This window comes from Passer domesticus, chromosome 6 (genome assembly GCF_036417665.1).
Source record: "Passer domesticus isolate bPasDom1 chromosome 6, bPasDom1.hap1, whole genome shotgun sequence".
NCBI classification, from domain to species: Eukaryota; Metazoa; Chordata; class Aves; order Passeriformes; family Passeridae; genus Passer; species Passer domesticus.
In genome coordinates, this window is record NC_087479.1 from 15,106,602 (window position 1) to 15,228,497 (window position 121,896).

Genomic DNA, 121,896 nt, shown 5'->3' on the forward strand with positions numbered 1-121,896 from the left:
ATTTGTGTCTGAGTGTGTAAAGCCTTTGCTGCTAAGTAAGCAGCAGATAGGTAAATATCAGAAATTTAGACTCAGACAAAATGAACTTGGGAGAAGATGTCGTGTGTCTAGTGAAGCCCAAGTTGTCGCTGTGGTGGTACTTCTGACAGAAATTACACTGTGCTTCTCAAATACTGTGTAGCTTCCCTGAGCATTGTATAGCCAGGGAAAGTGGGTCTCGGTTTATTCCTTAGTCCCTGGCATCTTTCTTTACTTGGAAATCCCTGATTGCTGGCATCATCTTTTACTTGGAACTGTGTCTTAGAGGCCAGCAGCTGCAGGGCTTTACTGAATGACACCTGGTTTTAGTCTGTTTACTTTTGATTACGTGTTGACTTTTGCTGTTAAGGATATCTGCAAACCTTGCCTTCAGAAAAGAACGATGAGTATTATGTGGTTAACATTCAGAGTAGGAGAAGCCACGGCCCCAAGAGGCTCTGAACCCTCCCTGTAAAGGGAGTGATGCTGCATCTGCTCAATGCCGAGCTGTGCTCTCCTCTCAGGGCTGCACCTGTATGACAGCCCTGCTGAATGACACTGACAGGTCCCCAGGCTGGACAGGTGTCCTGACTGAAAAGGGCCTGATCCTGCCTGTAATCCAAATGGGAGGGAGGCAGGCAGGCTGCTCAGCCATCTCTGCATCATCAGCTCCCAGACTGAGCTGTACTTGAAGCTGGGAAGATAGAAGCAAATGAGTAGGAAGTGGAAGGTGCTGGAAAACGGATACACTTTAAGTTGGGGTAGGTATTGCATCCCTTTTCTTCACTGGAATAGTCCAGAGAAATGGTGGGAAAGATGCTCCTGGGGATATTGCATCAAAGACAATTTGCTTCCAGAAAGCTCAGAGGATAATTGCAGAGGAGACCAGCTGTGCCTGTGGGAGAACACTGGGCTACAATATACATATTTGGGCCTCTTTAGAACTATTAAAGTAACTGCACTGGCAAGAGTAGAATAGAGGTGAGAATTGAACCCCCTGTCTACATTTTTCTCACTAAAAAATTACGGATTTGTCTGTCCACAGGCAGCATGTGTAATACTCACTATGTGCTAAAGCTAATTTTCCTAACAGGGAGGTTTTTTTGAAGACACAATGTCTGTCATCTTTACCATCATAACTGACAGTCATTTGCTTACTCAAATAATAGATTAGCTGGTCAATCTAAAAGCTATACTGTGCTGTCAAAGGGATTTTGTTTGAAAATTGAGGATATAATGTGGTCTACTTGGGAGACACAGGGGTGATTTTTGAAGGCTCACTGCCTCTCTCCCTTCATTTATTTATGTACTTATTTTTTGAAATGTCAGCATTAATGGTTGCCATTTTCCCACTAATTTTGAAGAGCATTTATTTCAGAGAGATGTGTCAGCTTGATTCATTCTAAAAACACATAATTTAACATACTATACCTAGATATTAACCTTACAGAACATTCAGAAATAAGGATGGGTTATTTATAAAAATTATAGAAAGAAAATTATTCAGATACCATTTAGACACCAGTGGTTGTCACAGTTAGACTGTATACAGTGTGTGACACAGTACAGCCATATTGTCCCTTTTATTGAAACCTCCCCTTTTCATTTATTATAGTCCTTTGTCACAGCTGCTGCTGTAAGGAATCAGCACAGCATCATCCCAAGGTGGATCCTGCTTTCACTGTTACATATCTGTTTGCAAAGATCTCTGTCCAAACAGACCTTTCTGCTCATTCCAAATCTGAATTAAATAATACCACTGAACACAGGCACCAGAGAACAGAGTGAACTCTTTGTCTTTATGATTTGCAAACTTGGCTGCTTTCTCAGGTGTCTGCAGAACCTTTTGTACAATATGGAGCAGAAGAAAGCTGCAGTCCTAATTACGACTTCTGTGTGATCCCATTGCAGAGGAGTGAGCACGTGCAGATGTTGTGCAAATTTGTCTCATTGTGTGTGGTGTCTTGGGAGTCTTTGACAGCAATTCCAGTTGAGTCTTGACAGTGACAAAAATGGTTAAAGGTCATCTTTGAAAGGCCATTTTTACTTGTTTCCAGTATTTCCTTTGGTCTTCTTCACTGTGAATCTCAGAGAATTCTTCATTTCTACAACTCTAGGGCTTGCTGTAGGTCATGTGTTTTAGTCACAAAATGTGCAACAAAAAAATCTAAAATATGTGTTACAATGTGTCATTAACACAAAGCTGACAGAGTGGTGTCCTTCAAAGGCTGTGGTTCTCTGCTCTAAACATTAAAAGAAACTTAAAAAGGACACATTCTCTGTCAGCTCTTTCCATGGTGACTCAATAGAACATGTTCAACTTCAAGTACAGTAAGTGGTGTACTTCTGCTAGGCTAGGAGGAGAACAGGAGTTGAAATACTCCACATCATTTTCAGAATGGTATTTATTCTTCTGTTCGTATTCACCTTCATGTCCCCATTGGATCACAGTGTGAACTGCAGTCATGACTGCATCTCTTTCATGATCTTTGCTTTCCATTGGTCTTTTGAATCATGAAATCTTACAAATTCAATTACTCTTCAGATACTTTTTTTGAATCAGCCAAATAAAGAATTAAGATAACAAGCTTCTACTATTTGATGGTTCTCACTCTAAAGTAAAAATGTGAAAATAGGTTTGCAGGTTCAGAACGTACTGCATCTTTCTGAAGTTAAAAAAAAATCTGATACAAGATCTATATTTCATCCTTCAGGCAAATGCAAAAGATGAAACCAGCAAATAGAAACACAGAGTGGCATATTCAATTTTTTTTAAAAAAGGTCTTGTTGTTTAGCATTCAAGCTGTTTGCAGCTAATTCTAGTTTCAATCTGCAAATAGTATTACAGGGAGTGGTTTCAGTTCACCTGTTAATTCTGGCAAAAAAAAATCTTACATTTGTATGTCAGTAACCACAGGCTTCCAATAAGGTGCCTAGGGAAACTGGAAACTGAATACTCTTCCCTATGAAAAATCGAGAACTTGATACAAGTACATTGGTTGCCCCGCAGAGCAGGATGTGGTGCAGCAAGTGGCATCCTAGGCTCCAGATCTGACACTTCACATGAACTTCATTACTCACATATGCAATGATTCCAAGTTTGTTTTGCTTTATATTTTTAGTAGCAGACACGATTTAAAAGGCTTAGTCTGATATGACTGTCAGTCCAGTACAATCTCATCCAAATGTTCACATTCAGAGCACAAGCATTTCAAAAAGTATAGAGCCCAAGATCCTTCCCTTTGATGATTGAAGTTATGGCAGTGTGTTCAAATAAGGTTTGACATTAATTTGTACAGAAATTTAGAACTTCTCCTAAAATGCCATTTAAAAAGTATCATAAATTTGAGTTTGTATGTTACATTTGTTTTAAAAAGCACTTAGCACTTATGCCAAATAGTTGATGCTTATTTAAAGCAGTTATAACTGCATCAATTTGCAAAGTACTAGATTAACCTGGGGCACGTGAAACTATTTATACTGTAATTTTTTATGTTAGAGAAGTGTTGTCCTGCCAGTGATGCAATCACTTGGACAAGTCATTGCTGTGTCTAATATTGTCTGTCTATAAAACGGGATGAAAAAGTTGATGACTCGTTGTTAGGTTCAGTCATCATTTATTTGGAACAAGGATTGCTGTCTTGTGAAAGAAATATAAAGTGCTTGAAATAGATATTATGACATTCTGGCACGGGAAGCCTCAGTGTGTGTCACACCTGTCTCCTCCCAACAGGAAGAACAAGAGGTCCTCTTCAAAATGTCTCTAATCTGGTTGGCCCAACCAGATATCAGCCAATTTTTAGTGGAAATGGAGCAATGAAAACGGATTGCAGAATTTAGATGGTTTTTGCATTATAAAAAAGTTATTATAATAAATAGAAATTCATATGTTGAAATACAAAATTAGCTGCTCTACCATGTCATTTTGAGATGGGTACTAAGGTATTTTCTTCCATCTGCAGGGTGAACCTCATAAAAATATATTTTCCTTCTCTTTAATTCCATGCCAGGTGATCATTGGCACCAGTTCTGTGTCTGCTGGCTGAATCTCACCATTCTTTTTATTGCCTTTGTGTACATAAAAGCCCATTGGGCATCATAGGAATGTATGTAGTGTTCAAGAGAGTAATAGTGAAAAGACAAATCAGAGAAGTAAAATTATTTATTAAATTGTAGTTAATTTTTTTTTTTTTTTTTTGTATGCAGGTTGATAACTTGTTCTGGATATTTCTTCGGTGCATACTTCCTGGTATTTCTTATGCTAAATACTGAACAGATGTATTTCTAGCCTGGATAAATTAAGAGACACATATTTAGGACATGAAGCTGGAAATTCAGAAAGCACTAGACAGCCAAGCTTTGAGCTGAAACTTTATACTGACAATATGTTTCCTGCTATAGTAAAATGTGGCAATATCAGTATATCAAAAATATTGAGAACCTAGATTTCCATTAATCTGAACATCACCTTCACCATCACCTCCCTTGCCCTCCAGGCTCATGCATTTGTCCAGACTGAAAGTGGAGTTCTCTACTCAGAGAATATGAGGTACCACCAGCACCCCTTGAAGCTGGAGTGACCAAGAATCAAAATTATATGACATTTAGTACAAAAACTCCCATTAATGGCTATTTCAGTCTCTAATTCTCCATTGGCACTCCTGGAATGTCTTCCAGTATCACTTTAGCTGCCTCAGGAGCCTTACAACTGCAGGAGAAACATTTTTAATGGAGCAGGGAGTAAGTGTCGAGTATTACTTGCAGGTTTCATTTGGAGGAAAGGCCATATAAATGAAGCTGAATCTCCAATATTTTAAATCTCTCATAGGATTATAGGAATTTGAGTTATTCTGTAGTCAATATTGCTTTGCAAAGGCTGGATTTCCAGATCTCCTGGAATCCACTGCTGCATGAAAACTTTGTTCAAAGAAGCAATAAAATTGCACTAGTGTAACACAAAGATGAGAGTGGAAATGGAAAATAAGATAGTATTTTAACTCCCTGAAGCCAGCCATGTTATTTCTCACTGGGTCACTTTTATATAGGAGCAGACTTCTGCGTTTCCTGTGCACTAATGAATGCATCTCCATGCTCACACAATGACAGGAACAAATGTAAATGGTCATGAACCACATGGAATAACCACAGTGCCAAGCTGCTGCAGGCTTCCTTTCAGTAGCACCCATGGGATCATAGGACAGGTGGGGCTGGAAGGAGCCTCACGACGTTATCTAGGTAATACAGTGACATAAAATGTGCATGCATTGACTCAAAACAAAAAAAGAACAACTTCAGGGTAAGTTTAAGCACGATTTGAAGTCAGGAGGTAACTTAGGTGGAGAGTAAGTCTGCTGTAAAGAGAGTGATCTGAGCAGGACTCCTTTCAGAATAGGTTTTGTGACTCTCCTCTCCTTTGGCATGTGGCACTCAGCACCAAAGGCACTTTCTTACATGTGGGTGAGGCTGCCTGGCAGTAGTGCCATGCAGTGTGCCATTCCAGGACTGGAAAGTTATCCTGCAGAAGTGCAAATTACGCACCAGTAGCTGAACAAACTTTGAGGATAGGGCAAAAGGTCCTAGAAAATGATAGAACTGATAAAAAAAACCAATTAGTTCAGTCAATCGACTCTTATCTTATATGGTAAATGGAATTGTTTCCTGATATTAATAGCACAATATTTTGATGGGCAATCTGACTATTTAATGTGCACAGAAATGTGATTTTGACATGATTACCAAAAGAGAAAAACATTTGAGAAAGCCATCTAATCCTGCTTCCTCCTTTTAGCTCTAGAGAGTCAGAGAAACGGTAGCATTTGAAATTGCGATTTCCTCTTTTGTGTAATTATTATGGGAGTTGGAATGATTAACAAAACAGAAAACAAGCACTTAGCAGACACATAAAAACTGTTAAATAGACAGAAAAAACACTTATGGTCAATATTTGCTCTGCTGTTCACGGTGCAATTTCAGAGACACTACCTCAGCATTACTATTTAACACGTGAGTCTTAAAGATTCAAACAAGAGCAGACAGGTTTCATTAACATAGGAGGTCCCTGAAGAAATAAATATTTATTAAACTTTCAGTGATGTAAAAGAGTGAGGTTTTTTTAACCACACTTCCAGGGTTGTTGTACTGCCTGCCAAACACATACCTGGTGAGCTATTTAGAAACTTCCTGTTCCACATGCTAATTAACAGTCTATGAATTTTAACTTAAATCAGGGTCACATAGCTGAAATGTGTTTCAGAGGAGGCCTGCATTTGTCATTCAAAGACATTGCCAAGGTTTTAAGGCCCTGCTATAAAGTGGATTTCACAGCTTGAAAAACTAGTTCTCCAATAACAACTGGGTCAAAACTGGGAGGAACCTTTATGCACTGAGTCACATGAGGTGCATTAGATGTACTTACATTTGAAATCAGAGTTAATCCAAAACTGGAACATTCAACATAAACCTCTTTGCATCCTTGTAGGCAGTGTGGCCTTGGATTCGGACCCCTACAAGATCGTGGAAGATCATGTTTCTCTGCTTTAGGTTGCAGTGAGATTCACAGAACACATAGCAGCATTCTTGGGCAAAAATGCTGCTCTTCAGTGCATCTGGGAAGATTTTTTTGGGAGGAACAGCAGCCAAGATGGCTGCAATGTCTTCCACCAATGCTCAGTGATGCATTGACAGAGTCATATCCAAAGCAGTGGTGTAGCACCATAACTCCATCTCCCTATTGCTCAGCTGCATCTTGCTGACAAATGTCTTCTTGATATGTAGATACCTTGATTAGGTTATCTTTAGAAAATATTTTTAACTGTTTGCTAGCTGCAGATGTCTGATTTCCAAATGTTATTTTTCCTTCTTTTTTTTCCTTCCCCTCAAGTACAACTAACCCTGGAGTAGTGATTACATCAGAGATTTCCAAAGACGGTGACCAAGGTATCACTGCATAAATTATCACTTACCTATACATATCTTAATGTCTTTGCATCTCAGTAATTTAAAAATATAATACTTCATATTTTATAATTGATTTGGAAGTGGAGATTCACTTATTATTAGTAAATATATTCTGTCCTTTCCATCATGTGTCACTTCTCCATTAGCTGCAGTCTTGATGGTTTTCAGCCCTAAGTATAGGAAAATGAGTTTATTCTTTGCAAATTGCAGGCTCAGCTGTCTAGGAAAAGGGCATGTCAGCCACATCTGTATAATATGGCTTTTATCCTTATGGCCCAGGTGCATATTTAGTTAAATATGTACAGTTGTATGTGAGTATCTGGGGAGCCAAAGGACCCAGAATCAGAAGTGGGAGGAGAATGAGCAATGGTAACCCAGGAATCCAAAGTTAGGCCAAACTTGAGTTAAAACCAGTCAGGAAAAAGTGAGAAAGATGTGGAGGAAGGGAATCTTGGGATGCCAAGTTAGCTGAAAGTGTTGAGATTTACAGCTCTTCTTGTGACCTTAAATAGGAAGGAGGAGGAAGAAATGGAAGGACAAAGAAGGTAAGAGAGGTATGGTAGCAGTTTCAGGAATCTGCCAGCCCTCATTCCAGCTGTTCTGGCCCCTGGGATTCCTTCATAGCACCTGGGATTCCTTCCTTGGCAGTTGTAGCAGTGACAAGAATGACTCTTGAAGGCCCTATTGTAGCAAAATTTATAAGGTTACAGTTGTTTTCCTCCCCCATCATTCTGGAAACTACCAACTCTTCCTATGGAGAGAGTAGCTCCTAACAAGACCCTTGGACGTATAGAGTGAAGATTATTTAATAACTATGTGGAAGTTGTATTACCTCCATATTCAGTACCTAAAATCACATCAGCATCACGAGGACAAATTTTGACATCCACAACTGAAAAAAAAAATTGGACAGAGTTCAAAGAGAATTTACATGGATGATCCAAAGGGTTAGGAAATATTTTTTCCCATCTGAAAACAAGTTCACCTTACATCTTCCATTAAACAAGAAATTAAGGCCTTAGAGTTAGATTCTAAAGTATAAACAAAAAAATTCTTATGGGGGTCTAAACTGGTTGTTCTCTCTGGCTGCTAAGAATCTAGCAAGATCCAAATACTTAACACAATTAAACTTTGGAACAGCCTAGCAAGTTTCTCACTATTGAAAACCTGAAAACAAAATATGTATGCTTTTCTTAAAATCCTGTTTGTAACTCATGTGTAGAGATTGAAGTCAAAAGGCAGGAGTTAATAAGGCTGCTTCCCTTTCATGTACAGGGGATTACTCTGGTTATCACTGCAGTCTCTTGTAGTCTTCAAAACCATTAATAGCCTATGTACTCCCTGAAATAGCCAACGTCTTGTGTATTAATTCTCTTCCTTAAAAGTTCTCCGCATGGTAATTGCACTGCAAACACAGGGGGTTCTGTGAGCAGGATTCTTATAGTGATCCTGTGTACGAGTTCTTTAGCATATAAGATGTTTCCATTCATTCTGCATCCTCTCTATCTGTGAAAATATTAATAATGTGCCCCTGGATGCTTCTGTCTCACACATCTCTTCATGAAATTTGCAAGAGTGAGGGACCTGGAAAGAATATAAATCTGCAAGCCTTGTTTGCTGATGGAAACATTATGAAAAACAAAGTAGTTTCCCTGATTATCACTAAATATGGTGACACAGGGACAATAAACTGATGATCTGGTGGTTGGCTGGATTTTCAGTGATCCTGCTAAAACATCCCCCTCAATCTCCAGTGTACCATCTGGATCTTCAAGGACTCAGCCAAAAAGCCTAATGTATTTCTTTGAGTTATTTTAATTTTCAAGCTTTTGGAAATGCTCTGGAGGAAGTTCCCATTTGGAATTCAAATTGGAGAAATAGGTCAAATTGCAAGGGAGTAAAGAGCCTACAGAATAGTGAATAAATTTGGATTTTCCCATAAAAATTGGGCAAAATACATGTTGTAAGTGTGGATTTTAGGAACTAGACCATTCAGTTTTTGTTTTTGCCTCAAATGTATTCTGAAAATATAAAAATCCAATACTTTAACAAGGCCATCGACCAAATGCTTTCATCAGCCCTTGACCGTGTCTCTGGATGTTCATGTGAAATACTAATATCTTCAGACTTACTCAAGTGTTCATGTCAGAAAACAAAAATGTGTCAGCCCAGATCTTACTGTTTTGCCTTACTGATCGTGTTTGTTTGTTTTATTATTGTTTTATTATTGTTTTATTATTGTTTTATTATTGTTCCTTCTGTTTTTGTGGGGTTTTTTTAACCACAAATTTGTAATCTTTGATTTGTAGGATTGATATGCATTGCAAGTAGTGTTTTCTCACGTGTAACATTCAAGGTCAGCTTCATGAGGTAGAACCAGCAGTGTGCCTATGACAGGATCTTGCCCTTGATAATTAGAGAATCTATTATCAGTGGGACTTTTAGAGTAATCCTTTCCCAGGAGACGTCCTTTGCACTATGTGACTGATGCATGAGATTCCTCACAGTGCATCTGGGCCATCATGTTACATAGTCATGGCTGGACTATCTTCCATGAAATAGTTCAGCCCTTTTAAAATCCTTCTAATTTCTCATGGTGTCCTGTGGCAATAAGTTTCATGCTATTGCTGATTACCATGAGAATAAGTATTTATATTTATTCAAAGTAAGTAATAAGTATTTATATTTATATTTAAAGTTATACTTAATAATTACATAGATTCCTACTGATTCCAGGATGATGGGAAATGCAGAGTTATGGATTTCTGCCTGGTTTCTCCATATCAGTCATGATTCTAAACCTGCCTATTCTATCTTCTCTCAGTCATCTCCTTTCCAAGTAGAAGACTAATAGTCTAACTGATCTTTCATCTAATGAAAACAGTTTCATGTCCTTGGTAATTTCTGTAGACATTGTACACCTTCTGTTTTTGTTGTATTTTCTGTTTTCATTGGATGGATGGATGGATTACTCATGATGATGATTTCTAACATTTTTCTATTCTTTTGCTTTTTTGATTTGTTTTCCTGTTCCTTTTTGTGTTTTAACTTGCTAAGCAAGATGCTGATGATTTCAGAGAACCTTTTACAACAGGCTTGGCCCATATTTAAGTAGCTGTTCTCCCCGCCCTCCACCATCCTGCACTTACTGACACTGAGTTGCATTTGCTGCTCAGTTGCTCAGACATTCAGTTCCATAAGATTCTTTTGCAGGTGCATTGGCTCTGTGACCTTCTGCAACACCAGCTGAAGAGTCACAGAGGTCAGCACTAAAGGAATTAATTTGCTAAACTGGATGCCAGCCATATTATTATATATGTGTATCTTCACGTGTGTCTGTGTGCTCATGCTCTTCTCAAAGGATGAGGCTGAAGCTCAGGATTGCTTTCAAATGAGTCTGTTTTTAAGTCAGAGCCAGGACTGATCATGGCTTGCTCTTGGGGATATGCATTCTACATGGTTCTGGAAAATCCTGGCAGGGTGCAAGAGTATATGAGATCACAAGAAACATATTAAGTAGTCAGGGGAAGAAAAATAAAGGAACTACAAGGCTGGGTGTACATAATAGATATGAAGGAAAAAATCAATTCCTGATCCAGTCCCAGATGATTTGTACCATTTATTTCTTCAGGCCTAAGATTGTAGATGGCCACCAACTTTCTCCCAGTGTCCCTGGATTATCCTCTGTGCAACAGCTTCCTTCTGGTGAAGGCAGAGCTGACAGGCTGTAGACACCCTTGCTGTCCAGAGCACCCAGCCAGCAGCCTGGGGCAGACGTTGTCTGGGGGTGATGTGTGGACCCTGAGGAAAGGAGAGATGCACCCAGAGTACATTTTGGATCTTTGTAGCTGGGCAATAGCGCTGTCACCCAGTTTAGTGAAGAGACAGGCTGTAAATCATTACTCTTAAGAGAAGGGAGAGTAGTTGTTGTGTTGTCTTCTATCCTTTTCCACTGTTACTCCCTTTATTTCCAAATTTTTGTAATATGATTTTAGACTAATACACTGATTTTGGAATCCCTCTGAAGTTTCCAACGACTTTCACTACTGGAAGAAGAAATACCATTTGCTGTGCTGCCACCTAGTGCTTAGAGGTGCTGCCTTGATTTTTTTGATTTTTGATTTTGAGTGCATTCATGCTTTTTTTTTTTTTTTCCTTTTTTTTTTTTTCCTTTTTTTTCCCCCTCTTGCTTTTTAATGTTCTCTTTCCCATGAAACAGAACTGGACTTACAAATCGAGCCTCCCTCTTAGGTTGGAAAATAAAAGTGCATCTTGATCTGAATATCTGCTGCAGAGAATTTGGGAGACAGACAATGCAGAGATAGTCTCCATGCAGGAAGAAGCTCAGATGCTCCTACAGAGGAATGGGGTTAATGAGGGACAATCCCTAGAGCTAGGACAGCTGTTATTCTGAACAGTCAGTTTTCATTGGTTGTCTGCTTTGCAGAATACTTTAATCTAAATCCACTGACATCCATTTGCTGGGAAAATTTCTGGATACCTAAAGAAGCAAGCGCAAGTATGTTCAATGACTTATATTTTGTGTATAACAGATATAACACAAACCACCGTTCAAACTACTCCCTGAGTTTAAAACAGAGTTATAGAGAAGAAATCATAGAAAAGATGTATAGCATGTAACATACAGCAGAGAGCAGTGTTAATACAGTTTCCATTGTGGTCTGTTCTATTTCCAGGCTTTAATTTTGTTATGGTTCAGGATAGACAAATGGAATCAGAAAAAAATTAACTCCAGCCTGTTCTGTTCCCCATCTTTTGGGGTGCTTGTGTAGGCACTTGTAAGACTCAGCAAATCCTCCTGAACTATCTCTTTAAAATTTAACAATACACAGGGGTCTAGCTGGAATTTACACCCCCTTGGCCCCCTTCAGAACTGTAAAATCTTGGATTGTGTAAGGTTTCTTTTGCCTCCTTCCTGAGAGGTTGGCAGTTTTTGCCAGGAAGGAAAGGTGGGATCCATACATGTTGCAGGGTTTTATAGTCCCTCTGCACTTGCTGGGGCTGGCCCAGGTTTAGTGGTTGCACTTGAGTATTCCTGAACTTTCAATGAAAAGTCTGGGGGGCTAATGGGAGGACTGGTGGATACTGTCAATTTTGTTGAAATGTGGAAAGGGGCCAGCTCAAAGCTGCCATTTCATCAGAGTGGGGCAGGCCTGGCCACCTTCTATTTCAGAGGGAGTAAATAAAGGGGAGGAATGTGTTTTATTTCTAGTGAAAGCTTTGGCAATATTCTTGCCTTGTCTGTTGGTTCAGTGATGGTTTGAGCACATTGCCTGCTCTACTGGCCATAAACTTCTTCACAACTTTCTTGTACTTCATGCACGGATGCCTTATTGTTGTGATGATTTCTATGTGGTGGATCTGAGCCCATGTTTTATTTACGTGTCAGCTGGAGATACAGAGAAAGACCCAGGAGTTTAAAGTACAGGTTTGTATCTATGCAATGCCTTGCTTATACTTCTCATGGGCAAAATATATCTAGAGAGCAAATGGGTCTTTGATACTTTAAAATAAAGTGTTGGTTTTTATCCCCCCTTGATTTTTTTTAAAAGGAATGACCATACAAAAGCAATATATTCCTAGCTGGTATGCATTCCATAGCTACTTCAGATGTGATTTACCTTCTTGTGCTCTAAAAATTAAATGCAATTTATTTTAAACTAGAAAAAAAATAAGAGAGCAGCAAAAGGAAAAAAACCTTAAACACATTACCTACAGTCTGCCTCAATGGTTTGTACACCATTCTAAGGAGGTAAACAGGAAAAAATAAGACTTTAGCAGAAAATTATTTTTATGATTAAAACGTTTCCTTATTTGTCAATATTTGTGCACTTAACTTTAATTTCTTAAGCCCCACCCTTACTCTCAGGAGCTGATTCTGCTGCATGTGAACTTTTCAAATCTAAAGGAAAGGAAACATCTGGTGTATCATCTGGCCAAAAAGGCTGTATTCATTGCACTGCAATAAGTCATGACTATACATTTTGATGGTTTTATTGATATATGAATAATGTATTCTGCTTTGTCTATATATATGTCATTATAATGTTCCTGCTAAAATTAACCTGCAAATCATGCTGAAGAACTATAGGAATGAATAAATTAGTCAGGTGCTTCACTAATAGTTTGACATCTGAACATGAGAGTCAAAGATGTCTGTGTTTGGAAAGTATTGTCCCTTAGTAATTGTTAGTATCTCACAGAAGATTAATGCAAATGTGTCCCTTAATGCATTTTGTATAACATCTGTATTCTTTACTAGTTAATTACATAACTTCTATGTCATAAAGTCTAACATTTAAACTATCTCATCCAATGTCACTTACCTTGTAGAGTGTTCTTCTCAGGACAGTGGCAGATTTCAAATCCTTCACAGTCCTGTGGATGAAGAGTGGTACCAAGTCTTGGGAAACTGATCTGGCTTCTCCTTCTAGCTTCATGGGCATCCACAGCCTGGACTAACACACTGGGTCCTGTGAGTAAGCACTGGTTTGTGTGTGCTAATCAAATGTGTTTCCAGACTTAGACACATAAAGGGTGTGAGATACTGCTGTGCCTGTATTTCTATTAATGTGGCTTTTTCCTCTTAAAGGACTTGAAATAAGTTTGATCAGGGTGAGGCACAATTTTAGCAAAGGTTGCAATGTATTATGCTATAGAATAGGCCAAAAGAAACATTTCTGTTAAAAAGAAAAAAACAGAATAACAAGACAAAAAGACAGACATACTGAAAATATTTTATTATTTTTTGTTACAAAACTAAAAAATTATGAGGTCAAGGCCTTTGGGCACCTGTTCTCCATCTGAACTGACTGGGCACTTGGAAAAATACACACCTCTTTGATAAAACAGTCTGTAGTACAGGGACAGTAAAACATATTCTTCATGGCCAGAAGGCCCATAAAGATAATTTTGTAATTAATGAAAACTTAGGTGGTAAACATCAAAGTGACAGCAAAATTTTGAAGGAACTTTTGTTGACACAAACAGGTGCAGCCAAGACTTTCATATCCCTAAGTCATAATTAATCATCAAACCAGTACTATTTAATTCTGTTTAAGAACTTGTATTTATTGAGTCTTTTCCTTGAAGGTGAAATGATGCACTTTGTATATTTTTGCATTATTCAACAACAATCTCAGAACAGTCACATACAACCTGTATTTAAAAGGCTTGCAGAGGTTTGTCAGATCAAGACAACTAAAGTATACATTACTAATGTCATTTTGTAGTGCTTAATACAGTTAATCCTTAAAACATGGAACCAGGAAACCCTTATTCATACTGGTATTTGAAACCTGTAAGCAATCTCATGTTTCTAATGCTGATTTTCTTTTTATTCCACAAAGAAAACAGTACCAAGACCTTTTTCCTGGAATATTACTTGAGGCTATTCAGAAAAAAAAAAAAAAACACAACAGGAAATTTGGCTCTTTAGCCCTAATAATGGTCTCTTTATTGAATGGAGACTTGCTTTTTTTTTTGTTAAACAGATTTTCTTATGAAAGGGTTAGAAGTGAATAAACAACAAGTTCAAGCTCATCAGATTTCTTTTGATTTATGTTGACCTTGAAAGAGAGAGAGGTCATGCTGTTGGCAGGCAATAAGAACTAATCTGTTACTAAGTGAGTAATTAAAAGTGAGGCCTTATATATTTTTGTAATGAGTTGACAGCAATTCCAGCCCCATGTCATACAGTTGCTCTAATCAACATGGTCATTGCACTTAGTGCCAAATGAGAAGCTTACAAGAAGTCAGATGACAAACTCCAAAATATGCAGTTCTTTCAGATGAATAGACTGACTATATTAAGGATGGGGGAAAACTCCAATAAAAATTAACGTCAAAATGATGTGTGCAATTAGGAACTTTACATTTTTCTAATGAATTGTAGTGGATGCTTATTAGTATGCTCAACTGAAAGAAGTGAAGTTTTGCTCAAGAATAAGGATAATATGAGTTTTGGCAGCTGAGTCTACTGCTTAATTGGCAAGACTTAAGACTGTTCTGACATCAGACGTGACAGTATTGACTTCCATGTCACCAAATAACCTAAAGAATGGTCCATATTTCAAGATGCATTAAGAAGTCTGGATTTTAAGTTCAAGGAAATTTTCTAAATTGATTCAGGGTCTGAATATTCCTGCAAAGTACTGAATAACTTGGCCCTAATCCAGCAAAATGTAGTAGCTATATCTTCACCTACTTTTAAGAGTGGTCTGAAGGCTGGGATTGAGGCCAAACTCACTGATCCCTCCCTCATGTTTCTCACTGATAGGGGAGTGCTGAATTCAGCTTTAGAGACAAATGGGACAAGAACCTCAAATTTGTTTTCTGTGGTTCCTACCTGATCTTGCAAAGACTTTACAGAAGAATTGTTGAGCAGGCAGGATGTCCTAGAGAATGGGTAGGACAAAGTCATGGATGAGATGTCCCACAGAAAGATTTTACTGTTGTCTGCTGCGAAGACTGGTAGGATTTACAGGCTGTTGGGGCTGCTGTAAGAAAATGGACTGATGGAGCACCTTGGGTCTCTGGCCTCTGTCAGAATCAGTTATCTGAGTGTGACCGCTGCCTTGAACACCTGCTTAACTGTTTTCTTTTTCAGATAGTAGGACTTTCATGCATAATATGCTCTGAGTTTTCAGACATATGCCCAAACACTTTTCCAAATTTAGGCAAGTCCTAGCAATAGTGAACCTCCAAAATCAGAGGTACTGGCATGTGCTGCAGGCAGATCATGGAAGTACTTAGCAGACTTGTACTGAAAGCATATCCACTTTTTCCAGCTATACCACTTGGTCTAGTTAAAGTATTAGCTTACACAGCAAGTTTTGCCTTACCAAAAATAAGAAAGAATGATCCGTCCCAGAGAAATGATAAAAAGTCTTTCACTTTTTATTCTATGGAAGGATTTGTTTTATGTTTCTCAAACATCTGTCTTCTCTTCTTTAAGAAACCACTTAAAGGGGAAATTTCAGTGAAGATGTAAATGTTAATTATAAGGAGGTTTTTAACATCACTATAAAATGTGATGGAAAATTTGCCTATCTTTGAAAGAACAGGAAACACTAGTCTCATTCATAGATTTGCTGTCAAGTTTACTAAAATATAATTACGCGTCTCACTTGAATATTTTAGTTTTGATTTGCATTTCCTACACCTCCATTAACAAGATATTCATGCAACTTGTATTTTAAGGTCTCATGTTAACAATCACACAGCTCATGGTTTGTTCTCATGCTGTTTATAGCCATGTGAGATTTAATTATTTAAGCTTAAAATCTGATGTTGCTAAAGGTGGGATTAGATGAATATCAGGCCCATCAGTCAGCAAATCTTGGGGCCACTTTTGCCTAATATCCTTAAATTACTGAGCAGCTTCTCCTACAAAACATCCGAGCTACAAATGCCTACAAAGCAGATTTCGCATTATCCACTCATTGCTCATTTTGGCTTGAAGTTCTGTTACATGCGATAAAATCTACAGAGAAATATGTGAGATCAGTGTGATTGACATTAGAGTCAGGCCAAAGATATTTCCTGCGAGTGGCAACAGCACAATTGTGTGTCTCAGCCAGCCTTCGCTCGGGTTCAAGAGGATTGTGAAACAGGCTGGAACTGCCTGTGAATGGGCGACTCTGCCGAACAGATGGTTACAGGCAGAGGCAGCCAAGAGACCGTGCATGAGCATTGTGTGTTTGTGGGGGCATGAGTTGTAGCCAGAAATGTCTATAAGGAATCTGCCCTAAGCATTCTGGTCCAAGATTAAGCAGATATGTCATTTCTAATCCATTTTTGGGGTAAACTTCTGAATTATTAAAAAAGAATGTTTCTGCAGCTGTTTCTTGCAAAGAAAGGAAAAGAAAAAAAAAATGTCCAAAAGAAAAACTCAGCAATGTGCATCAGGGAGCTTGAAAGGGTTGGTTTTTTAGAGCTGCTTTTTTGTATTTCCTAGTTAGACCTTTGGACAGCAGCCAGCTTTCTGCTGAGTAGGTTGGCAGAATTTGGAAACACAACAGTCTGCTGCCTTCCATACCCCCCTGCCATGTGTAGTATTCCTGCTGCATAAAGCCATTAGTGACCAGATTACAGAAAACATAGGGCTTTGTTTCAGAGCTTTTATTTGTTGTTCCATTTCCTGTTTCATTTCTATTTAACCTCTGCTCTTTCTAGTTCAGACATAGTATCAAAGTGAATTTGGAAATGAACTTCATATGGATAAGAATGAATTGGAAACCATGCATGCAATATCCAATACCACTTTTTTTTGGTAGAATAAAGCTCACAATTATTTTTTAATAAAAAGAATATATTTTATTAATTGAATAAGTTTTAATAACAGTAAATTTCTCCTTCCCTCTTCAAATAGCTTTTTTCCATCAAAACTATCCTCAACATTAACCAAGATCTGAAAAGTCTTTTGGGGCAACTAACCTTTGAATTACATAGATAGAACCTGTAATGAACTGGGCAACTCAATGTTTTGTTCCTCACTTAAGATCGTTTGCTGTTATAAATGTATCTCACTGTTTGGATAGGTGTCTACAATATCAGAAAACTACCTGGAGTTAAATGGAAGGGAGCCTTTCAAGAGGTACAATATTGGAGAGAAATATGTAGTAGGATCTCTCTGAGCATGGTCAGAGGGAAGTGCAGCTACTCTTCACAAGTAGATCTTCTTGAGATGTTCCTTTTTTGTAAAGCTCAATTAAATTTGATGTAATTTGGTGTTGCATTGTTATGAATCTGTCTGTTTGTGATATTAGGAGTTGCCATACTGGATCTGGTTTTAAGTCCAGGGGGATGCATCTGATAGCATCGAGTTCCAGATGTTTCTGAGAACAAGGGAAGACATGGCACTGTCTTCCCCATCCATAGCTTTTATTTTATCTGTTAGTACTTAAGAGATTAAGGCCTGATACACATTTGCTGATATCTTCACACAGTTTTTATTGTTGTGTTATAGACTGTTGCTACCTACATAAATATGTAGCTGCTTTTTCATCTAACTTCTCAATCTTATTATCTTTTTGTAAGAAAAGGTTCCCCAATCAGTCATTCTATATACAGACATTTCTTTTTGCTGCATTTCAATGTCCCATTAAAAAAATTTATATTGTTTTTAATATTTTAAAAAATATTTGTTTATGTTACTTACATACTCTTCTTGTGTTACTAAACACAACACAAAGACCTTGGGTTTCTGATACATTATTGAGTTTTTTCTTGTTGGTCTCCTTTTGGGGATAAAGCAATCCCAATCTTCTCTAGTTCTTTTCATGGGTTTTCCAGACCCAAGCTTATTGCTCATATTCTTTGCCCTCTCTTTATATTTTCAGGACTGTCCTTTTTCTTTTCACCTGTCTGTTCTGCAGGATCCTTTGAGTCAAATGTTTAGCCTACCTAGGATGTGTTCTTGCTGTACTTTTCTATAAAAATTCTCTACTTTGTCCCATTTCTTGTGCAAAATGACATCTTTGTTACTGCTTGTGTGCAGTGTAGTTGAATTGTGTACAGTGGGTCAAAGCTCATTTCCCTTTGAGTTTATAAATATGTAAGTATAAAAAAATCAAATATAATAATCTATATTTTTGTTTCAGTGCATATTTAAAGTGCATATTAAAACTGAAATAACTTCTATTGCAGGTTGTCAGAAATTTGAGTATTTTCAAGGTAAAAGATGAAGACTTTGAACTTTGGTGCAGCAAACGAATGTGGTCAGTGAAGTGAAGGAAGGATGGGTCAGTTGTTTTTATGGCAGATTGTGCTGTTCATAGGATGTCCTGTGGCATTTTGTCCAGCTGGAGCTTCTAAATAAACCTATAATTTCATACAGAGACATGGAAAGATAAGGAGCTTGTAGTGTTGGAAGTAATGGCTGTTCATTGGGATTTATCATTAAATGTCTGCAGACTGAAGGAGTCCACTCACTTTAGTCGCTGCTTCTGATTAGAGCTACCTTTCCTAAAAGCTTTCTCATGAATTAAAGGCTTGGAGATTTGGATGATCACAACAAGGAACATCTTCTTCTGCGTGTCTTTGGCTCTTGTACTTTTGAAGGACAAAGGAAAGTATTTTCTGTCAGGCTTGTTGGCTGTTTCAAGACATGACTACCACTAGATTTTTTCCTTTGGTATTATAGGTGAGGAAAGAGATAAGCTGGATTCACAGTGCTGACATCATGACTTCTGCACACTGCTACATTCAACTGCATAAACAATTGCAATCCATTAGATATACATCTTGTGAATTCCATGGGCAGAGTGCCCAACAGCTTCATTGGAGTCTGGTGGGACATTTTCCTTGTCTTGTGCTGCAAATGAAACTATGAATTCTGAGGAATTATTTTATTGTGTCTGTTTGCACGAGCAGGCACCTTTGTGGGTGATGAGGAGGTGTAGCTAACACACATAATAATAGTAATGATTATTCACCAAATTAGCAGATCTTTGCTGTGTGGATTCTATACGTGCTATGTGGATTCTATTTTTCAGTCCTTTAAACTGAGTTAAGAATGTGTCTTGCACTCTTTGTTTTGTCTGTAGTGTGCTGCTTTCCTTGAAATGAGCTTGGCGGAGTCCATAAATCTTCATTTTAATTAGGTTCTTGAATGTTTCTTGCTTGACAAGTGTTGATTCCTTAGTGCCATCTATTAATGAAGTCTCCCTCAATAGCGGTAAGAAAAATCAGAGTTTATGGGTTTGGATTTCACTATAATGAAACTGAGGCACAGTCAAGAAACTAGGAGAAAGCAATATTCTAATGACAAATGATTATCATCATATTAAGAAACAATTCAAAAGGAATATGGTGGAACTTAGTGACAACAGTGTGAAGCCTTGCATTTGGGACAATGAAAATCAAACACAGAAATATAATGGAAAATTTAAAAGGAAAGGCCACAGGAAGGACCTTGAGAGGAGCCTTGGGATTATTGGTTCACAGCTTACTTTCGAATCACGTGTGTAATGTCTTTTCAAAACCACCAAAACTATCTCTGGAATAAATCTAGCAGAAATGTAGGAATAGGAAATAGTTATTTTCCTAATTTGGCATTTAGGAGATATCATTTATATTACCATCCAGTGTGGAAAATTATTCTTTGAAAATTAGTAGAAAAATTTTGAGTTGCCCAGAGGAGATATTAAAAGAAATGAAAGATCTAATCTATAATCTTACCCTATGCTAGTCTAAGAAAGAGAGCCGTTATGAAAGATGCAGTAATTTATAAATTTCTTTTTGACAAGAAGGCCAAGAGTAAACTGTTATCACTGTTGGTTGAGATAACACCAGAGATAATCAGCTGACATTAATTAAAGACCTTTGTATTAAATTCTGTAAAAGTCTTTTTGTAGGATACTTTAGCAGTTGGACAGGTGAGGATTTGCTGGTTGTAGAATCTCCATCATTAAAATTTTTAAGAACGCAAGAGTGTCAGGGACATTCTGAGTTTACCAACAGACTCACAGAATGGGTCATGTTGAAGGGCACCCCAGAGTGTTATCTGGTCCAACCTTCCTTGACAAGGAGTATAATCCTAGGGCTCAAGGCACTGGATTGTGTTCAGATGGTTCTGGAAAATCTCCAGTGTGGGAGACTCCACAAATTCTTCTCGCAATCCATTCCAGGCCATGATCACCTGCACAGTAAAGAAGTTCTCCCTATGTTCAGGTGGAAATTTCTGTGTATCAGTTTCTGCCCATTGCCTCTTTTCTACTGCTTGGCACCACTGAACAGGATCCTCTTGTCACCTTCCCTTCAGACACTTATACACATCAGCACATATATATATATATATAGATGTACTTCTTTTTCATAGCTAGGAGTTAAAATAGATTTCTTGTGCTCCCTTATCATCAAATATTTCTGTGGTTTGTTTTCTATGATCTTAACGTTTTAAAGGTGTATAAAAACTGTGCTTGAAATGCAGCATTGAAAAAAGATGTGTTAGGCCTTGTGAGCAGGAGTCGTAGTGGCTTCTGGACATCAGAGGGAGAGGCAAGAACTTCCAATTTAGACATCCATCTTTGGTAATGTGTGTGTTGAGCTGACCCAGAATGACAGATCTTTCCTGAGTATCCATATTGAAGTACCACTGGAGTCACCTCTAAATTATTTATGTTATGTGACTTTACATTCAATCTGTTTTTATTGCTCAGTAAATGAATCCAGTGGAATTAGTCTTACATAAGGGACCTATCTTTTGGGACATGGTTTGTTCTGCTTGTGTGAGGTGGAGAATCATTGGTTAGTACATGGCTTGCAATGTCATCTAGCTGGATCTGATGCAAGCTGCAGTGGATGATTTGTTGCTAATGACTCAGATATTGTTGCTGTTGGCAGGTCTTCCATTGAGCTTTTTTTTTTTCTTCATACCTGATTATTGTTGGAGTCCAGGAGCTCTAGTGTAGCAGCAGGTTATCTTTTGGATTTACTTCCCTTTTTGTTCAGAGTTGTACATGAAGTTAATCTTAATTTTCTGGGCTTTTTATCCAGCTATTTATCAAAAACTTCCCTTTGAAAGAGTGCTTATGCCTTTTTATGTTATTTCTTTACTCTTGACATACATGAAATTATGCTATCTTCTACTAGTGCTTTAGGTCTTACATTATTTGTAATCGATATGTATTAAATAACTTCTGAAACTTATGAAAGCCCAATATCCTTAAAACCAGCTGTTCCAAATTTCAATAGCTTTGTCTCCAGTACGATTGCCATTTCAGCAGAAGATGGCTGCTTATTATTGTGACTGTCTCATTAGAAACTAATTCCTGTTTCACTGCAAATATGTAGTACTTTATTCATGATTTTGCAAGGCTGTGTGAAGAAATGAAAAGCAGGGCAGGTAGAGTGGGGAGGTGGCTCTCTGAGGACATCAGCAGGACTCCAAGGACCCTGCTCTTGTGCAAAGCAACGAAATGTTTGAGCACTTTACTCAGTTTCAAAACTACTGTAATATGGTAATAGGTAACACTCATCAGTATTTCAGTAGCATAAAATATGTTTACTCAGAAGTCATTAAGAGCAATTAAAACTGATTTCTAATTGATCTTCTTGACTTCACATCTGTCTGGCCTTTTATGGTAGCCACTTTGCTTTCACACACTCACAGGGTTTCATAAAGAACTTGGGCTGATGCAAGGCCATGCTGCCAACAATATCCATGCCCAGCTTTGCCCTTGCCATGTGCTCTTGCCTCTGGCTTTACACCAGTTCCAGCTCTCAGGAGGCCGTGGGAAAAGCTGAAATCTCATCCAGAAGAAATTTAACTGAAAATTAAGAAGTGATTTAAATTACATTAGCGATACGATCTGATGTGCATTGAAATCGAATAATTGCTAGGGCTGAGACAAAGTATGGGCCAGGACTGCAGAAAAGGGTGGCACTGACCCATTTGCAGTAGCCTGCAGGCAGATCAATTTAAGAGTTGTCATTTCGTTATGCCTATGTTGTGCTTAGCAATTTGCGTAACACACTTGGTAAATGACAAAAATTCTGTTTGAATTTCCTTTGCATGTGGGTGATTTAATTGCTGAGTTCCTCTGAAGGGTTTACATACGTTTATAATATTAATCTTGCAATTTGTAAATAATGTTGTTGGTTGGTTTTCATCTGGCAGGTACATCTCCTACCATACTTAAGTCTATCTTGTTTTGAATCTCACTTCCCTCCCTTTTATTCCTATTACTTCTGTTTAATAATCTAATGGATTAATGTTGTTTTATCAGGTCTTGATGAGACTTAGGAGGCTGTATGAGGAATTGCTCCTAAGCATCACCTAATAAGTTGGTGCTAAACCCACCATTGTTTCTTCTCTTTTTGGTTGTGACAAGTAGGATTCATTGCTTGTTCTAGAAATAAAATGTATCACAGCTTATGTCTATTATGATTTCCTTCTGTTCTAATTAGCTGTGCTGCAGATAAGCATCAAAACAGAGGAGAATAAAACAACAAGTTCTACATCAGGTCTTGGAAACTTCTGAATTCTAGTTGTGGTGTAGTATGTAAGTAAACTAGTAAGGGAAATTTATATCAGCTCCCTCTTGTGTGTTAAACATCAATGATATTATTTATTTGTCTGCTATAACTGCTTTTCCAGCAGCTAAAAGCGTTGGCACTATGAGGTGCTTTAAAGATGAAACATGCAATTATTGCCAGTCTTTTTTTTTTTTTTTTTTTTTTGCTTTTTAAGGTTTAAAAATCTGTAATTGTTGATGTAAAGATTTTCTTTTCCCTGTAAATTCTTACATACAAATCTTTTTTCTTTTCTTAGACCAAATGTGCAGCAAAAACAAAAAGTTAAGTCCTACTAGTACTAGTAACATCAGGGCAGGTATGTAAATGCTTGGCTTAGAAGGGTCTCAGCTCAATTTTTGCAATTCAGCCATAGTAGTGCTTATGGGGTAGAAAGTCCCTTAGCAAGGATCTGGGAAACATCATGCTGAATTCCTCAGTCAGGCAATTAAGCCAGCCTAGAAAGCTCCAGACGAGAGCAGCATGCTTAACAGAATGCAAATTGCATTTCACAGATCTGGTTATTTTAATTCAGGGCAAGGCCACGAGTGCGAGTGTTTCCTTCAGCGCGCTGATAACTAGATGTTATTGCCTGTTGAACTGTGACTGGCCTTTACCATTTGTGGTTTTAACCAATTTTTTTTTTTTAATCTGTCCTCCTTTTTGTCAAATATTACAGCAGAAATAGTTCAGTGGCAATATCTGCTCACTTAGAAGAAAGGCCCTGGAAATTTGAAAGGAAAAATATGGCCTCATTTTCGCATCTACTTTCCAACTTTCAGCAAGCTTAGTAAAACATGTGGATTATTAGGTATGTAATTGTACTAAAGCATCCTCTGGTATCCATGTGGCACCTCATTTCATGGCAATCATTTAAAATAGCTAGTAATAGAAATCAGATGAAATTAAACTAGTTTTTAAAGACATCCAATCTTAAGGCGAGAAACCCCCTGAATCTTGATTGTTATGCTGGTCTTTAAGTGAAAATATGACTGAAGCTGAATGACAATAATTCTGTTATTTGGAAGTATTATAAAGTACTTGGATCTGTATGATTCCTGGAATGGTTTCTTATAGCCTTCTTTGAGTATGTTCTTTAGCAATTTCTGAGTGAGGACTTGGCACTCCTTGTGAGTACAGTAAAAGGAACCAGTAAGGTACATTCAAGGCTCTGTTGAGATGATTTCCAGAGCCTACTATGCTGAAGCAATTTCTTTTCAAAAGGTAAAAGAGACTTCAGCTTTTTCAAACAGGAAGAACTGGGACCTGAAAGTCATGTCTGGAACATTCTGCAAGAAAAAATGGATACCACTGATTGAGTGTCATGCATAAATAATTATTTTGGAGAAAGGTTTTGGAGATTAATGTTCTTGAGATGGTAACCTGAAATGACTATTTCCTGTTAGAAACAGTGGAAGTTGTTCTGTCTATGCAGAGAAATTACCATATTCTACTCTGTCAGAGTGTAAATTATCATGACAAGTTGTAAGAAATGTAATATCCTGTTACATTTTCAATTTTCTTTCCTCGTGAGTCAGAGGCAGATTTTTCCTGCTAAGTTCATTTGAAAATATTGTATATACCCCTCATATATGTGGTCTTTGTTTTGTTTTTACCCCCTAATGATCTAATCTACAATCTTCTGTTCTGTGTAAATGACCTATGATTCACTATGTGTGTTTCAAAGATTTTAAGTGTGGAGCAGTATCTGTATCATGTGATTTTCAATAAATCTATGTATTCAGGGAATATATTACAAGTCTTCATTATAACTGAAGCTATTGTGTTGCTTATTTGAAAAGTATTTTGGATATCTTTACTCCCACCAATGTTATAGAATTTGAATACAGCAGCTGGCACAGGAATATGTGTCAATTGTGGAGAGAGTTCTGTGTCACCTGTGTCAATTGTGGAGTCTTCCATGTAGTACCAAAAGAATAAACCTGAGGGATGTAAAACATTTTTGGTATTTCAGACATTTTAAAAAGTGCAATTTCAAACCACTGCATAGTCCATGCATACAACAGCTGGGACTGGTGGCATCTGTACCCTGGCTGCCCTTTCCCTAAGGATGAGGCTGGGTGGTGGCTGACATATGCCCTTCTCTGAAACCCATGATGACCAAGGGCTCCAAGGCTGAGTTATCAGCCAGCATCCTCTTTTGATGTTGGCAGCAAAGATGTTCTGCTCTCACCCAACAACAATTGCATGTTCTTATTACTGTGTGCCAGTTCCCAGCTGAAACACAGACCTTAAGTTTCTCAAAAGAGGGAGCATGGGGGTCTGGCACTGTTGTGTCACTGAGCTTGTTGGCCTGAGTTCTCCTTTGCCGTCCATCTATCAGTTCATTTCCTGGGGTGTTACCTGGACAGCACTTGAACTGCAGAGGTGCATACTGATGGAGTGCAGGGCTGCTGGTATCTTGCGCTTACATTCCTGATTTTAAGTATATTCATACTAATTGTGGTCAATGGAAATTGTGCAGTTTAGCTGGTCTCTCCTGTTCCCTGGCAGTCCCAGGCATACATGCCAAGCTCAGTTGTGAAAGATTTTTCCCAGCAACAGCATGTGGCTCTCTTTGGCAAGCTCCCACCAACCATTTTGTTGGCAGCTGCTAAGTGGCCTCTGGATCTCTAATGCAGGAAGGCTGCTGATGGGTTTCTGATCTACATATTTTTCTGAAAGCAATTTCTTTTGACATACCTTTCAGTTCTGCAAATGCTCACTTTCTTTATATTTATCTATTTGCTTCCAAACCCTCTCAAAGAATATAGATCCACATACAGTTGAAAGAAAAATGTTACATGCCAGAAATCCATGCTGTCCTTTGCCCTTCCATTTTTCACTTGTACACTGTATTTTCATTGTATAAAATATATGTGTAAAAGCTCTGTGCTCTCCAGAACCCATGTCCTTGTCCCTTACTTGTTTAGGATACATGAAACTGATGGGATGGATGCTTGCTGTCTTTGGGTACCAGTCTGAGACCTCAGTATGGTCCTTCAACTTTTCTTGCACTTCTACAGTGGCAAGACACATGTCCCCAGTGACTCTTAGCACAGCTATCCATGACTCCAGGAGGTGCCAAGAGAGATCCTTTCTGTATGGCCAGTGCTGACAGGATTGAGCCTGATGGCACTACACCTGTCTAGCAAGAGGAAACAAGCTGCATTTCATACCCTTTCTCAGGAAACACTTTGCTTCCCCTTTCTTGGCACAGGGAATGCAAATGCAAAGCTAACTGCTCATCTCTTTTAAGTGTTGCCATTTGTACAAGCCTGTCAACTTGCATTTCCTGCTGGCAACCACTGCTCTGCTCTGTGCTGTTACTTGTCATTACACAAAACAGCCACTCCGTGATGGTCTGCTCCTTAGAAACACATGTGAAGTAGACCTCAAAACATGTGACTTAATGGAAATAACTTATATGTAAGGGAAGGTGGAAATATTGTGGAGGCACAAAATGTATATTAGACAGGAGTTCCAGAATAAATTTTTCTCTGGACAGGGCAGAGTTCCTTGTGTTTTCTGGCAGTGGATTTTTAAGAATGAAGAAAATGAGGATGAAAAGTTCCAAATCTTGTATAGATTCTGTTAACCATAGCATATTGACAAAAAAACCTCACAAAAACCCTGCTGTGCCTTCCACCATTGCAGATAGTTTCTGTGTCATTTGTATAAGTACTGTATCATACAAGCTCTTCCTGAAACCATAAGGAAGTCCTGAAAGCTGAGAAAAGGATTAATCTTTTAATAGATAGGATAGAATTTCACTGTTAACTTGTGCCCAAAGTTCGAGTTACACTACCATTGCTTCTCCAAAGATAAAAATAACTTCTTGGGTGAAACTGTGAGTGGAATTTTGCCCCGAACTCCTATCGGGTATTGTCCATTTATCATATCAATAACAATACATGCAAGTATTTCTACCTTCTTTTCATTTTTCCCATGTGCTGGAAAAAGGAGCTATGCCTGATCTCAAAATGCATGTACATATGGAAGAAAATGGAAAAAAAAATAGAGAAAAAACCTCAGCTTTCTTTAAAATCAGGTTGGATGGAAAATATTGTATCTTTCAAACACAGATTTCAAGATGAGTGAAGTCAAATAATACCATGCCAGTATTTTTACAGTTTGTATATTCTTGCTGTTGACTTTTCTCATGAAGAAGCAAAGACAGTTCTCCACTGACTTTTCATGAGCTTTAGATATGTTGAGGGCAGAAAGCAGATCTGTCATATTTTCCATTCATCAGTGTATAAGTTCAGCAAAGTAATTGTGTAATGTAATGTTGTTTAAAGTGATGCTGTCAATAAAACTCCTCTGTTTGGAGCAGTTAGCCTCTATGGTAAGCCTTGAATTCTCATTAACTGAATTCTCTTCCTTATCACTGGCCCAAGTGAATGTGCCAGTATTATCACTGAAGTATTTTGGTTCAAATTGAGTATGCTTTTGTGAGGTGCGAGTTTTCATTCCCTAAGATGCAACCAAAATGCGAAGCATCAAGGTTTCTCCTGTGGCAAAACAGACTGAAGAGAACCCAGCCATCAATCTTCCCTCTGTATCTGGTTTTGCAGCCTGTCTAGATGGGAGTGCTCTGAACTGGTGGTTGCAAATGCTGTGGTTACAGTGGCTGCACGGGAGCTGCAGCTCAGCACATGCCTTAAATAGTGCACTGCAGTACCAGTGCTTTCTGCTTTGGTGCTGGCTGGGCATCGTGTAAATCTGCAATCACAGCATAAAAGAACTTTCTCCAGATAATTAGGAATCCTAGCACACTCCCCTTCTCTGCTCCCACTGCCAAAGGATTGCTGCTATTCATGTACTTGGCTGGAAATCAGCAGTGCCTGCCAAGCCAAATTACTGGAAATTAATTATCTGGAGCCTGATCTGGAAGTTTTGACTCAGCTTTTCAGTAGGTCCATTCAATCCAATGGATTTCTTTGAATAAACTGAGATTTGGAAGCTGGGCTTTTGCTTTGTCAAGCTCCCCACTCTGTGTGGTGAACAGCTGCCTCACACCCTCACGCTCCAACTTGGGTTTCTGTCCATGGCTTAAATCATGGGTTGAGAACATGTAAGGCTAATGAATTTCATTAACTTTCATGTCCATATTAAATGGAGAGAAGGTGCCGTCAAGCAAACCTCTCACTGACAGGAATCCACTGACTGCCACTCACTCACATTACTGTTGCTTCGTGTAGACAAAAACCAGCTGCTTCATACAGTTCAAAGTATAAACAGTCCCTGTTAGATGGAATATATTCAAGGAAATTTTTAAATTGTATCTGTGGAGATATTATTTAGAGTGTTTTTCCTCTCTACATGCAGAAATGTTCTGATGGGTTATAAATTAAATAAGTGCTAGAAGAGAGACTTACCCATGGAGCTATCTTCAAAACACCCTGGTCCCATCAGGAGTGCCAACATTATGCTGTGAATATTTCATAATGTTTGTATGTACATTATTATCTACATTGTGCTCAGAGCTGGGACACCAAAATGTGGATGGTTTTTTTCTGAAACAAGACTGTGAATGCACTCAAAACTACGATGGCAAAGAGCAGAATATGTATCATGTGGAAGTGTGCTTCCTTTACATTAGGAACTTTGTGTCTCCTGGAAAGAGGTGAGTGCTCTGTGTAGGCATGTCCACTGTATTTATGCTGCTTAAGAGTTTGACCGGCTTTTGTCATCACAACATTCTCATTTTGTGTTTTGCCAGAATCTATGTTTTTGCTTTTAAGATATAGAGCTGCAAAAGCAAGCATCCAGAATTGCTGTTGATGAGATTTAAGCCATATTCTTCCCTCTCATAGGAAAAGGGTTAGAAGCAAAAGGTCAGGTAAGGCAGTGAGTGGTAAATTGTTCAATTGTAATAATCCAATTGTTTTTGATCTTTTATCTGTGCTCCAAGATTACAGAGTCTTCGTATCTGAAGTGCAAAACAACATTATTGAATTAGTGGTAAAACATAACTTAGTAGTGGAATAAAGAAATTCAAAGTTAACATCTGATATGTCAGAAAAGTATCTGTAAAATGCAAATCTTGAGTTTCTTTCAGAATCAATAAAGAAAAAGAAAACCCACACATATTTGCCAGTTTTTTAAATTGCACAGAAGTAAAAAAGCAAGCAAGCTATAAAGTGGGAAGCTACTGTTATTGTGGTCATAGCATGGAAATGAAACTAATGGTTTAAATCTGTATTAAGCAGCAATTACCCTGGCTTAAGTTGAAATTATTACATTTAAAATAAAGGGCAAGAACAGCTGCATGTTTCTTTCATTGATTTTTCAAATTGTAAGATCTGCACATGTGCAAGCATCTTTGGCACAACCTATTTTGTAAGTGGCAGGAGCAGTTTTCTAGGTTACTGTTGTACTAAAGAACAAGAAAAGCACACTATCAGCAACATCTAAGCTGTGGAAGAAACATCAAATGAAGCTGAGAATGGCATCATCAAGTGTTTGGGTGTTAATGTCACAAAATCCAATATGAAAAGTACAACTAAATGAAAATAGTATTTTCCAGAATTTCATTGATAAAGGTATTTTCAAATAATCATCATCAACAGCATGTTTAGTAGAGAAATTAAAAAAAAATCCTGAAAAAAGAGGATAATAAGTGATCATTCAAGAGAGAAAAGGTTCAGGGTACACTGATGGGAATCAGACACCTTATGCTTGAAATGATGAAATCTTATGTTTAAAATAAAGGAAGTGATATAACTCCTGCTGCCATCAGGAAGACAAGAATATTAATGATATGGCTTTCTAGTCTCAGTCCTGAAATACCTTCATATATGTTCACATTTATATTTGAACATGCTGCAGTGTGGTCTCATTTCCCCACTTGTTTGTTCTTTATTTTTTTAAGGATGAGAAGTAGAAGCACGGTAGAGTGAGGATTCTATTAATTCCTACATAAAGGTGTTTAGGGCTTTTTTAAGATTCTGTTGACCCTTTATAGAAGCTGATCTATGATATAATCTAAACACCAACTAAGCCGCAGTTTAGATTCACGTCAATCTAAAATATCAGTGAGCAATCCAAACTAACAGTAATATACTCTGATTTTTCTGAATAGGCCATCTGAAGAAACAGAATACCAGTAGAAATGTTTACCTGTCATTTAGAAAATGAAAAGCCCAATGTTAAAAGTTTAGAACTTGCTTCAGGGCATACCATATATAATTGATGGCTATATGGCAGCAGCAAACTGTACATCTTCAGTGATGGAGGGAAACAGAGTTACAGAACCATTTTGAAAACCCACTTGGGAGCACTCCTATAGCCTGCTTGTTGCCTGCATTATATTTCCCAGCAGCTTTTCTTTTGTTGAGTCTGAAGGGATGGAAGTAGAAACCAAGCTGGGAGAAATGCTGCAAGTGTTAAGATTTTTGCAGAGAAAGACACCTGCATTGCTCCCCAGAGGTTAAGACCAGGCTGGCATTAATGCCTTTATTCCTTTTATTGCCCTGGGGCAGCTGTGTTAAGAGTGCTGACCTTTGGGCAGAAAGATAATGCTACAGATTCAAGTTCTGCTTGTGCTAATTTTCCACTAGGCTCAGTGGGACTTTCTGGATGCCACTCAATTTACTCAGGTAAGCAGTAAGTTTACACACCCATGTGATGGAGAGTTAGTGCCAGAGGACCTCACCTACAGCCGGTTTTCTTCTGTTCCCAATTATTCCACTCTGCATGGAAAGTACAGCTGGACATATCAGAGGAATATTTTCATGAGATGCCTGATAGATTGTTCTTTCTGTATGTTTTGGCTGTTGAACACAGTCTAGCCAGGCTAAGCATTTTCAAACAGCAAATCCTTCCAAAAAGGGTAAGATCAGCTAAATATAATTTGAAAGTGTATTAGGCTGGCTTTCTTGCATTTCCACTTTTTCTGATTTAGATATGATTCACTTGGACACCTGAATGAAGTACTTCAAGTACACTGACATTTTCCTACTTCAGGAAATGAAAATGAAATGATTCTCAGAGGATCCTCATAAAATTTTTTTTCTGTGTGCTTATTCACAGAGAACAGGCGGTGTAGAATTCCATCCAGGGGAACTGCACATGTTGTGTTTCCTCTGCTTTTTGTGCATGGGCTCACAAGCACTCACACTTCCACATCACTTCCTGAGCACAGAACTGCTATGTTGTTATACTCAAATTGTCTCTGTAGCAGCTGGGGAGGGTGAAATGGAAACCAAGAGAGAAAGGCAGAGTGCTGTTCTTAACACTATCAGCTGATAGATTAATTATATGTTTATTTTAGAACTGAATTTTCAAAAGGCATGTATAATTTTGAGAGTTCAGTTTGAGAGATTTCAGGTATTTTTCTTTTATTCAGAGGTCAAACAGTGTTCACTGTTTCTGCACATCATGAGTGGAAGTTTGGTGCTTGGCCAATTCCCTTCCTTTTTAAATAGAGCATAATTTATGTTGAAAGCAACTACCCAATGTGTGCAGATACTGGACAATGTCTCTGGCCCATTAGAGTCTTCAGTGTCTCATTTATATGGAAGCATACTCAAAAGCAGCATGAGGTCACTTAGAAATAATCATCTTTTACCAAGTTACTTACATGGCAAATCATACTTACAGTGACTTTCCCACCTCCTTTTTTTCTATCATGGTGATTTCTCCTAAACATGACAGATAATTACATCTTGGTTGATCCCTTAGCTATTGTACTATAAAAAGGTTGGTTTTACTTAATTCACTTTTGATTCACCAGTTGTCTGCAGCCTACTATAAAAATGAATACAAACTATGTTTAAAAGCTTCAGAAGGCAGATCTGACAAATGCACCATAAGATTTAGAGACAAAAGGCAATTGGCCACTCCTACCAAATCATATCCCAACTAATGAGAGGGTTTGAGATCAACAGAACTATTCCATAATTTGGAGCCTTCTGACAGGCAACTAAATCTACTTCTGTCAGAAGCTGGACACCATGTTGAAGTCAAAGCAGAGGAACATTCTGGGAAATGTGGGAACAGAGGGTTAGCAGGGTTTGTCTGGGTCATCAAGTCCAGTTTTCTACTGATGTAGACATCCATGTTTCATAATCCCTTTCATTAAGTTACCAAGATCTATCTTAAAACTAGTTAGATTGTGTGCCCCCACCGCTCCCCTTGGCTGGCTGTCACAGAACCTTTTTCTTCTGATGGTTAGGAGCCTTCTAATTTCCAACCTAAATATATTCATGGCCAGCTGACGCCCATTTCTCCTTTCACCACCACTGTCCTGAAGCTGAAAAAACCTCTTCTCTCTCTTTCACTTCCATCTCTTGATGCAAAGATAGCATGTCTCATTTACTCATTCTGCTGCACTATTCAAGTAAAGTTGTTTTTATTTTTCTCCTATAAGGGCATCTCCATTCTCCAGGGATGCACTTCTCTGAGGAAGGTGGTCACAGCTTGAGTTCAGCCTTTTTGACAGTGAATAGTGAGTTTTAACCACACTGTGCCAGTGTGAGATCTTGCCAGTGCCTTGTACAAGAGGCACAGCCAGCCTCAACTCTGCTGAACACCTCAGTGGAGAACAGCAGCTCACACTCAGACGTGACTCAGATGTGTCAGAGCATACTTGCATTCGTCAGAATATGAAAGCTGCAATTCATAAGCAGAGAGACAGATCAAGCTAAGAAATAGAACTTAGCCTGTATTCAGGCTTATTGGGAGAAAATTTTTGTTTTCAATGGTATCATAATCATGTCACTCTAAATAAAGCTGCCCACTAATTAATTTGTCCAACACAGTTTATCAATCACCTTCACATAATGTGAGCAGTTTTTTTATCAGATAGGGCATATATGAGATTGTTTGCTAAGAAGTAACACATTTGTATATAGTTAATAACAACTGAAACAGATTTAAAATAAGTTTGGTAGTAAATCTGAAGTACTTAGTAGTTGGAAATACTTTCTTTACCAGTAGATGGCACAAATCAGCTTGGTTTGGTTTCAGATCATGTATAAAGAGTGCACTGAATAAAGGATGAATTGAAATAATAATAAAATTCTTCTATTTATGGTATCTAGGATAGTGCAAAAATTCTGAACAGAGATTAGCACTTATATATTGTGGTATATTTTGCTGTTGTGATTTTCAGTTAAAATAATTTATCTGCCTATGTGTCTTAAGGGACTTTGACTGGATTTTGGCCTACTCAGACCTAAGCAGAAATGCCAAGGCAATCAGTGGGTTTGGATCTGGTCCTGGTTTCATGAGTGCAAGTCCTGTTGTCTGTAGATACTTTGCCTTGCACAGAGAGAAGATTTGTGTTTGTTTATTTCATTGGTAAGGTGGTTTGTTTTGTCTTGTGAGAGAGAACACACTCTCACACTAAATCTTTCATTTCAGCTGTTTAAATACCAGTTGGTGAAGAGTTTCATCCGTTAAATTGCCAGTTCCTTTTAATTGGGCTATTTCAGCTCAGGGCATTTGGTGCTTTGGAGAATGGCTCTGTATCTTGGAAGGCTCATCCCACACTGAGATGTGGAGGAGTGATTCTGACAGAACTCTTGCCTCATCCTCCACCCCTCCCTTGCCAACCGTGTGGCCAAGTTTTTCATGGGGAATCCCAGCCCTGGTGACTGGACAGATTGGCTCCTTACTTTGCAAAACAGGGCCACATTACAGAGCGAGGGGACAGTCCCAGGTCAGCCAGCTACCTCCCTGTCCTCCCAGGTGTTGCCTCCACCCTGCTGACAACCCACCATGACCCATCTTCTCTCTGTCTCTGTCCCTCTCTTTGCTTCTTACAGGTCTTGTCACTGTCGCTTTCTTCCAGACAACATCACAGCACATTTGCTTTAGAATACAAGACCAAGCCTTTGTATGACCTAATTGAAGATATGCCCTGAAACAGGAGCAGATTCTAAGAAGGTAAAAATTGCATATGATAATTGGCCTTGTTTGATATTTGATTTTTTTCAGTGTGACAAGATTAATTTGATCCTGTTATTCAAGACAAGGGAATTACAGTTCAACCTAGTTATTCTGTAAAAGGCAATCAGTAATTGGATGAAAAAAATTGTTTTGGTGAGAGGGCTTGGAACAATAACACAAGATCTTGAAACAATTTTACTTTATTCACTGAAGGGCTGATCAATAGCTGCTTGTTTTTGGGGTAAAAAAAAAAAAAAAAAAAAACCAAAAAAAACAGAAAAAAACAACCCTCTCAGCCAATTTCTTCTCTCATAAACAAAATTTTAGAAAGTCTCTTTTGAACTGCAGTGAGTCAACATTACTTGGACAGACATTTATCCAGTTATGAGCTGCTAAATGAGGACATTTTCTTACCAGGGAAAACAGTACATCATGTCATATAATAAAAAAAAGGGCAAAATAATGACCTTTCTTCCATTCCTTTAATTTCTTTGCATGTAATGAATATATAAGACTTTGGCCAAGGAAGTCAGTGGAGAAAGCAGGATGTGGCCAACAGCATGTGAAAGCTGGATTTGAGTAATATTCTAGCTTGAATGCTCTTTTATTCTCCAGTAGTGCAGGGGGCTGTGTTGAGACCTCTGCCAGTGTGTGTCACTGGGAGCACTGTCCTGGAGGAGCTTAGGTGTTAATGGCAAGGTGCTCAGGAGTGATGTTCATTCTAGAGAAACTCGAAAAACCCCAAAAAAACCCCAACACAGAGGTGAGGATGCTACTAATGCCAACATCCTTCAAATTATGTTGCTTCCCAACTCATGGAAGGTGACTCTGACTTGGTTCATGTATGGAAGCTCAGAACTTGAATTAAAAAATAGATTTGTTTCAGGAGCTGCAAAAGTGAGAAGGCAAAAGTCACTTTTGGTGATGTGGGTGTCTTGGGTGGCTGGTAGATGGCAGTAGCACACATTTATGTTGCAGAGGTGTCTGGGCAGGCAGGTTTCCTCTGGGATTCCTGCCTGAGTTCTGACAGCACAGTGTGATGAACAGTGTCTGCACATCTCCTGAGACTGACCTCTGACCTTAGCCTTACTGTGGTGATGGGGGTTAAGGATGGGAAAACAACTTTCCATTCCTGTAAACAGAAGGTGTATATCAGTGTTTTTAAAGTCTAAAGGTGCTTTGTGATTCTTTAAGGATGAAGGATTTTGTGCAAATTTAATTACTACTGTGACACTGCAGAGAGTCTGTACATCACAAAATACTGCATGGGTGAAACTGGTCTTAAACATGAGAACAGCCACTCAGTGCAAGGCTTTGGATATTCCTATGGATGAGAATATTTTTTAAATGTTCACAGCAAGCAGGGAAAATTAAATTCAGTCTCATGAGACTCACTGTGCAAATGGAGAGAGAAAACACATAAAACCCATCCTGGATGATCATCAAAGCTTGATAATTATTTTTGTTAGTTGTGCAGCACCATTTCTGATTGCATTGGCAAGCTCAGTAAAAGACAGTGTGCTTTACAAGGGATTAAGATGAAAAAGAGGGTGTCTGCCTTTCCCTGTCTTTGAGGTGGAAGGAGTTTTTTATACAAGGAGCTGGAGGTAGAGGGAGTTCCCGAGAAAGCAGTGGCGCCAGAGGCACTGGCATTATAATGGAAATGAAGAATAAGAGTAATTAAGAATAGGGGGGTAGGGCAGGGATGGATTTGTGCAGGGTCTGAAAGATTCCCTCCCTCTTGCTTCTTCTGATTTCTAAGCAAAGGCATACTCATTCAATCTTTGCTAAAGAGTGTAAATATTGTTCTTAAAATTTCTGACTGTATCTAAAAGTACCACCTACCTTCTTTTTCCACATGGCTGAAAATGCAAACTGCGCTATCCAGACTAGACACTAACTTCATTTTAAATTTGCTGCAGAGCACTTGCATTGTTTTTATACATTAGTCATGCATATGCACAGTTTGCACACGATAGCAGAACTGCTGGTACTTGAGTGTTATGCTCACAGTATATTTGTACAGTATATTCAAGGGGTTTGTCCAAATACAGGCAGCTGAATTGTTACTAGGGTATATATTTAAAGGAATGTATGGACTTACAGTGACCATGAACTGAGCTCTGGTCTTTCCCAGAAACTGATAGGGCAACAACTTTCTGAGGGTGGCGTGAGACTGAAACAAAGATATCCTTTGGGAAGGCTTTGACACTTCACTCAAAAGAAAGGAATAAAAAAGGAACCTCATGAGAGTCCAAACACCATTTAGAAAACTCTTAGGAGCAACCAAGGAGTTTGTTTCTTCAGGTAATGCTGTCACAGCTGTTCTTTAATGCCTCTGTGTACTTGCTGTCCAGGCTTCTGCCACAGGGCAAATCTGAGGAAAGAGGATATCTCATAGCATTGCTAGATTTGTAGCTTGAGGCTGACAGCACGGTTTTGGGTCAGGTTTATGGCAGTTGTAAATAACAACTGTAGTAAAGACACTTCAGGCATCAAGGAGCCAGTTATCTGATCATGATAGGGTGGATTCTGTGCTGGATTTCTGTGTGTTTTTAACAAATAACAGGTCTGGCATTTTTCAGTGACACTATATTATTGCTGCTATTGTCTGAATACATATTGAAGAGTAAATACCCAAGATGAAATATCAGGTTTGAAATCCTCTATATCTGGGTAGCCAGCCTGCTAATACCAACCAAACACTCTTCCTAGGTACAGAGGCATGAAGCCTGCTAAATGACTTTGCAGAACTTCCTGGTAGCAGTCACTCTACACCCGTTTGTTTATGATCATCATGTCTCAAGTGAATGCACAAGAGGAAATGGCCTAAAGTTGCACCAGTGGAGATTCAGGTTAGATATTCAAAAAATATTTTCCCCTGGAAGGGTGGCTGGGCACTGGGATAAGTTACTCAAGGAGGTGGTGGAGTCACTGTCTCTGGAAGTGTTTGGGAGGTCTGGATGTGGCACCTGGGGATATGGTTTGGGGTGGTCATGGTGGTGCTGGGCTGGCAGCTGGGCTGGATGACCTTGGGGTCTCTTCCAAGCTTGATGATTCTGTGACTTGTTTCAAACTCATGCTCTACCAAGGCTGTTAAATGCAAGTCCTGTTTTCAAAGCTTTCTCTCCTTCATCTGCCAACAAAATTAGAGTTTTTTATGGAACTGGCAGTTAGCAAAATGTCGTCTCCATTTGTCTGGTAAAAAGTGAGAAGGAACACCGGAAACAAAGTTTGGAGATGCTGGCAGGAGTTGTTTTTTATACATGTGATCAAAATGCTGAAAGGGAAAAGGAAATATATATTTGGAAGATGTTTCTCATTTAAAACGGTAGATAATAGAGAGTTTTCAAGTTTGTTTCCCAAAATGTATTTCCAAATATTTTGAATTTTCTGCATTTTGGTATCTTGTTTTCTTCATATTCTCCTTTTTGTTGCTTACCGTAATAGGGCGAATATTTTCAAAATATGTGAGCTTATTTTCCATTTTTCAATTCCATCCAATCCCTTCCCTTTTTTCCTTTTTCTTAGTTCCTCTCCTTATTTTAATTTTATTCTTCTGGAATTTTTCTGGAACATTCTAAAATATTTAATAATTATTTTATGGCTTTTTTTGTTTTAGGAAAGGGTGTAGTAAGGAAGTGTAGTAATTTTATAATGCTCAGTTCTTATACCTTTTAAAATTAGTTTATATTTTCTTTATTTTCCCTATTATCCTATATTTGGTGGGTATTTTAATGTTTCCAAACTGAGAAAATATTCAAATCTTTAACTGGTCTAAGAAGACAAAAAGGAAGGATGAGTCCCAAATGATTTGTTGCATTCAGTTAGCAAAAATAAGTAAGGGGAGTAGAGCAAAAATTAAAAGTAAACTTACTGAAAGAAATTTGATGACTTTGGTAAAAGTGAAATAGTTTCATGTATGTAGCATTTTCTTGAATTTTATGTTTTAAACACTTAGGATTTTTATTTATATCTCTATTGCTCTAAGATTGAATCTATCTATAGTAATTTTTTTGTCTATGCTAGAAACAGGTATAATTTAAAATTAATACGAAATGTTAAAATTTTTAATGGTAGATTCCAAGTCAGAAGTTGCTTACAGCAGCACAAAAATGTACTTCATCTGACAGCCTCTTTCACAACTGTGTCTGATCTAAGGCTCTACTGGTATGTTTAAAACTACACAAGTTTATGTTGTGAAACAAATCTCGTGTTAGACATGCTCTGAATGTTCCCATGGTGTGAGCACACAAAATGCTTCTGCATAGCTTAGCTCTTAGGTACACACCTGGTGTGCTGTTGGTGTCTAATCTCCATAAACACTTTTGTCTAATTATAAACTAATCTTAACCTATCTAATCTTAAATTGCATGTGATTTGCTTTAAACTTATTTTCTATAATTATTTTAAATTTATAATTTCTATATTTATAATTTCTATATATTACATTTATAATTTATTTTTATTTATTATTATCTGTTTCTCATATCACAGTTCTTTCTTGTGGATTAATTAGGGTAGAAAACTCCATGAATATTGTAGTGACTGTGGCTCTAAATACTATGTGCTTATGCCTAAATGTCACTATACTTAACCAACTGAGATTAATAATGTAACTTTCAATGAGCAATACATTTCAATTACTACAGGCACTTAAACATTCATACTGATATTTTACACAGAAAAAAAAAATAGCAGTGCATGATGCTTTTTAAGATAGTCTGCTAGTCCAGAAAATATATGCTAAGACTAATTGATATTCTCTACCTGGCACTAACAGCTGCACAACTGACATGTTATCTTACTGCTTGTTTATTTGTCTTCCTGCCCTCTTATCTCCCATAGTCTTGTTTCTAAGCTTTTTTACATAATCACAGAGTAGTTAGGATTGGAAGGGACCTCTGGAGGTCACTAGTCCAACACCCATACCAAGGTACCCCCATATCAATTTTTGATACAGGTTTTTCATTGCCAGTATTTGGCACAAGGCCCTCCTAGGTACTATTGCAGTGCTAGTACAGTAATAACTGGATGGTACAAGTATCTGGAGCTAATATCTGTATTACCTCCCAGCACTGATTAGAAATCAGACAGATGCTGTTAATTCTAGTTATTTTTTGTGAAAGTAGATGCCTGTAATGAATCCATGTAAGTCAATGCTCTGGAGAGGGCATTAGTAAAGACATACCTGTTCTCATGCTGAACTCAATATCTTTGAGAAAAAAAATCAGTTGTGTTTGGTAAAGGGAGTAGATTGCATCATTACTTTTAGCTATATTTTTGGTTGGTATGAAGCCAATGAAAAATTTCTGACATAGAAAATGATAAAAAGTTGTTAATGAGAAAAAAAAATCTGTTGGGAGTACGATTTTTTTTCTAGTTAATTTTATTAAGGGTTGTGATGGAGGTTCATAGTAAACATTTTTTTACCTTTTCACTGCCTAGCATCAAGAAAGGTTGGTTATTTGAGATCCAATCACTGTTTGCCTATGAAATTCTCATGGTTTGTGAAGAATTCACAGTTTTTCAAAAAGCAAGGTGATAAGTTGACAACGTACTAGTTCTGAAAATGTCTTTAAGAAGAATTTAGATAGACACAAAGATAATGAGAAAAAGCTGGATCATATGAGAGGGACAGAGGGAGAGAAGGATCAGGTCAAGGGAGGTCATCCTTCCCTTCTACTCATCACTGGTGAGGTCACACCTGGAGAACAGATATGGGTTCCCTAGTACATGGGAGACCAGAGCTATTGAACAGTGTCCAGCCAGGAAGATGATTGAGGGAGTAGACCTTCTCTCCTAAAAGGAAAGGCTAAGAGAGATGGGATTGTTCAGCCTGCAGAAGCAATTTCTCAGAGACAGGTCTCATCAAGGGTATAAATAGCTGAAGGGCACTTGTAAGGAAGATATTGGAGATAATTTGGGGATGCTCAAAAGATATTTGGCCATAGTCCCAGTTAACCTTCTCTAGGTGACCCTGCTGGAGCAGGAGGTTGGACGTGGTGACTTCCAGAAGTCCTTTCCAACCTCAACCATGCTGTGATTCAGAGTAGAGGAAAAGTGCATGAGGGTGGAAGAGGGGCTTGTTGAGCAAGTCTGGGACATGGAGCACATTATACATGGAGCAACCTAACAGGCAGTCCTGGAGGGGAAGAACACGCCGAGTCAGAAGTGCAGAAAGTTGTCATGAGATTTTTTGATCATCTCAGCCCCTCAGTACCACGAACCTCCATGCCTGTGGTGGTACCTATCAGGTGGACAGTTTCTGTCTCAGGAGCTGGCCCCTCCCCAGCAACGTCCTTCCCCCAGTGAATATATCCAGGGAGCAAGGGAGCAGTGCATTGATTCCAAGTGCTCCTGAAGTGGTGAAGTAAGGTCAAACAGTGCTTGACTTTCTGGTTAGAACAGTTGTGCAGCGGGACACCAAGGAGCCAGCAGTTGCAGGTATGTAAGTCACCTGCAGATGAGCAATGCCAGAGTTTAAAAATCACAGTGATAAAGTCTTGTAGATAATCAGAGATGGGACTACGCCTAAAGGAGGAGAGAAAACAGGACGTACTGCTGGCGACAGTGGTGCTCCACCCGAAGGTTCCTGTTGAACAGGAAATCCCCAAGTCCTATCTGTGCTGCATACAACCAAAGAGTTTGCAAAAGGGAGTAAGAAGGGGAATGTCACAAAAATTATCAGCAGAACTCATAGGAAGTGCAGTAGGAAGTATATACATATGTGTGTGTGTATGTATACAGGTATGCACAGATACCTGCATCCTGCACAGCAAATACCAAAGGATATTAAGCAAAACTGAGCAACAGTGGGCAATATGGGTGTGCCTATGTGTAAGCATTTGTTGCAAGATGCAGGAAAATAGAGTATCAAAAACATAATTTTAACTGTGAGCACCATAAGGCAAGATATTGCATTGATAAGAGCTGCATAGATGTTCTGTGTATACCCTCTCTCCTGGACTTCAAAAACAATAGAAGTGCAACAATCTGACAATGGTACCACATATTGCTGATTGCCAGGAGGCTGTTAGGAGCAAACTGAGGGATGTATTGGTGACAACAGGATTCCTCTTGTGCAGTCCACCTTCTCTTGGTTCATTCATACTGTGACTGTGTGGTTATCCAAATGGCAGTCAAACAACAGATATGCGATCAGCATCTTCACTATTGTCTCTGCATTTGTATTGTGGTCCAATGTCTTGCCAGATCAGATACTGGTTTCACAAAAGGCTGTGTATCACATACAGAGTGAGTGGCGAGAGACAAGTGAACTTCTTATCCTCCAGCATATCTTTAAAAGCCTACGTTCTCCTGGGAATTCTTGCTGATTTTCTGTTTGTTCAGGCCAGCTCATTCACTAAGCCACTGCTGTACTTCTTTACCAGCTGTAGTTTCATGTTCTTGCATCAAATGGTTGTAGAAAATCTCTTTTTTCACTAATGAAGACTGTGTGGGAGCCAAGTATCATCTTTTCACCTGATAGTGGCAAAATGTAGTTGCACCTCCTTTCATCCTCCAGGAAGAAAAAAGGATGCTCAGAACATGTTAGGATGTTGGGAAAGTGGCCAAATACCTTCTCCTACTGAAGGAAAGAACTGAATACAAGGAAAAAGGGAAATGCTTCCCTTGAAATTGCCTTACAGATCATCTTTCTTCCTGCTGTTCCCAGCGCAGCTCTCCACACAGGCAGCAATATAAGTTTCTGCTATTCTTACAGCTAGAGAAGATGTGAAACAATATAATAAATAGGATAAAGTAGCACATAAAGATTATTTTACAAACTACAAATTTATTCATCTTTAATTGTTCTCATGGAAAAATGAACCTCTGGTGAATAGAGTTTATATTCAGTCAATTAATCTTCTTTGGTAGATGGGATATTCAGTAGATTATGTGGTTGACAGCCTTTCTGCCATTGTGACAGACGAGAAAACCCTCCTAATCATCCTAGAGGATCACTCTGGCTGCTAGAAATAATCAGAAGTTGTTTTGATTGCTTTAGGTAATTTTTTTCCTCATACTTCAACCAGCTGCTGTTCGTGTCACATCAAGGTTTTTGAGCAAAGGCAATCAAAATGGGGGGCTTGCACATAGCTGACAGTGAATGGGCAGTTCCAAGTCAGTATTTTTGTGATTCTGAAAAAATGTCCCTGAAGACGAAACCTTTTATTTTTTGCAGCAGCATAATAGCACGACCTTCCTTGTCACCTGTGTAATCATACATAACCCAAACACTAATATAGTGTGTATGAAGTGATGACAGCACAACTGGCAGTTTTACTCCCTAATGCAGACCATATCATTTGTATTGGTGAGAAATTCAGAACTGAATCACTCCTGTCCTCTACTTTTGCAGTATTCCTTATTTGTAGCTGTTACATCCTACATAAGTTGGGCATAGACCCACTTCAGGAAGCAGCACGGTGACAATACAGCTGTTGCTGTGGAGTATAGTTCTTACAGAGCCTGTGATTCTTCAAGTAGATGATTAATTTGATTTGTATTTGCTATAGAGCAATTAGCTATATATAGCTGATTTGATGCAATCAGCATCACAGTAAAGAGCCTGGTTTCTTAAAAGTGATAAGACTCATTAGCTTGTTCATTGTTTGGTGGCTTAACTGCCTAAGAAAAAATGCACACAAAAAGATAAAGGACTTCCCTGGCATAGATGGTCAGTGCTGGGTTGTTGTTAACAAAACAAGAATGATGAATCTGGTCTCTGCAAGTTTCCAAGCATATCATAGGATTAGTGTGTATCCTGAATGATGTATGGTTCCTTAACAACTGTAACTCAGCACCTATATGATGTGTACAACACACAATAGTCAGTCTATAGACCCTTTTGTGTTGTTCCTCCATTTATGAAAGGCTAAAAAATTGAACCTTACCCTGTTGTTCAGACACCTATGTTCTGAACAACAGAACTCCCTGTTGTTCAAACAGCAGCTTGTTTCTATACCTCACATGTAGTGGTTGCCAGCTGCTGAGTGAAATGCAAGTTCTCTCTGTTCATTTCCACTGTTCCTTCCAGCTCTGGATGGAGTTAGTGCTGTCATAAGACCAATCATTTTGTGCATAAGCAGTATTTTCATCCTGTCCAGTGAAACAGAAATGGGTGCTTTCTTGGAATCATAAATGCCTTCATTTTCTTGGTCACCCCATCACCATTAAGAGCAGCCTGGGCTTGGCTAATTATGGCATTGTCATTCACCCTCAAGTAATTAACAAATGTATTTGCAGTCTGGTGGTGGGGGGAGGAAGAACTACAGAAATTTTAACTGTTATTCTGAGGGAAGAGATCCTGAAGAACCATTTAATTTACATTTTTTAGTATTATAGTGGTAATTGGTCCTTATCATTTGCGTAGAACTTGCACAAAGCACTTGTCAGAAGAGGTGTAAAATATCTGACCCAGTGAATTTGTAACCTAATTTTAGGCAGGTTCTCAAATGAATTAGAAAAACAAGAAGTGAAAGGAATGAAAACATAAAGCTCATTATAATAACACCGTATATTAAACAGGCTTTGTTTTAAGTAGACAGAAAGTGTAGGAATGTTCTGAGAAAATAGTGCAGTGTAGGACAAGGATGTTATGACATCCCATCTACATGCACATGGAAAACAGTAGAAGTGCAATATATGAAAGAAAGAAGTAGTTAGCAAACCACAGAGGAGAAGAAAGTGCACAGAAGTCAGGAGGTCATTGCAGCAATGTAAGAACTCATAGTCGTGTTGTCTTGGACTATCCTTCACTCACTGTCAAGCCTTAAGTGAGGATGGAATTCTTACTGATGTTTGGCAGAGAAGGTGATAATCACAATAGTGGCCTGTAATATTCTTTATCAACAAGCGGGTAGGAATGAATCACAGACACTTGCTCATCTGGATGTTGTTACTGCTTTCGAATGCTTAAGGATGCCATCTTGCAATATTGGTATCAGCAATTTCCCTTTCTATCTTCAGTGAAATCAGGCATGGTTCTTGTGCCATAAGTATTTAACATAATAGCTTAAAATAGTTGCTCCTTGGGCCTTGCATCTTCTGCTGTGTATCTCATCACTGTTTGGTTTTGACATCATTAATCACCAATACAAAAAAAACACAAAAAAACAAACCCCTGTGCCTACAAACTCTTATTTTATTAGAGGAAAGAAGAAAGGTGAATGTAGGCAGGTTGATGAGCAGCAGTGGCAGCAATGAGACTCTGCTGGCCAGTGTGAGTGGCACTGTTCTCACAGAGAGAACACCACAACATATGAGCAGCATGATCTCTCTTCTCCACCATGGAAGTGTCATAACAAAGGAAAATATAAGGAAGATTTTTAAAAGAGTAATTAAATAATAGAATTATTTAGGTTAAAAAAGATCATTAGGATCAGGTCCAACCACTAAACTAACATTGTCTACGACTAAACCATGTCCCCAAGTGCCATATCCACGTCACTGAAATACCTCCAGGGATGGTGACTCATTCACTTTCCAGGGCAGCTTTTTCCAATGCTTGACAACTCTTCTAGTGAAGAATTTTTTCCACTATCTAATATAAACCTCCTCTGGTGCAGCTTGAGGCAAATTCCTTTTGGCCTATCATTATTTGGGAGAAGAAGACCACACCCACCTGGCTGCAGCCTCCTTTTAGGTGATTGTAGAGAGTCATAAAATCCTCTCTGAGCCTCCTTTTCCCCAGGATAAACATCCCCAGATCACTTAGCACTTATAGGACTTGTGCTCCAGACCCTTCACCTGCTTCACTGCCCTTCTCTGGCGTTACCCCACCATCTCAATTTCTCTCTAGTCATGAGGGGCCTGAAACTGAACACAGGATTTGATGCGTGGCCACACCAGTGCCAAGTATTTCTATCACTGCTCTTGGAATTGCTTAACAAAAGACCAAGCGTTTGTGACCTCAGCTCTCAGTTTGGTGAGTAGCCCAAAAGGAGTTGTTCAACTAGATTTATTTACAGGATGCTGTCTTTGAGGAATGCATTGAAGAAAAAAACAAGGAGATCAGAAAAGAAACAAATCAAGTCCCAGAAATCCAAAGACAACAAAACTGTCTTTTCCCCTCAAGCCTTGAGATGCCCTGTCCCTTATATTTTGCTTAATTTGTAATTATTTAGGGCTAAGTTCCTGCAGCTATGCAGAACACATCACTCCTGCCCAAGCTTCCTGTTCATCACTAATGTCACTCTATCCAGCCTCTGAATATGATTTCCTTCCTTGGCCTGGTTTCCTTTGTTGTGCTCTGCATTTCTTGCAGAAAAATTATTCAGCTGAATTCTTTAGACTTCATCCAAGTAATTGTGCCAGAGGTCTTTGAAAAGGTTAAAGATCATTAAAGGTATAACAGCTCATTACTGTGCTTTGTTGGGAAGACATTTGATGCAACCTATGTAGACATATGCTGAATTCCTCATATAATGTCTTCCATAATTCAAGAGTTTTTTAACAACTGTATAACATCAATCTGAATGTATATCTTGTACATAGACTTCCTCCCTCCTTTCCCATAGATCAATGGTTATGATGTACCTCTTTGGTGCAGAAGAATTATTAGACATTCTGGTAACAACACCTTCATCTGCAAAGACAAGGAACCATACAAACAGAGAAGGCCCAGGTAGAAACTATAAAAGTTGTGTTCAAAGAGCTGCAGGATGGAGAGAAGATGGAATTATACTGATGGAACAAGTTGGCTTAAGTGGGATGTTTTTATAATGGGAGTGGTCAAAGCAAGCTCAAGTGAGGGGATAATCCGAGGGAGAGTGAGAAGTTACGCATGGTAAAAAGCAAGTGATGAGGAAGTATATGATGGAGATCAGGACAGACTGGGCTATAAAGGCAGATGAAGATTAGGGCACACAAGCAGAGGACACACTGCTTTCCAAGCTGTCCAGGTATACATCAGTCTCCACCCGAATCCAACAGGTCTGGAGTTCTCCCTGGAGTTGTCAGGGACAATCGAGCAGTCCTGTGTTCCCTTGTGTTAGGAGGCACATGACATACTTCTGCTGTTACCATAAGGCCAACAGGCAAGTTAGGGGCATTTGCTACATCAGATGGTATCTTTGGCCTCGTGTTGTTTGTGCCTTACATTGCTTTAACTCCTTTGAAGTCAGCATTGGCACATATTTTAGCCATTTGTTTCTGTTGTGCGGCTTGACCTCTTTTCATGCTCTTTGGGCTGTGCCTTCCCCCATGACAAGGGTGTGGGCAGGCCTGTTAACTTGTGCCATAAACACATTCCTTCAGGGTGGTACTGAGGATGAAGCAAGAGGTTAATAGGAACTTCTTCAAATAGTTACAGAGTTTTGTATGGCGGGATGAACACTGTGCTCCTGTATCCTATCCTGCCGTACTGGCCCTGCATGCCTCACTTAAGTAAATCTCTATCCAGTCATTGATGTGGGTGTGTCTGTCACTCCGGCATTGGGAGGGAGTTAGGGCCAAGCCTTATATGCAGGGATTGTCTAACTGTAGACCTTGAACTGGCTCTGTGCTCGTTGCTTTATGTCCTTGTATTGACACAGAGCACGATTGTAGCTTTGTTGAGGTCATGGAAGGTGTTGTTCTCTTTGGCCTTCCATACTATGGATCTCTGTGTAGTTCAAAGTGGTTATTTTGGACTGCATTATCGCATCATGATGTTTCCTGAATAGCCAGATATTTGTTTGCTTTTCAAGCCACAAAATTCCAACACAAAATGAGAGTGTTCTTGGAGCAGAACAAAGCAATCTGCATGGAAAAAAATTCAAGTTAACAAGTGAAGGTAGTGATGTAGTTAGTCAGCCAGTTTAAGACTGTGTGGGCTGGAAGATTCAGCCATTCAAATAAGTATTCTTTTACTTTTCTGCTAATCCCTCTCTCCTCCCTCTTACTTTTTTTTCCCTGACTTCCTCCTCCTCTGAGCTACTAATCTGTGTAATACTCTACAGAGTATGTCTTTGATCTGAGATATACATCTTAAGTAAGAAGAGTAGCTAAAACATGGTAACACATCACTCCAAAACCATTGGGAGTACTTTCTTTCTGGAATTCTACTCTGTTTTCTACCTAAAAAATATCCTTTAAAATTTAACATGATTCCTGCATGTTAACACTTACTGAGATGAGGTAATTGCTGTTAAAAAGGTAAAAGCTGTTTAAGGAATCATACTCCCAAAAAGCTGGCCACTGGTTTTGATCTTTAAAGGTGATCTGTTTTTATAACCAAATATCAACTAAATATAATTTGAGCTGTGTGTGTCAAAAAAACATGGCTGTGGGTAAGTGCAACTGCAAAGTGAGTTAATCCACAGATGTATGAACATCTATGCTGATAAACATACTAATTTTGTGCATGACAATATTAATTTGGTAATCTTTCACTTACAAATACAACTAAGTTTGGAAAACAGAGCCATGAGGTTTAGTACAAAAATATAACCCCTCAAATTCCAAGCAGATAAAAAGTTCTCTCTCATTTATATGTACTGACTCATTTATATTATAAATATATGTATAAATTATAAGAAAAATAAAATATAGTTTGTCTAGTTAACAGAGTTCCAATATCATAAACTTGGTTTACTAGAGAGAGTAGTGCTTGGTCATTCAGAGTATAATTTTGTGTGATTTTGAGGGAGGAGCATCATTGGCCACATATATATGAGTTCTCTTTCGTGCTAGGGACTTCTGAGTCCACAACTGTTTCAAAATCTAATGTTTACTTTTCAAAATCAGAATGTGGAAGATTGGTTTCCCATTTCACAAGGTGGAAGAGAATATATTGTTATAAGTTAGTTATAAGTAGCTGTCTGCCTAGAGCTAAATATTCTCTTATGGCTTCTAACTTTTCACTTTTTAGCAAGTGAAGTGCCTTGCACTTTCTATAAACATTTCATTTTGTCATTCATCAGGTACAGTTTCCTTGTTTTCTTTGAAGAGTGAAAGAACATCCATCTCCAGGCAACCCAAAGGATACCTTCATGGACAAATTGCCATGAAGCAAGTGAGGGTGTGGATTTACAGCGTGTTACCTGCTCCACCCAAGGGCTTCTCTTTATGGTATATGTGAGGTCTTTGCTTCCCATCCGCTGAGGTGCAAACTGCATTATCCTCACTGGGGCTGGGATTACATGGACATCCAAGAGAAGTTGCTGCTGTGTACTGTAATTTCACAATCTGTGTTATCTCTTAGCAACTTGTTTGTGTGGTACACACTTGCCACAGCAAAAGGTTGCACACAAAGAACAAGGGAGCTTAGAAGGATATTACTTGCAACCCAGCACTCAGTATCGCCTTAGTAAGAGGCAAAGCATGCTTGCATTTGCTTGTAGTGTAGCATATTTGTTATTGTGAAACTCCCTTGTGGGGTGAAATGTCCAAGAGGAGAATTTTAGGAAGAGATTTTAGCCAAATAATATTTTATATTGACTTTTTACCAAAATGTATTTCTACAAGGATTAAAGACATTGATTAAAGTTATTGCAAAGAAGACAAGGAATGTATTTAATATTATACTTAATGAATTAATGAGGGATTTGAAGAAACTTGTGCATCTTAAACTGAGGTTGATATTTCTATCTTCTTCAAAGTTCTTAAGTAGATTTTAAGAAAGCAAATAACAGTACTATGAACAGTTTTAAATTATTTTGTATAGACAGAAAATTGACTGTATGATATGGCTAACATATTTAACTTAATCTTCAAAAGACACTTGTTTTCTCTGTTTCTCCCTTCTTTTATCTGATTTTTCTGTTATTCACTTTAACTTTTGTCACTCAGCTTTTCATTGGTTTCACTTTGTTTCTCCTTTACATATGTTTATAACACTTTCCTAATACTGTTTTGTTTGTCAAAGAGGACAGCAGAAATTATATAATATAATAAAAGAAATCAAATAAAATCTATACCTATAGTAGCTGGTGCTGAAATATTTGTAACTATGGCTCAATTATTAAACCCTATGATCAGTGGGTATCTAATTACATAACGGTATTTGTAACTCCAGATTTCCTTTCTTTTTTTTTGTTCTTTACTTCTGAAAAATAAAAAGAAAAATCTCAACATATATTTATATTTGTGAATCTGTTTTTTTTAAAAGCATTGGAACCACAGCTTTCAGAGAATGTGGTTTGAAAATGTTTATGCATATAGAAATAACTGTCCTTTGCTTCTAATGGGCTCAAATTGGTTACGAGCCTGCATATATGCTGATGAAAACTTAAATTTTTTTATACTAAATACCTTTGAAAATCTGTCATTTATAACTTCATTCACATTTGAAAATGGGACATAGGCTCTGAAATTGTTATTACATTCTTGCAGGATCAAAACATTTATCATCAACATTTATCACATTGAGCCAAACTGCAGAGACTGCTGACAGTGGTTGCTCTATCTGGAGAATGTGTACTTTGGCAAGCCCAGGTTTTCTGTTAGAAAAGTTCAATGATTGGAAGAGTATTTCTAGAAGGGTATTTTTAGAGGAAGTATGAAAGGAATCCATTTAAGCTTCCAAACTTATTGGATTAAAACTGGCAGAGGACAAGAACAAAATGTGTCTTTTAGTACTTGGAGTTATTTAGAAATATACATTAATCATTACATGATGTGAAGAATAGCACTGCCATACCTTTTTATATGTAATATGCAGCCCATTTTCTCAAGGAGCCCATAAAAACTGCTCCAGTAATCTGGGAGCTGATCTCACCACAAAAACAGGAGCTGCTCTCTGATTTTTTCCTGTGTTGCAGTGTTTGCACTGGAGTATGAGAACCACTTCATTGCACTCTGCCATGGACTCTGTTTATATTTGCATGAGTGACCATTGTTACCCTGCAATGAATGAAGGGTAACCTGCACCAAAATGAAAGGAGATTTAGTGCATTTTTACTGCTGGACTTGAGCACCTATACAGGAGCTTAGCAGAGAGTGTCAGGTGCCTAGAAACTTCCTGCCTTGCTTATCTTGCAGTAACCTGTTCTAATTTCCATATGCTCAGGAAACTATTGCAATGGGCAAAACTGTAAGTAAAGCTTGTGTTACATGATGGAAATTCCCAGAGATTTCAACTTGATTCTCTTGAAAATCCTCGAAAGGCTGTAACAATTGGTGTTTTCACTGCTGACTTCAACGTGAGTTTGATTTTGCCTTTCAGCAGCAAAAACGGGATGATGCAGCCTTGCAGGTTTTCAGACTGTGAACAGCTGAGGCAAATTGTAAAATCTCAACAACATTTTGGCATCCCACAAGCCACTTGTCATCCTGCAGTTTGCCCTGCAGACAGCTGGGCAGCAGGGAGGAGTGCAGGACCTCAGCAGGACCCAGTCCAGACCCTCCTGAAATCAGGGACAAGGGAGGACACTTATTCTCATTAGGTTGCTTGGATGAGAAGTTCTCCAGGAAGCAGCAGCCATCACTGGATGAGTCCAAAAATGCAATTTTTAAAATTTATTTTCCTGTTCTGCAGTTTCCAAAGCTCCTCCTGCTTTAGTAGCTGTTGAAGTGTCTCTTCACTTAACAGCTCTTGAGCAAGTGTTGCATTTTTCCTTTCCTTTCCTTTCAATGGGCCACAGCCCATTATTAAGCAACTTTTAAAATACATAGATACATAGATCTATAATATATACATTCTTCAGTGACTGGTTTATACACTGATTGAAGGGGAAGAAGGGGCACATGTCTGTGGGAGGTTTCGGTCTTATTATAACATGAGGAAAACAAATTTACTGGATTTTCTTGTTGTTTTCTTTCTCTAGAAGTTATGTCACTCTTCTTCTGATACTTCAGAATTTTTCCTAGCCATTCACCTTTCTGGCATTCCTACATGTTCTCCTGTGCTCAGGAACACATTTGGCACACAGGGGAGGTGACAGAGGAAGGTGCCCAGCAAGAAGAGATGGTGCCTAAGATCTGAAATACTGTTTGTTGAGCAATGGAAATGTCCAGAGTAAGGATACTGAATCCTCCTCCCAGCAGTGCAGTGGGAAGCATGGCAGCTGTGCTGTGCTGCTGATCATATCTCTTCCAAGAATCCCAAGTCACCCAGCTTTCCCATGCCCAGTGTCAATGCAGTTATAATCTCTGTGCTTCCAAACAGGTTTAAAGGCATATTTAGCTTCTGAAGATTTTCATAGACTACTGTAAAAAAAAAAAAAAAAAAAAAAAAAAAAAGCATTTGTGAAATAATTGACCTGAATAATTTGTGACATACATCCATACATCATCTGGTGTGTTACATGGCAATTATTGTGAATGCAATTCCCTTTTTATTTATTACCACAGTTATAATTCGCATTATAACTCACATGTTTGGTGTTACACCTGACACTTTCTGTGTTCACCAAGTTAAATTATTATAAGTACAATTTTCATCACTAGACCTATTCTTCCCCCCTCAGATGTATTAGTCATGCTGCAAAACAGATCTAGTCAGCCAGAAAGAATTTATTAGCTACCTGACTAGCCAAGTGCAGTGCACCTCTGAGGTCCTTTGTCTTCAGGACATGTAGCTCCCTCTTCCAATATCATTACTATTTATTCCCATTGTTTATTTTCCTAGAGTTAATTTTCTTTGCTACTGTCCAAATTGCCTTACAGAAACCTTTTCAGACAGAGCAACAAATCCTATCCCTTTTTCTTTTTCTTTCAGAATTTGGAGGTATGTTTTAGACCTCAGCATATCTGTCCTTGGACGATGATCTCCATGTACCACTGAACATGTGCTCATGATCATTAATTTCTTAGTGTGATTTTCATCATGATCAGGAAGAGAGGGATCCACTCAACATCCCAAATAAACAATTAAATGTCTTTATAAATGTGCAGAACTAATGTTTCCTTAGCTATGTCTTAAAGATATTAAAGGTATTCAGATTTGTTTTGTTTGTTTTCTGCTAAATTAAATATTTGCACCTGAAAAATCCCATTTTGCTCATTTGCTTGCTGATTGCTAAATGCAATGTTCAGATCAGAATTAAACTTTTCAGTCTGTCAGAGCTGATATAATGGAGTTCAATCTTCTGACTACAATGGCAAATAGTTTCAACAGCATAGCTGGAAACAGCGTAACTCCTCATGCAGGTGGGGTAATGGACCAGTAGCACAACCACGTGAGTAGCTGTAATATTTCACCCTAAGGCTATTTCACAGGAGTGAAAATAATACTTTGGGAAAAAAGCCCACATTATTTTTTTCAACCAATTTGAATAAATCTTCAACTGTAACTTTCCAAAAGGGAAGAAGCTGCTTCTTGTGAAGTAAAAAATGAGCCTTGCTAAGAAGTGTGTTCTTTTAAATCCAAAGCATGTCCTATTGAGAGGTCAACTCTCAGATATAATCTGCATTCCATGGAGTGTTTTGTTCAAGGACACTTGCTCTAGTTTTTGCTCAGTTGTTTTATTTCCCTTTCCAATGAGTTCATTGCCCTGAGACTGGAGATCAAGGATATTACATATTTTTTACAGACCTTGCTTTCGGGAAGGAGTACACTTTTTCCCCCTAAATTAATTTATCCATACATGTAATTCACATATTTCATCCCTGCACATCAGTTTGTTGGATTTCACTTGTACAATTTCCACTCCCCGAAGTTTTTAGCTGTAATTTCAGAGTTTTAATCATCAAATGGGCCTATACACCAGGATCCAATTCACAAAGAACAATGACCTTTCTGTTTTCTAATTATCATTAATTCGTCTCCTGCTGCAACATTGCCTGGTGCTTCTATGAAAAAATCCTTTGCATTAGCACTCAGCAAGGACAAGGACCTTACTATACTAATACAACTGCTGTGGCTTGTAAATTCTTCCAAACTTATATAATCAATTACATTTTTGCTTCTTTCTGCATTACCTTGGGCTGGTTGTCACAGGAGGCATCATGAGCCAGATTTTCTTACTTCCCAGAGTATGTTTGCTCTGTGCAAAGCAGTTGTTTGCAGGGATTTCTAAGTGAGCAAGCAGCATGCTGTGTTGAGCTCAATTGTCACATTTGAGCAACAGCGCAGCCACATCAGCACAATTAGCCTGAAGTCTGGAAGCCTGCACCTTTCACTGCCTCACTGCTCCGCTTTCAGTTCTGGAAAACTGCAGAGTGATCTGTTGTATAACATAGCAATCTCAAGGGTAAATTCCCCAGGTGGGAAAATTTACATTTCAGCCCTAATTTCTCTCAGCTGTTTTCTTAGTTTCCTTTTCCCTTTGATCCCACAGTAAAAAGTTTCCTTTTCATGTTTCAGTCCTACATGGAGAGCATTATTTGCTTTGTGAGACACAGCTTTTAATTGCTCTCATCAGCTGGTAATCTCTGAGGTGTCACTGCATGTCTAGTAGAAGTAGTTCCAGAAAGTATGATGCTGAAGTCTGGATTAATTTCTGATGTTACCCTCCTGCCTTTATGTCAAGTGCTAATGAATCAAATAACTTCAAGTACACTGCATGAGAAACAGCTCATAACTAAATTCTTACACCTGTTTCCAAAGTAATTAGAAATTGACACTCAGTGGTATTCAGATGACACTTAACCAAGCTCTTCAGAACTTGATCTTGTCCCTCACAAAAGAAAGTAGCTCTTATGATGACTGTCACCCTCTTCCTTGGTTTCTGTTGTTTGTGCTAACAGAATAATGTTGTAAAGAACATGTCTGCATGTTCTTCAAAAAACACCCATTGATGTTTCTTTGATATGAAATACCTTGAGATATATTGCTAGTATCTGGTGCCTGTATAAACAATTTTTTTTTTCCCAAGTGCATGTTTCTAATGTAATTGATGACTTTGGAATGGCCTCTAGTCTGATTATCTGTGCAGGACACAAGACTCTTTAGCTTTGTTTATTTTGAGAAAGCCATTCAGAAGGGAGGTCAAAGCTGGAGAGAGGAAGTAAGAAAAAGGACTCAAGATAATCTTAGTATGATAGTCTATGTATGGTTTATTAATTAAATATTGGGACTTTTCTCTTAGTTGTTAGCTCATTTTGAATATAGGGGATTTCTTTTTCCTTCACATTTACTTAAAATGTCAAGAGCTGGTGATAAGGACTGATACTGGAAAGCCAACAGCCTTAGTGTCTGCTATCAAGGCATTATGGGACAATGAGACTATTGAAACTAACAGGAAAACACATGTATATTTTCTCAGCAGATGAAACCTTAAAAGCTGTAAAATTTCACCAAAGGTAAATCAAAGAGAATTTGCAAGATTAAGCCATTTAAATAGCAAAGGATATGACTTGTGGGTCAGAGTTTCACAGACCTCTTGGGAAGAGAAACATTTTGGGATTTTGGGGGTTTTTTGTTGGTGTTTTTTTTGTTTGTTTTTTTGTTTGGGGTTTCTTTGGTTTGGTTTGATTTTTTTTGTAGCAGGACAGTCATATTTAATTAAGGACTTGCTGAGGAGAAAGGCAGCTAATTTCGTGAGAGAAATAAATCCTGGGGCTTTGAAGAGAAGCAATAAGTAAACCAATACCAGTTCCTCAATGTATTGGTTCTTTAGTTTTCTTGAGGCAAACTGGAACTTACATCTTGTCCTGACCTTTTGCTCTTCCCTTTGTGTAACATTGATTCTAGAGGAGATGCTGAAGCTGAGAGTAAAAGGTGTCAGTGGGTCTGAAGGGAACTTTGTAGTGAGTCTTTTAAGGAGGTACTAACTGGAGTGGGGTTGGTGCTTGGAGAACTTCTGGTAGTGGGTGGGGGATTTAAAAGGGTGTGAGAAGAGAGGACTGGAAAGATTCAATTTCAGGGGATGACTGTGTGTGAGGGAGTGTGAGATTTTCTCTCTTACTCAGTAGAAGAGGTATTATAGAGACAAGGCCTATTGTATCTAGAATTTCTTCCTTATTCTTCCTGCCTCCTTCTGTGTCACCCTTACTTCTGGCTAGGAAAGCAAGGACAACCAAAAGAGGATAGAGGAGTCAGGGATTCCTGAGAGAATTGGCTGATGTAGTTGTCAAACCACTTTGCATGATATTAGCAAAGTCATGGCAGTCAGGTGAAGTCCCAGGTGACTGGAAAAACAGAAACATTGTACCCATCTTTTAAAAGGATAGAATGGCAGACCCTGGGTACTACCCAGCAGTTAGCATCCCCTCTGTGCCTGGGGAGGATCACAGAACAGACCCTCCTAGACACTCTGCTGAGGCACAGCAGGGACAGGGAGGTGATTTGGGACAGCCAGCAGAGCTTTACCAAGGGCAAGTCCTGCCTCATCAGCCTATGGCTCCACTCTATGATGGAGTGACTGCATCACTGGGTAAGGGAAGGGTCACAGATGTCATTTATCTGGACTTCTGTAGAGCCTTGACATGGTTCCCCACAACATCCTTCTCTCTAAATTGGAGAGAAAGGAGTTTGATGAATGGGTTGTTAGATGGATAAGAAATTGTCTGGGCAGTCTGATCCAAGGGTCATGGTCAATGGCTCAGAGTCCCAATGGACCTCAGTGACAAGTGGTGCCCCTCAGGGGTCCATACTGGGACCAGTGTTATTAAATATCTTCATTAATGACATGGATGGAGGGATCGAGGGCACCCTCAGTAAATTTGCAGATGGCACCAAGCAGAGTGGTGTGATTGACACACCCGAAGGATGGGATGGCCATCCAGAGGGACCTGGACAAGCTCAAGCAGTGGGCCCATGGGAATCTCATGTGGTGGAAGAAGATCTAGTTCAAGGTGCTTCACCTGGCTCAGGGCAGCCCCAGTATCAACACAGGGTGGGCATGAGCAGGTCAGAGCAGCTCTGCTGAGAAGGACTTGGGGGTGCTGGTGAATGAGAGGATGGACATGATCCAGCCATGGGCACTCACAGCCCAGAAAGCCAAATGTGTCCTGGGCTGCATCCAGAGCAATGGGCAGCACAGTGAGGGAGGGGATTCTGCTCCTCTATTCTGCCCTCATGAGATCCCACCTGCAGTGCTGCAACCAGCTCTGGGGTCCTCAGCAGAAGAAAGACATGAATTAGATGGAGCAAGTCCAGAGGAGGAGCACCAAGATGAGGAAGAGGATGGAGGGATGGAGCTCCTCTCATAAAAAATTTTCTCACTCAGAGAGAATTGTGAGAATTCTTCTCACAATTGCTGTTGTTCAGCCTAGAAAAGAGAAGGTTCTGGAGTGACCTAATTGCAGGCTTGCAGTACCTGAAGAGATCCTTCAGGAAACACAGAGAGGGATGTTTTGCAAGAGCATGGAGTGACAGAACAAAGAGGAATGGATTCAAACTAAAAGAGAGTAGGTAGAGATCAGATATTAGGAAGAAAAAATACTTTACTCTGAGGATGGTGAGGCACTGAAACATGTTGCTCAGAGAAGTTGTGGATGCCCTATTACTGAAAGTATTTGAGGTCAGGTTGGATGGGGTCTGAGCAATCTGGTGTAGTGAAAGGTGTCCCTGTCCATGGCAGGAGAGATGGAGCTAGATGATCTTTCAGGTTTCTTCCAACCCAAACCATTTTATGACTCCATGATGCTATGATTCTATACTGTATGTCTCTGTTGAATCCTCTGCAGAAGAAATGACAGGAGAAGTTGGGTAGGATCCTTCCCTACGTCCTCTCCAACGAAAGAAAGTTGGGGAGCTGGGCAGGAGAGAGGTCAGCTGCCATGCCATTTCTACTGTGTTCCTGAAATATAGTGTTTTGTTTTCTGACAAATGACTGCTGGGTTTGCAAATAGTGACCAAATTCAAGAAAAGCTTGTAGTGGTGTTACAAGAGTGTTGCATGTATTTACATACAGCCATGCACTTCCAGTAATAGGTAAGGTATCACTAAGTGTATTCAGGAAATATTGAAGAGTAAAATGTGTTTATTTGTTTGTGTAGAGCACAGGTCCTTGAAGAGAGAGTGTAGGCAAAATGTGACTTTTATTCTGCTGCCTAAGGAGAAGGAAAAGCCTGGAAATTAAGGGAAGTATTGACCAGGATTCTGGAGACAAAAGAGAGGATTGAGAGATTGAGAAAGGTCTTGGGGAAAAAAAATACTTTGAAGGAACAGAACACTTCAATCTTTGTGGGGTTGGGGATAGTGTTTGTCAATTATTTGGATTTATGTTTCCCTATTTTTTTTTAGGGGAGCTTAAAATAAGAAAATTCATTCCATTGAATTCAAACAGTGTGAGCCTGTGAGAATCTTGCCCAAACAAATGCTCTCAGGGAGAGGCTCTCAGGTAGAGGAAAGTTCAGATAGTTGTGGGAACAGAAATTGTAGACATGCCAGTCAATTCCAAGCTATCCCAAACTTTGGTGAATTCTTCAACCTGTTTGTTGTGTATTGTATGTTGGAAATCCTAGGACTAAAAGAATTGTAAAAATTCCCATAACTAAATGGAGATACCTTGCAGTGCTTGCTATCTCTGTAGGTCATCTCTAACAGTGTTCTACTTAATAAGCAATAGGTTTTGAGAGGTTCCTCAAGACCTGAGCTGTTTATAGAAGATCATATTTACATTATTGTAAGGAAACAGATGCCCTAAATCAGACTGATCACACCTCACAGTTTACAAAGGCTTCACACTCTTCCCCTTTTCAGGAGAAAGTATTACTAGGTTCAGAAAAGAGCAACTTAATACAAGTCTGTTTTCTAGTCCATGTTGCCTCCCTTTTTAAATAATGGTTATGAGGAAGTGCTTTAGTTTCAATGAGACAACAAATTAAGAAATTCCTCCATCTCTTTGAAGGTATATACACACCTGGTATCTGTGGTTAAGCACAGGCTAAGGAGAGCCTCTGAGGCCTTGTTTATGCAGTAGAACACCCTGCTCATTCTATCAATGGTTACTATATATAGCAGAGAGAGAAAACTTGCATAAGCGAACCTCTTTCAACTTCTTGCCTTAAAGTACATGTATTTACACTAAATTTTGTAGCTGGGCCTTAACTACTTATGAACAGTTCAGTGCTAGCAGTGTAAGAGCTGTGGAACCTTTACAAAAGTCCGCAGTGTAAGTGAGGAAATTCCCTGTTCACTATCTGTGTCATATTTTCAACATATGCAACATAACTCTGAAATAACCCAACCTTCAAAACTCAGCAAAATGGCTATTACGATAAAAATCCTTGGTTTTGGCTGTTGAAGATTTTTCATCAAATACAGGTATTATACAGCTGGGTCTAGACCTGTTACCTTTTCCTTTACTTTCTTTCCTGTCATGACTTGACACTGGAAACATATGAAAGAAAAATTTGGACTTTCTTTAATATTAACGTCCAGAGATTCACATTATTCATAGAAATTGGAACTGTATCAATTTTTTTCTGCTTTCTTTCCAATCATAGGGCAGCTTTCCCATGTTCAGCAGCAGGCTTTCTCCTGCAAGTGTACTGAGGTGTGGCCTAGGTGTGTTCAAATCTGTCTTAGTCATTTGTCCGTCACCTTGTCATTAGCATGGCGTCTGTATTTAATTGGGCTTCCTTCCTTCATCAGAAATCAGTTTTTATATACCATGAAAACTGCAGCCCATTATTAAATGCCAGCTCTAAGCAAGATTCTTGGCTCTTATTTATACAAGAAGCAGTGAAAATAGTATCTTAAGTACTCCTTCAGGAGAGTGGTGTATGTGAAGAACACACTATGTGTGAGTCCGGTATCATGCCTCAAAGCCACCTATTTCTCAAGTTTTACCTCATAAGCAACTTGGTTAAGGGGTTTCTGCAATCTGTTGAGCCTCTTGATAGGTTGTAATCATCAACAACTTTCACTGGTTGTGTCTTTGCCTCACAGAAAATATTGCTGAATTATTGTTGTCATTAGTATTTCAATAGTCCTTAGCAATAGCATTGAGATCAGCACTCTATTTGTGTGTAGTAAGGGTTGGTTCCTCCCTGGAAATGGTTGCACTTTGGAGGGAAAATGAGAGAAAACATTACCCTAGTTTTAGAAAGTGAGATGCTGTGCTTGAGCAGTGGGTCATGGGAATCTCATGAGGTTTAACAAGACCAAGTGCAAGGGGCTGCACCTGGGTCAGGCAACCCCCAGTAGGAACACGGGGTGGGGGATGAACAGATCAGAGCAGCTCTGCTGAGAAGGACTTGGGGTGTGGATGGATGAGAGGCTGGACATGATCCAGCCATGGGCACTCACGGCCCAGAGCCAAATGTGTCCTGGGCTGCATCCAGAGCAGTGTGGGCAGCAGAGTGAGGGAGGGGATTCTGCCCCTCTGCTCTGGTGAGATCCCATCTGGAGTGCTGTATCCAGCTCTGGGGTTCCCAACATTTCTTATGTTGTGGATCTGTCCAGAAGAGAACCTGTCCACAAAGATAATCAGAGGACTTGGACATCTCTCCTGCCAAGATAGGTTGGAAGAGCTGGGATTCAGCCTGGAGAAGGCTCCATGGTGACCTTATTGTGGCCTAATCTTTAAAAGGGTCCCACAGGAGAGCTGCAGAGGGGCTTTTTACAAAGACTTGTAGTGATAGGACAAGGCTTTAAAAAGAAAAACCAGTAGATTTAGATTAGATATAAGCAAGAAATTTCACTGTGAGACTGGTCAGACATCGGAACAGGTTACCCACAGAAGCTGTGAGTGCCCCATCCCTGTAAGTGTTCAAGGTGAGGTTGGATGGGGCTTTGACCTGGCTGTGGCTTAGTGGAAGGTCAAAGCCCATGGCAGGGGGCTTGGAACTAGATGAACTTGGAGGTCCCTTCCAACTCAAACCATTCCAGTATTCGATGAGACTGTAATTCCATGTACTTGAGCTGCCTAAAGAAGAACATTGCCAGCAGGTCACCACAAGAAATCCTTTCTCTCTCTCTGCACATCTGGACAGCTGCAAGCATTGCTGGGCTCCACAGTGCAAGGAGGACATGGACATACCAGAATGACTCCATTAAAGTGCCAGAATCATCACTGAAGGATTGCAGTATGAAGAGAGGCTATGAGGAGAGGTTAAAGAGTAAAGGTTAGTAATGTTTAGCCCAGAGAAAAAAAGACCTGTGTAGGTCTCAACAATGTATGATCATGCAGTTTTTGATGAGACAAGTAAAGACAGAGATAGTGTCTCCTCAGTGGCATCTAATGACAAGAGACAATGAGCACAAATTAAAATACAAGAAGTTCCACTTAAATGTGGAGAAAACCTGTTAACCTGTTTTAGTGTCAGTGCTGTCAAAAACTGCAATAGAGAGATTGCCCAGAGAGCTTCTGGAGTCTCTATTGTTGAGAGAGTCAAAACCCAGCAGGACACTACCCTGAGCAACTCAGTGTGCATGACCTTGGTTTGAGCAAGGATCTGAACTGTGTGGTCCCCAGAGCTCCCTTCCACGATGCTTTGGTCATCCTGCACCCAGGAGTAAAGCTGAGCACAGGATACCAGGCTGTCTGATCTGACCCAGCTGAACTTGGCACACGATCAGAGGGGATTGCTCCCCACATCCCAGATTATCAGATAGTAAGCTGATCTAAGGACTTGCTCTATTTAACACCCATGTTCCTTGGCTTCCACCCCCTGTCCCCAGGCCATGCTTGTAACTGCAATCACCTGCATTCAATGGCATTCCAGCTGCATTCTTCTTCTCTGGGCACAGGGCCATACAAGTGACCCAGGAGTCAATATCACAGCTCTTGCTGCCAGTGGATTCCCCGTCTGGGAGTGGATAGCTGGGTACACATCTGACAGCATTTGCTAGTATGGCACAATAGTGTTTTAGGCTCTGCACCTATTAGAATCATCACTGGCTTCACCTGGAGACAATCAACCCCAGCCATGGATATGCAGAGACAAAGCAAGGTAGATCACAATAATTCAGATTGTCCTGGTGCATCAAGCCTTGCCCTCCTGTCTTAGTGGCAGCAATACTATTGGAAATTCTGGAAATTATGCAAATGATGTTCAAAATATTTCTCTGTGGTTGCAGCTTCTGGTAACATGTTCATAAAATAGTAGATTCAGGCAACTGAGATGTGTATGAATGTTTGATATTAAGAAACAGTAGGCTCAGTTTGAGAAAAATGGTTTTAAAACTAACCAGAGTGATCAGATAGTCATGAATAATAAGAAGTCACGTGTGAAACATATTCAGTAAAGTGTCCAGTAAAACTAGTTTCGACATCATACTAATCTCTAAAATTATAATGCGTGAGTCACAGCCCTTAGATGATCTTAACCTTTACTAGAGGATACCCTGCTTTGTGTTCAGCAGCATAAACAACTGAGCAAGGACCCGTACAGACCTGGTGAATACAACAGGACCCTTTTGAATTCACTGTAAGTAATGTTTTAGGGTTTTTTTTAATGTGGAAAACTGTCAAAAATTATATTCAGGACAAAAATTTCTGAATATTCAACTGAGAAATTATTATGTTCATATTCAAGTTTTGGCTTAAAACTTCTTAGATTGTTTAATTATGATTTTGGTGTTTTTTAAATAGAAAAGATAAGTCCTCTGTGAGATTAGCACATTTGTACGGCATGACTCTCCTTAGGAAAACTGCATTTCTAAATGTTTTTAATTAAGTATATTGATGATAATAACAAATGTAGGGCATGAAATGAAATGGAAGTGGGGTCTTAAGGATTGCTCCCTAAAGCATCTATAGAGCATTAAAAAAAAAGAAACCGACTAAAAGAATTAGCGTAAAAGTGATGGTGGGAGAAGTCACAAACAAATCAGAGCTTAAATTTAAATGTGTTCTAGATATGAAAGTGAACTCTCTGAAACTGGTTTGTAATGGGCTTCAGGCCCTTCCTAGAAATATTAGTATTTCCATGACCATAATATTCAGAGTGTGAATTAAGGAGTATTTAGAGTACCTATTACTAAAGCCGAGATCAGCATTCTGAATTCACTGGGTTTTGGAGAAACAAAATGATGGAAAGTGAAGAACACAAATGTAGGATCATGGTGGGAGCTGATAAGGATTCAGAGCTTTTAAAAGGCGGAGGCTGCATTTCTCAGTGCAAGTCAAAAACCTCAGATATTTCACCCCTAGAGAGAGCTTTGTTTTATAAAAGTTTTGGTAGGTCAAATGATTGCATACCACAGGAGGATGTTTTGGATTTCCAGATATTCCACATCTTTACTTCTCTCTATTGACAGAAGTTATTGAACCAATTGTGATGCAGTATAAATTTCTAGAGGTGAAAGTATTGCCATAGATGTGGAATGAATGGTTTCCATACTTCTCTGGAAAAGGCTTCCCTGTTCTATCTGTATTTTTTTAGTGTCTTTTCTCCTCCAGAATTCACTCACTCATCTTCACTTTCAACTGTAAGATTCTCTGCCAAATCACTCTTTTCTGTCTTTCTGATCATAAAGACAGCATTCCTCTACAGTTTCTCTACTTTTTGCTCTTTTTTTTTGTTTGTTTCAAATTTTGATTTTAGGTGATTTGATTCAGTCACTGGGCTGGGCACGCCTTTGCATGCAGCAGGCACACTTATTTCCTTTTGGTGCTCTATGTACATAATCATTTTCCCTGTCTTTATAAGCAGCCCTGTATTCTCAGGGTTTTGATAACATCCTAATTGCTATTTCTTTCATTATTTTTGTGGAAGTTGTTTTTTTTCTTTTCGATGTGCTCAACTGTTCAAACTTTATGAAATCACCATAAATGTTCATCACTTCCTCATTAACAAGTGTATTTGCATTCTCTTAGGTGCCTGCATATGGATTTATATGCAGCCCTTTCAAAGACATATGTTTTAATTTTTACAAAAGAGGTATATTTAGCCTTTCTTCTGCTTTCATTTTTCATCAGTTAAATTTCCAAATTTAACTGATTAGCCTTGACTGTCTCCCTTGCTTTCTTCTCTATAAACCTGTGCTTTTGACTCTTTCATCATGTAAAGCTACACTAAAAACAGAATATTGGGAAAAAAACCAGTTTAAAATGAATTGTAGCTTAACTTTAATGAGGGCGTATTTGGAATTACCTCATCCTACTTTGACTTTAATTTTTATTATTTCATAACCTCTTCACTAGGTTGAGCAATATTCCAGAGTCTGCTTCCTTGAAATAGAAAGCTCATTTCCCCCAATTCAAACATCTCAGAGTCACTGGTGCTAAGATAACTCTGTATAGTGAAGGGATTGATAGATTGCTAAACACAAGGTCAAAAGATTTTTAAGCCAAATGTAACTTTTCTTCTATTACAGAATCACAGAAATATGAAGATGTTGCTTTCCCTGTGTCTTTTACTTGTTGGAATCCTTTCCAACAGTTATTGCTATGAGCCTTATCAACAAGGGGTGAGAAACCAGAACCAAAGAGGGCAAGAAAACCAAAACATGCCATGGCACAGTGTAAGGAACAGTGTTTGTCGATTTGCATGTTGTTTCTACAAAGATATTTCTTCTCGTGAAAACAACGGAAATGTTTTCTTCTCTCCTTTGAGCATCTCTACCGCCTTTGCAATGCTGACTCTGGGTGCCAGATCAGACACCCTGACACAGATTCTTAGGGTCCTTTGCTTTAACCCTCGTCAGATTTCTGAAAATGACATACATGAAGGTTATCGTCAACTCATGCAAACGGTGAACAGAAGGAATGGGGGGTTACAGTTGAATATGGGAAATGTTCTGTTCGTGCTTGATCGACTGAAGCCACAAGAAAAATTTTTAAGTAATCTCAGAAACTTCTATGAAGGAGAAGCTTATCCTATGAACTTCAAGAGGGCTGATCAAGCCCAGATAAAGATCAATGAATATGTAGCAAGAAGAACGAATGGAAAAATCAAGGACCTCGTAAATAACCTAGATCCACTTACTGAAATTCTCCTTATTAGCTATATCTATTTCAACGGTAAGATATATATATCATGTTCTTCTACTCCATAAATTATTTCCTCAGGTCAGTCTTGGACTTCATCATTTTTGCAATATGGTTTTGCAGGTGGACTTATATCTTGTTTCCCTTTTGGTCCTCACTTATATTTAATTAGAAACAAAGCTTTTGGAAATTATGTTCTACTTGACACTGATAACTCCCAGCAAAATATATGGAAAATTTTCCCATATCTTAATATATAAACTTCTTTCCTTCATAAAATTAAGTGAAATATATGCTGAGGAAGGTGTCTCTAGGCAGTAAGGTATCTAATCCCATATGGTCCAGTAGGATTCAAGCACTTAAACATTCGGCTGAGATCTATTTCTGTGAATTTCAATCCAGCTGATTTTTTTGTTCAGCAAGTTCAGAGCTAAATGCAAAGAATCCTATTAAAGGAAAACTTAACATCTTATCAAACAGAATATGTTTAGACAACAGCTCTGCTGTTACTGTATGTGTTTATGTATTGAAAACTAAACATGCTACAATAGCTTTAATTTCACACTCATGTTCTCCTTATTTTTTTACTAACCATGCCTTTGCCAATAGCATATCTGTAGTCCTGGTGTGTCTAGAGGCATAGGTTTCAACCTTTTTTTTTTGATTTGCAGATTCTAATATTTTCCAGTGGAGAGATGGACCCACCAGTATCAAATACAAGCCTATTGACAATAAGCTTGTTTTTCTTAATTAACTTGTGCAGTCTGCTTAGATACAGTCTTCAGATCTTCCCAGAGCTTTTCAGACTTCTGATCTAATGAGAAGAAGAGGATCAAGGCTGTAAGGCTCAATCAGTGGTCTAATAACAGATATTGCATCTTATTTCAAACTTTCTCTCTCTTACTGATTATATGCCGAAAGCAAAGTATTTGTAGTCAGAAAAATAACATTCTGTAATTTATCTGACAAAAATATCATCAAGCTTTTTATTTGAAATAGAGATGACAGATAAATTTTTAAAAGAAAAGCTATCCTTTTAGAACTGTTAACTTGGATGCTTGCACTTTCCAATATGAGGCTTCCCCTGAAAATAATTAAGAACTATAGTTCTGTTTTGCTTTGCTTTTCATCTGCATCTCTGCTCCTTGTCTGAAGATTTGGCCACAACAAAATGCAGATAATTGAAATACAGATGACTGATGTTTCTTAGTTCTCTTGAACACCTGCTTGCTTATCTCAAATAAGGTTTTCATTTAGACTGTTATTAAGCATCAGGTACATCTTTCAAAACAGGCAAAAAACTGTTGATTTTTCTTTTACTGAAAGGTGTTTGAAAAATGAGCAATGAATTTAGTAGCACAATGGAGACAAAATCCCAAGAAGCCTTGTATTAAAGATGACTTTGTATTACAGTTAATTTTTACATGTTCTAACAGTAAGAATTCTTGATTTTTTTAAAGAGATGTTCAGTTTACTATCCCAAAGATTTTCTAGCTCCTCTAAAGGTGGTGGAGTTTCAGTTTTAGCTCACCAATTTTAAAGCAAATAGATAGCAAATGAATAGCATTAATCACAATGATACAATAACATTTTTTTAGTCCCGAGATCAAGAGTAGGTTAATTATCTAGAGCTGGGATTAATCTGGAAAGGATTTATAAACTTCACTTAGCTGTATAACCAGTCCATACTTTCAGGTGTTGGTCCTCTTTTTGTGCATTACAAACTCCCTTGCACATTACTGGTGACAATTTTTTTTGTGGTGTAGTATAGTACAGAATTCCTTCTTCAAGGACAAAATTCTGGCAATATTTTCCTGATTCTGACCTACAAGCCATGTTATTCCACTATATTAACACCTATCCCTTTTCATGCCTTAGTCAAGTTGGAAACGACAAAGTATACTTTGAATTTCGTTTTGGCACTTGAGCATTGTGAAGCACTTGAGGAAGGTGCCTAGAAGGTATCCCCCTAAGACAGATGTGAGAACAGGAATAAGAGTGCCTTTGAAATAGGAGAAAAGTATTAGTGAGTATCATCTCCGTCTAATCTGTGTGTTAACTGATAGTCATGGCTTGGGACCTTAATGATCATCTAGTTCCAATCCCCCTGAGACGGGAAGGGACGCCTTCCACTATACCAGAGTGCTCAAAGGACTGTCCAGCCTGGCCTTGATCACTGCCAAAGATGGGGCATCTACAATTTCTCTATTCCATCTTCACAACCCTCATAGGAAAGGATTTCTTCCTTATGTTTAATCTAAGTTTAAATTTGCCCTCTTTCCATTTACTCATTCTCTTTTGTCCTATCACTATCAGCCTATATAAGAAGTCTTCCCCCCTCTATAGGTACTTCCCACATTTAGGTACTGGAAGGTACTCTAAGGTTTCCCTGGATTCTCCTCTTCCCAGGCTGAACAGCCCCAACTCTCTCAACCTGTTTCCACAGGAGAGGTGCTCCAGCCCTCTTGATCATTTTCACAGCCCTCATCTGGAGTAACTCCAACAGATCCACATCCATCTTTTATTGGAGACCCCAGAGCTGAATGCAATACTCCAGGTGGGATCTTGCCAGAGTGAAGCAAAGTGGAGCTGGCCACACTTTTTTGATGCAGTTCAATATGTGTTTGGCTCTCTGGGCTGCAAGCACAGATTACTGGGGCAGGTTGAGATTCCCATCAACCTACAGGACCAAGTCCTTCTCCTCAGGTCTGCTTTCAACTCAATCCATTATTTTCCCAGCTTGTATATGTTTGGGATCACCCCAACCCACATGCAGGACCTTGCACTTGGCGTTGGTGTATTTCACAATATTCTAATGGGGCCACCTCTCAAGCTTGTCTCACTCTCTCTGCATGGCACCCTCTCTGTCTGGGTGGCATCCCTTCAGTCTGGAGTGCATCCTTTGCTTACAGCATGTCAACAGAGCAACACCATCTTGGTGTCACTGGCAAACTTGTGGAGGGTGCATTCAATTCCACCGTGCACTTTACCAAAAAAGATACTGAACAGTCTTGGTCCTAATACCAACTTCTGAGGAGCATTGGTCACCCCTGACCTCCTCTTGGACCACAGGTCATCGACTGCAAGCCTTCAAATGCAAACATCCAGACAATTCCTGATCCACTCAGTGGACCACCTCTCACACCCATCTCTCCAGTTTAGAGTCAAGGGTGTCATGTGGGACAGTATGAAATTCTTTGCAGAGCTCCCAGTAGGTGACATCAGTTGATCTTCCTTTACCACAGTTTACCCTTAGTGAAGTCATGTTTGTCACCAATCACTTCCTAAGTTTCCATGTGTCTTAGCATAGTTTCCGGGAGGATCTGCTCCATATCTTACCACTCAAAGAGATGAGAAAGACTGGTAGTTTCCTTGGTCTTCCTTTTCTTAATTTTTAAAAATGAGAGTTCTCATTTATCTTTTTCAGTAAGTGGAAATTTCACTGGACTGCCGTAACTTCTCAAATATGATGAATAGTGGTATTGCTGTTCCATCTATTTCCCTCATAATCTGCAGGTCCCATGGACATGTTCATCTTCAGGTTCTTCATATGTTCTTGGACCTGATCTGCTTCTACAGTGGACTACTTTCATTCTTCCAGTCCCTGCACTTGCCAGTAAAAATGGAGGGAAAAAATGCCATTGAGTACCTCAGCCTCGTCCATGTTCTGGGTAATCAGGCTTCCCATTTCCTTCTGGAGGGAGTTCACATTTTCCCTAGTCTTCCTTTTATCATTGTCATACCTATAGAAGCTTTTCTTGTTGCCCTCAATATCCCTGGCCAAATTTAATTCTTTCACACCTTTAACTTTCCTAATCTATTCCTTGGAGGCTCAGAAAATCTTTTTTTTTATACCTCTCAGGCTACCTGTCCTTGCTTCCACCTTCTGTAGGCTACCTGTTGTGTTTGAGTTCACTAAAGAGCTCCTTGTTCATCTACACAGGCCTCTTGGCATTTTTACCTGACTTCTTCTTTGTTAGGATGGATCACTCCTGTGCTTGGTGGAAGTCATCCGTGAATATTAAGAGAATCATAGAATCATTAAGATGGGAAAAGACCTCCAATATCTTTGAGTTCAGCCTTTAATTGATCACCACCATATTGAATAAACTATTTGCACTAAGCGACAAGTCCAGTCATTCCTTGAACATTTCCAGTGATCATGAATCTACCATATCCCTGAACAGCTTTTTAAAATGTTTGACAACTCCTTCAGTGAAAAAATTCTTCCTGATGTCCAACCCGACTCTCCCCTGAAAGAGCTTGAGGCCAATTCCTCTTGTCCCATCACTTGTTTCCTGGGAGAAGAGACTGAACCTGACCTGGCTACAGCCTCCTTTCTGGCAGTCGTAGAGAGCAATGAGGTTCCCTCCCCACTCACAACCTCCTTTTCTCCAGCCTAAAACACCCCAGTTCCCTCAGGTGCTCCTCACATGACTGACTCTCTGGACTCTTCCCCAGGTCTGCTGCCCTCAATGCTCCAGCACTTCAATGTCTTTCTCATTGTGAGGGTCCCAAAACTCGACCTTGAATAGAACTCAAGGTGTGGCCTCTGAGTACAGGGGGCAATCTCTGCCCTGGTCCCGCTGGCCACACTATTGCTGACACAGGCCAGGATGACATTGGTCTCCTTGGCCACATGGGCACTGCTGGCTCATGTTCAGCTGCTGTTAATCAGCATCTTTAAGTCCTTTTCCACTGGCCACTTTCCAGCCACTCTGCCCCCAGCCTATAGAGCTGCATGAGATCATTGTGACAAACCAGCTTTCTTGGGGCCCTCTTTCCTCCATGGCTTTAACCCAAGCAGATCTCTGAAGAGACCAAAGTTTGCACTCCCAAACCCCAGAGTAGTGATCTTAACACCCTATGCAGTTTTCAAGCAAAATTCTTCTTGAAATCAGTTGGTTTTCCCTGAGTGCTAGATAAATGTTGAGTTTTTCAGGACTGGTGTCATTCATGTTTTTGTGATTAATTCTGCTTTTTTTTTCCTCAAGCATAATAATGTAAAAGTTCTGTTTGTTATATATCTGATTATAGAAGTCACTATTAATGAAGTATATAAAAGTATATGAAATGTATAAAAGTAGCAAAAAGTAGCAACTTTTTCCTGTTCAGAGTGTTGCAGTTGTCAATCTATGCGTTCAGAGACCAAGACATCCACTGAAGTCTCATTTCACTTTTTCAAAAGCTACCTAGTAGTGCAGGCTACGTCAGATGGTGGAAAGAGCAGATGATAATTATTTCATTTGTAACAAGTTGCCTAGTAATCAATGTTCAAATAGAAATCAGAAGTCAAAAGGAGTTGCATCTTGTTTCATGATTTTCTTGATGCCACTTATTTTAGTTAGTGTCACAGCTCTACTCTTGCCCATTGCCTTCAATAAAATATTAATTTTGCTCTAGAAGACAAAATTTACTACAGAGCAACAAGATTTCTTAAAAATTAAATAAAAAACAACAAAAAAACCTTTCCAAAACTCCACAATTACTTTAAAAAATTTGCTCAGCCTCTGAAACATATGATGTAGATACCTGGAATTTGGCTTTGAAATTCCTCTCCACTGAGGATAAGAATCTTTTAGAGTTTCAACATAGATGGTTTGTTTCACCATGACTAAGTAAGGAACCTTTGAAAATTTAATATGATGAAGATGACAGTGGAAAAGTTTTCTGTTGTTGCTGTTTTGTTTCCTAACTCAGCAGTCTGGTAAAATTAAGCTCCTTATGACTCTATACACCACCAGATAATGTAAGGTATCAACAACTCTCTGCAAGTAACCGAAATCCCTTAATTTCTCTGGAGAATTCATCCCTTGTGTCACCCTTTACAAGCCTATTTTGTTTTGGGAATAAGAAAATGAGAGAATCTTCTTCTGAGATTAGATAAAGGCTGCATTATATGTGGACTATACAGGCTCCTCAAAACTGTTATTATGGAAGAAAAGTGCAAGTTAAAACCCTTGATAACTCATCTAAATGAAGGATTTTGCAGCCTGCTGTAAGATCTGAGGGAGTGTTTTACATCACATTCTACCAACTGTGTGTTGCTATTGAATTATTCTGAATATTTAGTAAGAGCAAGTGATAATTGTAAATTGGTTTGTCTTTGAAGCTGATCCATCTGTGCCAGTTTCTGTCATCTAAGAATGTGTCCTATGATAATATGTCCTGTGGTTTCATGTCCTCAAAAATATCCTGTAACTCTGTCTCTTATATTTCAAGCTGAATGGGAAAAACCTTTCGATCCAAAATACACTAAAATGAGCAAATTTTTTGTGGATGGGACCAAGGCTGTTGAAGTCCCAATGATGTTTGGAATGGGCCTGTTCAAGCATGGCTATGATGAGCAGCTGTCTTCCAATGTGGTGCAAATGGATTACAAAGGAGGTGCTTCAGCATTTTTTATTCTGCCTGATAGAGGAAGAATGAGGAAGCTGGAGAAAAGATTGTCTTGTGAACATTTGTCAAGGTGGACAACATTAGTCACAAAAAGGTAAAATTCTGCAGTTCTTGGTTCAGATGGTAGCCAAGGAAACAAATGTGCTGGGATATGACACAGAATCGGTATGCAATTTTTAGTTCTGTTTTAAGCAGCAGAAGAAATTTCCTGACCTAAGTTGGATCTGGCTGATTTTGTGTCCATGTGTTTTCACATTCTGTGCTGCATGCACTGAAAACCTTCACAGAGTAGGACTTTTGCTATTTCTACATTTTGTTTCTCATCTTCAGTTCTTAATAGGCCCAAATTTTTCTACTTAGAACCCTTTTAATTTTTTTTTTTTTTGGGGGGGGATGGTTCTGCCTTCTATTTACAAGTAAATTCCTACCACTTCAGCCTCTTTTCTTGTCTCTTTCTTAATTTCTGCCTATTAAAATTAACAGCAATTAATTGAAATTGTTGTTGAAATAACAACTTCCGTTCAGCAATTGTGAGGGCAAAGCTCAATATGTGAAAAAACCAAACCAAACCAAACCAAAATAAACAAATTTTTAAAAACCTCACAAAAAAACAATGTCATTCTCTGTGCACCTTTACAGTTTTGAAACTTCTGGGAGTAGCTATGTGATTTGCGACTACAGGGCAAAAAGATGGTGAATCAAGATACTTAGCCAGAGAAACAATTGCCTTTGCAGTTATCAAAATGAATGCTAAATACAGTTGGAGGAATTTGTATTTTCATGAAAAAGAATCACAGTCAAAGAAAAGTTTGTTTCATGCTGCTCCCCATTTTTCCTTATAAGCATTCTCTCCTACAAATTCTTCCTTTTCCCTTTAAAACAACTGATCGTATCAGCTATTATTTGCAGTCTCTGGGAGATCTTAATAAATGAAAGTATTATATAGAATCATGTAAAGGCTGTGAGCTATGTGTTTGTCCCTTCTCTGTCTGCAAATTGATGTTGATATTAGTGGCAGAAGTGTTGGGAAGGACATCTTTCATTTCTGGTGGCTGGCAAAGAGAATAATGCTGAAGTGTCACCAGCACAGACAGCTGAGATCTTTTAAATGGCTGAACTATAGAGAAAATGTCACTTTCACTTCTGGAAAGTGTATCCCAATGCTCCTTTCCTGGTTGCATTGCTACTGTGTGTGTGTCTGTGGCTTTCCCACTCCTCTGGAAGCAAGTGGGGGGAAGAGGTGCCTTTAGGTAACAGTAAGGCAGATGATTCAGTGATAGCTGCAGCCTCACTGGGGGCAGCAATCAGCACAGAGTGAAATCAGGGAGAAGTAAGAGGTCAGCAACCTGTTACCAATCTACCAGCACTCCTGTTTTTAGATACAGGCAGAGCTGGCACTAGGTGCTGTGCAATGCTGGAGGTATGGGCCTTTTCCTTTCCAGCTGCCCACTGGATGACTTTCCCTTTGGCTAGCTTCATTAAGTGCTCCACATCTCCCTGACCTAAAGCCCTGGAGAGCTGTCCTGGTTTCTCACCAGAACATAGTACCTAATGTCAGAGCTATCACTAACCTCTGTCTCATTTTGCTGCTTCTAGCCATAAATGTTGGGCTTAACCTTTGAAAAGTAATTGTTAGATACTTAGGGGAAAAACAAGGAAGAAATTAGTCAGAAACACAGAGCTTTGGTTAATTTATGGAAAGCAGCAATCTAGTCACTTAAAACTGTGCAAGTCAGACACTGGGCTTGACACAGAAAGAAATTATCTATTGGCTAAGTATATTCTGTAAATTTGCTTTTGTCTTTTATTTAGCCATCTATCCTTCTATCACTACTTACTCATGTCCTGCTTCTTCAGTGGATGTAGTTCCATTTTATCTGTCCTGTTCTATATGATAAATACACAAAGCCAGGTTTTTTCTCAAAAAGTAACATTCAGTGAACTTGAACATGTTGGATTTTTTTGTGGTCAGCTTGCTCTGCATCCTCAGTTATGGCTCATGATTAAGGTGCTTCCAGTTGATTGCACAAGATATCATTAACTTCAGAAAATTTACATCTCCTATGTAGACTAGAGGGAGGCTGCAGTCTATGAGTCTATGTTGTGCTGTGATAACTGATCAAATGTTTCACTGTATTCTTGCACTTCTTTTCTGACAGGTCAGTAAATTTGTATCTCCCGAAATTCACGCTTTATGGGACATATAACCTAAAAGATATCTTATATAAAATGGGCATCATGGATCTATTCACTGATAAGGCTGACCTCTCTGGGATCACTGGGCAGCCCCAGCACAGAATTTCCCAGGTAAGTCATACTGCTTTTTGTTTTATGGGCCCATGGTTGCTGATACTTGCATCACTTTCTGCACAACTATTCATGGTGCAAAACTCATATAAAAGGCTTTGCTTCACGTGAAAAGGCAGCTGATGGCATACAGAGCATTTTATTCACATTAGTTGTACTGTATGAACAATTGGGTTGGAGCAAGTCACTAGTCTGTAATTTTTTAATCTAGAAGGCTATTTTGACCTGCATGGGACAACTTTTTAAAACATACATGACCAAATCATTATCTATCCACACCTTGGTATCCTCTTGTAGCATGCTGTTACAGTCACCATTGGCTGCTTCTGTTTGTGTCTGCCTTCTTTAGCCTGCTTGTGGGCAAGTGAGGAGCTGTAGGATGTATCACTGCTTGTATTTTATGGAGGTGAGGGAAGAGGAAAAACACTGCTTGCTTTTAAACTGTTTGGGGGAATGAAAATGTAGTTATTACAAACATTTGGCTTCAAGCATATGAACAATGACTGCCAGGCTCAGGCAAAAGCTACAGACAGATCATGCTTCAATAAACCTAGAGTTTAAAGCTGACAATCAGGGCAAACTTAATTGTCTAATGAAGAAAACAAATGCCCTCATGACCTCAAGTGGACATTAGCAAATCAGGATCTGTCAGCATCTTGATTTTGCAAGGTCAAACTGTTGCGTTTCTGTGCTTTGACCCTCCATTTCTGGCCCTTCATCTTTGCTCCCATTTTTCCCAAAACATGAAGGAACTAAGGAAACATAGCTTAAGATTCCTATTCATTGTGCTAATCCCTATGTTGTTTCTTTAATTATATGAACTTGTGATACACAGTTAAATACGGTCTTACTCTCTTAACATTTGGTCTAGCTGTACAGATCTCCATGAGTAGATGCAAAGAAAAAAGACAAAGCAAATGTTTTCACTAGCAGGGACATGCCCCTCCAGTGGAGAGTAACATTTCCTCTCTGGGGCTAGAAAGGTGTGCTGCATGTAGCCTGCTGATTCCCCCACCCTAACTTTGCTATCTTTAAGCAGTGGACTCACATCTGTCCATCTGATGCTCGTTTCTTGCCAGTAACTACTTCAGACATGTTTATTCTTATTTAGGTAACTAGTTTTGTACCCCCTTGACGTGTAAAATGTCTGTTTCTTCACAGGCCATTCATAAGGCTGTGGTAAAGGTGGATGAGACTGGCACCGAAGCAGCAGCTGCCACAGGCATGGAAATAGTGCCCATGTCCGTTCCAGCTACCGTTAAATTCGACAGGCCCTTCCTAATGGTCATAACTATGGAGAACACCATACTCTTCATGGGAAAAATTGTGAACCCTCTGAAAAAAAATTAAGTTAATGTACAAGTTAGGTATGTGGTGATGACCACTCTTAGATCAAGTATTAGACCTGATGAGTATGGCATGGCTACAGAAGGCCTCTCCACCTCTTAATTGATGTTATTCATTGTTTTTTGAAGATGAGACTATTCATCAATTTAAGTTATCATAGTTGCATGTTTGTTTGGGCCTTGCTTCTTTTTTTTTTTTTTTTTTTTTAAAGAAGGTTGCATTCATGCAGAACTGTCATTAGGTCTGGGACAAAAATAGGCCTGTGTGATACTGACAGCTTAGATACATCTTCTAGCAGGGAAGATGAGGAGCATGTGGGTGGAGAGGGTTGTATACGTCTGCTTCTTCCCTCATGGCTGCCTTCTCACCTATATTTTTATGATGACTGACAAATAGGTACAAGTTATGTCACTTTACTATTTGTGTCAATTTTCCTACCAACATGAAGTTCATAGCTAGCATAAAACTTAACATGCATAATGCTTATTACCTTGCCTAGTACCATTGTTGTCCAGTGAGTCTTATTACACCCTTGCCTGTCAGCTGTTGTTCCAGCTTGGCTGCTGCAAAGGGATCTCAAAGAAGGAGTGTTTTTCCCCTGCAGATATATATTTCCCTGCCTACTGTTTCTGTGTAATCTATAGTCCAGACTCATTCCAGGGCTTTTTGGAGGTTCTTTTGAGGTTCTAAGAATTTGATCTAAGGAAAAAAAGAGATAGATCTGATCTCTGCACTTTGGCACCCTGGAGCCAACCATTGTGAATCAAACATACAGCTCAGAGCAGCCAGAAGACTACTTCTAGCTTATGCCTGCACCTAAAGTAGCTCCTAGAAGTCCCCAGGCAGCAGGAAGCACAAGCCATGTCCCCCAGGTGCCAGTGTGTACCATTACTGTCTGTGCCTGGGAGATTATCCACGGTAGTAAGCACCATTCCAGTATTGTTTGTAGGATCTGGCACCCTACCTATAAGACCCATACCCCATCAGTGGTACTTGCCATGTCTCTTGATGTAACCCCTTCTGTTCCCAGACTGTCTGGTAATACAACATTGGTACTCTTCTTCTCATCTGCTTCATGTTTAGTATAGCCACAATATTATAAAGGGCTGTTTTCACTATTAGGAGACACAATAACCAGTCACATTCATAACGAACATGCTTATTTTATTTCCTTCTTTTCTTTACTATCTATTTTTTTCTTCTGGTTTTTACAACATCTATAATTATTTTATTTCTTTGCTCATGTTCCTGGAATATGTCTGATCTCTGGTTGCAGGAGGGGTAAATTACTGACTAAAGTGGGTTAGTCTGTTAATAGGTATTAAGCACTTACACCAGTCATTGCACAGCCTTGAAATATGCAGACAAATGTACTATAGGAGAACAACAACAATTAATAAACATGACATTAAAAAGTTTCTAATTTTGCTATTTTCCTTCTATAATTCAGAGTTAAGAATTAAGTATGGTTCAAGCAGGTTTTTTTGACTAGTGTCAACAAATAATTATTAATATACTGCTCATATACATTAGATTGACACAGTAATGCCAGTTTCAGAAAGTCCTCTGCCTTTAGCCTGAGCAATAAATAGTAGGTTATCTCTGCTAGGCAAGGAACCTTTGGGAAGGCTGGACATTCATTTCATGCAAAGATGTTTATCTGAAAATCTTTAGAATGTGTGCTGCTTCTACTCTATCGAGTGCATAGCTTCTGAGTGTCTCTCATGATTCTTCTAAAAAGCTCTGTCGTGACTCCCTCTAATAGCCGTGTTATCAGTCTTGGCACATTTTTGAGCTGATGTTCCTGTTATTCCATAAACAAAATACAGGCCATCTGTATCATACCTTTTTGTGTTTTAATAAATTAGGGCAGGGAAACAAAAAACTTGCTTAGAAGCTTTTTATAGAGGAACCCACTTCCAAATTAAAATCACAGTGAAGAAAAACTCATATCTATGGCATTCAAATAAGTCAATAAGAAAAAAAAAAAATTTAGTGATTCCCAAACTGAAAATTAGATGTACTAAACTTGCCTACGTCACATAGCAAACCTTGACAGGGTACTCTCTTTAGGTGCTTGCAGATATTTGTAATCTACATCAATCTAAAGGTACTGCAGGTTTTCCTAAGTCACAGATAGTTTTCTGAAAAAAAACAGATCTTGCAGCTTGCATTCCTGTAAAAATGTACAGCAATGCATTTGGAAGTAAATCCAAGAAACCTTAACTTGAAAATAGAAAAAAAAAAGTATATTCACACTGAAAACAAAACTAGAATTAAGAAGAAAAGATTCAGAAATTGAAGTCATTATCAGCTCGGGGAAGGTCTCCTTGCCAAAAAGAACAATTCCAGAACATTAAAACTGTAATAAGAAAGGACAAGGAGAACTTTGAGGGAAATGCCACAAAATAATTTATTCTTTTTAAAAGAGATAATTTCAAAGAGCCTGAGGCACCAGTAGATGTTCAAAGTGTAAATGAAGTGTTCAAGGGTGAGCAGTGGCAAAACAGAAAAGTTCAATCAATTGTACATGGGCTTCCTATGCAGTGGTTGAGCTTAAACCACTATTCCAAGCTGAACTAACAATAGCATAGTATTCAGGGAGGAAAAAAAGTAGTCAAAAAGCAAGTAACAATAAATTACCCTGATTATTTAGTATGCATGCAAGAGCTCTTAGCTGTCTCAAGAAGAAAAATGTTAAGCTTTCCACACTGATGCAACAGTTAAACTATCTCTGTACCACACTAATAGGAAGTGACAAATGTGGCGTTCAATTTTTTCAAAAAGATGCAGGCAAGCATCTGGAGTGCAGACTAGTTAGATCAACTTCAGGTTTTTTGAAACTGCACAATTTGTAGTGCTAGAAGTAAGTATGACAAAATATCAAATAATAAACATGACTGTCATAGAAACATAGAATCTTCTAGGTTGGGAGATCAAGTCTTAAGATCAACTCTAGACCTTAATCCAAAGTAGTCAAGTTCAACCCTGTCCACATCCACACATACCACCAGGGGTGGTGACTCAATCCCTTCCCTGGGTGGCCTATTCCCATGCTTGACAACCTTTTCCATGAAGAATTATTTCCTAATACTCAGTTTAACCACCCCCTGCCTCACCCCCCACCCCCCAGCACAATTTGAGGCCATATTTCGTCTTCTGTCATTGTAAATTGGGATAAGAAACTGACCCCCACCAACTACACCTTCCTTTCTCCCTTTAGAGAATTGTAGATAGTGACAAGATCCCCTTTCAGCCTTCTTTTCTCCAGGCTAAAAAACCTCAGCTCCCTGAGCCACTCTTCATATGACTGACTATCTGGACCCTTCCCCAGCTCTGTTGCCCTTCTCTGGACATGCTCCAGCCCCTCCATGTCTCTCTTGTCATGATGGGCCCAGAACTCAACACAGGACTTGAGGTGTGGCCTCACCAGTGCTGGGTACAGGGGGCAATCCCTGCCCTGGTCCTGCTGACCACATTACTGCTGACACAGGCCAGGATGGCATTGGCCTTCTTGGCCACCTGGGCACTGCTGGCTCATGTTCAGCTGCTGTCAGATGGCACTCCCAGGTCTTTTCCACCAGGCAGCTTTCCAGCCATTCTGCCACTGGCCTGTAGTATTGCAGGTGGTTGTTTTGGCTGGATGTTTTGGGGGACACTATCAAAGGCTTTACTAAAGTCCAAGTACACAACATTCACAGCTTTTCCTCATTCACTCAGCTGGTCACCCTGTCAGAGAAAGAGATCAGGTCAGCATGAGTAGCACCTGCCTTTCATAAACCTGTGCTGGCTGGGCCTGATCACCCAGTTGTCCTCTGCATGCTGTGTCATGGCACTCACAAGGATCTGCTCCATAACCTTCCCTGGCAATGCGGTCAGGCTGAGTGTCCTGTAATGCCCCAGATCCTCCTTCTGGCCCTTCCTGTAGATGGACACCCATTTGCCAACCTCCATTTGTCTGGGACCTCCCTGGTGAGCCAGAACTGCTGATAAATGATTGAAAGTGGTTTGGTGAGCTCTTCCACCAGCTCTCTCAGTACGCTTGTGTGTGTCTAAGTGGTGCAAGAGGTTGATGGTGATTTTCTTTTGGTTTATGAGGTTTTCATTCTTCCCCCTGTGCCTGTGCCAGCTCGAGCATCTGGGTACCCTCTGAACAATGGGTCTTATTATTAACAACTGAGGCAAAGAAGGCACTGAGAATCTCAGTGTCTTCCTCATCAATTGTGACAATCTTCCTTCTTGCATCCAATAAAGGATGGAGATTCTCTTTAGCCTCTTATTGCTAGTGTTTTTGTAGAAACATTTTATTGTCTTTTACAGCAGTAGCCAGAACCCTTTGCTAAAGAATTCTTTGAAGAGCTGATATGTCCACATATTGTAGTGGTTTTGTTGGTATATGCCACATATTTCTGAAAACTTATAAAATTCCTCAGGGCAGGACCTAAACCAATCACAAACTAGTAGGGAGGGAATACCCTCTGTAAGCAGACTGTTCAGGGCATTTTTATTTCCTCAACAGCAAGACTTCTATCAGCTCAATGGTTCAGTAGGAAATGACTAAAAATCTAAGCCAAATTATATGACTCAGTACTTTAGAAGCATCCACTAAAAAAAACCCCCCCAAAAAAACAAAAAACAACAACAACAAAAAAAGTGGGTTTTTCTGAGAGTTTAAAAAGGCCTTTTTATTACTCTGAATGGTTGAAGTAGGTCAATTTATATATGCAGTTTTGTTCTTTTTGCAACCATTAATTATATTTCTTACAATCAAATTAATGCCTTGCTATTTACCAGTGAACCTTCAAAAATATTCTAACCAGATCTCATATCTCTTTTTTAATATTTCTGGGGTTTGTTCTTTTATTTCTATATCAAATGTATTTAGATATTTTTTTTAAATGGGAACATCTCATTAGTAATTGTTTTTCCCCATCAGATTCAAAGCAAACTTGAATAAAATTTATTTTTTAATGTGAATTAGCTCTCAGTATACCAGTTCTAAACTGTTTTTCCTCAACATCTATTTCCTTAGAGTATGTGATAAATTTGGTTTTTGTTCACAAAAAAAGGCAAATGAGAATAAAACTATGAGTGGCAAAATAATGATAACCTCATTCCTTATGTCCTCTACAACTGATGCAGAGGATTTTCCTTTCTGATTTCAAGAACTGAGTGCAAGATTGAAACTTTCCTGTAAACAATTATTTTCTTTCCAGTCAGAGTTTTCTGTCTTTAAATAATGTTCATATTCCCTTATTTTTATTATCTTCATATAAAATAAATTACCTTTCTCTCCCAAGAGAAATTTCCATACATTGAATTTTTCACAAATTGTGACAAAAAATGTAATCCTCAGCAAATTGTCTAAAATAGTTTTGAGTTTCTTTTCCATTTTATTATTAAGTAATAGAAAAATCATTCACTTCATATTATCTTGTAAAATAAAAATTAGCATGGAACATTTTCATAATTTCTCTTTCAAAATGTTGACAAAGTCAAATATTTGTGTTAAGGTTTCTCTGACTGCTTTCTTACATGGAAACTCTTTCAGACAACTTTCAATAAGTTTTTCTGAGAAAGGATTTTTGAGTGGAGCATTAAGGGCTACAGGAAGAATCTGGATACTTGTGCAATCTAGGAAAGTTTCTCAGGTGTGGGAAAAATGTCGAGCATTTGTGAAGTAGGTTGTAAGTAATAGAAAACTGAAGTTATAGCTTTAGTATAACCCTACTACCATCAGATATAAGTGGGGGTCTCCAGCTCAAAGGATTTAGGGACTCCTTAGCTTTGGCTGACCACTGAATGCTATAGAGCAGAAGTAAAAATAATTACTTTTACACTAAACTGTGAACAGAATTCTGTTTAGAACATGCTGGTAAAAAATATCTTCCTTTGTAGACAGTGAATCCTCTTAGACATAGTCTTGGCTTCCAGGATTCTGTTTCTGGTGAAGAAACACTATTCACTGCACTTCAGAAATTACTTCAGGAAGGATCCCAATAGTTGAGAGATTTCCGGAGATCAGGGAAGACTAAGTGCCATCTCTGCTGTAATATTTGGGTGTTGGGTTTGGAGCTATAGTAATTAAGTGTGTGGAGGCGAATTAGAAAAACAAAGGTGTTTGTTAAGAGATTAATTCAATCATCATTAGTATGAGAGTCGGAGCACTCACAAAGGACAAAGACCGGTTCAAACTGGTTTTCATAATCCCCACCCACCTAAGTTCTACCAAAGGCATTAATTTAAAAACATTGCATCATCAAGAAAAATAAAATACTCTCACTGGCTGATCAATGAACCTAAGAGCAGGACATCATCACCTAGAAGTTTTTGTGACCTGATTAACCTTTTTGCTCTCTACGGCTGAGCCCCATTATTGCTGACCCCAGCCCTAGAAGTGCCATAATGCTGTGCTGCTCTATCCAAAAAGACACCTGTGCATTCTGTGAAAATCAGTCTGGGCTCTCCCAGAGGTTAGTTTCAAGGAAGGGTCTTACTGTGACTCCTTTGGGAATGCCTTCCTCTATAATCTTCAACAGGCTCTATTTGCCATTGCTCTCCAAGAAAATGGAGGAAGCAGGGACAGAGGAATGGTGTGCCAAAATGAGAGTGGTCTGCAAGTGACAGTGTGTGGTGTGATGTGATGTGATGAAAGGCAGGAAAAGAATGTCAGAGGAGATATCAACATGTAGGAGATAACACTAGACAGGGTATTGTCGAATTTGGATTTGGGAAGTTTTGTCACAGTTCCAACAGTTTTGCTGTTAAAAGATTCAAGATGCTTGTGTAATAGTTGTTATGTAGAAAAATGGCTTTGTTTAATTTGTCTGCATATTGATCTAGAGAAGATTTTTAAAAGCTATGTGGTGTTGGTCTAAATGTTCTCCCAGCATGGTTAAAAGCAGTGGCCACAGCAAAATTTAATCTACTCTATATCCATTCAAAATAAAATTGAAACCTGCCTCCCCTCTGCACTTGTTCCCCTGTGCATTCCTGTGTTTGTACCCTCATTTTCAACAAAGTTGTTCTGACAAGGTGTAATAAAAAAGGTAAATTTACTCTGGCTTGCAAGACCACTTTCTGTGTCTTTTTTTTGAGCATTAGCCAAAATCCATATGGTGTGCTTGAACAGCTGAACTTCTGAGTCACAGAATAATGTCATTACTGTTTACTTCAATCCACTTTGACCAACTTTACTTGATCAGCGGTGTGATTAAAGGTAGACATTTGATCCAGTATTACTCAGGAGAACAAAGGAGGTAAAGAAAGCAGTTCAGATGAGATGGTCCCAGATAGCAGGGTCAGTGGACCAAATGGGAAGGTGAAGAAGAACTTTTTAATGAAGGCTTTCAGAATAATGTTAGTTGCTTAAGTCTTGAATTACTCATTGGGATGGTTCTTGTTAAGTATATTTTCATGTTGTATAGACACACATTTATTAAAATTTTAAGTACTATATTGCTGTTGGAAACCCATAATTAATTGATTAATTCCTTTCTTTCTTTAACGCAAGAACATTATTAGGAAAGAAGGACAGACCAGTAGTTACAAAGCACTGGGCTGGGACTTGGGAGTTTCTGCTTCCCTTCCCAGCTCAGTCACAGGTTCACATCACAGAAACTTAGCTTCTTGGCTGCTTACAGCTACGCAGGAAGACTGACCATCCTTCCTCTCTTAGCTTACATGGTCAGAGCAGGAGTTAGGTGCCCTACCACAGGTAAATAATATGATTTTAAAAGCACAGTACTGGATGGGCAATAGATGAAGAGGTTCAGGTGAAACAATCAGTGCTGGCATGATGCTTGGGTCAAACTGAAAGACCAAAAAAAAAATTCAGTGAGCACAATGGTTTTATCCTTCTCTATTTTCCTGTATAAGATTCTTATGCTGTAGCTGCTTGGCAACAGATGTTTGCATTTTCTAGACATAAAGAAAAATATCTGGTAAAAGGATTGGCTTGTGCTGTGTCAGGTGGTGCATACAGGTGCACTACTTGCAATAAAACAGCTTAATCACCCATCCCCATGCTGTAATGTACCTCATAAGTAACACCCCTTGAATATAAGTGCTAAGCTTACTAGGAAAGAAGACACTTTCTGTAAAGTCCATAGGACTTTTCATTGAAGCTTGCAATTGAGGAAACTTTCAAGTTCTGCTTTGAAGCTGTATAAAACTGCATCCTGCAGACCAGAGATTTTCAAATTGTGTATCACTGTTACCAAGGAAGGTGTCATGGAATAAAACTGATAAAAATGATCTTGTCTTTATTAAACTCAATAAAGAACTGAAGTAATGCTCAAGACCTTTGAAAGTAATTTTTTATTGTCACATCATCTAATCTTAGTAAGGAAGTTAAATGTGTCATTTTTATCTTAAAAATGAGAAAACTGAAGCCTATTAGTTTTGGTGATGTTCCCAAGGCCAAAACTGAGCTGCTCAACAGAGATAGCCATCTATCCTGAATTTTCAGTCCAGCAGTTTTCTCATCTGGTGGTCCATCCCTATCTGAAATCATTCCAGGATCCTGAACAGTACTTGGCCAATGAAAGACATTGTCGGAGATCTTTATGGTCAATAAGATTATTTTGACATCTATTTTGGGGGTTAGAAAGAACACAGAACAGAATGTATACTGTTCTTTCACAATATCCCAGATGGAAATCACCCAGATATTAAAATCTTGGTAGCTCTTTCATTACTTATATCAGTGTTACAGTAATACTCAGATCTGAAAAGAAAATCCATGGTAAAGCTGTTACATGTAGAAAGAATGAAAAGTTAGTCTTCTTTTGAAAGATTCTAGGGCCTAAATAAAGGTTTCTAGTGTAAGAGCAATCTGCCTACTCTCCTGCCCCTTTTATAGGAGATTATGGTTCCTGTGTCATACCCACCAACCCGCACACACTAAAGCAGCAAATTCTGGTGTTCAGTTGTTACTGGTGCACCATACTTGTAACACACCTGCCACATTTAGTGTAGAATTTGTGACTGAAATTGGTTTTCCAACTGAAAAATTATGGTGAGTGTTCACTATTGGTCATTGCCATTGGTAATTTTTTTAAATTCTCGTCCCTTTTCTCCACTAAGTTCATATGAATGATACTAATTCAAATGAAAAAAGTTCTGTTAGCAGAACTTATCCCTCCTTGTGCAAATTTTCTACACTATATATAGACTATATTTCATCCTAATTTCACAGTCTCTTTCTAAACTACTGAATTTTTTCTTTCTGACAGGACAGTAGAGGAGATTTTCCAAGACGTATTGAAAGCATGGCATGACCACTATGAACAGATTGGTCCTTTATTATTCATTATATACCTCATCCAGAGTAGAAAAAACATAGTTTACCAGACATGCATAAATCTCCAATCTTAGTCATTTTCCTGCACTCTGAGTGCCTTATCCTTCCCAAAGACTATGATATAATTCAAGGCTATCAGCAAGGAAATGGAGGGAAGGCAGTGTCCAGTTCCTTCCTAATTCCATACTCCATTTCCTTCAAATTGCTGCTTTGTCAATATGCTTGTGGTCTGTATTCTTTACACTAAAATATCTTTGTTTAAGTTACCACATAATAGATTTATAGGTATAACATTTTTTGATATTTTAAGTAACTTGTGTACTTGTGATCCATAATCCCAGAAGAGTTTTATTGTTGCTAAATTGACACAAAAACTCTAATTTTCTTACCTATAGAAACATAAAAAGAACACTGGACAAGTTGAGTGGTTCTCTTGTCATTGAATATACCAGTTAATGGTTAATTAAGAGCTCTTTAAACTTGCTTTGGAATGTTCTATTCAGAACAAAACAGTCTGAAAGATGTTTCAAGGTATTAGCAAATGCATGAAATTAATACATGGCTCTATTTCTTCTAAAGACATCAAAATGTGAGCTGGGGTGTGGTGGTGGTATAGAAACTGACCTACATGAACTATAGAGCAGTAACATGGACTCAGGCAATGTAGACTTTGTCATGGTTTTAATTATTTGAAGGAATAAAACACATTTTGTTATTTCCACGTTCTATACTTTTATTCCTATAAAAAATAAAAGGTAGAGCAAAAGATCTAGTTCATTAGATAAATTATCAGTATGAAGCTGGTTAACATGGTTTCATGACTTAGAGTTGAAACTGTGGTTAGCAGGGAGGTGGGACTGTAATGGCTTGTGGCAGTGCGTGGTGCACCTGGCATGCGTGCGTCTGTCTGCTCATCCTTTTAGTTTCCAGCTGCTGTAGTACCTTATTTCTGCTGCTATAATGAAATGGTAAGGAAATGCCTTGTTAAAGTTTAGCTTAACATTATTAAAAACAAAACAGTAATTACAAGGCATCACAAATGAAAGAGAAAACAAGAGGCTTACAGCCATTTTGTAATACAGTTTGTCCTTGACCACCATGACCTGTTATTCACTTGGGCTTTGATGAGTAAAATAATCTCTGTGTTTGTGATCTTTACAGCCAGAGTTAGAAGGAGCAAGTAAAAAGGGAAGGGGGGAGGAGGAGAGTGGAAGAAATATAGAGGAAAACAAAGAAGGGGAGTGTCCAGACAATGTTAATCTATGTTCTGTCTCCATGTTTATCTATGTTTGTAACAACAAAATTACACATGTGAATAAACAAGTACAAAGAAAGAGTCAGCACAAATGGGGAAATGTATATTATGTCACCGCTCAATCATGGTCTTTATTGTTAACTGGAAAAATTCAGTCATCCTGATCTGTCAGCATTTCAGTCCTATTGGAAAAAGGTAATAGAAACAAACAGCACTTGTTTTCATTTGAACAATTTAAAAGTGTGTGAGAGGGCAAGGAGAATGAGAAGTGGGTGAGCACACGCAGTGCGCCAACATGTGGGAGTAAACAGCCTGCTTCTTGAATTCCCAACACTTGTACTCCTGCCCAAGGCAGGAACTGAGATGCACACAGAACTGAGAAAGATGAAGAGACCACATCAGCCAGGGTGGGACATCTACCATGGAAATGTGTCTGTCACATACCCCCTCAGTGGTATTAAGCTACAGAGTGAGAAGGTACAGGCAATTACTTTATCATCCATATCCAGGCTGAGGATCATGCAGAAGGTTTGTCTCTGGGTAGATTTTGGAAGAGCACCGACCTGATGTGATAAGTGGCTGTCAGCTCCATGTGTGCTTCATCACAACACAGAAGGTCTGACTTCTGGCACTGAGAGTTAGTCCCTGTTTCAAGTGATTCCAGGAACAACCTGCTGGTTTCCAGTAGGGTCCTAATCAAACATTTGCACTTAAGCTCCTCCGCATGGCCAGAGGCAACAGAGAGAATGTCACAGAGGCAACAGAGAAGATGTCACAGCTGCTATGGAAATGGCTGAAGATTGTCAGCTTCTTTGGCTGAATAACAGAGATGATCCTTGTGAACCCTATTTCATCAATATTTGCTTTGTTTCCTCCTTTATTTTGGTTGGCTCTAATTTTTATCGGGTCTGTGTAATGTTTAACGTCTCTAATTAAGCAGAAGATGATGAAGCAGTATAAGTAGAAGTGTGCAAAACAGCATGGTCAGCTGAATGCAACGGGGCTTCTGATTTTGTAAGTACTACACACACATTTTTGTTTTTAGAGAGCTGAAGATGATGCTTTCTGCAGCCAGTGGAATTTTAATATTAGGTTAATTTCATTTTTCTGTTTGTGATTTGGTTCTGTGTGGATGTTGCAATGAAATATTAACCAAGCAGATGTGCAAGGGATCAGTGGGACTTGCTCTTCTGGGGGAATTTGCTTAGACTGAAATCAAACTAAAAACCCCTTTGAAGTCATGGTGACTTATTAAGTACTCGTTAAAAGAGAATACTGATGTAATCACCTTTCAGGATGGAAACAGCCTTCACAGTGACTCAAAATTAGTATAATCCCACTAGTGACTGAACAACCAGCCCAATTTAAAAACTCTTCTGGTGACTTAATTTATAAAGCAACAATTGAATTGCTAAGGCCAGGCTCTCTAATTAGGACTGGGGTGAGTGTAGGGGTAGGTGGAAGGCCACAATTTATATTTAATTGCCCCTCTTCCTCCCATAGGCAAACTAATATGTGGAAGAGAATTATTTACTGAATTTCTAATTTGCATAAAAAGTACTTCCAGATTTAACAAAGCCTTTAGAATTTCTTCAGCTTTGAAATGTTAACAAAAATATTGATGTCAGAAATTTTCTAATCTCAAAATATTGAAATTAACATGGTTTTCGTCTCATAAATTAATAGTATGTGAGGAAAACTTGATGACAATATTCAGTGTTTTCCAGCTTTTGATAGAAGTACTTCTGTTAGATTTCTGTAGAAAGCTATGATACCAGGAGAAGTTTTTTAACTGATCTGTTACAGCAGAAGTTAAACACATGCCTAATATAAGTTTCCTGCAGAAAAAAACCCACAAACCATACTCTCTGTGTCAGAAATTCTCTAAAATTTATGCTAAGCTCTGCACAGACACAGGAAGTAAAATTATTTTTTTTTCTTTCTCACTTAAGTGTCTAATATCTCAAATAATGAGAGAAAAACAGACTATGACATGTTTAACAGTAAATACTTTTGAAATACCTTTCATACTATATTATTTCTTCTTTTTTTTCCACAGTACATACAGGTTTACTGGATTTCGCCCTTTTTTTCACTATGAAAAAGAGGTAGAGTTATGCTTAAAAGTTATCTGCAAATAGTTTTATCATATTTCCATCTAGGGCTGTACTCCATCTTTTTTTTTTAAGGAAATTCAAGTTTATTGTTACCATTTGTTACTGTGGGTCTCTGCAGTGGGCCCTAGCTGATCTCAGGCAGACTCACTACACCCAGATCCTAGCAAATATGAGAACACACAGCTACCTATATGTTTTCTATGAAAAAAAAGAAAGACCATCAATACAAAATAAAACAACTGCTTAATCACCAAGAGTCCTTGAACTTGGGCTGCCATCAGAAACTCTAAATCGTTATATAGTAAATATAGTCATCTTTCACAGCTAGGAGTGATGAATGTAGGACCAAGAGAACTTTACCACAGACATGGGAAAATACATTCCTGAAAGAAAAGGATATAAATTGACTGTATTGGCTAGAAACCAGAAGAGGACCCAAGACAGTAGAAAAGTTCTAGAAATGTTTTCACACTGAATACATGAGGACAAAAAGCTTATTTTCATCAATAGCTTGTTACAATTCTGAGGAGGGTTTACATGAGATGCCTCCCCAGAACTGCAGGGAACAGAATTCAGTACACCAGAGATTTGGTCCAGCTCGTGGAGAGCAGGTGGTTCATGTGAAGTATATCATGTCAGCTTTAGGAGAACAAGCATAATGACGAAACTTGTTATCTCCAAGAGAATTAATCTGTGTCCTTTGATGTCCAAATGGGATGAGTATTTCTCTCCCTCTTTGATCTAGGTCCTTCCCACATCCCATGCAGGTTAACCCATGCTGAGAGGCACACCACCATTTACGAAATTACAAACACTCGCTGCAGCTCCCCCAAAAGGAGGATTCCTTCATTCCAAACATGCACCTCATTATCTGATGCAAACCTGCTGCTTGCCATATGTCATTGTGTGCCCACCTCTCTCTGTGCACTGCTGTCATGGCACAGGTTGCTCCAGGCTTTTGCTTTGAAGTTCATGTAGCTGACCTTCTTCCATCACTTATCAGTTTTGGCCAGTAACTGGTCATGTGAGTAAGTAACCATGAAGTAAACAGGAGTGTGAATTTAACGAGCACAGAATAGTCCATGACAGCTCTCTGTCCATGTGCTGCTGCCCTGAGGAAAGTGAGGGAATTTACTCAGTCCCAGTGACTAGTGAGCTGCCTCACATTTCCTTACATATATCAAATTGCTTTTGGGCAGATTCTGTGGAGTATTTTATGTCTCTGGAATCCACACCCTGTCTTACCTTACAATAACTTGTTTGTTTAGATGCACCCTATAGAAGACAATGTTATGGGACGATAATGTCATTGTTAACAAAGATTATTATGGACTGTAGCTTGATGTTTTCATTGCCAATGGAAAAAAGTGTTGTTCTTTCAGAGCAGTTACCATGGAGTATTATGATTTTCTTATCCCTGACATTTTAGTCTATAACTTATTAGAATTTGTTAAATAAATTTGACATTGTGCCCATGAGAACTTTAAGCTTGCTACGTACATAGATATTTACAGTTGAACTATGCAACATTTATGCTAACAAACTATTCATTATTTCTTACTACCAAGTACATCATTACCATCTGCTCATTTAATGACTGTTTATTTTGTGACAGAATAATTTGAAAAGAAGATGAAGTGTCTCCTGTGCCTGTGTTTACTCCTTGCTGTTCTTTGTGCTGTAACCCATTGCTGCCCTGAAGACATTTGCCATGAAGTCAACAATACCAATCTGCAGGATGGAAGAGAAAATTTATTAACATATAGCTGTGACAAGAAAGGCTCTAACTATGCAGATTTTGTATTTAGGTTTTACAAGCAGGCTTCATTAAAAGAAGCTGATAAAAACGTGTTCTTTTCTCCTGTGAGCATTTCAACTGCCTTTGCCATGCTGGCTGTTGGTGCTAAATCAACCACTCTGTCTCAGATTTTTGAAGGACTGGGCTTTGATGACCTGACTGAGACTCGCATAAATGATGTACATGAAAGTTTTCACAAAGTTTTGTCAGTACTGAACTGTGCTGATGTTAATATCACATTAAATATAGGGAATGCCCTTTTTACAGCTACTGGGTATGAACCACAGGAGTCATTTTCACAAAATACTAAAAAATTTTATAATGCAGATTTTTTCTCCAGTGATTTTCATAAACCAGAAGAAGCTACAAAGCAAATCAATAAATATGTAGAGGAGAAAACCAAGGGGAAAATTCCTGAATTAGTTGATCATCTTGATCCAAGTACTGTACTGGTTCTTGTTAACTATATTTACTTTAAAGGTAAGATACTTAACATAATATTTCAATAGATAGTTTTGATACAAAATAAAAATTTTAGGGAACTTCTGATAATTTATTTATCAGTGACAATTTAGAAAAGAGCTAAACTGTGCAGGACCTTTCAAGTAAAGATTATATCTGGCCAAAAGCAGAGTATCTGATTGTTGAGAAATACTGATTTCTTGGTTTTGACTCAATTTGCTTGAAAGCTGTGGACAGAAAAGTCCTACCCTAGTGGATGCCTCATAGACAAGGTTCCACATAGTCTCACTGATTGAGGCCATAATGACTAAAGATGTGTCCAAGATCTCTATGCTGACTGTACACACCAGTCAGACTTGGTGGACTGACATCCTTGCACAGGGACCCCAGTTTTATGGTAGAACTACTACATGCTCTGCATGAAAATCTGGGACATAGCATCTTGGGGGCCTGTGCTACTGGAGCCTTGCTCAAATGTTAGGACTTTTTAATTGCAGAATTCTATACCAGGCCGAGTGCAGTCAGCTTGCATAGGGTACAGCTAACAAAAAAGATATAAGAAGGTCCTGGGATGAATGCTTAAGTGATTGCTTTTAATGGCATGAAAGGCATTAGGTAGGCTTACAGTCAAAGAAGGACTCTCAACTGGTCATCAGTCTCTGGTTGTTCTTCAGCAAGATATGACGTGTGCACACAAAAGATGATGTGCTTACTGCACAGCTAGAATGTTTTATTGTGTGTTATGGAGGAGGTTGAAGTGGTTTAGTGAGCCTCTTCTCCCATCAATACACCTCCAGTGTCCTACATTAAAGCTCGTCTAATTTAGATAAGCCATTCTTCATGATCTTCACATTTGAGTGCAACAACATCTCTTTTTCCCCATTAGCTGCCTGGGAAAAGTCTTTCGATCCTTTGCATACATATGAGGATGATTTTTTTGTGAACCCAAATGCATCTGTTAGAGTCAACATGATGCAGCGTGATGGTATCTCAACCTTTTACTATGACCACGATCTCTCCTGTGTGGTGGTAGAACTGCCTTACCAGGGCACTGCAAGAGCATTGCTTATTCTGCCTGATGATGGAAAGATGAAGCAAGTGGAAGATGCTCTTTCCAAGGAAACAGTTTGTAAATGGGATAGCAAACTTGTGACCAGGTAACTCTAAGTATATGGTTGAGCACACATCACTCATTTCAAGGGAAAATGCCAATTTCGGATCACTTCCTACTGGACATAATGTCCTGATTTCATAAAGGGACGTTTTAAGCAATTCCCCAAATGAGTCAAAGCAGAGTACAATCACTAAGAAACTGCAGGCTCTGTGACCTGACAGATGGGGTCACAGCATTGTAACAGCTGCCTCAAAACTTGCTTGGCTACTTTTTGACTCCTTACCTCTTCTTTCATGGTGTTAACATAATTGATTTCATTCACCATGCCTTAGATTTTATCCTCCTTTTCCCTTACTTTAGGCTTTCCACTGTCCATCAGACCACTGTCTGCATAGCCTCTAACCCTTTAGCCAAAAATACTCTACTAGCTGCTCATGTGGCAATGGGATGAAAGAGCAACAATGAACAAATTTGGTTATTTTCCCAAAATCAAATGGACAATACAAATACTAGAAGATGGTGCATCTCTCAGGAAGCCAAAATTGCTCAAGGAATACAAAGACTACCATCAAACAAATTTGCAATCAAAAGAATGCTTTCAAGTGTTGCCGAGTTGCGTACACCCTGTTGGCTCTGAAGAGGCTGCAAGGGCTCACTGCTCTTTTGTTTTCTTTGATCAACAGGAGATTAAAACTGCAGTTACCAAAGTTTTCTATTAGTGGGTCTTACGATGTTAAAACCCTGTTTGAGCAAATGGGTATTACTGAAGTGTTCTCAGCTAATGCTGATCTGTCTGGAATTAGTGGCAACCACAATCTCCAGGTTTCACAAGTAAGTAGTCAGAGCTGGTAATGGGATGGTAGTTGGTTGTTTTGATCAGTTGTGTTTGGGATTTTTAAAGACTTTACAATGACGTGTAGGGGCTAGCTCAGTAACTGTGCTTTTTTACAGAAAGAATCTGCCAGCTCATTTTTTTATTACATTAATGTTCTAATTAAAAAGCTGGATATTAAATACATAGAGGAATTGGACAATATTTTAAATAACTTATTTGCTCTGGAATATAATAGTTTAAATGAAGTTGTGTCATTTGTAAATTACAAATGAGGAGTTCATTATGATATTTGCGTTGATTAACACCTCAATTTTTAACATTCCCAAAGTTTTCAGGAAATCTCTAGTTTGCAATTGCAGAATTTGACCATGTCAGTTTGAGCTATGATTTAGTGCTAAAGATGCCAAACACTGCCCCGTATTAGCATTTAAAAAACAGTTTTTAGCTAACCTTGAAATAAGAGAAATTGTTGCTAGTAGAAGTCCAAACCATCTAAGAAAATACACTAGCTTGTACATGGGGTATTTTTATCCCACTCTACTCAGCACTGCTGAGAATGCATTTCAGTGTGTCCACCCTAATTTTTGGCCCTCCTTGCTCAGTCCTGGCATATAAAATACTCCTCTTTCAAACTGTTGGGGATTTATAATACAATAAAATTTCATCTACTGGATTTATTACTCCTTTCTTCTCCTAAATGCTCCATAAGAAGATAATTTATTTTACTCCTGCTTCCTGTCCCGTATATAAACCAGTGTTTTCTCCCATTCTGTGCAGGCAGTTCACAAGGCCTTGCTGGAAGTTGATGAGGCTGGAACTGAAGCTGCAGGAGCCACTGCCATAATCTTTACCAGACTTTCCTATACTCCTACCGTCAAATTCAACAGGCCTTTCCTTATTTTGATCTCTGACAAACAAACTGGCACCACACTTTTCATGGGGAAAATTGTTGATCCTACTAAGGAGTAATCGCTGGGTTATTCGGCACACTGATCTTGGCTACGGGTTATAATGGTTACAGCGTTTGCAGTTTTGGCTAGGTAGTGCTGCTAACTAGTCTCTGATTGCGGATATTCAGAAGTAAATGAGAAATTTTCTTATCAAATTAATTAAAAAAAAATTGTAAAAAATCACCATAAACTGACACTTTTAAAATATAACATTTTCCCCAGTTGAATAATTGTATTGGGTTTGCATGGCAAGGTTTTGGTAGTGGGGGCCTGTGTGGTCCCTATAGGAGTGGCTTCAATAAGAAACTGCCAGAAGCTTCCCTCATATCAGACAGTCAATGCCAGCCCACTCCAAGATGGATCTGCTGCTGCTGAAGGCTGAGCCAATCAGGAATGATAGTAACACCTCTGTGGTAACATATTTGAGAAGGGAATAAAGTTTATCCTCAATGAATCTGTTCTTTTTCACATGTTACAGCTCTTTGCCTAGGACATCTTAAGAAATCATTGACAAAAAAAGAAAGAGAATAATCCCTAAAACAATGGAGTTATTCTGATGTAGTTCTTATTGCAAGTGCCTCTTTGCACTCCACAAGGTTGGCAAAAAACTTTAAGAGACAGTAACATTAGGCATAGCATAAACTGTTAAAGAATTGTCTGTGAAAAAACATCATTCATGAATAATTGATCAACTGTGGATGATCAGTAAAATATATCATGTAATTTAAATATAACACTTAAGGAATTACTCCAGTCTCTTTTACCATTATATACATCTCTTAAAAACAACAAACATCTTTAGTCATTCTTACTAACATAGCAGATATGAGTAAAATATATCTTAAAGCTGTTAAATGAGTGCAGCTTTTTTCATCTGGAAATTGCAATTCTTCATGATTGCGATTCTCTCTTTATGTGCCTATTTGAGTAAAATCTGTTTTCAAGAAATACCTAAACACTTTCTTGCTGTTGTGGGTCTGTAGATCACCCACTCTTATTGCAGTGGAGTACTGGGGATAAACTCTGTAGAAAACCTTGAGGCACCATTGCACAGCTGCTGCCTCAAGGTGAGGCTAATTTTGACAGCTTCTATCTCACTGCACTACTCTCATGCTTTGCATATTGATCCTGGATATATTTTTGCAAGTCGAGTCCCCATCCCTAGGAAGATGAGGCTTCTGAATGTACACTGCTCATTTCTACAGTGATCCTGGCAGTCTGGTTTGAGCACTGCAAAGGTAGTGCAAGCCCCAAATTAATGAGTTCCCCATCCCTGACATCCCTCTGGCCTTCTGACCTGTTCTCCCAAACTTAGCCCACCTTACACAGAGGTGTTTTACACGGGGCCCATTGGTGTTTGTAGGATTGGGTTGGTGCATGGGGAGCTGTGCTTCTGACTCAGGGGAACTTGGAGATTGCTGCCTTGTGTGAGTCCCCTTGCTCCAAGTGGCAAGAACTCAGTGGAAGCCCTGAGCTCTTGCTCCTCATGAGGCAGGATGACATCACCCAGGGGATGAGAGACACCACGCCTCTGTGCAAAGCAGTGGCTTTTACAGAGTTAAGATCAATGAGAACTTGCCATGGTGTGAGGCAGCCTGCTCTGCAGTGCCTACACAAACTCAACAGGAGCTGGCAGCAGCTCCCGTGAGATCCCATCCCGATAAATCTGTGCACCAGGACTGATTAGAAGGTAGGATGGTGAGATTTTTATCAGAGCCACAAGATTTTTATCAGAGTGTGGTGGCAGAAAAACAGGTTGTTGGCCTGTTGCTAAAGGGAAAGAAGTTAGGAAAAATCCCATTGCTGCTAGGACAGAGCAAAAGCTTTGGGAAATCACACAGAGAGCAATGTCCTTCCCCATCTACCTCCCAGGCCTTTGGGTTTGAGATGGCACAACAACAGCTGCATTGGTAGATTCCCTACTGGTCTGTGAAAAATGGCTGCTACTAGCAGAAGTGTAAAATGAGATAGATACCTCTGAATTCTGATTTGGGAGTTATTTACCAAGCTGTGGGTCATCTCTACAGTTTTCCTCCAGATGAGCAACTTCATGCTCCAGACCAGCAGTTTGACCTGAATTGTGGAAGGGACCGGGGGTAGAAAGAGGGATCATCCTAAATCCCTCTGGAAGAAGGGGATATGTAGGGGACAGGAAACTAATACATCTTGTGCCAAACATACACCAAAAGCAGAAAAATGCCTACAGTTCACAGTATGAAGGTCTATAGAGCCTGGGCACTAAACATACCTCACCGATGTTATTCTCAGCACAGTTCTGATAATATTCTATAGGAACTGGACAGTTCTGGAAAGCTTGTGTAGGGAGATGGAGTATTTTTTCCTAATTCCAAGAAAATCCGTCTTGGTCTACTTCGCATCACTTGTCCTTGCAGCTTTCTTTTGTCTTAATATGTGATAGGGAACCCTCTTCATTATATTAGTGTTATTAAATGTAGACAAAAAAGGAAGGATTCTGATAGACATAAATAACTAAAATTTTCATTTAGGAACTGTGTATTTAATCTGTGGTAAACATATGTGTTTTATGGTGCCTCTCATTCATCTGGAGATGTGTTTTTTTCCTCTACAATTCCTACTCATGCATTCTCTCAGCCTATGGGGCAGCTGGATCCAAATTAAGCCCTGAAAGAAAGCTTGACTTCCTTTATAAGCTAAAGGTTGTAACCTTTATAACCTAATCCACCTGACTTCCTGCAGTGGCAGTCAGCAGAAGGGGATAATACAGCTTACAGTGAAGCATGTGAACACCTATCATAAGCATCCAATATAAATGGCCTGCTGGGGGTCTGTGAGACATGATCTGACACACTTATGGGAAGTTAGGAGGAAAAGGACTTATCTAGAGAGAGTTTAACTCAGCTGAGAACCCCTGTGAGGGAAGATAGACCCACAGGGCTGGGCCCTGGAAGGCAGCCTAGCTCTGCCCCAGCAGAGCAGAGTGGCAAACTTCTGGCAGCCTGTGAGCCATGTGGGAGACTGTGAGTTTGTTCTGTCTGACCTTGTTTATGGTCCAGTGGGACTCTGATTGATGGCAGGATATCTTCTGTCAGAAACACTGTTTGCTTTGCCACATGGCAGAGTCCATGTAGGATGCTGTTACAAAACATGAAGCAGTGGAATTGCAGGGCCACTGCAGTGTGTGTTCCTTTCAGCAGTGAGGAGAGGTGCTGACAACGCCAAAAGGCACAGAGCATTTGGATGGTTACAGAAGCACCAGTTGCTCACATAAACTCTGCTGTTCAGATGCTACCAGTACTTTGGACTTTCTTGTTGCCAGCTATGCAATTTGAGTCTCAGCCCTGGTATCTGGAATGCCTTGAATGAGCACATCCACCCTCTCCCCACAGTCAAGTCATCTGCACAGCCTGTGATCACTGTTATTATTGCAAGGACATGAGAATTTCGACAGGTTGTAAGCCAACCCTATACTAAATGTTTCCATAGATTCAGTGCAACAAAAGCTGCAGGCATTTTCCTTGTACTCACACTAATTCCAAGCAGAGAATCACTAAGCTCTTAAAACCAGATTGTGATAGTTCCCAGGCAGGGTAGGTTTTGAACTGGGATTCTGAGAACCCAGCTACTCATCTTTGACATGAGTCTTGGTAGTTTGGAACGTAGGGAAAAAACCTCAAACAGAGTTAATCCCTAATCCAGCATTCAAATCATGTCTCTAAAGAACAGAGGCAATAGAATTTCCAGTCACGGAAAAAGTGCAAGAGAAACACAAACATTCTTAAATGTGTGTTTTGCTTGAAAACTGCAGTGGGAGTTAGAAAAGTGCAAATTATCAAGAGCAAAAAAGCATGAAGACTACAGTGGGCTATGTATCTCTGAGTCCGGTAACACACCCTTCAAATCTTACCCATCCATACTACAGTCCTGGTTGGGTACTGCACATTTGCCCTTATCCACATGGGACTGCTTTCATTAGAGGTAAACACAGCATATATATGATATCATTCATTCCCTTTAAACTGTTAGCCACCAAAGACCAATCTGGAAAGATCCTTCATTAAGTTCCCAGTCCCAGGTATAACAGTGAATCCATTTAAAATAATTTGGTGATTGTACTTTCCTCAAACTAAAAATTTTGAAGAAAACTATAATTTATCCATTTCATGTAAATGTCCTTGATATGACAACACTCTGGTCACACAAACTCTGCTGATGTTGCTGGAAATTACTTTGGTGGTTTCTTGCAAAAAAAGAATTTCAGTGATGAAAGTACAGTTCAGTTCTAGAGATGAAGATGAATTTATTACAAGTGAATGAAACTTAATTATACTGTCTTTGTTTCTCTAATTTTTTGTTGCATTGAGTTTCTTTTCCATAAGCTGTCTGGAAAAAAAATTCTTATGATTTATTACTTTACAAACAAGAATATATTCTTCATCATTGGAAAGCTGTTAATAGCAATGTGATTCTCATATGGAAGGTCTAAAGAAGACTATGTGACTTGAGCAAATATCTTATTAAGGAAAAGTAACTATATTGTTTACTATGTTTCATGTAGGAAAAAAACATGGAAGATGGTCTGATGAAGGAAGAGGTTTGAAATGAAAAATCAGTATAAAACAAGATCACAGAATCATTAAGGCTGGAAAAGACCTCCAAGATTATCAAGTCCAACCTACATGTTGTAGTCATCATAAGATGGTTGCAGCCAGGAAAGAACCTCATAGCAGGAGAAAACATTTGTGCACAGAGATGAAAGATGCAATAGGTTCTAAAATGTGTATGAATGATAGGTTTGCTGCTCTCGCAGATGCAGATTCTCCAGCCATCAAAAAGCCCATACAATAACTTACATATTAAAGGGATGGTTACTAGAATTTATTTTCTGTTCCTCTGTCTTTCAAATGAGAGCTGTGTCTCTTGGTTAATTTTATAGGTAAAATTTGAAGACATTTTGTGCCTCAGTGGCCCACCCAAAGATTACCACCTCATGCCCATGCCTGTGATTGTGCGGTGTGTCACAGACCTGACATATTCATATTCACCAAAGGTGACCAAGATGAGACATCTAACAGAAGCAGATCTGCTCCAGCACCCCTGTACACTCTTAGATTGGCAGGCTGGGAAAGATGGTGCAGCAGCCATGGCAGAAATCCCCTGTAGGTCCATCCTAGATCCCAAAGCGTCCTGTGGAGCCATGATAATGTAAGTCATTGGTGGAAATGGAACTGTATTTATCGCTGGCAACCACATAGTCTCATATTTTGCCTCCATTGAAACTGGGAAGAGAGTTGCTGCACCATCTCTGATCTGTCAGAATCCTCAAAATCCTAAAATATTAGGGTGCCAAAGACTTGTTTAAGAAAAGGGAAATAAGTAAGAGAATCATACATTAAACTTCATTTCACTGAATATATTTATTCAGCTAGTTGATCTTCCTTCTGTTTCTTCACTGAGGCAAACAATATTAATCTGTTGTACAATAACAAATGGTAACACTTTGCAAAGATTAGCCCTAATACTTTCTATCTGCCTTTGGAAGCAATAAATTTTAAGGGTAATTCCAAAATATCTACATAAGGGATTTTCCTGGTGCTTTATTAAGGCCACGTTTGCACCACAAAAATATAGAACCTAAGACATCAATTTAAATTTAATTTAGCACCAAGAGGTTTCTCTGGGTAGACAATTTCATTTCAAAATTGGAACTTTTATATTCTGGTGAACTTGTCATTCTAAAAGTTGTTGACATAAAAAGGGCTCTTTTACACCAGGAGAAAAAGGTCCATAGGGCAAATTCCACTAGTAAAAAGTAGTTATTTCAGTATACCAGCTATGAGTGAGATCCTTGCAAGATGCCAACCTTTCAGTGTGATTCTTTTACATTGTTATCTGCAAGTAGAACTGTTACGCATGGAGCCTCAAGTTCTGGGGATTATAGGAAAAGGAGCCCTGTGCCACCATCTCCTGGTAAAGTAAAGGAATGGACCTGACAAATACTGATTCATTTTCAAACCAGAAACAATAGCATCTTTCTGGGTTGTTATTGTGTCCATAGGGACTTTGATTTTCTTGCTAAGTTTTAGCTACAGGTTTGGCAAAATGGTGCACCTGACTGCTGTCACACAGGATTGATGGTTTGGTGTTCTGGTGGTAGTGCATACACAGATCAGCTCAGGAGTGGAAAAGAAGACAAATTAAATATTAGAACTTACTAGGAAAGAAAAAAACAACAAATCACATAGCAAATTATCTAAATCTCTGGGCCATCCACACATGGTCCTATACTAACAGAGAACTATTAAATCTTCAGAAAAAAATGTAAGGCTAATCTAAGGTCTGGAGCAGCTCCTGTTAGAAGTGAAAGAGTTTCAGCCTTGAAAAGAGACAACTTAGCAGGCATAAAGAAGGAAAAACTTATTTGTAGCAGAGACTGGGCAAAGGGAGACTGTGTTCCATTATCAGATCTGATGCCAGAGCTACAGACCATCACAAGAAGCACATAGGAGCAAGGTTCTATGCCAGTAAAAAAAGATGGTTCTGCACACACAGGCAGTGCATGTGGAGCAGCACATTGCAGGGTGATGCTGCAATTCCAAAGGTGCACAAGCACACTACTTGCTCCTCATGTTTTCCTGACACAACTTCCCTATGATCAGCATAGCTTTTTTTTTTTTAACTCTACCTTTATCCACAATGCAGCCTACAAACTGTAAACTTCCTGGGTAGATATTGCATACACTGCTTTTCCATTTTATGTTGTGTCTGTTATATATTTCACAGGAGTAAATCCTGCTAAGCAACCTTTTTCAGGAAGCCCAGACTGCTGGCTGACCGAGGAAAAGCAGGACCAAGGTGCAAATGCAGGGCTCTTGGTTGGAGGCAGATGGGGAATGGGGAAGATTTGGGAATGGGAACTTACAGGAGAGAGTATGGGGGTTCCTCCACTATAAGTTCATCTTCCATTGTAAATGCTTTTTTTGACACAAGGAAAAAGGGATTAAGTTTTGCATTTAAAATGCTGTGAGGATGATAAAGGGTGAAGCAACTTGTCTTTGTTCTTCATGCATCTCCTCCTGGTGCTCTCCTGAATGACAGACCTGGGCTGAGAGCACTTTTTGTGGAGAATATTTAGGACCAAACCAAAGAGACAGATTAAAAAAAGCCCATGACCTCTCAACCATCTCTTGCACTGTGACCCTTAGGCTTTTCCTAGTGAAGGACAATTGAGCTAATATAATAGGAAAGGTTGGAAGGTACCTGTGTTTACCCAGGTTAGATGGACAGACTCCCTATTAAGGGCTCCAGAAAACAATGTGCTGTGTCCTTCCACTACATTAGCACTCTCCCCAGAAAGTGTTCTCCATGCGTGAGGGACAAGTGCAATTTGAATTTTTTCCCATTCTAATATTAAGTGATATAAAAATATTTTAAACCTGAGAATCACTTTCAGATGTAAATGAAATTATAAAATGAATAAAAGTAAGAAAATTAAATAAGTTGATTAGGCTGTAAACAATCAGGCTGAGAGATATTAACTCTCTCAGACAATCTGTTCATCAGAAAAGAAAATGCCCCTTTACCTTACTTCATACCTGGATGGAAAAGAGCACCCTAATTTTTACTAGCTTTTAGAAAAAACAAAGTTTAAAACAATTGTGTATAAAATCTACCAAATGTTTAATTCTTCAAAATTCTTAATTTTTTTTGAGTTTTTTTCATATGTTATCATATTATTTATATATTATCATATATCAAATAATGTTATTTATATGTCATCAAAATATCACAAGCAATTTGAGATAGAGGTTTTTTTCAGTTCAAATCGTAACATATTTATTATGCTACATATTATTAGCCACAGATTCTGTTCAGATTTAACAGAGGTAATGATTCTCTTTAACAGAACTACTCACACACTGCTATGACTAGAATTAATAACAATTCCACATCTTCATGAATTAGTTATCAAATTCAGAAACAATTCCTAGGGCCTTTGTTTCTTCTTCTATTTCATTTGTTCTCAGAGGGCAACCCAAGATTCCTGTCTGCCAGACCTGTGCATGTATTATTACATTAACACATCACACTTACTGGATGATCTTTTTCCACTCCAATGAATACTCAGAGTATTCACGTACATGTCTTTCACAGATAGGTGAAAACACATACAGTTATTAATGCAAAATTATCTACACATATATCTACACATAAGTAGTTTTCTATTTTATTTGATCTTTAAGCAGAAGACCCTCAGAAGGAAAGCTGTGAATGGCCTTTCCCCTCACTTCCTCATCAACCTTTTGCAGCCCACATATGACCCAAGTGGATGACGTGGGTCTGATGGTCTCAAGTAGAATGGTTTGAGGGTCTTGAAACCAGATCAAGTGATCAGGTTTTCCAGCACCTAGGTTAGTATGCAGAAAGATTAACACTGCTGAATTCAAAAAGAAAAGGGTATGCCCTGTCCTGTTTTGCTGCTTGACTCCGCAGCCATACAAAACAACCACAGGACAAGAGCCTTGATTTGAGATTAAGAAAATCCAGTTCCCTTTCCAGCATTGCCTCAGCTTCCCAAGCTCAGCTCCCCACCAGTGTGCTTTCATTCAGAGATGTTGAACACCTCATGTGGGGCATTTCAATATCTGATATAGTCTGGAGCTCCTGCTCAGAAACCAAATGCTTGGGAACTTGCAGAGAGGGACATGTTGGCAACTAGGTCTGTTTAAAAAAGTTTATTTATTTTCTGCCTTAGTTTCCCCTTCAGTGATTTGCTCATATATTATATTAAACCCCAAATATTATCCAGTGATGCCAGCATGTCTTCTTTAGCACTGGATGAAAGGTGAATTGGCAGCCTGTTCTGTGTCCTCCTTGTGTCCATTTCAGCTGCATATGATCCAGAAGATTAACCTAAGGAAACGAGATGTCTGTTTCTGACCACATGTTTCTTTTTGCAGTCAGTGCTGCTTCTCAGCAGAAGTGGTTTTGTTGTATATTTTCTACAAAGCCAGGTGAAAACTCTTCCCCAGTTCCCCAAATACACAGTCACAGGTGATGGCCAATAGCAACAAGTAAACAACTTTCTTGGTTGTAAATATCTGCTAGAGTGATAATGTCCCATGTTATTCTCCTAAGAAACTTGGAGACTGTTCACCAATCACACACAGTCTGCTCTGCATAAGAAAATCCCCAAAACCATCAAACATGGTGTTGAAGGTTGTGACTGAGGTATATAGTAAGGAAGAAGGACTTTCTAAATCCAAACCCTGTTTTGAAATCCTGCCAGAGAGGTTATGGCTCTGGCAGTGCCCCCAGGATGAATCCAAGAGGACGTTCTGGCAGGGACACTGTGATGCGTTGTGAGTGGTGCTGGCTCAGACCCAAGCAAGGGGTGGCCCTCACACCAAGTCACAGCTTTCAGCTCCAGCCATGAAAGGTATGGCTGAGGCTCTCTTGCCAAACACCCACAGCAGCAGGTCCCTCCTGTCAGTCTGCGAGCATGGAAGCAACAGAGACACAGTCTCTGCTCCAGTCCTTCTTGTCTACAGCCCCATTACCCATGTACTGTTAGCATTTGTCTGGGTTGGAAAAATTGTCCAAAATATCCAATGTCATTACTGCTTGTTGTGCATTCTCACTGGCAGCTTTTATTTGAACTAATTAATGATTAATGGAGTGCTCTGATTAACTCTGTTTAATGGTACTGAAGGTAAGAATGAGCAGACAAGACCAGACTGTAGCAATGTAAGTACCCTTTTAGATTTCCTTTGGATCTCTTACATTTGATGTTGGGGGTGGTCATTGCCTGGGAGTGGTTCTTTTGTACATGTAAATATGGAATATATATCTTATGAAAAAAATCAATAAATTTCAAAAGCCAGAAAGAACCAATGCAAAAGAAGATACTTCATATAATAAAGTAAAAATTTGGTTTGGAAACAATAGAAATGGCCATAGATTTTTATACCAGAAAGACCAGTCATCTAGTCTTTCACCATTGAAGAAACTGTAGGAGTATTTTGTAATTTTGGTTCTGGATAGTATGAGCTACGCTTATATCACATTTTTGTTTAACACAGATTAAATTCTGTAATTATTTGATGAATTGAGGAAGGCTAACAGAGCTGCAGTAACCTTCATGCAGTACGGCATACAAAACCAACTCATGCCAATTACTATTGGAAAAATGTCATAAGCTTCCAGTTATTTACAAATTTTAAAAGAATATGCTAATATTAAAGTTAATAAACTTTTAAAAGTTTTAAATTACCTCTTTTGAAAGAGAACTAGACTATATTTATTAATAGCAGAGGTGTATTCTTTCCAGGGAACACTGGCACACATCAGAAATGTGAATTATAAGTGTGGGGGACTTTGGAGAAAGGTTTATTCTGAGAGCATCATTTTACTTTACTGGAGCACACAGTATGAACAAATTTGTTTCCATGATGTGTTTTGCATGTCTATTTCTTTTGCAGAAACAGCTGAAAGCAAAATGAAGACCACTTTCTCCTTGTGTCTATTGCTAGTTGGTTTGCATACTGTTGCCCTGCGTCATCAGCATCCTCGCTACCGTAATAAGCAGGATGATGTTAAAGGGACATATTATCCAGGACATGGTTCTCAGTGGGAAGAAGCTTCTCCACTTAAGAACAAAACCTTTGTCAAGCTAGTTTTCAGCAACGCTGACTTTGCATTTTCCTTTTATAAGCTGGTTGCATCTGAAGCAACGGACAAAAATATTTTCTTTTCACCCATAAGCATCTCTGCTTCCTTTGCAATGCTGGCACTTGGTGCCAAGGCTGTGACACTGACACAGATTTTGGAAGGGCTTGCCTTTAACCTGAAAAAGACTCAGGAGCAGGAAATACATGAAGGTTTTTGCCAACTCCTCCACATGCTGAACCGTTCAGATAGTGAGTTCCAGCTGAGCCTGGGCAATGCCCTTTTCATAGAAGAGACACTAAAACCACTACAGAAGTTCTTGGATGATGTCAAAAGCTTTTATGAATCGGAAGTCTTTTCTACTGACTTTAACAACTCTCTTGGTGCTGAGAGTCAGATCAACAGTTATATTGAGGAAAAGACAAATGGGAAAATTGTTAAACTAGTGGAAAATCTTGATCCTCTGACTGCAATGGTTCTCATTAACTATGTCTTCTTTAAAGGTAAGATACATGAAAGGGTGCAAAGATAATGCTTATTACAGAGAATGAAAAGAAAAAAAAATATTTTAAATAGAGGAAATCATGTTCAATATCTGCAAGGTATCAGTATAAACCCATGCATATTTGTTGCAAGTAAAAATATGTCCTTGCCTGCTTTACTGAAATTTTAAATCAAATAACTTTATTGAATTTGGTTAATTTTGTCATGTGTTCATAGACTCATGCTGTAGTGAAAGATGGTGTTTTCAGTATCAGCTGTCTGTGATTGTCTTTAAGCGCCAAAAAAAAATATATACAATGCTGTAACACCTGAGGATGCAGTAACATGGAAAGGATATTTACTCTGATGAAAGGAAGGTTGTGGAACTACGTCCTGTTTTATTCACTGTCACCATTCCTCTTTGTACTCCACTGAATAAATTTTCTTTTTGTCATAAGCCCATTGGGAGAAACCCTTCAGTACAGCACTGACAAAACAGGAGGACTTTTTTGTGGATCAGAATACATCTATAAAAGTTGACATGATGTATCGAAAGGGTTACTACAGAAATTACTTTGATGAAGAGCTGTCCTGTTGGCTGGTTCAAATACCTTACAATGGAGGTGTTGCAGCATTATTTGTTTTGCCTGATGAAGGGAAGATGAAGCAGGTAGAAGATGCCCTCTTGAAAAGAACTGTAACTAAATGGGAAAAGTCCCTCCAAGACAGGTAAGATTTTTTGCTAAGAGGTGACCATGTTACAGATTAGTTGTGTTTGTCTCACTAAGACTAAACACTAAAGGAGAGGTTATTTGCCTGAACTCTATGCACCTAATATATAGACTTACTTGACTCTATGATGGACTTCCCTTTTCTTAGCTGGAAAATGAAAATGGAAAAGAGCTATGGCTAGTGAACAAATAAGTCATTAAGCTTGGGATTCAACTTGGGTTAAATTCCTTATTCAACCAAAAACTACTTAGCACCATGATGAGTTCTACAGACCTTTGCTTCATACAAGCACTGGGAAACTACAATGGAGTAGCTGTTGGGTGTTATGCTGAGGGCATTCTGTGTAAAAGTGGATTCATTCACCACTACTGCAGCTATTTCTGTGGTGGCAGGCTGTGTTATGTATTTGAACAGCCTTAGTTCAGCTGGCTAGAATATTTTGAAAAAGCCCTCTTACCTGGCAGTAGTAGCTCTGTTTGCCACTGAGTTGGCATAGCTGTGTCTTCCACCCCACTCCCTGAACCCCACTGCAGAGGCAGGAGCTAGCACAGACTTACTCTGTTCCAACTCTCCCCATTAAATAGCTAACCTGATCAGAAGTGCTATCTGAACCCTGAAAGAATGTTGCAAATATTTAGAAAAACTGATGTGAAGTGTCAATATAGTGAAGTCATTGAGGAGAGTTGCCTAGATGATGATTTGCCCCTATTTGTGTTTTTTGTTACAGAAAAATACATCTGCACATTCCAAAATTTTCTATTTCTGGTACCTATGATGTGAAAAATATAGTCAAACAAAGGGGTATGGTCAATCTGTTTACTGAACAAGCTAATCTCTCAGGGATTACTGAGGAGCCTGGACTGAAGGTTTCAAAAGTAAGTGAGCATGTGAAAGCAACCACAGGATTTGCCTGTTCCCAGGAACCTGACAATAATATTCCGTGAAAAGCTTATCCCAGTCGCTCTGAAGCATCACTCATTCATCAACAGCTGCCAGTCTGGAAGCAAAGAAAGCCCTGTCTTTCATAAATCTGAAGTCAAACATGCATACAAGGGGTTAGAAAGGCATGGTTGGAGGATGAGGATGAAGACAAATATATCATTAAATGTTCTTTTGGCTACTAAAGAAAATTATCCAAATTTAGAGCATTAGCTTTGGTAAAATTTCCTCTAATTCTTCCTACAGAGAGCAAAGGGCTGTTATTCCTGCCCTTCTAGTGTTCTCAAAAAGTTATTTTTTCAGCTAGATGACAGGGTAAATTCACAATAATACATGAAGCTGCCAAAGACAAAATTGAGTCTCGGCTAAATTACCAGGTTTCTTTGCTTCCAGAGTTTCTTGTCATCAGTCATCTGGAGTGCTCTTTGGCTGCCTGCAGTTTGAGGGTTACCCTCTGCACAAGCAGTGAGGGAGGATGGCTTGAGTGGTGTGATGGCTGTTGGTGCTGCGGTGGGAAGGGGAGCAACTGGTGATGACCTTCCCAGAAGCTGCTGCTGCTCAGTCTTGCTCCAGGCAGGGCTCCCTTTGGCTGGCCAAAGTGAAGAGGGTAGCAGGCTGCTCTCTTCTTGCTGGATTGTCATCTGGAGGCTGTTTGCTTTGTTCCTTGCAGGTGATCCACAGAGCCATGCTGAATGTTCATGAGAATGGCACTGAGGCGGCCGGAGCCACAGTGAAGGAGATTACCTGGAGATCTGGGGATTTTCCTCGCCCACCTCGAGTCAGATTCAACAGACCATTTCTCCTGCTGATTCTGGATAAGTTCACCCACACTGTCCTCTTCATTGGGAAAATTGTAAACCCTCAGAAAAATGACTGATTGATGAAACTTACACACATCACTGGCTAAATTTCTGTGATCCAGTGAAACACTTATGTATGCATACCACCCTGTGCTAGTGCTCATCTTTCAACCATTATCCTTAGAAACCTTATTAATCCCTTACAACACAAAAACTGTTTTTCCTTGTCCAAAAGTCACTAGGATTTCCCACAGCCTACACCTGAATATAGCATGTAGTGTTAATGAAATACAAGTCACTTTTCACCAGTTTTGTAAGAAGCCCTTTCTGACATGCTCCTATTCAGTTGGTTCAAAGTCTCCAGTTGATGTAGGTACTACTGTACAGTCACAGGGTGTGCATGTGAAAGGAGAAACAGAAAAAATTAGGTAAAAATTTAGTCTGTTTAATCCAATAACCCTTGATGAATACTCTTAGATGCAGATTTCTTTAATACTGGAGTGAATTTTCATTAATATCTTTAAGTTTTGTAACCAAGCGTGGCATGAAACTGCAGGAACAGTGACTGAAACATTGGAGGACACCACCAATGTAAAGGACTGATGAATGCAGCTGTTTTAGCTTGCCTTCCTCTGTCTCCTCCTCAGCAGAAGCCCTCGGCCTGGAGACAAGAAGGCTGCTTTGCTCTACAGATAATTTCAATTCTACTAAGGAAGGAATGCATAGCAGAAAAAAGACTTTTGTTTTATCCTACTAATATAATGATTGTTGCTAATGCCTTGAGATAAAAGACTGATGAAGTAGTCCATGACATAGCACCAGTTTCCTTTTCACAGATTTGTTGTCACTGTCATTTCTTGTTTCTACTGATGCCGCCTTCAGTATTCACGTTCCAGCTAGACTTGACAGATTGTGGTAGAAAAAAAGGAGGAATGCAAATTATAACTCCAGAAAATTTGCACTTCCTCAGTAGGAACTGCAGAGCTTTTCTAGGGACTGTTAACTTTTAAGCTATCATAAACACACATAAAAAATACAGAAAATATTTCAGAAGTCACTTTTCTAAATGTTAGCAGTGGAGTAAAAGCAGACTGGGAATTGACATTTGTACCTTTTCCTACCTTAAGGTTCCTTGAATCCAGCTGCACTACATAATTGCATGGTTATGAAAGAAACATAACTTCACTTACAAAGCAGTAAATATTTAAATTATTTTATTATCTTTTGCTTTAGTTTTTAAATTAACACCTTTAGCACATCTTATTAAAATATAGAAAGCCAAAGAAAGCATGTAAATTGTAGATTGATTAAATCTTTTGTTACAGAATATCTCAAAGTAGTAGAAAAAAATATAAATTACAACCTTTTAGATCTTAGTTTCTTAAGATGTCTGTGAAAAATACAACATAAAAACTGTGGTGAATATTTCTAAAACACAATTCTTTTTTTGGTTTGGAGATCTTTATTTTCTTTTACATTAAATCAGTGTCATCAATATGATTAAATTGTAGCCATAATTGTAGTAAATATGTACACCAATAAGGAATAGAAAAAACATTCCATGTCTATCTGCAGACAGGTAACACTTGATATTTACTTTTAAAGCCCTCCTCAAAATCACATAAATGAATGACAAAAGTTTCTTACTCATAACTTATTTAGTATGTTCCATATTTAGTAACAAGAAGTTGGCTTCATTCCTCTAAACATATAAGGACTTGGTCTAGGTGAAATACAGATAAATTTATTCTACAGAAGATCATTTAAAACTTCTTGCCAAATCTCAGGGCTAACTCAGGATGAATTGTCAAAGTCCAGCTTTGTAATGACAAATAACTCTGTAGGCAAATATCAAGACTATGTTTGTTGTTCATCATGGACCTCAGATCAATAGTCTCTGTTTGTTAGTAGGAAAAGATATCTGAGTGCTATTTTGCCAACCACATCTCACTTTGAGAAGTAACCTTGCCTCTTAACTCATTTGAAAGTGGACAGACAAAAATGAAGCTGATTTAAGAACTGAATGAGCAGAAAGCATCTTGGTGAGGAACCATCTTCAGACAGGTGTAGGAACCATACATGTCTTGCCTTGGTTTTCTTTCCATTTTGGCAAAAAACAGGGCATGCCTCTCACTGCAAATGTGCAGCAAATTTGTGTAGCGCCCAGAAGGATTGCACAGCCTCCCACAAAAATGTCCCCATTAAGATTGTCACAAACCCACTGGAGTCATGGTTTGCTCAGGACAATCTTCTTTCAGTCTGCTTCTTTTTTGCTTCTTCCTCCATGGGTTTCTTGGTTGGCTCTCTGGCTGTGAGTATTGTGACCAAGAAACCTCAGAGTAACCAGGGAGGACTTCCATCCCAGCTAGTCAAGAGTGGCTGCTGCTGTTGCACACAAGTACTGTGATGGGCCACTTTGGTGCAGGGACATTGCTGGAGGCTGGAGCTGGGGTGATGAGCCACATGAGGGACAAAGTTCAAAGGACATCTTCTAACACAGCCTGCACTGCTGTCTACACACAGCTGTGATGTGGGAGTGCATGCAACCATGCCACGCACAGGCTGCAGCCTCAGCACTGCAGGTGCTGAGGGAAATCAGGGATGGGATGGATCAAAGCAGTCTCTGTAAAGGCTTAAAGCAGTCTTCCTTGTAGGTTAACAGCCACAGAAAAAGAATTGCCAACACAGCAGAAACTTTGGAACAGCACACACTGAAATAAGGAGAAAAGGAAAACAAGCAGCATGGAAAGAGCAGAAAACTGTATTTGTTATCATATTTAGGAATCAGAAGTGCAACAAAGGCTAAAAATGTAAATGAGGAACTCAGAAATCCAGGATAACCCATGATGGAGATAGCTTTAACTGTTATTTACAAATTATGTGAAGTTTAACAGACACTGGAAGAAAACCAGAGGCAATTTTGAGTAGTGTTAAAGATCATTAAAGAAGGAACAAGCAAAAGCGGGAAACTGTATATTGTTGTGGGGTCAGAGAGAGAAATGGTATGCTTGAGGTACAAAAGAAAATTACATCATTCCAACAGCCAGCGGTTAGTGCCAGTGCACAGGTCTGTCGTTCTCAGTGTTGTACAGCACCCACTAGGGAGAATATAAAAGCACATAACAGAAGCAACAGCCTTAAATGTCATGGGCTGAAAACAAATTGCATATTCTGCTGGAAAGACCAACTAATACACTGCTAAATGCACAAAGTAAGGATGGAACACCTCTCCTATGAAGAAACACTGAGAGAATTGTAAATTGTTCAGCCTGGAGAAAAGAAGGCTTTGGGGTTACCTGATTGCAGCCTTGCAGTACCTGAAGAGACCCTACAGGAAAGATGGAGAGGGACTTTGTACAAGGGCCTGGAGTGGCACAACAAGGGGGAATGACTTCAAGTGGAAAGAGAGTAGGTTAGATTAGCTATTAAGATGGAATTTTTTACTGTGAGGGTGGTAAGGCACTGAATTGGTTTGCCTAGAGAAGTTGTGGATGCCCCATCCCTGGCAGTGTCAATGGCCTGGCTGGATAGAGCCCTGAGAAAATCTGGTGTAGTGGAAAGTGTCCTTGCCCGTGGTGTGGTTGGGAACTAGATGATCTTCAAGGTCCCTTCTAACCCAAACACAAATGATTCTGCAGAGCACTGCAGCAGTTTCTTTCCTGAGAGATTTACATCTGTTCTAACTGCCAGCATTTTCCACACCACTATCTGCTCAAAGACCACTCCCTGCCAGGCTTAGTGAGGTGATGGCTCCCTTTCTCTTTTTTATTTTGTACATCTGATACAGTAAGGTTAAACCCAGTCTTTAGTTCAGGCTCCAAATCATTTGGTACACTGCTATGAATCATAAGTGAAACTCAGACCTATTCCCATCTGAAATTACTCACTTTTTGGCCAGTTTTTGGACAGTATAACATGGGGGTTCCTTAAAGAAATGCTTCAGTTTCTTTACTAGAAAGAAATTAAGAATTTTCATTATGCTTTCTCACTCAGATGTTAATTCCCTTCCTCATTATCTTGTGAATGACATCCAGCAAATAAAAAGTACACTGTGTGATTGGGTTTCAATACCATAAATTAACCAATTGCTTCACTGAATATTACCTCTCATAGAGCTGTAAATTACCTAAGTCCCTGGAAAGTAGCAGTGTAGTCAAAACCTGACTCTACTGAAGGTAAGCACCAGCAATTTTGGCTTTACAAGCAGATCTAGGCAATAGCAGGTGACAAGAACATTTAATTTTCTCCTTTGAGTCTTTTCGTGACTCAAAAAAAAGTCAGCTGGTGGGGGAGGGGGCTGGACAAAGCATCCACGTGGATTATGCTTCACAAAGACCCCCCTGAGATAAATGGAAGGGCAGAAGATCCATGGAAGCTCTCCCTCAATTAATGCTAAGCAAGGTTCAGCTCAGAAAATGCAATGGTTTCTCTGTAAATGACAGATCAGAAGTCCCTGGATCATGACAAAGATGTATGATGCTGGAGCTGGAAGACACTGAAGATCAAAGAACACAGCTGTTTGAATGTAAAAAATTCTAATGAGGAACACATTTTTACCATGCAGTGGTTCAGTCTGGAAGACGTGGTCCGGAGAGGATGCAAAATACACGTGCTTGGAGACATGTACCGGAGAAAGCTGATGTTTTGTGCAAAGGGCTGGACTAGACGGCCTTTGGAGGTCTCTCCATCCTAGATTTTGATTCTAAGATTCTGCTGCACAGGCACAAAACCTATGGGGAAAACACACTGGGACACTTGATGTTTTCCCAAAAAGGAAAATACTTTATATAGACAGTTTTAGAAATATGTTTTAATGTCCGATTATAATCACTGAGTTTTAATGTTTCTCTGCTATATTGATTATATATCTGCTGCAAGAAACCATTGGACAACATAGCTGGACAAAAGTTGAACAAGATTTTATTACTAAGTGCATACATGTGTTTTGTTAGAGAAGCACAGAACATCTCCCTTACTTTTTCACTTCAACCTCTTTCTGGCATTTCCAGTTCCCTCCTGTCCACAAGATAGGTCTGTCTCGAGTCCCTGGGCTAGGATTCCTCAGATGAAATCATTCCAGGAAGCCACTGCATCAGCAACCTCCCTTTACACTTTTGCTGTCCACCTCTGTTCCTATGAAATTTGCCCACTTTCTTTGCAGGATGTTCACAAAGACCTCCTGAATTTTGCTGGGAAGCACACTGAGGCTGCACTAGCCAGGGCTGCTGAATCTTGTCTTCTCACTACTCAGCAGTTATCACTGATTATAGCTGTAGGTTAAACTGTCTGTAGCAAAAACCACTGATGAAACCTTGGCTCGGAGTTTTGTAAATCCATATAAGGCATGATGGTCATCAACATCATTGGAAAAAAGAAAGTGCAAGGGAAGATGCTGTAAACTATAATCCATTATCTTCTCTGTGCAGACTTGATGCTGCCTTAAGCAGCCTGTGTGCAGTACTCACAGCTTTTGCACTCTGAAACAATTTTATGTGTTGGAGATATTAAGGATTAGGGGCTTGACTGCACAGATTTTGGGTTCTTGTGTGATCCAAACTTTTTCTGTGATTAAACAACAAGAAATTGAAATTTGTAGCTTGAAAATAGCCTCTATCAAATACAAACTGACGAAAATGTCAATTTGCTTAACTGAGACCTGTTTTTATATTGTACAGAGGGAAGCAGAGAATGTAGGCAAAGACAACTTGAAATTCGATTACATAATACAAAAAGCAAAGAATTTCAAGGAGTGATCTTTATTTCATATGCATGCATGCATCACTAAGCAGCTGTAGAAACTGATAGTGTGCCAGGAGCACACTGTCAGATTAAGTTGGGCTAATTAAACCTCATTACTTTGTTAGGCACGGCTCAGTGAACAGCCACTGTGTAACTGCTTACAGAAATTCAGCAGTGCCAACAGTCCAAGCCAAGTGAAAACATGAGGGGAGAGTTTTCTTTAGTATCAATGACAAAAATCAACATTTCCTCCCTTGAAAGGATAAACACAATACATCAGATCAGAATGACTTTGCACATGACCTGTGTTTGTATTAGAACTAAGAGCAGAATTATGTTTCTTTCACAAGTGGGCTAACAAGAAAAATGAAGCAGATGACTGAGAGACATTTCAGTGCATCCAGAGCCTGTATTTGCATGTCTTAAAGTTTCTTGTAAGCCAATCATTACTACTACTAAATAAAACAATAATACATAACTACTTAGGATTAGTAACACTTTCATGGACAAACTTCCCACTAGCACAACTAACGTTTTCAAAGTCAGAGTTTTAAAATGAAACTCTTTTAGTAACAACAGGGCTCTTGGATAAAAACATGACTTGGCCAGGAAATATCAAACACCTTAACATTTATTCCAAACATCTGCCAAATGTCTCAATGAAGTACAGACTGACTATTAGGACATTTTTTGTTTGGTCCATAAACATGGATTTAAGAAGTCTGTTTCCATATTTAAGAAATTCACTTTCCACACAACACAGAAAAGTGTGTATTTGACGCATGAATTCCGGTTCTTCTCAGGTTTAATAAATGCAATACATAGAAGGGAAGCTTTTGAGAGTTTAATGAATGAAACAAAATGGGATCATCTCCTTTCTTTCCTGAGACTTTAATTCCGAAATATTATTTTCAAGGCTTTGAAATATGAAAATGGCAACACAACAATTTTGCACATCTTTTTATAACCAAGTTGTATTTTTTACTGTGCTTCTCTAATTGAGACAGCTTTTTACATAGATAACTATTAAAAGAAAACTAGAGAAAATCTTGAATACCCCTCAGAATGACACCTCAGAGTCATAGAGGAATCCAGAATTAGCCCCAATGCTTGCAATACAATTTTTTACAGTACTGTCTCTCTCCTGCTACCTTCTGCTTCAGCTGGCTCTACAGCTGCTCAGGAGAGTCCATGGCCCAGGTTTCCTCTTCTGTTGTGACCAAACCAAGGCTCAAAGAAAGCTTCTGAATGTAGGACAGTTTCTGAACTGCTGCCAAGCTCATTTGTGGGGAAAAAACCCCAAGTTATGTGTTAATTGCCTCTTCTGATCTGCTTTTCTTAGCGCCATGTTGAAGGAGGTGCCCAAGATGCATGATCAAAAATCTAAAGCCCCAGTGCAGGCCCTAACACACTTCAGGAGATGCCTTAGCACTTGTGTCACTAGCTCGCAATAAGCTAGGGAGGTGTATCTGGTAGTACAGCTGCTCATGGCCATGGACCTCTCCTCTTCAGAGATGGCAGATGGCTGCAATGCATGTTTGGGGACAACAAACATCAAAGCCAGCTAGCCCAGCAAGCCCTGACTTCTACCTTCTCTGCATGGCTACATCAGCATTTATCTGTGTCCTCAGACAGCTGGAGTTTTTTTAATCCATGTAATGTTTAACAGAAGTGTAAATATTTAACAATGTTCACCTCTATGACTAAAAAAGTGCCCAGAACCACCAACAGCCTGTCTTGGAGCACCACGAGCACCTCTCTCGTTTTCCCTGAAACACTGCACTTGTGGCATAAGGCATTCTGGCTTATACATTCATTCAATTTAAATGCAGAGTGCTTGTGACTGACAAAAAAAGAAAACAGGCTATTTTATCTAGCCTCACCTGACATTCACAAATGCTCCAAGAGACAGCAGCAGTTGGTACTCTAATAAGAAAAAATACAAATTCAAAAATCAAAATACTTAACAGCAAACATTGGTTCTATCTAAGGCAAACTGCAGAGCTAAGCTATATTCTGAAATTTAAAAAAAAAAAAAAAAAGAAAATGAAAAAAAAAAGGGTTGAGTCTGTAAATACCATGCAGGGAACCCATCTGCATGACCAAGGCCATGATCCCAGCAGGTAAAGAACAATCTCTGAAAGCAGCATAGCTGGGAGCTGCTGTGCTTACACAGTTTTACATACACAGCTCCTTGGTTCTACAGCATCAAGGGGATTGTGCTGTCTCTTACTGAACAAGTCCTGCAAGGTGTAGCAGAGGCATAGAGAGACTAAACAGGCATTGTCCTGGCTGGCTGACCAAACTATGCTCATCCATTGGTGAATGGGGGTAAACCTGCTTCACAGCACTTATCTTCATATTCTTTGGAAGATTCCTGGGAAATACATCTTTAGAAGAAGGTCGAGACTCACAGTTTGACACTGCCTTATTACTGGTTAATATTTCTGGGTTACTCTCTTCCATCATTTGTTATTGTTTGATGTATTTGAGACTAGGCTGCTGTTCGTATACATTACAGCAGTTGCATTTGTTCAGTATTGTCTTTGGGCATTTGCAGTGATGGTACATATTTTATACAGCTTTTTCAAGAGCTGAAATCTAAATTAAGTACTTTCCAGATCTTGATAGGCTAGGTGGTCCTTAACAGAGATACAGAAATAATCATTTGATTGTGAGGAGACCATTACAAGACCGAACAAGGTACCCTCTTTATTTATGAGGCCAAGAGGACTCATTGGTCCCTGGGTACCTACCAGTGGGGTTTCTACAGTGTAGAAATAAAAGATGAGACATTGACACATAAATGGAGCCCAGTAAGCTGAGTAGCATGACTGAAGAACAAGTGGTGCTCCTTGTGGCTGCCTCACCCTGGCCTTCAGAGCTTAGTACTGGGCAAAATTGTGTCTCCAGATGAGCAGTTATATTCATCTCAGGTAGCACACAGGGCAGAGTGCTGTGCTCTTGACACCAAAATATCATTTCCAATAAATATTTGCTTAGGAGTTGCATACCCTTTGGAATGTAACACTGTACTCTACTGAGCAGCCTGGTCCCAGTGGTCTTTGCTCTGTTTGGAGTGAAGAGATGTGGACACATGCATACAAGGTCCAAGAACACTGGCTTCACCGACATTCAGCTTTGTGCTTCCAGGTAATATGTATCTGAAGCCATGTAATATTTAACAGAGGAAAACAGCACTATGAGTAAAGCAGCAAGAAACAGCACAGCCCATTGACAGCACGAGCCCTCTGATTGTAAAGTAAGTACCCAGTTATCTTTATCATAATGACTTTGACCCAGCTGTATGGTATTTAGCTAAGTGAGTCATAAAGCACATCTGCTTTCAAGGGTGAAATCTAATTTCTAAGTACTCAAATGACAACTGAACTTAATTTCAAGAAATACTGAATAGCAAATTCTGGGGATTCATTATAGCAGCTCCACAGAGTATAATTCTACTATGAATATTTATCCCAAATAGCTCAAAAACATCTAGAAAAAATATGCTTCAATAACAGAAGTATTCCGACTTCTCAACTGTCAATTTTATTTATCATTACTAATTCTCCCTAAAGCTTACAATCAGATAACCAAAACTGAAGGGAATGAGTAAGTATCTTGCTTACACTAAGATAACCCAGACAGAATTCACAACCTGATCTTTCTATGCCAATGTCCTCTGCAAATTCCAATTTACTCAGATCACACAGAGCAAAGCTGCAAAAATACAAGCTGGCTCCTTTTCACCCAAACCTTGGTGGTCAGAGTGCTGTCCCAGGGTGGAGAGAATCCCAGTAAACATCTCATCTGCTCTGCTGAACCCGTGTCTTTTACCATTGACTGGTAAGCAGGTAGCTTGTGTTTTTCTGCCTGAAGCTCATCTGTTTCAAGCAGGACATTAGGTGAAGGCTATTTGGAGCTTTTCTACTCACTGGTACCATGTTAGTGGGAGTAGCTCTTACTTGTTTTCTGACAGGTTAAGCATCTTAGACACCACAAACCAACCCAGCATGTTCTTGGTTTAACTGGTAAAAGAGAAAGAAGTAAGCAAACAAAGACAAAAAGTGATCACAGTCACTACAAATGTCCAAGGTGCCCTGATCCAGTCTTGCTGCTGAGCACTACTCTGGCCTTAGGCATATTTACCTTATGAAAGGATACTTTCCTGCTGATATGAAGCTTGGAAAGACAGGAGAGGCCAAGTCCACACAATGGCCTCACCTTCCCATAACCAGATGTGGGATACACACAAGAAGGAGCCCATCTAGAAGACAGGTGACACATGAGTGGTCATTTAAAACAGACAAACATACTCTAATTTAATCAGGTATTGAAGCAGAAAAATTTTACCAGCTTTTATGATTAGTCACTTTGTATGGTAAAATGAGTCAGGAATGAGAGAAAATAGCACTCTTGAATTCTGCAATCTCATATTGTTTTCCTTTGATATAGCAGTGTAGTACTATTTTTTAGCATAAACCTCATTCAAACCCTAATAGCATAATCATCCTTGGAGGTCTGAAGAGATAAGCACAAAATAATTAATCAGAAGGCTTCTAAGGTGTTGCTTTGCCAGTTCAAAAATAAAGCACCTTTTCACTTCTTCTCTCCCTTGGACTCTTATTTTTCTTTAATACTCACATGTTTCTTTCCCCATTAACAAGGAACTTTTTTAGCTAGAGCAGAACTTAAGTAGGTAACAATGCATAGGAATTACAGATAAACTCAGAAGCACAAGGATTTAAAAGCAAAGGAGGAGGTCAGGACATAACAGTGATTTCCACTTGAAGGCAGTAGCAGACAGAAATAAAAGATGAGGTGTTGATACAGCCAACCTCCAGCATCCAAGATTTTTTGTTCTTTGTCCACGCAGTATCTGTGAAGAATGATGAAGGCCATGCTCCCACTGTGCTTGCTGGTGGCCATGCTTCACCTCAGTGTCCACAGTCTGACCCAGACTGGTCACCACACTGACCAGCCCGAGGCAACCGACACCCAGGAGCAGCATTCTCTCGAGGTAGATCCTCTTGAGTCCTGCCAAAGGATAATCCCGAGCAATACAGACTTTGCCTTTCACTTTTACAGGCAAGCAACCACTCAAGAACCTGACAAGAACGTTTTCTTTTCCCCAGTCAGCATCTCTGCTGCCCTTGCCCTTCTGGCCCTGGGCTCCCGAGGCAGCAGCCAGGCTCAGCTGCTGGAAGGACTGGCCTTTAACCTCAGCAGCATCCAGAAGGAGGAGATACACCACGGCTTTCGTCAGCTCCTCCGCTTGCTGAACTGCCCAGGCAGCCAGGTGCAGCTGAGCATGGGCAACACCCTGTTCATGGACAAACACCTGAAGCCAATGAAAACCTTTCTGAAGGACATCAAAAAACTCTACAGAGGAAAAGTTGTCTCTAGTGGCTTCCAGAATTCCACTGAAGCTAAAAGAGACATCAATGACTATGTAAAGAATAAAACCCATGGGAATATAAACCAAGTACTTGAGGACCTTGATCCAAACACTCTGATAGTAATTGTTAACTACATTTATTTCAAAGGTAAGTTACACAGATTCTATTTACTGCATCTGTTTTGTGCTGTTTCACCTGAAGTAAAACAAGTACACCAAGTTATTTCTGAATAATTTTTAAATGAACATGTTACATGAGCCTATTATGAAAAAATACTCTGAAATCTCCACCACTCTGAAACCTCTTCCACATCTAAATTTTTCTAGCACATATTTAGACTTCTAAGCATAAAAGTTCATTTACTTGTAATATCATGTTCAGGGAATTGCCAGGGAACAACAGATTCATTAATTGTTAAATTATCCTGTCAGACTTCATCTACTTATTATTTTAAAAATCAAAATGTTTTCATATTGTATGTGTGAAGTAGAAGACTAAAATCTGAAGACATAACAAAAATTGCCAAAAACTTCAATTTACTTACAGTCCATAACTATTACATGGGTAGGTACCTCTGGAGTTGGAGTCCAGATGTTCTACACCTTGTCATCATATTACACACATCCCAAGAGGTATTTGAATGTATTGCTTTGGAAATTAACTTCTTCTTGGGTGTTCATTTGTAGCAGCATGCAGGACATACATGGATTTTCCCACCCAGAAAGGAATATTTGGAAATTATGGACTTTTAGCAAAATAAAAAAATATTTTATTTCAAATACTTTATAAATTTTGGTGACCTAATCTCAGGTTTCCTAGTCTAAGCACCATACCAGAGCAAATTTCTTTCCTGGAGGGCAAGGGAGAAGGCTTAAACTTATAAAGTTTAATATTGTGGAGTTTATATTCCTTTATTTATTTTTTAAATTACACTATTTCTATTCATCATTTAAAAAAAAATGCCAAAAAAACATACTTACAGAATGGCAAGCTGTAATCCCAGTCTATTTGTTTAGTGAATGAACTTTTTTTATTACAAAATAAAATATCATATTCAGTTGAATAAACATATAGAGCAAAGCATCTTGAAGACTGAAGACCTTGAGGCTTTATTCCATAATGCAGTCATGTTCAGGTCCAAAAGTTTGTGTTTCTCTAGCATGTAAGCTCTTCCTTTGTATTACAAGATGAAAAGCATACAGGAAACCATGTGAGGAGCATAACATGCTACCTTTTAAAAGTTAAACATCTGCTGTGAAACTTGCTTTACAAACAATACTCTGAAAACAGCAAATCCCTGGATTCTGGTCAGTTTTCATTTGCTTCAAATAAAACATAAGGTAATACAATGAAGTTACTTCTTTTAATTTATCTGACTTAGAAAGATTGTCCACACAAAATTTAACCTGTGGTATTTAATTGTTACAGAGAATAAGATATTTAATAAACTTTGAACACCTCTTATCTCCAAGTGTAAATACTCAGATATGGTTTTATTTACTGTAAATTAGTCTGGACAAATTAACATATCCTCACTGAAATAAGTATTCAATTCCATTCTTTCTCTTTTGGTTTTAAGCTTACTGGGAAAATCCTTTCAATATTAAGGGGACTCACAAGGACTTTTTCCATGTGAATGCAAAGACCTCAGTTGAAGTGGAGATGATGACTCGAGATGGATTTTATAAAGCATACTCTGACAGGAAGCTGTCTTGCAAGGTGGTGCAGATTCCTTACAAGGGAGATGTTACAGCATTGTTTATCCTGCCCAAGAAAGGAAAAATGAAACAGTTGGAAAGTGCCCTGACAAAAAACACCATTTCTAAATGGGAAAGATCTCTTCAAAGATGGTAAATATAGAATTTTGATTTGATGATTCAAAGTAGTCAGAACCTGAAGTCTGAATGCTATGGTCAGGTTTTAGAGTTACTACCTTGCATTTTTGATGGGAGGTTTAAACAACAGAAGAAGTATAAAGGATCAGACCAAATGATTTGATACTTTCAGCAAAAATTAGAATCATCATTGTTTTGTGATGGGAGAAGAGGTCTCTGAAGTGGGAAATTTAATTCTTTTTTCCCCATACATTTTTCAGTTGATGCTAAGTATCACCATTTCCCTCATCTCAGGCAAAATATTTTGAGTGGTAATACTGTGACATAGCAATCAGTCCCTTAGAGGGAATGGGGTGGGAATTCCAAAAGCAGAAACTTCAAGGTTAGAATAAGAAATCAAACTTTGTCCCAAAAATGCTGGCAGCACTACTGTTTACTCTCCCATAAAGTGACTCTGTTGCAGGATCATAAAAGAAATATGAACTGATGTCTTTCTCCTTCCATATTTTTCTATCCTCCTCAGATCAGCATCTTCCTATCTTCTTTTTCTTGCCATGTTTCTCAGATGAAAAGATTAGCATTCTAGCACAGAAGAACTACCATCAAGCTAGGAATCTTCAGTCCAAGGCATGTTCTGATTGCAATAACTACCATAATTTACTTTTGTATTGACAGGAGGATGGAATTGCATATTCCAAAATTATCAATTTCAGGCACCTATGACTTAAAGAGGATCTTAATGAATCTGGGTGTAACCGATGTGTTTTCTAACCAGGCTGATCTGTCTGGAATCACAGGAAACCGAAATGTGAAGGTTTCAAAAGTAAGTTTATCAGCAGAAGCAACCATCTACGGATTCTTTAACAACCAATTGCCTTACCCTAAGTTCACCTGTGAAATTTGACTTATTGCTAGGGCTGGCTGATACTCTGAAATAGAACATTTAGCTGATAAAGTCCCTTTAAATTCCCTCAGACTTCTCCAAGATCTGGAGATAAGTATATTTTCTTTTATCTGACAAGCAAAGATGGAGGATAGATGTAGAGGTGGGTTTTAGTATTTAACCAGGAAACTAAACACAGCATATTTTGTACACGTAAAAGAAGTACCTATGGATGACCATGTTGTGCATGTCTTGCATCAGCACCCTGACAGAAAAAGTGGCCTTTTTCTAACATGCATTCTGTAATTTTAAAAGATTTAGAAACTGCTGTTGCTATTAAGACTCTGTTGAGTGCTAAAAACATAAAATGGACCAGACTTGAGGAAAACAACCAATTTACTGAAAATAATGTGTAGATAAAAACTAGCATTTTTACAACCATTCTGAAAACATCTCTTACAATTTTCTAGCATTTGGGGGCTAGTAAAAGAAAAATATTAAAAATGCCCAACAATAATTTAACAAAAAATTTGGTAGCAAGGTTGAATTCCTGGCTAAACTGTGTGCGTGTGCTGTTAGGAATACTTACAGAGTAGTTCTGGAACCCTATTCCCTTTCCCTGTGAAACTGACATTCCCTGTCAGTTTGCTTGGTTATTTTACTTTCAATTAATTCCACAAGGTGTGCAGTTGCTAAGGTCTGCATTGATGCACCTGTGGTGAAGAACACTGAATGTGTAAATATTTGCTTATTGAGACAACATTTCTAAGAATCACACAATGGTCTGTAGTGCCCTTCTTCCTGGTTCCTGGCTTACCAGCAATTTTTGTGAAAGGCAGTAGTTGAATTAACTTTGTGTAAATTTGAATAATTTCACGCCACATCTTCCTCATACATTAATTCTTGCTGTATTTTATTGTAGGCTACTCACAAGGCCCTGCTGAAGATCCATGAGAATGGCACAGAGGCTGCAGCAGCCAGCAGCATAGATTTTCTTCCTCATTCTGCCCCTCCCATTGTTAAATTCAATCATCCATTCTTGCTGCTGATTGTTGATCAGTATACTCAGAGCATCCTCTTCATGGGAAAAATTGTAAACCCAACTGAAAAATGACTGGTCAGTGGCTGGTCTTATTGGTTTGAATTGCATTTTATGGAATTGTTGTCCATTGAGATTAAAATTATATCCCAACAGTTATTAACAATTTTCTTTTTCCAAAGAATCAGGAAAGAGTGCAGTCATTCTTAGAAACATTCATTTTGCTTCGTCCTTCCACAGAAAATAACCACTGAGATATACCTATTAGTAAATAGTGAAGAATTTGATACATCAGCCTTTTAGTGATCAGTGCCATCTTTGAAAATCAAGGTAATGTCCAGCTGAGAGACTCAGTTGAAAGTTTTATTTACTGTAAATAAATAAAAATTTGACTGGATAAATCCAAATGAATTCTCTGCAAACTACAGGTTGGCTTCTGATATTGGGAGAGTTTCCAGTAGAAGGGAGGCACATCTACAAATTACACACTGGGAGAGTCAGTCACTTTAGACCAGGCCTAGACACTTCCTCTGAAGGTCAAGTCTTATTCCATGGCCATTAATGTAACAAACTCTACACAAAAATCCTATGTGGAAGCACTGCTGGGAAATGTTTTAGTTGGCTAGACATCCAAAAGTTTCTACTGGCATTGCATTATAGATTTAATCTTGTATTTCTTGTAAATAGAAGTCCCTTGTGGATGTTCAAAAGGGACAGGATATGAATACCTGGAAGGGGGAAGAACAAACAGTGAGATTAATCCTATCTCGAGAGTGTACATCTATGCTGGTAAATAAAGAGCTCTAAGATCTGTTCTCTAACCATGAGGTCAGCTGGCTTATCACGGGTCATATCTACATTGCTTAATTCTGACCCTGCAAGGCATCCCATCTACTTATTGGAAATGGGCCTTGGCCTGTGCTAACTCCAAACATATGCTTAGCACTTGTTTGGAAGAATCCTATGGTGGCATGTGTCTGAAACTGTTCTAAAAGTACAAGAATGTGCCTGCAGGCTGATGGCCAGGTCTGTTCCCCAGAACTGCTCTGTGTACTGCAACAAATGGAGCCAGAGTGAACAACAGAGGAGAGGGAAAGTGTCCCTTCACCACTCAGCCCTACAAGCTCCTCTCTGCTGGCAATTTGCATATTTTTGAATAACACTAAGTCCCAGGTGATGCTGATAGGCCTTCACAACTGCTTCTCAGAAATGAGGGAACTGGAGACCCTGATGTGAAGTAAGATTTGGCAGTTCAATAAAAGCCCTTCAAAACTATGTCAAGTCACAGACTGCGAGGCTCCCATGTAGTTAGCACAAATGTGTTTTGGTGGTCTCTCCTGATTTGTCCTGTGCATTTGCTGTAATTGTGTATGTTTATTTTCACAGTAAATATGAGTGCTTATTTTCAAAAGGCTGCTCCTCATTAATGATTTGTGGTGTTCCTCAGCTGATACCACAATGCTTTGATGATGCAGTTACCAGAAACACTTCAAACCTGAGCACAGAGAAATGACCATGAAGCATAAAATATGAAAGTTTAATTCTATCATGTTGTAACATAAATGACCCAAATGCAATTTAAAATGTTATACAACCTACTGTGGAAGCATAGGCATTGTCCATCATCTATATCCCCTTTCCTCCTTAAAAATATTGAAACCAAGATTTTTGTTATGATCCAGAAAGTCTGTCACTAGTTCAAGGATGCAGTTTCCTGCTAAGTGTGGCCTGATGCTGCAAACTGGAACGAGCTGGCAGAAAAAGGCCATTGGAGAGTCTCCCTTGGCAGGTGGACCCCTTGTTGAGAAAGGCTCAGCACCCAAGGCCAACATCATGCAGATATCCTTCCAACAACTGTGCAGGGGTAGGCAGAGAGAGCAGGCAGAGATGGAGGTGGAAAAGAG

The 121,896-nt window shown here is 39.0% G+C and overlaps 3 protein-coding genes and 1 pseudogene across 5 annotated transcripts; all 4 read left to right on the top strand.

The window, feature by feature from the left end:
- The first annotated feature begins 60,453 nt into the window (after positions 1–60,453).
- LOC135302075 (alpha-1-antiproteinase-like) lies at positions 60,454–75,057 on the top strand. 2 transcript variants are annotated; one of them, XM_064422608.1, is made up of 5 exons: positions 60,454–60,627; positions 62,996–63,641; positions 69,831–70,101; positions 72,167–72,314; positions 73,476–75,057. In XM_064422608.1, exons 1-5 carry the CDS (start codon positions 60,604–60,606, stop codon positions 73,662–73,664), a joined length of 1,278 nt encoding a protein of 425 aa, XP_064278678.1. In that variant the 5' UTR covers positions 60,454–60,603; the 3' UTR covers positions 73,665–75,057. The 2 variants fall into 2 exon arrangements, with proteins under 2 accessions (XP_064278678.1, XP_064278679.1); XM_064422609.1 differs by lacking the exon at positions 60,454–60,627 and adding an exon at positions 61,027–61,104.
- A 9,497-nt stretch (positions 75,058–84,554) lies between these two features.
- On the top strand, positions 84,555–92,167 carry LOC135302692 (serine protease inhibitor 2.1-like). Of its 2 annotated transcripts, XM_064423491.1 has the most exons (6): positions 84,555–85,234; positions 86,280–86,328; positions 87,953–88,615; positions 89,484–89,754; positions 90,395–90,542; positions 91,324–92,167. In XM_064423491.1, the coding sequence occupies exons 3-6, from the start codon at positions 87,970–87,972 to the stop codon at positions 91,513–91,515; spliced, it is 1,257 nt and encodes a 418-aa protein (XP_064279561.1). In that variant the 5' UTR covers positions 84,555–85,234; positions 86,280–86,328; positions 87,953–87,969; the 3' UTR covers positions 91,516–92,167. The 2 variants fall into 2 exon arrangements, with proteins under 2 accessions (XP_064279561.1, XP_064279560.1); XM_064423490.1 differs by lacking the exon at positions 86,280–86,328 and having other exon boundaries at positions 91,324–92,162.
- A 155-nt stretch (positions 92,168–92,322) lies between these two features.
- LOC135302690 (alpha-1-antitrypsin-like) lies at positions 92,323–108,892 on the top strand (annotated as a pseudogene).
- A 6,817-nt stretch (positions 108,893–115,709) lies between these two features.
- On the top strand, positions 115,710–121,454 carry LOC135302691 (alpha-1-antitrypsin-like). Its single transcript, XM_064423489.1, has 4 exons — positions 115,710–116,382; positions 117,815–118,085; positions 118,746–118,893; positions 119,876–121,454. Exons 1-4 carry the CDS (start codon positions 115,725–115,727, stop codon positions 120,065–120,067), a joined length of 1,269 nt encoding a protein of 422 aa, XP_064279559.1. The 5' UTR covers positions 115,710–115,724; the 3' UTR covers positions 120,068–121,454.
- The last annotated feature ends 442 nt before the right edge of the window (positions 121,455–121,896 follow it).

Excerpts from the sequence above, each read along its gene's own strand:
- LOC135302075 (XM_064422608.1), top strand. The coding sequence starts at position 60,604 with ATGGATATGCAGAGACAAAGCAAG. Across the intron at positions 63,642-69,830 it reads TAGCTATATCTATTTCAACG|CTGAATGGGAAAAACCTTTC; the intron begins GTAAGATATATA and ends TTATATTTCAAG. Across the intron at positions 72,315-73,475 it reads CCCAGCACAGAATTTCCCAG|GCCATTCATAAGGCTGTGGT; the intron begins GTAAGTCATACT and ends GTTTCTTCACAG.
- LOC135302692 (XM_064423491.1), top strand. The coding sequence starts at position 87,970 with ATGAAGTGTCTCCTGTGCCTGTGTTTACTCCTTGCTGTTCTTTGTGCT. Across the intron at positions 88,616-89,483 it reads TAACTATATTTACTTTAAAG|CTGCCTGGGAAAAGTCTTTC; the intron begins GTAAGATACTTA and ends TTTCCCCATTAG. Across the intron at positions 89,755-90,394 it reads GATAGCAAACTTGTGACCAG|GAGATTAAAACTGCAGTTAC; the intron begins GTAACTCTAAGT and ends TTTGATCAACAG.
- LOC135302691 (XM_064423489.1), top strand. The coding sequence starts at position 115,725 with ATGATGAAGGCCATGCTCCCACTGTGCTTGCTGGTGGCCATGCTTCAC. Across the intron at positions 118,086-118,745 it reads GAAAGATCTCTTCAAAGATG|GAGGATGGAATTGCATATTC; the intron begins GTAAATATAGAA and ends TTGTATTGACAG. Across the intron at positions 118,894-119,875 it reads GAAATGTGAAGGTTTCAAAA|GCTACTCACAAGGCCCTGCT; the intron begins GTAAGTTTATCA and ends ATTTTATTGTAG.